A 144,179-nucleotide genomic window follows, 5' to 3' on the forward strand; every position below is an offset into this window, starting at 1 on the left:
CACATTACTCCATCCTAAGTGCAGGATCTGGCATTTCGACTTGATAAATTTCAATGCTAACACAGGAGGCACTAAACACCAAGGTTTCTCCAGACATCTCCTGTCACACTGAGCACTCAAAGCCCTTAAGCAGTCACAGGAAAGTAGAGATAGCCTTTGCCTTTTAAGTCAGGTCATGTTTTTGCATATATATATGTGTGTGTGTGTGATTTTTATCACCACATTTTTAATGTATATATTATATACTACACATTTATAATGCATAATAAATAAAATCATAAAATACCAAATATCAGCAGCAGTCTTAAAAGGCATAGATGCAGCTAAATAAGAAACACTTTGTGTTGAGAGAAAAGAGAGGGGGAAAGAACTTATTCTGTGAGTGCATTATCATTTAGAGGTGATTCTAATACATCAAATAGCAGAGTTAGCATAACAGGTTGGTGTATCCAGAACAATCACTCAATAAGAGAGGTTTCCTGACAATAAAAGGATGGTTTTTGATTCAGGAATTGATTTTAATGGATATGATGTGGCTAAAAGGCTGCACAACATTTTGAAAATTGAAGGCTTGTTATAAAAGGTGCACTTTGCAGACAGATGATTCTGCCAAACACAGTGTGTGTGGTTTTCAAGGGGCAAAAGAAACTTTGAGTGGGGTGAAACATTAACTGGCAGAACGGAGACAGAGCCTATTACCACAGTACCCTTTTGAGTAAAGAGTGAAAAAGGAGGAAATTAAAAAGCTTTCAGACACCTTGCCATGAGATTTAGGGAACTGAGATATAAAATTGTTTTTTCTTACACAGTGCATTGCTATTTGGGAGTGACTGAGAAGCACGAAGCACTGGGGACTTCCATGTCTCTGAAACAACCTGAGGAGAAAAATGCAGTTGTAGAAAAGAAATCACACTTCAGCAGCACTTGGGCAAACAAACCAACTACTAATAAGGCCCTAGAATTAGACTCCTGAAACAGGGCAACAAATCACTTTTCTTTATAAATAGCAATTAAAATATGACTGCACTGCTTTCATAGATCAGTTCTGAACACAGAAGACTGCACTACTGCACACTTTATTCTCTGTATAATTTATTTGAAACTGTTACAGAAATTTTCACAGCCTACTCTTAGTGTATCTCTACAATAAGATGTAATTGAAAAAAAGAAACCAATCCAGAAACAAAAAACCTTACAGAATTGAGAGTATGTAACAGTAACTTCAGGTAAAAGACAAGCATCAAGAATATAGTAATTTTCCTAAAACAGTAATTATTCTTTTAATGAAAATTTTAACATATTAAAGTGTATGGATTCATGATTGAGCAACTAAATGAATTTAAGTATATAATCTAAAGTAGCAAGGAAAACAAATTGTAAAGAATTATAGTATGTGTCTTTAAAAAAGTTCAATCTAATTTGGTATCACAGGCACTACGGTCTGAAACAAATTTTCATTATACAGCTATTTCAAACATCACTGAAGTCTGAATTAAAGACAAATGAAAGGAAGCTTAATAGGTTGAAGCACTGCTTCCTCCACACTGCTTGGCAGACTTTGGATGCTGCTTCCAGTACCACATCTTTTGCTGTGCTCCTGCTCTCCTCTTAAAAAATGAGTCCAACTGGGCCTATGATAGTGTAAATGGAATGGAATGGTTTATTTGTGCTCCTCGACTCTGAGACCAGAAGTGGTTGTTCTAAATACCTTATCTTGTTTCTCTTATATGTAATCTACGTTTGTATATTTTTCCCAGAAGCCAAATTAAAGAATTGTGTGTCCTTTTCAAGATATCTAATCTCATTTTAAAGTCTCCAATGCAATGGAAAACGTATCTCTTCACTATGTAATCTCTCCAATAGGAAATTAACTTTATTGCTAGAAAATTACATCTGATTGCAAGGTTGAATGTGTATGACTTCAGCTTTAAGATGCTGGTTCTTGTTATTCCTTTGCACAAAAGGGAAAAGAAAAAAAGCTAACACCACTGTCAGTTACCCTTTCCTTAATACTGGTACTTCTATATTACAATAAAATAATTTCTTACCCTTCTCATCATTAACTGACATAATATGTGAAAACCTTAATAGTGCAGTTGTGTCTTTAGAATCCCAAGTACTTGCTCACTTTGTGATCTATCCCATCCTTTTTAGATAGGGCACTCCAGAACTGAGGGCAGCACTGCAGTAGTGATCTTCCCTGTGTAATGAATAGACCTGCATAGCTATTAGACAACATGAGAAGGACCTGTTCCCTTTCTTGACCTGAGGGGAAAATGACTCCCTGCAGTTTAGAGCCCTTTCTGCTGTCTTGACTTTTTGACATTGATCTGCATTACAGAGAGCAACTGAAGAACCTTAGTTATCAAAGAGGAAAAAGAAACAGTGAAAATATACCTTAATGGGCAAAAGGGGACAAAGGGTTGTGAGGGTTTTGGTCTAGTCCATATAACCATAATGCGGTTAAACAGCTAGGTGCTGTAGTTAATGCATTTGGAGTGGAAATGAGATACACATCTTTAACAGGGAGGACTACTAACCACTGGAACCACTACCTAGAGATGCAGTGGATTCTCTAGTGGATATTAATTACTTCAAGTCATTAAAAGAAGGAGTGGCTCCATCTTTCTCATGAATTACCAACATGAATTAACAGGTAAAATATTAGTAGCTGCTTTATAGAAAGGCCCCAAAACCACAATACTCCTTTCTGACTTTCAAAACCATAAATCAGGGGAAAAAGATGAATGATAAACCCTACCCACCAGCAGGTAGGCATCAATTTACTGATGAGTTAGCAATTAATAAGGTGGAGCTTATCTGCTGCTTGTGGAAAATCACAAATTAAAAATGAACTAACAATATACATGCAAATATTACTCATAAAGTATCTTTACATGCACAAAAACCACTGCCTGAAACAGGCAGGCAGCCTAAATTCAGATTTAAAAACTCTGTGCTGGAAAGATGCGGGGCTGAGAGATTTCTCTCATCATTAAGGGATCGGAGATCACAGTCTAGCTGCTGCCGTTCATCATGAGACACCAAATGAAAACAGACTCTACAAATCAAGTGCGAAAGGTTCATGGGACCAAGGAGAAATATCAAGTGGCTTTATCCGTGTACCCTGCCCTGTGTGGTTCCCCATTGAATCCGTTGCACGCGGTGACCGGCAGCTTCAGAAACATGGAGCTACTGAAGCAGGAAGGCCTGGACAGCTTTTGGGCACAAAGAGAAGTTCTGCTGAAGCATCCTGCTTAATGGCACAGAGCACCTCCCACAAGGGCTGAAGTCACTCCCAAAAGCCTCTTTGGGTATAGCTGGTGGTTTTTAGCTCTGAATTTCACTACAGCTTGGAGACCACAAAGCTGCATAACATCCTGGCTGTAAACCTGGAGGAATGAGTTAGAGCAAAATGGGTTTTATTCAGTTTCTTTCTGCTCGCTAAATGAAGAAGTAAGTGTAATCCTGCCTCCTGGAAGTTCACGCTAATGCTGTAAAGTAATAACATTAACAACACAAACAAAAGAGGGTGTGAATTTACTAAGGAGATGTAGTGGGTTAGGATTTTTTGCCTTTAGAGTGAGGAGAAATATTTGGAATTTGTCTCAACAATTCATTTAAGAGTCTAAAACCAGAATCTTAAAAAAAAAAGGATTTTTATAACTATCTCATGGTTTTCGTGTTTGGGTTTTTTTTCTTTCTTGGGACTCAGATTTTCAACTGTTTAAGGTTGGGATTTTTTCCATGAAAACTGATGCAAACACAAGTAGGTTTCATTCTCTTTCTGAAAAATCACCAGGTGCTTGATGAATCCTCTAGGCATGAAATACGGCAGCTCAGTAGGTGGCTAGAACTGATTTATTTTTCCTTTTAAAACAGCATAAACTTGATTTCAGTATGAATAAAAGCCAGCTAAAGTAGCATTTCAATTTAACAAAGCAAAGACCAAGTTAAGATGAGATGATTCTTATCCCACTAATGAGGGATAGTGCATCTAGAAGATGAACCGGAAATAAAAGTACACTTTGTACACAGAGTTAAGTCCAGCAAACCTACTGTGAACTTGAGGAGGAAGAGGCAGAGGTTTGAAAGCCACGTGGAGCATGCAGATGGCAAGTACGGCAACTCACTGCCGAGTTTCCTCTGTGGCTGTGGGAGTGGGATCCTCGAGTACTGAAGGTGAGGGTATTTCTGAATTGCCCTTCCACAGGTCTTTCCGCTTTCCTGAGTTCAGGAAAATAACAATGGAGTCCTGCTTGCCCATGTACTATGTACACAACCCACTGCCTCCAGTGAGACGGTCCCAGTAGTTTTCTGCTGCTCACATTCTCTGTTACCCTCCAGCATGGGAGACATTACTAGCAAGAGTGAAAATTGGGCTTTATTTCTTGGTGGTGGGTCTCTGCAGCTCTCTAGCTGAGGTTGCTGATTGAGGGGGCAATCCCCACACGACACACAGATGTGTCCTGATGGTTCATTGGAGAGGACACATGGTCTCCTCACAAGCCACTCTGGGAAAGCAAGTGGGCAAGGACACCCTTGAAGGAAGCCAGACAGCACTTCCTGCACTGTAAGCGTGCAGAAGATCAGCGCTGGGTTGACCACATCACACAAGAGCATGTGCTGCAGACAAGGAGAGCTATGGCTGAGCAGAATCAGCTCTTATATATTGCTGCAAGGGTGTTTAGGTTCTTGTCCTCTCTCTCAATTCTTTGTGAAGCTTTTTGATGTCTTATTCTTTCTCCGTGTTGTTAGATTAGGACCTCCTTTTCTGATTATTTTTTCTCCTCTCCTATCTTCTTTGTATACCCCAACCGCTGTGCAGGAGCAATCCATTAGTCCAGTGAAGGCTTTGCCACATCCACCATAGCATCAACCCTTCCTTCTCACCTCCTGTGGTTTTGATTGTTACATCACCTGTTTCCTCTTTGGTTTGGTAGGGTTTTTTTACTTTTAAAACTCTCTCAAGCATGCGTTAATAGTGGATTAAAGTGCATATAAGTCATATTTTTTATTGGAGAGAGACAGTTTTCTCCCTAGTTCCAAGGCTGGCTGCTATCACACCAAGTTATTTTGGAGCCCACATACCATAGAATATGCACGAAAGCATGCAAGGCTTTGAAAGATTCTTCCTTCAGGCCTCCAGAGATACACAGTGGTGATGCAGAGGAAAAGGGATTTTACTTTGAGTTTTTATTATTTTGAGTAATGGAACACTGGGAAATGGTAAGTAACAGGAATTTTGGTCAGGAATTTAAAACATGAGAATCTAAAGTGAAATCCCTAACTCCTAATTTAGCATTTTCATGCACCTAATGAGCATTTTCATCTTTCCTCACACTCTAGAGGAGTTTTTTGTAAACACTAGTAAAAATGCCTCATTATCCTTCTTCAAGTCTCTTCTTAAAACCTGTCTTGCCCTAATGCCAGCAACAAACCTCATAATGGTAAAACTGCTGCAACAATGATTTTATTGCCACTCATGTTGATTGATGTTGTGTCACTGACTCCTTGTACTCTCCATCTGCCTCTTTCCGTCTGTCTCTTGTCTTGGATGGTAAAGTGTTGGAAAACAGAACTTTTTATTATTTGTTGAATAGCACCCTGCATCTCCTATAATGGCTATTCTAGGAAGAAGAAAAGGAAGAAGACAATGTAAAGACATTAGGACATTTGTATTGGGTCACATCAAAGATCCATCTAAGCAAGTCTCCTGCTCCAGCAACAGCTAACAGCAGAGGAATAGAGCAGAAAGCAAGAGCAAAGCTAGTGTTGACATCCAGATTTGAGCAATCTGGAGCTTTGGGACTTCCTAAACTAGAGTTCTTATTTTTGTTTTTAATAACCCTGGATTATGACATTTCCCAAACTAAACTTGCAGTGTTCACATTAACCTGTGAAAATGAGTCCTGCAGCTTAATTAGTCTGTCTGTGAGAAAGTACTTTTTTTGCTAATCTTATACCCCCTGTTGAACAATCTCATTCCCCCTGTTGAACAATCTCATTCATTGTCTGCTTTGAAAAACTGTGGTAGCAACAGCAAGATCAGTTATAATATCATCTGAGTAAGGGGTTGAGACTGAAGTGTGTGCTACTGGGGTAGACCTCTGTACTAACTAGAACCCCACTAATTTTGGTGGAAATCTGTAAAAGTACATGGCCCAATGAAGTAAGCTGTAGTATGAGTTCATCTTCAAAGATGCTAAGAAAATTTTTTTTTGTTGGGTTTTGCTTAACGTGGGCATGATTTAAAAAAAAATAATAAAAGGTTTTACTCTGTGACTGAGAAACATTAATTTAGTCTTTTCTACTAAGAACTTGTGAGTTTTACAGGGTAAAATAAATAAAGATGAAACTTTGAAAGGCAAAAGATGAAATACTGTTCATAGTTTAGGGGTGAGGAACCTGGAATTCACATAAAAGAAAAATGCCATTGTGTTGTGCATCTTAAAACAAGGCAGTTTTTAAGACTGAGACTATGAAAACATTGCTGAACACTACATTTAAGATTTGATTGTTCTGGAAATTATTACGAAGAGCAACAGTTTACATTCACCAATGACTTTCACAAACCAATATCTTTAATCAGCTGTGATCATTAGGCCAAATGTCAAAGTTCCTTTCAAAGCTGCTTTATGGTGCATCTGATGAAATTTTCAGTCCAGATTACAGGCTCCCAAGAGCGTCAGCTCTCACTAATCACTATTAATGGCTATTTCACCAGTTACAGGAGCCAGCCTTTTGCTTTCATAGTACTCCTGCATACTGTTATCTAAAAAGATGAAAAATCTAAACAAGGAAACCCTTTTTATGATTTCCTAAGTAATGGTCTATGAGAGAATAGCTCCACCTTTAAATTTTAACAGTCAAAGCTCATTAGCCTGGGAATGGAAAAGGAGCAAGGAAGAGATGCTAATTCTTGCTCTTCAAGTCTGAAATGTTGCCTAAATGGCAAAACCCTGACAACAGTACGAATAACCATAAAAAAGACAACCAGTTTGCAAACAGGGAAAAAGTACTTGGAGTGAATACGTTGTCCATCTCTAATCTAATTGTCTGATAAATCTCCAAAAATACACATTTATAGCATGTTTTATTACTTTTTCTTCCCATTGAGGAATGCCTCAAGAAGTGATCCTGTCTCTATTATGATTCTGATAATACTTTTTTTAGGGGGAAACTATCTTACCTCTGATGAATAACAAGCCCCATTTCATTGCTTTGCATTCATATAATCCAACTTTATGGAAAATACTACAGGCCCTAATGGTGATCAAGCATCATTTTCCTGGTGGTGTTCTTTCCCCAGACCGGTCACTTCTTGTTTGTGATCCAAATTTTCATTCATTAATTCAATATGAAGTAAAAATAATTAATTCAGCTGTGGTATACCGTACCATTTATACACCATTAAAAGAGTCAGGCTATCATAAAACCTTGCCTATAAAGATGAAATAACATTTTTAATGAAAATGGGCTTAACAAAAGTGTCAAAAAATTAAGCCTAAAAGAGGGTAGTTTGAATACAAATAAGACTAAAAAGCAATGTAAATTTTGTTGTGAGCCATTGACTGGAAAGGTATAAAAAATTGTGGTTTTTTTCTAACAAATTTGCTACTGTTTGAATGCCTAAGGACTTAAACTCTTCTTAATCAAACCCATCATTTCAAAACATAAAATAAAAGATCAATTTATCTCTACATTGATCTTCTTCAGACACATCCGTTGTAAAAGTTAATAATTTCCTTGGGAAAGTTGCTTGTCTTTCATGGCTCATGAGGTGAAAATCATAAGGATATTCTTAACTTTTATTCTTAAAGAAATAGCACCCGTCATTCATTCATTTCTCTGTGTTCACCTCACAGGAACAGGAACAGGGGATGTGAGGTGGTGTTTGAGGAGCCATAACTCAATATTTCCACTTTTCTGCAGCTTGTCTCACAGCAGAGAGCCTCAGCCAGTGCCTGTGCCACTCACCTCAGCCCCGTCACTCTCATGCAAACGTGGGCACTGGTAGCCTCTCACACATGGGCACATGCCCAGCCTGGCATGTCTGGGAAGGCAGAGAAGTCAAAATCTCATTGTTTGGACAATCTCATTGTTTGCTGAGCTTTGGAGCTCTCAAAGCATTCTGGTTGCTCAGGGGTGCGGGGAAAGGGGCCTTCTAGGCCAACCTAAAATATGTCTGGATACGTCAAGGGTGTTAAAATGCTTCCATATCTGAGCACGTGTTGGAATGACTTCATGAGGAGTATTGGCCACAGCATTTTAAACATGCACCATCTGCCTTTCCCTGCACTGCTGTTTCTGCTATTGAGAGCAGGCAGTTTAGCAGAGACACGTTATGCTCTCAAATACTGTCCTAAGAAGTGTCTGGGGGCTTGTGTTCCTTTCCTTGATGAGCACATTCAGAAGCATTCCTGGCAGTGAGAATACCTAGAGCTGTATTCTTACTTCTAAAAAACCCCCAAACTAAAGCCAAAATCATTGGCCTGCCCTTAGGAACACTAGAACTGTTTGGAGGCAGCATCTTTGTTTAAGTCTTGACTAGCAGAAATTTATAACTGTGTATGCGTGTGGTTTTATGTGACTCTTCTGCCCAGAACAGTAGGTATTTCAGATGAATCAACATTTTCAGTACCCAAAACCACAGCAACACATTCTCCATGAATGTGAGGTCTAATAGCAATTACTCTGCCAAAAATTGTGCCATTAGAACTGTGTCTATAGTCAGCTTCTGGCCTAATTAATATGTAATCATTTATGCAGTGTGGAACAGTTCCAGTTAAAGTGCAAGCGAGAGAGCATAGCTGAGGGGATGTTTATTTGCTTTTGGTAAACATATGTGAATTAGTTCTGCCAATGCTCTGAGACAGCAGATTGCGAGCAAACTCTGATCCAAACATTTTCTGTCCATCCTGCATCTTACCACCTCAGAACCAATAACAATGTCCAAAGAGAAAGAACTGAGTAGGAGGAAATAAAAAAATAAGAATTAAGGGTTGATAGGTTGCATTGGGAAAAATTACAATATTGCAATATATTTGCATAGAAGAAACCAAAGACTGCAGAAGAATACAATAAATTTGCAGCAGGCTGTTGAAAAATTAAAGGCTAAATACATATACTGGAATTAAAAATTGTAGGAAACATTGGTTGATGAAGTTGCTTCAGAGAGTGCATTGAAATGTACCTAGATGTAATAAAAAGAATGGGTGGAATTAAAATGCAAACTAACTTTCAGGAAAACAATACTTGACTGCAGGATGGTCTCCAAAAACCCTGGGAGTCTCAGTTTTGTGTTAAAGTTGAACAAATAATAAACATTTTTGTTGTTGTATGAATCAAAGTGGAATAAACATAATTTCAAATCTGTTGAAAACAACAACAGAGATTCTGTTTTCTCACTAAAAGTTTACCATTGTTTTGAGGAAAAATGTTACCTTTTTCCATCAGTTAAGTTTAGGTGAATATCTGAATGAATTATAACTTATTTGAAAAACGTCAAAAAGAAAAAAAAAGTCTTAAAAAAATACAAGTTCTAAAGTGAAGAAACTGTAAAATAAGTGATATTTCTTTTGGTGCACACAAAAGAGACTTTGTGTTTATACTTTTTATTTACTCAGCTACCAAAGACTATTTCAACCCTTAATTTCAGTCGGATTGTCTATAGAGATCTAGGCAAAGCTCTAGAGAATGCTCTATCAGAGGCAATCTTCAGTAACAGGAAAATCAATAGACATCTCTCATTGCTTTTTTCCAGCTCACTGTGCCTTTTATAGGTTACAAAGACAAGATTTTAGCACTGGGGTTGGCAGAATGCACCTGACCTGATCCTTACCCACTGTTGTACCCCTTCACTAGTGTCTGTACTACAGTCCTGTCCTAGAGCCCTCTTAGGGTGGCCCAGAGGTGCTGAGTGGTGATTCCTGCCCTCAGAACAGGCACAACCACTCCAGCCAAAAGCTCTCATTTATTACCTCTTTCTTCTGCTTTCTTCAAAGGTTTCAGATCATGTTCACTTATATTAATCGATTCTGTGACCAAAATGTCAAACCTGAATGTCTCATTTTAGACACCTGTATCCATGCCTTAGAGATGTGACTTTGATTTACTGGTACAGCTTTCTGAGCTGGTTACTCCATACAAAGGGTGGTTTTGCTGCTCACACCCTGCCTGGGTGGTATCAGCACTTCTCGCACTCACCTGGAAGTGGTTCCTGATGGAGGACAACCATGCAGCTCATTTCATCCTTTGGAGCAAGCAACACTTGGTACCATTGCTTCTGTCAGATATCTTCAATTGCTGTTGTTGTTGTGCTATGAAGTTATTTTGCTGGAAAAATTATTAGTAAAGAGTTGTTTGTGCACACAAGATCTTTGGGAGTTGACTAGCCTTCTTAGCTACTCTGTTACGCTAGTTTTATGGAGATATGAACCAATTTTTTTGGGGTTTTTTTTCAGCAAAGAAGGAACAAACCAAGCCTTTACAAGCATGTGATGATACATAAATTACTTGGCACAACAGCAGATGCAGAGCATTCACCGGCACCCAGGGCAACCAGACCTGCTGGCCAGACTTCAACACAACATTCTTGAAGAGCTGAGGGCAGGCCCACATCTCAGCGGCTAATGGGTCCTCCTTACCAGGGGGGCTGGAGGTGAGAGGGGAAAACAGGCACTTCCGTGTGATGCTGCTGCAGCACAGAAAGGGTTTCATTGTTGTCAGTGAACACCAGACTGATGTGCTGGAGAAAGCATACTTTTCTTACTGCTTACAGAAGAGTTGTCTTTTCCAAGACAGCTTGATAAAATCCAGGATCATTCAGGCAAGTAAGGAGCCTAAAACACCCTTTATCCTCATGTAAAGGAAGTCTAAGAGCTGTCTCAAACATAGAGAGAAACACTGGCTGCAATTCTGAATTTCAATCAATTTCAATCAATATGAGAAAGACAGAAATCCAATATGCCAATCAAAGATCTTCCCGATACATTTACAACTAAATACAGCACTTAGGACTGAAAAGATTCTGTTCTCCTTCTTATTGGGTTTGGGTAGGTTTGGCCTTGGACTAATAGCTATTTCTGTAGATACAAACTAGTAATCTAGCTTGTAAAATAAACTGGCTCAGGCTGGTGTGCGATCTTTCATATTGTTTAATTTTGGATGCCCCTTGGCACCAGGGCCCTCCTAGCCTACATCCTGGGACAGATACTGGGATACCACTAGTCAGGGACTGCTCCCTACTGACTATGGAATGGAGCCATCCCATCCTAGGAGGAGAGGGGAGGTGGTAAGCAATGCGGATGCAAGGCGTCCTGAGGATGGGAGCTAGCCTTTTCTATTTGCTAATCTAAACACAGCCCCTGAGCCCAGGACATCCACGTGATCAAAATGTGTTAGTTTATATTAGACTAGTTGTCTTCTGTTGAATGTAGATCACTACCAGGTACATCAATTACTTTAAGAATAAGTAGTTACATAAAGATTATATGTTGGTTTTGGTGGGGCTGTGAAGCCAAGTGAAAGGCTGTGATTTTTTAGAGTCAAAGAAGTAAGAAGGCTCATCGTCTGCTTCAAGGTACCTGGCAAAAATGTATAAAAATCTATGTTCCAAGAAAAATCCTTTGGCAAAATTATGAGATTCTTAACACAAGCTCCATTTATTTGTTCATGGGCTTGAAGTTTTATAGGCAGAGTTATAAATTCATAATAGTTTTCCTGAGTGCTGAGATTTTCCATTTGGGAATATGAGTAAAACGCAAGATGTTCACAGTCACAATTGCCATTATATATTCATAAGAAGGGCTCAGAGTAGTGACAGCATTTGCATACAAAAATCCAAAATATCTATGTTTTCCATAAGTACATAATGGATTTGGTATCTCTATCCTGCATTCAAATGTATTTTAATCTTGGCCGACCGTTTCTACCACAAATTATTCCCTATGCGATTTGCTACTTCTGATCAAATTTTGAAAACAAAATTATTGACTTTGTGCTGTGTATTAATAATAGATATGATGCAGTTTAGATGCAATCAAATATTTAAGCTAATATTAAAAGGAAAACAAGCAAAAAATCTGACAAAATATCTCAATAGTATGTCACAAAAGTGAGATATGTTTAAGACCGTGGCTAAAAAGACAGTGGATTAAAGATATTATTTGGCTTTTTAGGGTAGGAATTGTTCTTTTTAACTGGTATTCCATGGTCTTTTACAACAGCCTTGGTTCTTTCCTTTCCAGTCAATCGGGGATGGGATAGGCAACGTACTGTCTCCCTAGACGAGATTTTTCAATTATAACTGCCTGACACTACCCCTATATGCTCTGAAGCCTAGAGGACCACTGGCATTGTAAAAGGACATATAACATTGGAAGAGCAAGAATGTCTCAGGCCATCTCCTGTGAGTGAGTCAGTTTATGTCCCACAGTCTGGACTGCCACTTTCCTTAATCCCAACCCAGAATGTTTAAATTCCCGGTATGAGTACCGCAGTGTTGTAAAAGACCATGGAGTGCTATTTAAACGCCAGTGCCAATCCCTTCTTGTCTCTAAAAGCCATCTAATGTCCTCAGTCCTCCAGCTTCCCACAGCGTGAGACTGTTCAGCCATAACCATAGTGCTAGTCCTAACACGATATGTGCAGAAACCTAGAGGATCATTCCCCCTTGTAGAAGACAATATAACGCGTAAGAAAAAAACACTCTCTTTCTATCTGAGGGGGACAATTAATATCCAGTAAGCTACTACCTGTTGAGACTGCTTTTCAACCTTAACCTCATGCCAAGCCAAAGCTTGCAACCAGGATAGTAAATTTCTCCTATATATAGGAAGGGGGACTGGATTTATTTCTTTACGAGGTTTTCCAGGGCCTTTTATGGCAGGGCTACATTCTCTTGATTCTGGAAAATTTCTATAGGCTGAGGTTAGGGTTAGCAATCCAGGTGGCTAATGGATTCCTGGATATTTAATATACCCCCGATATAGGAAGAGTGTAGAGTCTCTTTTTTCATGAGACTTTATTTTTGTGAAGTTTTGCCTTTATTCCTTTGCAAGCTATGTGCCATTCCTCAGAGACTGAGAAGGGGTTAAAGCCAAAGAAATGCATAATTATGCATAATAATTGAAAATCCAGCAATTGTTCAGATAAGACCATTGGAGGATAAAAGAACAACATCATTGAAAGGACTTTATTATTGGCTTGCTGGTTTTATTCAGATCAAAGAATCAATACAGTTAAAAAGACAGGATTTTTGATGATCTGATCCAAACTTCCTGTGTCAAAAATACACATACTTTATATTTTATGTCTCAGAGCTCTGAAGATAATTTAAACACTTCAGGATACAGATTGATGCTTTGTTAGGTTTGTAAACCTTTTCCTTATATTCAGTAAAATGCATTAATTTCTGAATCTGCAGATTTATCGAGGGTGAAAGTCATTCAGCAGTATCTAGTATATACCTTACTGGATAATCTTCTTTATACTTGGCATCTTGTTAACAAAGTAATAAAGTAATTTATTGTGAAGTCTCATTTGTTTGCGTGAACAGAAATATTTTTATGTAAGTCTGTCACTGAAACTGATGAAATAGTCTCTTGGAATGAAAACAATTTTGCAAACATAAATGAAACGCAGACTTAGAGGCAATTACAATACAGCTAATCTGAATAGACAATACATCTACACAACAAATTCAGAGTAAATAACTTCTGTTCAGCTTGTGACTATTTTTAGCTTTTTCACTGTCAATCTAGCATGCTAAGGCAAACTTTTGGAAAATTATTAGAAAAATAATTATTAGAAAAGATTGTTTAAATAATCCAAATTCATCTTGCAAAAAAAGCCAAAGTCAGGTTGACAAAGGAAATGTCACTATGGTTTTGGATGATTTTAAGGCTGTGTTTACACAAGACCCCATCCATACTGTCTCTAGACTTAGACATTTGGGGATATCCAGTGCAGACACCCAGGTACCTGATGTGAGTCAGCTCAGGGCAAGATGCAGTTACTTGGTTACTGCTCACGGGCAGGACCACACTAAGCATTAACTCAAGTTTGAAAGCAAGTTAGCTGCAAGATTACACTTTCCCATGTGAATTTATGAACTTAGGGCTCTATTAATTTATTGCTTTACAACCCACACTCCATTTCACACCTGTAGGCATATCCTAGCTGCAAAAATGCATAATTCCCTAGGAAACAGCCCTGCTGTTTTATAGCAATGTCCAAAAGGAAAATTGCCATGGTATGTATCTGTTTCTAATTATAAGCTTGTTGCTTATAAATAGCTATTTTTAACAGAAAAAATTAACTCCTTTCACCCTCATTTCCAGCTGTGGGAAGTCAATGTAGGGCAGCAGACAGCCCACTGTACAGGAATTAAAGAAACTTATTCTATCTTCTACAAACCTGGTGGATGACTAAGGAAAGCCATTTTACCTGCATGAGCCTCAGTTTATTCCTCCACAAATGGAAATAAAGACAGTCTTCCTTTCCTTATAGAATCTTATTTCTAATAAAATGTTCTAGAAAAGAGCCTGTTGCTCCCAAACAGGTTGTTCTGAACTATTTTCTATCAGTAGTCCATGTGTTTGTAAGAGAGAACTGGAAGGAAGCTCCTAAATCAGCGAGTCCAGTCCCCTGCTTGGGGTGTATCGTCATTGTACCATCTTTTCCAGAAAACAATTGAGTTACATCTTGAAACTAGTTAGATGTTTTCTATTCAAAATCTCATTAATCACACGTAGTAATGATAAGGAGACATTTTTATTTTTATTATTTTGAACCTAAATGCATTCCTGCTCGGTATATGATTTTTTGTGTTTTTTTTTTTTTTTTCTGCAATACTGTGCTTTGGTTTAAATACCTCTTTATTAAATGTTTTTATCCCTTATCATGTTTATGGATGGGCCTCTCATAACTCCTTTCAATGAAGCTTTCGTACCCCAGAGGAAACCCTGCAGGGTGCCACGTCTTCCTTTGGCACTGCTGAAGGGGTGGCCACAGAGGTGCGCAAAACACCAGAGGAAATCTCACAAAAGCCACAAAAAGCATTGATACTTCTCACAAAAGCCATTAATATTTCTTTACCTACATTGAGCTTCAGTCTGCCATGCAGGTAAAACAGACTAGTAGCCTCTGCTGGAAATACTTATCCCGATATATCTTAGGAAGACCTTTACTTTTTTCATGCCTATTTCTCTATGGTAACTCAGAAGATACCTGTGCTCACATAACACCCTTTCTCTGCCTCATTCAGCTCCAGGTGATGAATTCCTTATTACTCCAGAAAGTCTTCCTATGAGTCCTTAAGCACATGACCTTTCATTTTATACACTATTAAATTAATCCCATTTCCCTCACTGCAGTCCTCAACATCATGCTGTTCTTCCTGACCTGTCTGTTTATTGACAAAACGTTCATGTTATCAGAAAATTTTATCATCACATACTTGCTTTTGAGTGAAGATCATTAATGAAAATATTAAAAAATGAATCTTACGAGCAATTATTGAGGGTCCTCATTGTTATCTTTCTCTGGTGACTTATCCTCTGGAGAATACCATTTTCATTTCCTCTTTTAGCAGTTCCCTACCTACCTTAACTTAGTTACGCTTACACATTACCCACATTACATTTAGCGCTCTTGTTCTTCAGCTTCACTATGATTTTCTTAATATACAATGCCTGCTATATTTAACTTAAGAAATAATTTTATTTTTCAAAGAAAAGTCAGAATTGCTTGACAGAACTTAACTTTGACAAAAACATGTTGCATTTTTCTATTTACCTCTGTGTCTTTTGTCATTTTTTCCTTCCAAATTTGTTTCAAAACTATAAGGTTGTCGTGGTTTAACCCCAGCCAACAACTAAGCCCCACACAACCACTCGCTCACTCCCCCCCATGGTGGGATGGGGGAGAGAATCGGAAGGGTAAAAGTGAGAAAACTCGTGGGTTGAGATAAAGACAGTTTAATAGGGAAAGCAAAAGCCGAGCACACAAGCAAAGCAAAACAAGGAATTCATTCACTGCTTCCCATCGGCAGGCAGGTGTTCAGCCATCGCCAGGAAAGCAGGGCTCCATCACGCGTAATGGTTACTTGGGAAGACAAATGCCATCACTCTGAACATCCCCCCCTTCTTACTTCTTCCCCCAGCTTTATATGCTGAGCATGACGTCATATGGTGTGGAACATCCCTTTGGTCAGTTGGGGTCAGCTGTCCCAGCTGTGTCCCCTCCCAGCTTCTTGTGCACCCCCAGCCTACTCGCTGGTGGGGTGGGGTGAGGAGCAGAAAAGGCCTTGACTCTGTGTAAGCACTGCTCAGCAGGAACGAAAACATCCCTGTGTTATCAACACTGTTTCCACCACAAATGCAAAACATAGCCCCATACTAGCTACTATGAAGAAAATTAACTCTATCCCAGCCAAAACCAGCGCAAAGGTCTAATCCATCCTTCACTAATCCAAGTCCTCACTTGGACTTAAAAAATTTTAAGTGCCCAATGAATCAGTTCTCCTAAAAATGCTTAAATTCACTACATGCAAGAGTGAAAAGCGGACATTTTAGAAATCTTCAGAGGAAGAGCCTGTCTGCATTACTAAGGTGCTAAAACAGAGGCCTTCTAAAAGTCCTCAGATAACATTTAAAACTGTAAGAAAAGCTTTTATGTAATTTTATGTAATTAATCCTTTTTCTTGTTTTCATCATTCTTAAATCTGTATTGGCTTTATTTTTTTCCATAATTTTCCCCCATGTGAGAGTGAAATTCATCTCAACTAACCTTAATTGTCCAAAATATGTGTCTAGTATGAGACAGTGGTCCCCAACTTCCCTTACAGTCAAAAAAGAGACCAGAGCTTGTCAAAAGTAGCCTATCCTAAAGCATTGCTCAAGATAGGTGAGATGAATTAAATTTGGCTATAACACATTTCTATCCACTGACTGCACATGACACGAGACAATTATCTTGAAATGAGATGCTTAAAGTTCAAACAGTTGAAGTTTTAAATGGTTGAAATGGTTGAAATAAGGCAAGATTAATTCCACCCTAAAAGCTCATTTTTCCTTTTTATATTAGCTAGTGTTTTATCAAATCAACTTCTTTGACTTTTTTTTTACTACCACAGATGTCTCTTAAGTGCTTTTGTATTAGATCTCTGTCCTTCTTATTGTATATCATTGTTCTATTTATTACTGTCCAAGTAGGTGTTATTTACACATGCTTTTAGATTACTGTTGATAATAATAAAATAGGAGTGACCCTAATATTAACACATATATCCATGTTCATACTGGCTCTCCCCTTGTTCTCTGCTTTGACTAATTTTCCTTTTTGTTTGTTAACAATTCTGAAGTATTTGCGTGCAGGTAGATTTGAGTGGTTTAGTACACTTCAGCTGTACTCCAGGGCTGTAGCTATGGTTTCTGTCAGAATTATAAAAAGGTCAGATCAATAGGAAAGTATTGTAAGCATTCAAAAATCATGATCGAGGCTCAGAAAATCAACCAGTTTCTATTTAAATTGAAGACATTAATAAATACATGTTTTAAGATCTATTTGCCTCGTGGTTTTTAAGTCTTTGAGAATTGCAATCCAATGACTTTTCTCCACAGCCTTATGGAAAATGTGAAATATTCATAAATGGCAAAAAAGAAAAAAAAAAAAAAACAACCCAGAGAGAGAGAGAGAGATAAAGGCAGTGGAGATGCTATAGAATAGCATGACTACCAAAGCTAAAGCTTTAAATCTCTCGTTTCATGTTAAAACACTGAGTGATGGCAACAGTGTTTCAGAATATTGCTACTACTTAGTTTTCCCTAGCTCTTTTTGTGAATGGTAATTTTTTCAAATAATCCTCTACATATTTCTGTAAATTCTTAAAATCTCCACTAATCTCATTTTGATTGGTTTATGGCATACTACATTTCAGAGCACCTTAGTCCAGGTATGAGATTTTCCCCCACAAATAATCCTGTTTTCAGTTCTATTCTGAAGTAAATCTGCTGTGTTGAGCTCTAGGTCTACTTGTCTGCTAGTGAGTTTGACACATTGACATCCCCTCTGAAAATCCCATTCAGGTTCAGGGCTTCATGCAATTTTCATGTATGCTTCAACCTGTTAAACCTTTTAAGAATGCTGGAAGCATGAATGTATCCAGGTTGGGTAAGGAAGGAAGCCTTACTAAATTCCCTTTAAGTGTCTGTCTTAATCTAAGTGATTGTCAAGAAAAGCAATCCTCAGGAATAACAAAAAATTGTTTGAAAAATGAGATACAATCATGGGTTCTCTATGAATATAAGAAAAAAATAACCTGACAGTTAGGTTAAAAGGCACACATCTGTTCAGACAGGCACACAGGGATGGATCAGCCTGGCAGCTTCCCTACACTTTTGAAGAGGTTTCTCATTAGAGACAATAGTTATTATTATTATCTATTTGTGCTAAATAGCACTAAGAGTCTCCTGCTGAGACTTCAGTACTGTGGTAAACACGAGCACATAGCAAGAGAGTGCTGCTGGCCTCAACACATTTCCAGCCTCAGTGGTCAGAGCAGAGCAAATAATTGCATTTATCCTGGTGTGGGCAGGGAGCCAGGAGGCACCCAAAAATAAAACACCTTGCTCTGCAATTTGGCAGGGGTATCTGCGGTGGAGGCCAGCTTGGAGTCACTGCTTAGAAGGTGCTGATCTGCCAGCAGGACAGTCCCTCTTTCAAACCGTATCATGAGCCCAAAATTTAACATTTTTTTTTTTTCTTCGGGTTATTCAATCCTACACAGGGATATATGTGTTAGCCCTCGGAGAGTTAAATCTGGGTATCGGAAGAAGGAGAAATGCTGTAAGCAGAGTATGATGCTTCAGGGAGGAGTCACATTAAGGCAGCTGTACAGCTTCTGGTAGCCAAGCCAGTTTGGGTGTTCTTTCATAACGTAGTTGTGCTGTGTTGCAGTTGTGTTGTGGTTGTGTTGTTAGCTTCTCAAAGACTCTCCAATAAAAGAGATAATTTCCATGACTTTTCTTTAAATTCTGAGCTGAATATCAGAGGTATGTGGTGTATGCAGCAACTGTGCCTGGAATAGACAGCTCAAAGTTTCAGCTCATGGAAAAACCTAATTGTCTTTCTTATTGGCATTTCACTTGTATTTGTCTCTCCTTTCAGCCTGTTGTTAGAGACTTCTGGAGAAAAGGAATGCTTCCCAAAGAAAGACAAATGAGGTAAGTTACCAAATTAGTTCATTTCAGATGCTTTTGTTCAAGTGACAGCTCAAAAGGACAGCAGGCTAAATGACTCAGAAGAGTGAGAAGAATTTGAGTACCGTTTATTGTCTTGACACCCATTATATAATCTTTTTTTTTTTGTGCTGTACTTCAGAAACTGCCTCATTAAATAAATTTCCAAACATTTCATTATTTTTTTTTACTTAAATCTATTTTTAAGCAATTTCTTTTTCAACTTGTGAAGATTCATTTTTTGACAGAAGAGTTCACAAGATTTTTATACAAATCTTCATCATACACTGCATACACAGGAGAGGCACCTGTTTCAGAATTGCTGTTTTACTAGTTTTTGTCAACTTTTGGCCCCTACCTTTTTTTAGATTTGAGCTCTGCTGGCAGGTTCATATGCATTGGATTCTCTCACATCGTTGTCTTCTGATTCAGGTTAGCCCAGGTCTGGTGACTGGCATAATTTTTAGTTTCCCTTTTCTCTCCCTGTCAAGGTCAGATTTTGGGAGCCGGGCTGGCAGAGCCAAGCAGCAGCATCTCTTTCCCTGTGCCCCTGCAGGTTGCAGGGGGTGCAGGCAGAAAAAAGAACCATCAGAGATGCCTATGAATGACAGACCCAGATCTGAGACTATTGACTTCTTTTATCTGTGCTGTTTGAAATGAATCAGATTGGTCATCAACTTTATCCACAATTAAACAAGAAGCTGAGCTTAATAAGAGCACAAATGGAGACAGCAGTGGTGGCCTGGTGTAAAAAGATGTAGAACAAGCCATTACAAATCTTGACAGTAGGCACAGAGATCAAAAAGTTAAATATCCTAATGGTCTATACCTTTAACCCAATAAAAGCCTATTCTATGCTTTGTATAAATGTTTCCTTTTCAGTCTAATTTATTTCACTATTTTTAAAAAGTTAATGGGAAAGAAAAGTAGAGCACATGTGATGATGCAATTGGTACTTTGCCATTAATCAGGTAAGCGTGTTTTTGCTTATCTTACATAAGAATGGCTACAGTGGGTCAAACCATCTGCTTTCCAGTAGTGGTCAAAAAGCCTGGGGCAGGACAGACATATATGGTATTTTTCTGATGATTCTCCCAGCCCACTGATATTTGCAGCTCAGGCACTTCCTGAGCGGGGAGTAGTGTCTATGAAATTAGCAACTCTCAGTGTATTTCTCTTCTGTGAACTTTTCCAGCTTCTCCTTGAAGCCATGTAAGCTTTTACCATCCATAACTTATGAAGAGTTCAGCCTCTCAACTGCAACACCTGCAAGAAAAGTCTCTTGTTTGTTTTGAGTCTTATTTCTGGCAGCCTCATTCAATGTACCTACTGCCATAATAAGGCGTCTGTCCTGGTTTTGGCTGGGATGGAGTTGATTTTCTTCCTATTAACTGGTATAATGCTGTGTTTTGGATGTAGTGTGAGAATAATGTTGATGACACGCTGATGTTTTGGTTGTTGCTAGGTATTGTTTACGCTGGTCAAGGACTTTTCATCTTCCCATGCCCTGCCAGATGTACAGGGGGCTGGGAGGGAGCGCGGCCAGGACGGCTGGTCCAGCTGGCCAATGGGCTATTCTATACCATATGACGTCATGCTCAGCATATAAGGCTGAGTGAAGAAGAAGGAAGTGGGGGCATTTGGAGTGATGGCGTGTGTCTTCCCAAGTAACCGTTACGCGTGATGGAGCCCTGCTTTCCTGGCGATGGCTGAACACCTGCCTGCCGATGGAAGTAGTGAATGAATTCCTTGTTTTGCTTTGCTTGCGTGCGCGGATTTTGCTTTCCCTATTAAACTGTCTTTATCTCAACCCACGAGTTTTCTCACTTTTACCCTTCTGATTCTCTCCCCCCATCCCACCGGGCGGGCGGGGTGAGCGAGCGGCTGCGTGGTGCTCAGTGGGCGGCTGGGGTTAAACCATGACAGTGTCTTAGGGAGATACAGTGGAAAAAACTCAGGTAATGGAATGCAGCGCTTTATAGGAGGCTGTAGGTGTTTTGTAAAGTCAAGTCCCAAGTGAGAGCAAATGAGCAAGTGAGAGCTCCATCTCATCATAAAGATGTCTAAAGAACATGAAAGTGCAACTGTGCTGGTGAGGGGAAGGAGGTTTGCCTCCTGTGATCAGAACTGATATGGTTAAATATAACTCTAACGCCTCTTCTGCTCTTTCTGCCAGGTTCAGTATGCCTCTGGTCTCATAGTTTGGGAAACCAGATACTACAAGGATTGTTACAGTTAAATAAACATTTTAATACCTGTAATAATGCTGCAGCTATGTCATAACCAGAAAAGATGAATTTTAATAATTTAATAATAAAGTTCACATTGTTGCCTCTGCAAGGTATATTACATGTGGACTTACCTAGGGAAAAGGACAGGGAAAGGGGCTGAGGACAGTGGGTCTGTAGCCGTCTCACTGCTGCTCCATGCTCCATAGGTAACCCCTCCTTCTGTGAGCCCCTCTGCAGAATCACCTGGTCATCCGTCTCATAAAGTTTTGGGTCAACAGGGGATGGCAAAGCAGCACCACTGAGGACCGAGCCCGGGAGCTGCAGGGGCCAACTCTTCCCCTCCTGCCCCACCAGTAAAGACTCTGGGGTGCCTTGTGGAGTGGTGAGTATCAACAGGCTCCTTAAATCCCAGCTATCTTTTGTGTTTGTTAACCAATAAATAATTGCTTCATATTTTTAGATGTGCATATCTTTCTTGCACAGTCTCCTTATGCAGAGCTAAAGGTGTCCAATGTGACTCAGAAGAAGGGTGGTGATACCTGTTATGTGTCAGATAGTTTCATTTCAAGCTTCTCTTATTTTATCAGAACTTGAGGAATGCTCATCACTTGGTAACTTGAAATGTTATTAAAAGACCATTGCAGTCTGATCCAATGAGAGAAGTCAGAAAGTGAGATGAAGGTGTAGGTCACCCAGATTTTCTCCTTGACCACCAAGTACCTGAATAGTTAGTCTATTCACGTTCTGCTTGACCTTATTTTTCTCACAATGTACCTTCCACAGGTAAACCTAAGCTTTCTCAGAAGTAAGGATGGATGTTGCTGCTGTGCTTAGATCTAAACCAACAGTGTTTCTCCTCCCATGCAAAAGTTTTTTCTGCAGAGTTGAGCTTCTGCTTTGACTTTCAAAATCCACAAGACAACCTCCAAGCCAACAATTTTAGCTGCAACTCAGAGGGTCACCACAGAACTGACAAATAATATATGGTCTTATCCTGTATTACACCTTTTGGTTTTAGTCTGACAATCCCAAATATTATTTATAATTAATTCTTACCCTTATATTCTTTTTTATGCACAATTCAAAAACGCAAAAAAAATTTGAAGACCTAAAATAGGGGAAGCTTTGTCATGCTCTTGTTTTTCATTAGAACAGTGTTTTTTTATAGAACTACAGATAACTGCTTTTGCAGGGAAATTTAGCCCCTGGCAGGCGGGGTAGTAGGGCAGTCTCTTCTGGGTTATACCTCATCCTCTGCATCGCAGAACCGCAACGGTGTGAACACGCCATGGCGAGGTTCACCATGTACAGTCTGCAAAAAGCTCCAGTCGTGGCATCTTGCACTGCATATAAGATGGTAACTGTTGTTCCAACAAGCAGAATGAAGGATTTAATGCTTAAATATAGCTTTGATGGGCAAAAAAATCGGAAGCGCCAGGTATCAGGCTTTGACAAGATATTTATACCAGCAAAATGTAGCAGCAAATCTCAAACTCAGTTCTCTGAACATCTACTTAAAAGAATATCTGCCCAAACTCTTGAGTCTCTTCTTGTTTATTGATTTTATTCAGTGTCTTCTGACAAACTCAGTTTTTAGCAGTCATTTCAATGCATTGCAATGCATAAGGCACTGATGAAAACTCCAGTAGTCAGGCTTACTTATTGTGTCGGTAAGAAACTGCTTTCTCTTTCTTCCTTTTTTTTAAACTTCACATTTTCTATTGCAGGGAGATGACCAACATGAATGAAAACCTAATGGTGGGCAAACAGCTGTAAGGAATTCAGTTTTTAATGTACTGCATCAGAGATTGAGAGCAAGAATACAGATCCCTTTAGGGATCCTTGGAAGGCAAATCATTAGTCTAGTCTTGCAGGCTTATGTGATTTGCTATGCATAATTGTAGACAACTAGATTTTTCTAAAGGTTAAGAACAATACTAGTGTGTTAACAACACACTGAAACAGCTCATTCCTTATTGGCTGCTATGGAATTGCAGCGGTGTTTCACTTCCCTTACTACTGTAGTAAGTAACACATATTCTGGAAGGGTTCTTTAAAGGTGGTGGTTAAAGGGAAGGGAAGGGAAGGGAAGGGAAGGGAAGGGAAGGGAAGGGAAGGGAAGGGAAGGGAAGGGAAGGGAAGGGAAGGGAAGGGAAGGGAAGGGAAGGGAAGGGAAGGGAAGTCAAAAGGTAAACTAAACGTTTCTCTAGTAATTCAGTTTTGTTAGCAGATAGTGGTATTGGAGGACGAAGCGCTTCCTAGTAGCGAACACTTATGGACTGTGTGGCACTTAAAAATAAATGCTGAGAAATTCAAAGGTAACTAAGGATTTTGGACAGTCAGTTTTCTAAAAAATTACTGAGATTTATATGGAGGAAGATTCGGAAATGTCCACCCCAGTGTTTATTATCTGGGTGGCTCCTCAGATGGTTTGTGATCAGAAATGGAAGGAAACTGTAAAGGGAAGATCTGAGGGAGGCATTACTAATAAAGTCTTGTGGAGAGGTTGGTAAACAGTAACTGAAGTTCTAGATACTAAAAGGATAGATTGTTTAGTGTGACACCCTGTAGAAGAGACACCTGCTCTGAATTCACTACTGTGAAGCACAGCTTCCCGACAGACCGTCGCGTCGGTGGTGGAGACTGCACCAGGGCCCTCGGGGAGCTGCCCGGGGGATGGCTACCCTCCCTCTGGAAAACAGCACCTTATTTATAGCCTGAATTTATCTAATTTCAGTTTCCAGTCACCAGATCTTGTCATGCTTCATTCACTAGATTCAAGAGCTCTTGTCACAAGCCAGGGAAAAATGGAAACAACGACCTCCTCCTTCCAAAGCTTTCTGAAGCCACTCAGCACAAGTGCTTCTCCTCCAGCTCTGGCCCCTCTGGGATGGATCCTGCTGTCCTTCCCCCCATCCCAGGCATTTATAGTTCCTCCTGTCCATTACCATGGTCCTCACAGTAGGTCTGGTGTAGGTGCTGGTCCTCTGCTCTCACAGAGCTAGCTAACCAGACACCTAAGGCAAAGGACTGCTATTTAGGACAAAAGATTTAAACACGAAGAGTATACATTTCTGTTCTGTTAATCCTCAGTTTCAGGGCTATTTCCCCTCTCTGAACGCAGGCTGGTCCCTCACTGCCATCATCAAGGCTTTGACAGGAAATTTTCATCAGCCCATCCAAACTAGCCAAGGCAAACATGGGACTGTGGTTCCTCGTGGGTGGTTTTTCTGACTAGCTCTTTGCACTACTTCTGAGTTAGTTTTTTTCATGCAGAAAACATCTTTAACTCCTCCATGGAGACAGGATCCAATCTGTCCACAGAGGCACATGTAATCCCTATTTGGCTTATAGAACAGTTTCTGAGTTACACTTAATATTTATCTACTTGATATTTTGGAACTGATTATTCCCTGGTTTCTACCATTTGGCATGCCCATTACCAAAGCTTTTACCCATGTGTTTCAACTCCCATTCTCTTTGTTTCCTTCTCATTGGTATGAAATGAATCAGAAAAGGATGTGCTCCACCTCGGAGAAGAGTATTTCATGCAGCTTAACAGGACAGTAAGAACTACTGTTGTCCCAAAAGGAAGGCATGAATGAATGAAAACTTATAGTGGGGATGAGGTGGAGGAAACAATAACTGGCCTGGATGGTAATATAGACATACTGAACAGGATGCTCTGGGCAAACACCAGATTCAAAATGTGAGTTTGTACCTCTCTAGGAAAGTTCAAAAGCATTGCCATGTAAAGGGATTAAATCACATCCAGCCCTCAAAGACAATCCTGCTTTATAGCACCAGCTAGCTCTCCAGGAACATGAGGAACTCATTGATTTACCCCTGATGTCTGAGTTACCTGTGAAGTTAATGCACGTGTTTGCTTAAAAGCATCCAGAACTAGGGTGACAAAATCCCCCCTTACATAAATTCCACGTGACTTCCCAGGGAGGACAGAGAATTTAGGCACATTAACTTCATAGCACTGCACTGATTTCAACCCAAAACTTTGTCATACTACCTCCCTTTTTCATAATAACCTAATGCTTAATGCCCTGGGCTCCTCTTCCACTGCAGCAAGGTGACAGTACAGCGCACAAGAGGCAGGCTGGCTGCACCCATAGCGAGGTCACCCAGCTAGAAAGGAGCAAATCTGGAGGAGTTTGTTCCTAGGACTATGAATTGCTCTTTACTAGTAATGCACAAACATTTCCTAGAGAACAAGATCTCAGACCTTGGACCATCTTTATCTTGGGTGAATACCTTCATTTGGAGATGACATTTGCCACTGGCTTTGCTTTGGAGGGCTTCCTTGGCTCTGTAGCAGCAGTGAGAAGCCTGACTTTCCCACACAGGCAGCAGAGACAGGTAGCTGTTTGGTTAATTGGTCTAAATTGCCTTCTGCAGGCTTTTGGAGATGTCTGCAGGAGATGTATGCAGGTTATAACCTTAACCTTGCATAAAGGCTAGTTTATATGAGACACTTAGCCTTTCTCCAGGCTCTCACATTTAGATACTGCAATTCTTAATTCTGTGCTTCTGACTTAATCTGGATCTGACTCTTTCTGCCACACAACTGAAAAAGTTTTATTATCAAATGCAAAGCCAGTTCAGAAACTAATGACTGAATCTTCTTGGGGGAAATAACCAAACCAAACCAAATCAAAACCAAAAAAGTTGTATTTCTTGATTGATCTAAGTACCAGGGCTAAATTCAGTCTGATGTCTTCTGGAGACATGCTCCATTGTGGGGTCCCACCAGTGAGGTCATGCTGCTACCTCATAAACTCAACCTGTGTTTTCTTAGTTGTCCTGTCCTGTCCTGGAGGACTGTGTGGAGAGAGCCTCAGAGGTGACTCAGTTCCATTCTGCAATCAGGAGCAGAGTACTGAGGGACAAGGCAATGCATTTATGAAAGTTTTATTATGAAAGTTCAATATCTCTTGTTCTGTTGCTGTTGGCTTTACTGGTCCAGGAGGAGAATTTCCGCATGTTCTTTTTGTCTAGGATAGTCCTAATTCAGGACAGCATCCAGCTGTGTTTGAGCACTATACTGAACAGATTTGAATGCAAAAGCATGACTAAACCAAGTCGTGTATTGGGACCTTTTTGGCATTAAGTTAAATTGAAAATCTGCACAATGGAGTTCTAATTTTCATCAAAAATAGAAAAGTGTATTTTCCTTTTGCGTTTTTCTTCTTCAAAGTGCTTTCAAAATATTAATTAGTTAATCCGACAGTGATTCTGGCATTCAAACTTTTCCTACAATAATGATAAAAACTTTCTGTAAATGTTAATGTGCCACTGAACTTTGAAAATGTAGAGACTGTACTGGAAAAGGGATGTATTCTGTCAAAAAAAGCTCTGTCTGAAGCATAAAGGGTAAAGAATGAAAGATTATGCATAATAATATTGTTCAAAGATACTTAAAGGTCAGACATAGATTTTAAAACTTTCCCTTTCTGAGAAGAAAAGTGTTCCCCTTTTGAAGTGTTGTTATCAAGCCCTTATTAGGACTTTCTATGACCCAGCCCTTCCATTTTATCTCATTGTGTTGAATATCATCCAACTCTAAAAATGAGTGTTTGTTATATCGACTTAGTGTTAGTGAAACCCTCCTGTAGCAAGAAAAAAACCAAACCAAACCAAACCAAAATAAACACTTCTTCATTTTCAGATCAAGTTTAATATAATCAAAATGCTAATATGCTCAGAATGAACTACTAGAAGTTGTCTTAATCTTTATTCTTCAAAGGGGGTACAGTCTGGAGGAGCTCTGAGAGCCCAGCTGAAGCCAGTACAGGTACTCAGCAGGACCCTGTTTTGCTCTCATGAAACTGGTCTGTCAGTAACTCCCAAAGGAGCACAATACCAATGGGCATTTGCCAGTTGCTTGGTATTTAGGGTCAGAAATGAATTTAGCACATCCCAGGTGATGATGAACAGATGTCACCAGCTTTTGTTTTCACCTGGAAGTATTGGTGCTGGGCAGAAGCTCACTCCGTACCACAGGCACCTTCTCCTCGGCAGATGAAACCCACATGATGACCAAAAAAAATATTAATGCTGTAAGAGAAGACTTGAAACTACCAAAGCAACCAACCAAAACCAAGAACAATGTATATGTAAAACAAGGACTCTTCTCCAAGCAAGCTGAGCACCCTGGGGAAGCAGGAGGTGTTTCAGAAGTTCGTTAAGGACTTTGTTTATGGAAGGTACTTAACACCCTGTACCTTGGGCCTGTGTCGGTCCCTGCAAACAAAGATTTCAGAGCATTAAGTAGTATTAAAAAAAATACAGTGTAAGGCAAAGCATTACAGTAAGCAGTTAGTAAGCTTGCTCTGACATCCTCTGGTGTAAATCAGGGGTAATCCCACTCAGTTCCTGATTTCATCCTGTAATAGTCCCAGTGGAATTATAAATGGAGTGATATTATAAATGGTGTAAAACCAGAGCGAGACCCTGAATCAGACCTTGTCTCTGTACAATGGGTGCCAAGGCGGCTCCTTGATCCTTGAGCTTTCCCTCCTTCTTACATCGCCAAGCTGAACATACTCAAGTAAAAGCCAACCAAAAAACCCTGCCATGCACATCTGCAGAAACAGAAGCTAAGCACTAGACACTCCTAATAATCCCACCCCTTCAAGGAACAATCGAACACCTGAAAACTCTCAATGTGTTCTTGCATCCCCCCTCCACCTCTGCCCAGTGTTTTCCCAGCAGCAATATGTGTCTGCACCTAATTTCTTTTGCAGGATTGTATGTGTCCGGAGACAACATCCCTTCCCTGTGACAAGGATTAATTGGACTCTCATCTGAGACTGTGAAACCAATTACTTGGCCTTGGTGTAAAACAACTAGCATTGGTCAGCTGCTGTTTTCACTTGCTGTAAATCTTTCATAGTAAAGACAAGAAATCTTTAAAAAAGAGGATGGCTGAGGTCACTGTGGTTTACCGTCCTTCACAGAGAATTTTGTAGTGAGAACCCTGTCTGAGGGACACTTCCCAGCTACTGTCTTCTTCCCTCCCTGGCAAGCATGGCCAGCTGGCTGCATAAGAGCTTGCAGTTCTCTGCAGGGCTCAGTCCTGCCTGAAAGGCTTCCATTTAAATATTCACTTTTTGTTCAGCATACTTAATGACCATTGCAATTATTTACACCTTACATACTAAATTTCCAACAACCTGGTGCTGCCTTGAAATCATTAGCTTTAATGAAGGCAGAAACAGGCAATAAGGTCAAAGAGTCAGTTCTATTCAAGATTTTAAGTTCTGCAAAGAGATCTGGGGACTGAATTTACCTTTCCCATCCAGTATAGGGGCATCTATTCCAAGTTCAGGCACATTTTTGCAGTCTTCAAAGATGATTTGATGCTTTTGGGGTTATTCAGTGTTGAGAAGAAGAGGAGTAGGTGCAGCAATTGCTGAGGATTATTCTGTCCTAGTGGGCCCACGTTCCTGCAGTGGCTCAGAAGGAGTCTGAGCACAACTGAGAGATGTTAACTTGGGAGTTGTTCCAGGAACAAAACTGCCCCCACAGTCCCAGACACAGGAAGGAAAGCCCATTTGCCCTGGCTAACACCAGTCTCAGACCCATCGCCTGGATAAACTGGATCTTCAGCTGACAAGTTCACCCTCTGGAAGGCTCTGAGTGTTTTTCAAATGACTTAAGAGAAATGAATGAACAGCTGGTGTATGGTCTCAATCCCTTAAGGGTGGCTACATTGCTTTCCCAAAAAGAGAAGCTGAGCAGACTTCAGTATTAAGGTAATTTAAGAGAAAAAAATTACCTTTCCTGCCATCAGTTAAGAAGCCTATCCAGGGTATATTTCTTACATAGTAAAAAAGAATCTCCTTCTGCTGTTGACCTAACTTACTGAGGAAAATTTTACAGCTGGTGAACAATAGAAGATATTTTCTTAGTGATAAAAAAAGATCTTCTCTTAATAATATTATTGAAATTCTGCTGTGGCAAATTCCTGGAGACATGGGGACAAAGCAACACAGCTCACTCTAGAAGACAGACTGACAGACCAACACATGAGTTAGATCCGAGAGCAGAGCAAATGATGCAGTGCTCTCCCTCGCAGAGCTGTATGAATTATTTGTTATGATTCCTTTTATTGAATTTAGATGGTTTTTCTCTTTGCTGAATGGTTCTGAGCAGATGGTGTCCTCAACTTTTTTCCGGGCTTGTTTATTTCTATTTATTCAATGAATGTACCAGATTCATGGGAGCTGTAAAGTATTGCTATGAGTTTGAAATATGTGCCATGTGATCAGTCATCCAGATCATGTGGATTTGTTATTTTGCACTAAAAAAACAGTAACTCAGGCAATGAAAACTCATGTTACAGAAAAAAAAAAAGAAAAAAGGAAAAAAAACCCTATGTATTTAGTGTCTTTGGAGAACTGGCAGGTAATGCCAATACAAAAAAAGATGCATACTAGATGTCAGTCCTAGGGGAGAAGGGTCATTCTACAGATGACCTTCTTTACAGTAATTTTTCTTGTGGGAAAGAGACAAGGCCATAACTATGCCAGCCAGAGGTAAGGAAAAGGGCCTAGCTAAGGTGTACAGTCCAGGAGAAGGGCTGCTGAGGTTCATCCAGCCCTTGGATGGATGCTTCCCCCCCTGCTTCTCCAAGTGGGCACCAACAATATGGCCAGGAAGAGCTGGAGTGTTTCTGGAGTGACTACATGGCTCTGGGGGTGATGGTCAAGACCATGGGGTCCCAGGTGGTTTTCTCCTTGGTTCTGCCAGTGAGGTGGAATGGCCGGGGCAGAAGGTGACAGAACCTGCAGATCCACAGCCAGTTCCACAGCTGGCATTGTCGAATAGGGACTGTTTTGTTGACAGGGCTTTTAAAACCACAGAATCCTCTTTGAGGATATAGGATAAGTGGGGAGAGATGGTACCCACCTGACTTGATGGCCTTCTATAATAAAATGTCTGGGTTTCCGGATGAAAGGAGGGCAGTGTCTCCCACAATATCCTTGTATCCATGTAAGGACATTATGGTCTGGAAGGGTGGACAAGCAGATGGGTAAAAACCTGTTTTGACATTTGGAGCATAGTGGTTAATGGGTTGTACTTGATCTGGAGGCCAAGAACCAGGGGAATAACACAGAGATCTGTCCGGGTAACTGCCCTGTTTAACATCTCTATCAATGACCTAAAGGAGGAGACAGAATGCCCCCCTCAGCAAGTTTGCAGGTAGCACCAAACCTGGGGTGCCGCTGGGATCCAGTACCATGGAACATGGGAGGTTCTCCCTACTCAAACTCTGCTGATTAACTATTGCCTTGCCCATTCTGCTGTGTTGCATGTTTGCGTCTGCATAGTTATAAACAGAAGATGTTTCTAGAAGACTTCTCTTGCTTCCTTTGTTTTGAATTTTCAGGAACAAAGGGACATCAAGACGATTTAAGTTTTAAAACCTTTATTTGTGTTAGCTAACGTTCCTCCTTCTCCTCCTCCTCCTGGTAGTTTTGAGTATTGCTTATGGCGAAGATGAAAATGACAACTCTTTCCACATCTGGAAACTGAAGAGAAAGATGATGAACTGTCATTTCCAAAAAGCTTTTGCCCTGAAGGAAGAACTGCCTCCTCCTGAAACCAGCAGAACTGCTTTCGCTAGAAGGTTTCCCATATCTTCAACTCCCTAGGACTCACATGGGCTTCTTTTGCACTGAGGTCTTTTTTTGTTCTTTGGGTTTGGGGGGGTGGGAGTTGGTTTTGGGTTTTTTCCTTGCTTGCTCCCTCCTCTCTTTTTTGCCTTCTTTCTTTCCTTCTCATCGCGTGTTTTGATGATTTATAGATGCTGAGATGCAAGATGCTTCTGGGAATGCCTGTTGCTATTCAGATGCCTGGAGGAAAAACCTTTTGTAGGGAGTTGCTGAAATTACTGCTAAAATAATTTTAATATTATATTCTTCTGCTTTCCAGCTTTAATAATCTTTGATCCACTTGGAGGCATTATCCTGATTTCAGGTGAACATGCACTCTATTTTTTTCTTTTTGGAGATTCAGACACTTGAGAGATGTGGGAAGAGCAATTGCCAGTGAAAGCTGAGGCAAAAAAGTTGTTGAGAACTTCAGCCTTCTCCATGTCAGTTTTTACCAGATTCCCTGTCTTTTTTATTAGGAGGGGTACAATTTCTTTTGTCTTCCTTTTCTGATTAACGATCTTGAAGAAGCCCTTATTATTCTTCACTTCCTTTGCCAAATTTAGCTCCAGCTGTGCCTTATCTTTCCTGATCACTCCTCATTCTTTTTTACAACCTTTGCAAAGAAAGCCACTGTGACAGCTTTTGCATGTTTCTCAAAGCAAGGACCATTGCCCACCTGTTTGCACAAGGGCTCCAGGCAGTTCCAGAGGGAGGAGGAAGAAGAGGAAACTCCTCTGTGCAAAGATGGCCAGGGAGCTGGGCTGTAAATTAGCTACTTCAGGAGGGAGTTTGCAGCAACCACACAGCCTGTGGAACCCACCAGGGGCTCCCTTGACCAAGGCGTTAAATCCTTGGGTGGCTCAAAGTCAGCAGAGCCATGCAAAAGTCCCTGGAGGTCTGCCACATGATGCTACCAGAAGATGAGGTACAGAGCAGTCTCATTTTCTGCCACACATGTTATGTCCTGATGCAGAGAGGAAAGTAATGCAGAGCTGGAGAGTATGCCATGTTTGCTTTAGAAATTAGGATCTATGGGAAGATTTCAAATTTCCCTCAGTCAGCGCCAAAATGCTTACAGCATTCACTACATGGAGGAAGAAGAATTCTTTGTGTTATTGCTTGGGAAAGGTGCCTTTAAATCTCACTGTACTCAGCCTCTGCAGTGCAGAATACCTTATTGTTATGTGGCTCCCAGAGAGGATGCTCCTGGGAAAATGACAAACATCGAATTAGAAGTCCAAATGGCAGCAGCTGTGGACAGTATGGTTGTATCCTCTCAAGCCAGCCCTTCGCAGCCTTGCAGGGGCCTGCAAGCCTCTGCAGCAAGGTTCTAAGCGGTACATCTGACAGTGTGCAGTTGACAGAATAGCTTGCACCATGCTGCTCGTAGGTCCTGAGGGGGAGACCAAGGGGACTATTTAGGCACAACAAAGTGACCACCTCATGGCCATGTTGGACAAGCGTATGCATTGCAGCTGACCATAGCAGGTCAGAGCAGTCTCTGAAACTGTGCCAGCAGATTAGAGCAGACATCATCAGGAGGCCATATTTACAACCCAGCAGTCTGTGCTGAGCTCTTTGCTAACGGGGAATCTGGCTTTGATGACTGCTTGGAGTTACTAAAACTGTGGTTTTAACATTCAGACTTCCAAAAAAGTAATTCAGCACTGTGGTTCCTTATGTTCTTCTATACTAATCTTGCAATGTTTGATGTTTTTAAGATTGCACGGATGTGGGACCATGATTATCCTATATGCCTTTGCCTGGCTTGATCTGTAACCACTTTTAGGTGGGTTCAAGTGCCATGGGGTTCCCTTTGCCCACCAGTGCCAAGGGACTGCATGTGTGTTTGTTCTTCAGCCTCTTACCATCTGGCTTGGAGCAGAGCGAGTCAGGGACCTTTAGGGTTTTCTCTGATTGTGTCAGCTATCCTTGTTAGGGTCACCAGAAATGGGAGAAGTATTCATTCCCATGCAATAAAAGGCAGTGCACTTTAACACACTCAGGTAGAGAGAATCAGGTGCAAATAATAATTCATTCAATTATCTGACCGAACTTCTGAAACTACCCAGAGACTGACTTGATTGTGCTGGGTTTTTTCCCCATCATTTGATCTTTGTGAGCATGGATTACCTTTTTGGCGTGCTCAGTGGAGTCAAAAGGTAACAGTCCCAGTCATGAGATCTGACAATGTTATGTGACAGCTGCTATTAAGGTACTGTGGGAGTGAGAAGTGATTTTTTAACATAAAGATTGCCCCTTGGTGCCTCAAGTCCTCACAGGCTTTCCCCAAAGCATAATCTGTACGCAACTATCTTTTCTGTGTCAGAAAACTTCTTACAGCCTAGAGGGTGTTTTGTTCTCCAAAAGGAAATGTACTGTTTCTTCCTGCAAAATTTAGTCATAGCACTTCTGATCTTGAGTTTATTCTAAATAAGAAATCATTCCCTATCATGGAAAAGCCTGATCAAATTTAATTCTAAGAGCTGAAAATCAACAGTAATTAAAACTGCAGTGTCTTGGCCAAAGCAATATATGTTTTAACGATAAACAAACTCAAAGCAGCTGTATCTATTTAATCCTCTTTGATCTTCAAATTGGTTCTCTTGCTGCTTTTCTAGTACAGTACACAAATACATTAGTGGACTCCTTAATCTGGCAGTTAAAGACGTAAAAATGTAAGAAGACTTGAAGTTGAAATAAATAAAATTCAAACCAGAATACAGTGAACAGTTTTAATAGTCAATGTCATACATTTTGGCCAGATTATCACTCATAAACTATATAAAATTATTAAATTATAGAGAGAAAATAATTCAATTTAATTTTTAAAATGTAAATTCCCTCCCAGCCTGTCCAGAATAGATCACATTCCTGAAAAATGTTGTAAATGCATTAAATCACATGAGAAAACAATAGATCCATCATTGCTAGGAAGCAGTGAGCTTATTGTTCATGTACTACTCAGCACGTCTGTGCAGACATGCCCCTGCTACTGAGTTGCCCCTAAAATGAAGCTGCCATTGCCAGAAGAGTTCACCACATCTACCCTTTTCTGTCGTCTTTCCTGAGTGTGCCTCGGAGGCAGAAAGGGAGCCACACATGTGGAGTCAGAGGGTCTGTCCATGCCATGTCCCCACCTTGGCGAGCTGGAGACAGGGTCCCTCCATCCAGGTCCACAGCTGCAGTGAACCCTCCCCTGATGCAGTTTTGAACCATTCCCCTGTGTCTACCACTGGATCCCAGGGAGAAGAGATCAGCACCTCCCTCTCCACTTCCCTTCCTCAGGAAGCTGAAGAGAGCAATGAGGTCGTTCCTCAGTCTCCTTTTCTCCAAACTAGACAAACCCAACATCAGCTCAAGTGTGTGAACTTCAAAAAATATTCAGATTTCAGAAGTTTGGAACTTTTCTGGTTTCGGTAACTACTAGAAGTGCTTACCAACAAAGATTCCTTGGGGGTGGATATACAATTAAGTCCTGGTCTCATTAGGATCCATTCAAGGCAATGGTCGCACAGGTAATGATGGAGGCAGAATTGCCCATCGTTATGTCTTCTTCAGAAGTTTTGCAAGAATGAACAGTAACAGATAAAGAATTGCAAAATTCTGTCTTCTAGGGAGCCCAACCATACAGCAAACACATTCCTCTTGTCAAGTTCATCAGCAGCTCCCTGTGTGCTTATTCATGCTGAGGAACTGCCATTACTCCTAACAGTAGTCTGCTTTCTGTCGTCTTTATTCACAGCTCTTTATCCATTTCTGCAAGACGCAGTGGCCACACCTGTGAAGACTGGTTGCAAGCTGAGTTTGTAATCTGTTCAGCTGGTCCTGCTGAAGGGTCTTCATATTGGATTCTAGGACTGATGAATCTTTTCCTTGTTCCTGATGAGGAACATATTTCTCACCAACCTGACTCCAGGCTAGCTATGCTCAGTCTCTCACACCACAGGGATTATTTCAAAGACTGCAAAACTACAAGCATATTGGAAAGATTTGTATGCAATGGCAGACGAACGGTAGCCTGGATCTTCCCTAATAGTTAATGAGTTGCATCCCTCTGATGAATACATATGCTTAATACCAGCAACTTGTTAAGTCAGAAATATTTTCACGTGGTAAACAGAGTGAAATATAACCACACACCAATCAGCTTTCTATGAACAAATGACATGAGTTGAACAGAGTTCTGCAGCTGAGTTGCAGATTGGAGCAGTATGTGAGCGTGTGCAACCCAAGGCTAAGCCAGCTAGTTAACACAAAAGTGCATTACAAGCTTTAATTTTGGCACGTGTTCCTAAAAGATCAACATTTGAGCTAGCTTCACAAAAGAAGACCAGATGCAGCTCACACTTTGGAATGATATTTAAATGTTTGCACTGACCGCAAGTAGAAAGTTATTGACAGTCATTTTGTTGGACTCATTAGAAAATACCATTTTCTGCAGTATTCAATCATCCTTGTCATGTCAGAATTCAAAGTAGAGACAAGTCAGAGATTGACCATGCTGGCAGACTAAGGCATCTGTTGTCTGTATTGATGATCTTATATGAGTAAAGACGCAGTGGCTAATCAAAGTGCAGCAGGTTAATGTGAATGGCAGCACTGAGTGCACTAAGATGTTGTTGACTTACCATCTTTTTACAGCTATTTATTGTGTATTGCCAAAATAGCTTGTTATGAATAGTCACCTCTATAGTGCTGTTTTTGTAAAATCCTGGGCACTTCAACCAAATCACCAGTGAGACAAATCAGATCTGTAGATGCTATAAAGTTGAGATATACAGCTTTTGCTAAACAGTACAATTAATCAAGAGAATTTGTTTATAGTTGCTATTTCTTCACTGAAACCTAGCTGGACTGATTATCAAAATGACCTCTACCTCTGTCATATCTGCTGGAGGATGACTTGCTCCAATATTCAAAATCCTTATGTTTGAAATCAATATTGCATTATTGTGCAGTTGCGACAATATGGCTAGTAGCTTGTTTCCTAGCTTTTTTACCTGTTAGCTGCACATGAAGTCCTTTTTAAGCTAACACCTCTCTGTTGGAATTTAAGCTTGTTTTGGGACCTGCCAGTTTAAGACATAGCCAAATCATACTGTCCAAAGGTTTCCTGGCACCCAAATGACATCATGACACCCAAGGCTGCTAGTATGTGGGAGTGTGTTCCTCAGAGGAATGGCAATTCTGAGCAGTTTTGAAAACAGGAACTAATCATTGAAATCCAGCTGTTGAAGAGTACAATTCATCACCAGGAGGTCAAACTTATTTAGCATTTTCAAAACTTTCTTTGTTAGATGTTTCAAGAGTTTTTTGTGGTACTCTACTGAATTGGAGCTGATGTAAATGTCTACTGACACTTTGTGGAGGTGTTTAATCCATATGTGGGAAGAATAGGGACAGGACAGAAGAATCTTGGATAGAACAGGTTAATACACCTCTTGATTTAAAAATTATAAACAAGCCCGATCTTTTTCTGTTATTACTAGTTTTCCATGCCCATAGTAAGAGGGTAACTCTTACTATAAACAACATATATACTATGTTATATATGTATATATATATATATGTTATATACATATATAACAACAAGTTATATACTATAAACAACAAGGTCACCCAAACTACTTGTGGTGTATAAACATACCTATTAAAGGCTCACAGGGATCACTACAAAGCCCAACACTATTGAACGTTTTTAATCCATAATCTCAAAGTAGGTATCAAATATCTACTGGAGACAACATGCAGACAGGGAATGCTGAAACTTGATGTGGACAATGAAATCATACAGACCAATGAAAAAATGAGATATGAACAACAATGGTGATTAAGAAAACACATGGGAAGGTGGTGGCTTTTCCATCATTTGATGTCCTCAGCTGAAGATTTCATTCATCTTCAAATGAAGACTTTGATGTCTTTTGGGGAAATACACTGTAGCCAAACAAGTCATGCTTTACTCAAATATAAGTTAGCTTGCTCAAGATGAAGGTAAGTGGATAAAATTAAAGAAAACACCCTGAGATTTATAGGAGGTTAAATCTCTTCTGCCTTTAAACTTTATTGAAAACTGTCAGAATGAATTGAAAACACTGAATTTAATGTGCTAGTGATACTTCACATTTTTTTTCAATTTTTTCTGATACAATTAGCTTAAAACATCAAGTCTGGCACCTTCTAACCCAGATTTTCAAGTGGCATTTGGCTACTTCAACTCTTCATACATTAACAGCAAAATCTAGATAGAGGGGAGAAGACGGTCTTCTGAGTTCCTGAGTCTGGGTGCACACCATGGGGGGGACCCTGATGTGTGGTTCATAACCTCCTATTTTTCCCCCAAGTCCTTGTTTCCACAGAAAAGAAACCTTTGAGTGCTGAGCAATGGGAAAGGCAGCGTGCTTCACAGGTCCCTAGTCTAGGCAACCAGGAGACCAAAGTGTTGTGTGTACCACAACCCTCACCGGTACATAAATCTAAAGAGTGACTACGATTGACAAAGTACTTACAGTCTTCACTTACTTCACTGTGTACATAACTGAGTCTCATGCTTATTCTTTTACTGAGTAATAATGAGACAACAAGCTCTTCCACTGATACCGCTACTTTCTCTGACAGTTCATCTTCTCTTAAAACATTTTTTTTTTTTTTATTCCATACTGTAACATAGGTCTGGGGAACACAGTTCATCCACCTCAAGTTTGTGTTGGAAATTGCTTTGCACTTCGCCACATCAAAGGACTTTCATTGATTAACTTGCAAGATCGCAATTTGAATTGCACAGTAGTAGAGATGAATGGATCAGTGCCGGAATGAGTGAACAACATTGCCTTCATCTTTGCCCTGCACATACTACTTCAATGAAGAAATGATTTATCCTTTTAAAAATACATTTTTGAGCTTTTTCTCCTGCCTTCTTTTCCCTTAAATTGGGAAGTGCATGGCTGGAGTAGGAATGGAGCAATTCTCAAATATGTGAAACGTATTTTCCATATGCTTGAAGGGCTGAAGATAATTCAGCATGGTTTGGACCCTTGGAGAGATGAACTCTCCAATTCACGTGTTCTGATTTGACCGAACCATGAATAAATTATAGGTTAAAACCTGATAATTTGCATATACTGATAATCAAAAGATTAGGAAGATGTATTGTGTATATTGTCATATAAACTTGTAAATGCTATGCCACTGCGGTCCAGATACTTCTGCCCAAGGGCAATGACTTAGGCTCAGTCATTCTTTCACCAGTGGCTTTCCAGTTTGGCAGCACACCAGAATTTTCCTGTACTCGTGTCAAGCTTTATTTCAGGCTCACTTTAAAACATCACTTTTCCTGGCTTCTCTCTTCCATACTGATCCACATGATAAAACTCACAGTGGTACAAAACACCCTGCCAGGAGGATTTCCATTTGAGGCAATGTTGAATTGGTGACAGCCTCTGTGTACCCTGGAGCAGGGTAGGGACTGGGACGCTCTTTCTCATAAGAGGAGGATTATAACTTTAACCCATGTTCTCCAAGGATAACTGCTTCAGATTGCCATTTTGGATAACCTTCATAATCCACAGATTTAATTTAAATGCTCCAAACATGCTTGCACTTGGTCATATAATGAAAATAAGTGCATTTTTGCTGGCATTTTGATACAAACCCAAGAAAACCAGACACTCAAATCACATTTTAATTGGAAAATGGATGGTTATCTGTCAGACTTCTTTGAAAAAGCCCTTTCTAAATATGCCTTACTGGTGTTGTCATATTAGATTTTTTCCTGTAAGGAAAACAGATTGCTTGCTTCTTTATGGGAAATTACTGTACTGATGTACTCAGAACACCACTTAATGCTGGTATAACCTAGTGAGCTGCACTGTATCATCTAAATTTTCATTTCTGCATAAATTCATTGAGTGACTGGACTATTGGCTGAAGTTTTAGACTATCTGCCTATCTTATGTCTACTTACTATATTATAGAGGCTACCCCTTTAATTTTTGTATGTGTTTTTCTGGAGTTGGTAGTGTTCTGATGAAATTTGTAGTTAATATTCTAAGAGTACAGTTTGTATTAGGTGAGCAGAATGGTCTTGCATTGCTCCCTTGAGCAGCTGACATTTTCAGTGAAAAATATACTTCTGCACATCCAAGCAGCTGTTTCCCAGAGTACTCAGCACTGACAGTACTGATGTGTAAAGGTGTTTTACTAAAAGAGGGTTCCTATTTCAAGCACTGGAGTTAAAGCAGAAACGTACAGAAGAAAATCTGAAGCCTGTCATGCTGGAATTGGGCTCTAGATGATTACAATGGTTCCTCCTTAAAATTAAGGACAAATTTGTGAAAATCCTTGATAAATATTATTTTTAAATGATCATTGATTGTGTTTCATATCCAATTTATTTATACATACGACCCTGAGATAACAAATTGGAAGCCAGAAAGCACTATATAAAAAAAAAAATTTCAAAAGTGGTAAAACAAAGCATCATTGCTGAAATGTTTTATTTTCAACTTTCAAAAGAAAAAGTGTTTTTTCAAACCAAAACCAAAATTTGTTTCAAAGCTGAATTATGTCAAAATCGACTAAACCTTTCAGTCTCACTGAAGTGGCACTTTCCAACAGAGAACTGTTTAACCAGAAAGCCCTTGACAGCCTCTGGCCTTGAGGCAGAGCTGGAGCGACCGGCAGGGTGATGCTGGCCCCGCCTGGGCAGGACATCCGGATGCCCGTGGCTGGGGTGTGTCAGGGAGGCAATCCACCTTCTCACCGCGGCATGTTTGCAGAGGCTCTGTTGAGCTTAGTATCAGCTGTGCCTTTAATAAAACACTCTCTCCCTTATTTTTTGGTCTGCTTCTCCTAACTACTCCCACAGTCCCTTAACGTATAATTGTGTTCAGGGAACTGAGGCAACCAGCTCTTTCTGAGGCTATTTTCCACGATAAATGAAATAACAACATGTAAAAACTGCTAATAAACGGCACCTCCCTAAGGAGGGAAAGTATTACCTCAGTATTATCCCATTTTCTGCTCATTCAAAGAGTGAGAATCTCAAGGTCAAACAAACCGAGGCCTCCCTCAAGGCAATGCTAATGCCAGATTGGCTGTGCACGCCAAGCTGCTGGCCCAATGTTATGCATTACGGGCTTTGACTGTCGATATTCTTATATTGCTGTTTTTCCTTTCTATCTACCATTCTCCTGCACTACGTCACTTTTATATCAGGCTTTAAAAACGTCTTTTCTCCTCCTATTGCCTGAAATTTTCAAAATAGTAGCTACTGTTTGTAGGTGAAGAAGCAGGCTATATGTAAATACTTATATACACTATGGACAAAAAAAGCTGCGCTGAAGGAACTATCTCAGGAGGCTAAAGCACTTGAGTACTCAGGAATCAGGAAGAGCAGGACTATCTGTGTAGTTTTAACTTACCTTCCTGCTCTCCTTATATAAAACTGAAGTGTTGAAGTGAGTGAAGTTATTGTATCTCATGAGACTTGTAATTTATTCTCCTTTTTCTTGTTTTAAGCTCTGACTGAACCACATTTCTGATAACCTACCAACGACAAATACTCCATGCTGCAGTGTTCCTTCACCAAGAAGGGGCGTGATGATACACTGCTACAGAAACTGGTAGTAAGAAAAAAAAGTTACTAAGAAATCAAAACAGTATGATTTTATGAGGAACTTGAAAAACAAAGCTTCAGCTGAAACATGGTCTTAAAACAAATCTGTCATCCAGGCTGCTATGCGATACTCTGACAAAAGCAAATTCAGGTTGGCAGTTCCATTCCAAACTTCACTTTTAATTTTTAATCTGTTACACTCCAAATGACCTGTGAATGTATTTGCATTAGGAAAGGCATATTCAGAGGTTTTAAAACCATCTCTGTTGGCAGGAAGGGAGAGAAGACTCGGGACTGAGGAGACTGGGATTTTCTTTCTCCTCCACCCTCCTTTCATGTAAGAACAGCACTGGGTTGCTAAGGGCAGAGAGGGAGGTGTGCCTGCATCCTCTGGCTGCCCGCTGTGCCCTAAAAGGGAGGTAGCTGGGAGAAGAAGAGGAGTAGAAGGAGGATTCTTCTAAGCACCTCAAGATTGTCACCAGAACTCTGCTGTTATTGAAGTAAGAAAGTGCAGAATTTTTGCAATGTTGCCATATGGCTCCCTTATGGCCGCTGGAGATGGACCTGAGGGTGAACACCTCTTCTAGGCTTCCCACACAATGAAGGTGAGAATTCAAACACATGAATTTTTTCCCCCTAACTGCATACCAGAATGGCCTCCATCCCAGTTCAAAACAAAAATTTGAGTTTCAGAGAAAATGTTGGTAGGAGAAGGGACCGGATGAGCATCCTGCCTTTGTGAGAGAAAACTAAAACATGTTACATCATGCCGTAGAACTGAAACACCACCATCAAACATGTACCAGCTGTTTGAGAGGTTTTACTCCTGACGCTGACACAAATACTTTGCATGCTACACTACAGATGGAACTGTAAGTTAGAAAATCCCTCACTGGCCCAGCATCTTTGAATAAATATACACATTTCTGCGGAGTTCAACTCAGTTGCAATTATATTTTTTATTCTCCCTCCATTCAGTGTATAATCTGGTCGTGGGATCAGATCAAAGCATGGTTTTCAGTCAGTGCCCAGTTTACTCAGAGAACTTCAGATCCGAAGTTTGAACAGCTGATTTTGCTCTAATTCTCTGAGCAAATGTTGCATACTGCAAATGTTTCTGTTTGTGTCAGAGGTGTTTACAATTCTGTACATGGAGAGAACCCACACCAAATAGGGAAGTGACAACTGCTTTCAAGGATCAGAAAGATCTATTCCCTGGTCATCTTGAAAATCCACAGCAAAATCTGCCCAAGTTCTTCTGTTCTGAAAACTAAACATTGTGGAAGATTTAAGGAAAATGTTAAGATATACACAGAACATTAACTGTAGCTCATTATGATTTCCTAAAGCAAATTTTGTGATATTTAAATTAGATTTGCTGAAGCAGATTACTTAGAATTCAGGGTTTTATCCCTTCTGTTAATTTTGCATGAAAATCAGCTGTTTGTATAACCATATTTTGCAGTGACAATTCAAATATTGTTTAATAAATACTCACAGCAGCCTTGAGAGTAAATGAAGGGTGTAATAAAACAATAGAATATAATAAAACAATACACTTTAAAACCTTTAACACATAAAGTGAGTATTTGCTCAGATCCTAATCTTTAAAAAATAGTAATTAAGAGTAAGGTGATGGAACAGCACATAACATGCTATCCAATAAAGTGGACTGAAAAGCCAGTTCTGCAGATACTGATCTTCTCAGGACTCAAGCAGACAATTAAATACTGCCTTTCACAAAGGATACATGTCTGGAAGGCTGACCATGCAGCTGGGTGACTGTCACCATTGCGACCTTAGTACAAACTGGAAACATTCCAAAAAGGAGACACTCCATGCATGGTCCCCACATCTGCAACTGGTTTTAAAACTTTGATCTGCAAACTGTTGCTAGAAGGAATTGTTTATTTGTATATGGTTTCTGGAAGGTTTAATTCTTACTTTAACAAAATGGATTTCCTTGAAAATGTTAGTTGTGAGAGGAACCCATAAGGGGATTTATATACAGCTCAACTATAGGCAATTCACAAAATACCCAACATAACACACACAGATTATGGTCTGTAACCTCCACATCATCTATTATATTTACCATTGTTCTAAGGTATTCAACTATTTCCTCAGTGCCTTAGGAGAATAATAAGGTTTAGATGATTTCCTAATGGCAGTCCAGAAAAGATCCTCTAACTGAATGTCTCAGCCACAGTGCATTCAATAAAGGGCCATACTTTTCAACAGCATATGGGAAAAAACAACAAATCATCGGTCCAGGCTTAAAGTTTTTGGGATTTGCTGCAGATGCCACCAGTTAGAAATTACATATTCTGCTGTTAAATAGGAGAATCAAAATAAAAAGGATACAAAGGTTTTAGTTTGCTCCATCTGTGACAAAAGCCTCCTGGGTAAATGATAATTTCATTCTCTAATTTTTCAACAATCAATCACTTTTTCTCATTGCTGGATATCAAAAGGGATACTCTGAGATGATAGAGTCCTCCGACGATGATGCTTGCCTCTGCATTAGCACCATCCCGCCATCCCAGTCGTCATCCACTCGCAGCTGATGAGAGAAACGAGATTACTTGGAGCAAATGGCATTGCTGTGCCGCCTGTCTAGTCCTCACAAGGCAGGGGGACGCTGCTGTTACTCACCACCTCAGCGGCAGCCTGTGTCAAGACAGTCAGGTGTAACGGGAGAAAGCAAAGCTTGCCTGAAGTGCTGAGCTTCATTTCATGTGTCCATGGCGGAGCTTGTCCCCCAGACTCCCACTGTTAGAAGAGACAAGCAGGTACTTTAAGCCAGCAATTCATCTCAGTATGTTAAACACCTTTATTACGCTGGTAAGAATTGTGCCCTAGAAGAGCCCATGTTCCTCCAGATAAAAGAGACGCGGAAAACTCAAACTGTTGCAGACATCAGCACCTGCAGATACGCATCCCTTGTCACTTGTCCCTTCAGTCAAGAGTGCAAATCAGTCAAAAAAGGCAAAGGATGCACCCACCTTCAAAAGAGGCCAAAAGGGCGACATGGGGAACTACAGGCCACTCAGCCTCACTTGAAAACTTCCTCCATACACAAGTTCATGGGACCTGATGGGATGCACCTATAAGTGTTGAGGGAGCTGATCAATGTCATTTGAGGCTGCTCTTGATTATCTCAGAGGGGGTCTGGAGAGGTTTCTGAGGACTTGAGGAAAGCAAATGTCACTCTTACCTTCAAGAAGGGCAAGAAGGAGGACTTGGGGAACTACAGAGTGGTCAATCTCACCTTAATCTCTGGGAAAGTGATGGAGCAAATCCTCCTGAAAAACACTTCCAGACACATGAAGGACAAGATGGTGATAGGGAGTAGTCAGCATGGATTTATGAAGGGGAAATCCTGCCTGACCCACCTGATAGCCTTCTGCAGTGAAAAGACATCATTCAGTGGCTCAGTGGATGAGGAGAGAGCAGTGGATGTTGCTCATCCCAATTTCAGCAAGGCTTTCAACACTGTCTTACATAACATCTTCATAGACAAACAGATGAAGTTGTACTAGATAAATGGACCGTGAGGTGGATTGTGAAAACTGGCTGACAGACTTGTGGTCAGCAGCACAAAGTCCAGCTGAAGGTGTGCCACAGGGGTCAATACTGGGGCAAACACTGTTTAACATCTTCATTAATGACCTGGATGATGGGACACTGTACCCTTAACAAGTTCACAGATGGTATAAAATCAGGAGGAGTGGCTGATACACCAGATGGGTGTGCTGCCATTCAGAGGGACCTGGACAGGCTGGAGAAATTGGCCAACAAGAACCTCATGAAGTTCAATGATGGGAAATACCAAGTAGAAAACTGAGTTGTCTGATTTAAATCACTTTGTATATTTCTACTTCTGGCAGGCCCTCATGCATCCACATTTATGGCTAGATTAGATGGCTGAACAGTATAGATCCAGGATTGCTTCTGCAGGTCTTCTGCATTTAACAGACATCTGATTTATACACAAAAAACCTTGTGTTTCACACTCATTCATGACCAGGCAGTAATGCCTATGCACTGGAGCGTTTACAAAGAGAGTATTTAACTGTTATATCATCCTATAGGTGATTGCCTGATAGCAAAAAAATTATGTGCCACTATTTCAGATTTTTTTGGGAAATCGTAAATGTTTTACTAAACAGAATGCAGTATAGTCATTCCATGAAACAATGAAAAACAAGATCTCTGGCATTCCTGTAAAAACATTTTTTTGTATTTATATTATATATATATATAAAAAAAATATCAAAAGGCAGCAAATGCTACTAGGAGAATGATGTTGTGTTCACTTATTTTAACAGCAGAGTCCTCCTGGCCTCCTTTTAAGATTCATTTTCTTCTATTTTTCACAAATCCATTTATGTTTCACAAAAAGAAAAGTATGTAATCAAGTACCATTTGCTGCCAAGTGTCAAGCAGGAATTCACAGAACTGCTGCAAAAGCAGCTCTTTGACATCCCAAGGAGCACAGGTATCCAACCTCCTGTGAAAGCAAAAGGGAATTTTCCTATCATAACCTGAAAAAGCTTGTGTGCATTCACACTGCATTAACGGTACAGGGGGTTGGGATAGCCAAAGCCCAAGGGCAACAAAGCCGCGCGACTTGGCTGCTAGCGCTGTGAGCAGCACCACAGAGGATGCTGGAGCCCAACACCCCGCCTGCGCGGAGGGCACAGCTCACACCGTTCGTTCCCTGGTCATCTTTTCCTCTGTGAACATCCTGAAGAGCAGGCAAAGGGGCAGCCAAAGAAAATGAAAAGGAGGGAAAAGTCACTGGTAAAGACAGTGAATGTTGGAAAGAAACTCTCTCCCATTCTCACCTCTCTGTAACTGCATTGGGGTACTCTGGAGAGGAGAAAGGGTGAAAACGAGATTTGTCTCAGGATTAATGACAGAGAAAGTGAAGGAATTTAAAGAAATAAAAAAAAAAAATCACAGTCTAGGTCTGTGAGCATGGTGATGCCATCAAAATAATCTGCTTGTGGTGCCGGTTTAAACAACTATAAGCACGTCAGTGACGCTTGACTGCAACACTATCCTGCCTAAGCAGGCAGCTCCACAGGGAAAATCCAGGCCCTTGTCCTTGCTTTCCCATACAATGATTCACAGCTTATTCAACTTATACTTACCATTTCACTTCTGCAACTCCTTTCCCAGGCAGCTTCTGGGGCTCCTCTCAGCAGCCCAGGGGTGTTCTGCTCAGTACCATAGAGCAGGAGCCTGGGCACTAGCGTTTCACGTAGAGCCATCAACACACAAAGGGTTCATCTTTCCTTATTTTTCCCCTTGGTAACTTCATAGTGAGCCTATGTATTTGCTGTGCTGGTGTTCCTATCAGTCACTATTAATTCATCAGAAAAAGACCATCTTTTCCAGCCCTCTTCCACTTTCTTTCTTTGGCTTGATGCTTGGATTGTTAGTGTTTCTGCAGAGAGGTGGTCTTTTTCTTCTATATGTGTATGGCATTTAATTACTTGATATTAATTAGTATAAGCAGCTTTTTCATGAAAAGTAGCAAAACCTTTGTAACCTGGCTGCTGCACTGGGGTCACTTGTTCATTTTCAGATTGTCACTGAACTCAAGCAACAGCAAGACTGCATCCTCTGGCTCGTCTTTTAAGCACGTCTCCCTGCTGACAACCATTCTTCTCCAGATGGCAAAATTCACACCCAAGTGCACAGCTTTTCATACTGGGGATTTATTTTGGATATGTCATTGCATTTCTTTGCTACAATTTTGAAATGGTGCACAGAGCTAACTAGCAGCCTGCCCAATTTCAGATCTGGCAATAAGTGCTGCAGAATTTCCATGCTGATTCAAATGGTACAGCCATTCATTTGTCATACTGCAAGTTGGAGAAGTTGTTTATAACACAGCAAAGTCAGTTGGTTTCCATCTTAGATACTATTTTCCATAAGATTTCACACCTGATTTTAATTTTCTTTTACTTCCCGTATTGTAATATGTCATACTTTTTGAAGAGACCTTTGCTTGCTCAGTAGACGGAGAGCAAATATTTCTGAGCAACATGTAAATCTCTGGACTATCTTGATCCTTCTTTTTGGTTTCTATTGCTGGCACTCTCAAACATTAATTATTTTTTTACCACTTGTTAGAAGTTGTCAATAATGTTCAAGAAATGGAAAACTCAGAGTGCATACAGTAACTCACATTTTTGATGGTGCAAGTTGTACCTAACAGCTTCCAAATGGCCATTGAGAAACAATTTTTTTACAACCTCTATCTTAACAGCCCTTATTAACTTCTGCAATTTCATCTAAAAATGCTGAATTGGAGTGGTTTACTAAAAATTCCTCCAGTTTTATCAGAAAGAAATAATCACCCCTTATCTACTTTGTACGTTCATAGATGTTTTGTATTCCAGTAGGTTTAGCTCCATAAACTGTGAAAAGCAATGAGCTTCCAAGCTCTCTCTGTAGCTTGAGTCTGGGAAATTGAAGTAATTGCATACGATGGTTTAAAAGTGAATGGAAAGCAGTTAAGATTTTTATGAAATAGTATCTCCATAGCAACATTTAGTCATTGGGTTTAACAGTGACTTACAACAGTTTTAGCGATTTAGACAAGCAGTTTTCCAGGCAATGTTAGTAATTATTAGTGTTCCTATTCCCCTTGTCCTGGCAAGTGCTAGTCTAAGACAAATCAAGTTACTGTTCTGCTTTCCTCCCATTTTTAGATACACTTCTGAAATACTCTTAGGTTATAGAAATAAAGAAGAGAAATACTATAATTTCTCTGCAGAAGGCTCCCCAGTTGCAGACATCTCAAAACAGCAGTGCGGGAGGTATTCCTGCCTCTTGCACCGTGCCTGCGCTGGGGATAGACTGCAAAATAAACACCCCCTCCCTATACCAGCACCAGCGCTGCATCCATGCTTAGCTGGATGTAAGTTGGCATTCTGACCGAAATCAGTGCACTCTTTCCAAAGCAATTGTCATTGACATCGATGGAATTACTCACATTCTTAAAGTAATTCTCTGAGCTGTCACCAATGCAGCGTTGTGCGAAGCAAAAGCAATATATCACCTCTTAAAATACCAATGACAATATAGTAACCTTACATCCATTGCTCAAACTGTTTCTGAGGTTTTTTGGATAATGTAAAATATGATGTGATAGATTTTAATGTAGTGCAAGCCACTTAAACACTTCAATTTAAAATTAATTTTGAAATAACCATTTTCCCAATTTGTTGTTGATGTTAAGGCTTTTACATGTTCAAAATGCTGTGCAAGCTCTTAATCATTAGTTGCTCAGAGGAGAAGACACTACCCTATTTAGGTAAGTCACTATTAAATTTTTTTACCCAGGCTGGATGAAGACTGCTGAAGCGAAAGACATCAGTGTTCACCTTTTATTCAGAGTAAAACCAAAAAGCAGCTAAGTGTCTCCAAGAAATGAGAGGACCTTTTGCCCAAAACACACACTTCATGTTAATGTGGTCAGCAACTGTCGCTCTGATGCCGGTCAACAGCTGAGTGTGAAGGGAGAGTGTGTGATTTTTGGGTGGGGTGGGGGGGAATGGGTGGGGAATGGGAAATACTCCGAGGAAAGTCCCAGGTGTTGCTTGACCCCTGTGGAAACAGGATTTGGTGCATCTCTTTGGAAAACTAATGGGATTGTATGAAAGAAGTCCTTGTGTACTCATTCGGCCCCAAATACGAATAACTCAGGCCAAATAATTAACCTTCTTCCACTGATTTATGAGGAAAGCAGAGTAACAGCCACTGTTACCATGCTGGACACCAAAGATTATAGCATTTAAAGCCCAACCCAACCCTTAGGCCCCCCAGTCCTTCCCCAAAGACTTCCATGTATTCAGCGCCGCTGTATGTAAGGGCACATCACTTTTACATTACAAACAGGCTTGTAAGGTTAAAACCTTCCTCCTCTCTGGGGTTTGTATCCCAGGGCCAAGAAAAGCCAGATCCACTGCCAGAAAAGTACCTTGTAGTTCTGGTGTACAACTAACAAGACTGACAGCATGGGCTTAATCCCTCAGCTTTAGTTGTAGCTGGCCGTTTCCCACAAGCTGCAGTGCAAACCAGAGGCACGGCGGTCGCCACCCCTCTCCTCGGCTCAGCGGGGTGCGCGTCCTCCCCTCCCGGTGAGGTGCATCCCCCGCCCTGGAGTTCAGGACCACTTTGTGCCGCCCACCTGGAGAGCAGGGCACCAGCCCCAGCCCACATCAACTGTGCAGCTTCAACACAAACCCTGGTCTCCACGGGTATTTCTTTTGTAACGCACAAAGATGTAGAAGTGATGTGGTAAGAGGCAGGGATATCTCACTGTTCCTCTGTGCTGAAATAAGTGCTGAGCTTTAAAAATAGGCCTTTTTGCCATATGGGAGCCCACACAAGATAACTGAAGAAGCGGTTTGGGGCTGTGATTGAGACTGTTCCCTACAGAGGAATTGAAGGTCCTCAGGAGGAAGATCGTCCGCTGAAGAGACAAGCATGCTCCCGGGGAACTGGGGAAGACACTGCTGTGCTGCAGACAAGTGGGAGCCACCTCTGAGATCTGGTTCCTCTGCAGAGTGAGATCATCTCAGCCTGCCCTTACCCCACACGCCCCGTCCTCTGCCACACAACCTCCCCCCTCCTCTGTACCAGCGCTGGCACTGGAGCCATGATGGGTAAGCTGGTCCAGGGAAGTGAGCTAGATGAAAACTGAGTCCTCAGAAGTCCACAGACTTCTTCTCTAGAGGACACCTGCTCAACATATGCTTTCTGTTTAACTTCATCTTGAGTTGTCAAGCAATATCTTTTAGGTGTAGCATCTCATTGTACTTCTGGTTTTTTGAATTATTACAAATTAATACAAATAAATGAAGGAGAAAGGGAAGGTGAAAGAACAGGGGAAAGCATCCCCCTCTGTCTTCCCCATAGATGGGTTCTCCGGGGAGAAAAGGTGAAGAGTTTCATTATTAATAATTTCCAAGAGATGGTGCTCAAGTTATGGAGATGACAGCAATACCAAATACAGAAAGCAAATTAATTTTTTTACCAATAATACTATCGTATCGTAAGCCGTTGTTACACAGTACAGCAAAGAGGTAATCCTGACCCGTCTCTCAGCAGCACCGCAGGGAATACATACTGCAAATAAGGATTTACATAATACAACCATGCGAACAAATAAAACAACATTGTGACCAGAGACTATTAAACACTTATAACAAATTTATTTTAACACGCTCTGGTCAGATCTGTCGTTATCTCAACCCTTCGTGCCCCATGTTGGGCACCAAAAAGGACTGTCGTCGTTTAACCCCAGCCGGCAACTAAGAGCCACATAGCTGCTCACTCACCCCCTCCCCCCTCCCCTGCCTTAGTGGCATGAATTGGAAGGGTAGAAGTAAGAAAATTCATGGGTTGAGATAAGAACAGTTTAATACTTGGAAGAAAAAAAAAAGACAATAAATTGTAATGAAGAGGAAAACAACGAGAGAGAGAGAGAAACAAAACCCAGGGGAAAAAAATCAAGTGATGCAACCGCTCACTGCCCGCCGACCGATGCCCAGCCAGTCCCCGAGCAGCGATTGCACCCCCTGGCCAACTCCTCCCAGTTTATATACTGAGCATGACATCATATGGTATGGAATACCCCATTGGCCAGTTTGGGTCAGCTGTCCTGGCTATGCTCCCTCCCAGCTTCTTGTGCACCTGGCAGAGCATGGGAAGCTGAAAAGTCCTCGAGTATGTAAAAACTACTTAGCAACAACTAAAACATCAGTGTGTTACCAACATTATTCTCATAATAAGTCCAAAACACAGCACTATACCAGCTACTAGGAAGAAAGTTAATTCTATCCCAGCTGAAACCAGGACAAACCGTTTGCTTGCTGAATTGCATTATGAAAAGAGGACAGTAGCGTAAGCGTATGAATCATGAATATGCTGAAGAAGGCATTTCTTTTAAAGCAAAGAGAAGCAAACTGGATGAACATTTATTGATTCAGCTTTATTCATTATTTCACAATATATCAAAGTACTGGGCCTGTTCTAAACACCTAATACAGACAACATTTAGTACGAGAGGAAATGGCCTCAAGTTGCGCCAAGGGAGGTTTAGACTGGACATTAGGAGAAATTTCTTTACTGAAAGAGTGGTCAGGCCTTGGAACAGGCTGCCCAGGGAAGTGGTGGAGTCACCATCCCTGGAAGTATTTAAAAGACATGTAGATGAGCCGCTTAGGGACATGGTGTAGTGGGCATGGTGGTGTTGGGTTGATGGTTGGACTCGACGATCTTAGAGGTCTTTTCCAACCTTAATGATTCTATGATTCTATGATTTACTGAAAACTTCGGCAGGCTTCTTAAACAAACATTTTTCATCAAAAAAACCCCTTATCTGTTTCTTGCACTGATCAAAGTTTTATTTTAGAAAGTTGTAAATATTTTATCAGAAAGTTTATCAAAGCTTTTTCCCTGACCAACTATGTGAAACAAAATGATAAGCATATATAAACAGCAATGTTCTCATTTGCATTTAGATAAACATTATAAACACAGCTTAAGTAGTAGCGGTTCTCAGAATTCTTAAATGGCTTCCAGTAGTAAAAGCAATGCTCCACTTAGCTTAGTTATTTTCTATGCATCATTAGATTTGCATAGACATCCTGTACTTCTACGCTCAAATCAAGGCCAGCCTTGAAAACATCAGGCAGGGTGTGGATTTCGAATGGGATCATTATTTCAAGAATATTGGGCAAAACTATAAGCTGGTTTTAGTCTGCAGAGTTCTTTTCACTTTAGTAGAATCAAACTGATTTGGGCCTGCTAACGGTCTGTCCCACAGCATTTATTTATTTGGAAAAGAAAAATAAAACCAGTCAGGTTTACAACAAGCCCCTGGATCAGGGGAACAGCCCCAAAGCACAAAGCAGAATGTTGGATTGCACCACGGAACTGTGAATATTAAATGGTACCTGATGGCAAAGACAGAATGAAAATATAAACGTTTAAATTGATGTTTTGACAGTTTTTTAGCTGTTATTATTTAACTAAAAATATCAAGTTTTTTTAAGGAAATGAGTAGCGTCAGAAGTTAGTCAGCTTATAGCCACAGCACAGAAATCTACAACCACCAACTCCACGGTTTAGCGAGCTCAAGGTAACAGCCCAGCTCGCGAGCGTTCCTCTCCGGGCTGACGGAAATAGGCTACAAGATTTTGACACAATTATACTTGTACAGAAGGTCTGACTTGAACGTAAATTCAAATCACAGAGTTAAACACAGCAGACCTATCCAGAGCTCCCAACAGTGAGTGGATACAGCTCCTGCTCGTCCCAGGCTTAGCTCCAGTCCTTTGGAAACCAGAAGCCAGGGCAGATCCCAGTACTCCCACTGGCAGCCTCTGAGCCTGATGGACCTTAGCGGCAGAGAGAGGTCTGCCCGTACAGCTGTCTTTGCTAATCCAGGGTAAATCAGTCCTCATTTACATCCATCAAAATTTGCATGCTGTCTGGCAATAGCACCACAAATGTGTTCTCCTGCAATAATTTAAATAATAACTACATTAGAGAAATAATTCGAAGGAAAATTTATATTGGCATTTAGGATCATTTTAAAGGCTGTCCAGCCCAGGCTGAGCTATATGAACAGTTCTTCCCATTCTCTTATCATATCCTGTAGGTTGTTTCAAATTCAAAATTAAAATATGTGATATTGAAGTACTGAAAGTTAGAGAAGATAATTGGTCTGTTCAAACTTTAATGACACAATTTTTATAATAAAAAAACATGGATAAAAAATAAATTAAAAAGTAATCAGAAACCTAGTATATGGAATAAAGAAGAGAAATTGGGAAAGGCTCTTCTCCAGAAAGCGTTCTCAAATGCTATTTGAACTTCTCTAACATTTTTGTGATTATATCTGACATGAAGGAGAGCATGAGCCCGTGTGACTCAAAACCAAAAATTAGAGCAGAAGCCTAGGTTCAGTTTTAAAATTGTTTCTCCTTTTTGCAGCTGAGACAAGTCACAGAGAGGGTGAAAAAAAAGCTTATGAATGAACTCTGGTTTCTGATTCTTTGCTGGATCCTTCCTGTGCCTGGAATGAAACAGGAGAAGCTCTCATCTGCTCCCATATAACACTGCAGCTCACACGCTTGGGTCTGACTCTTTCCTGGCCCATCTGTCAATCAGACGCTGTTGTGCAGAAGACTACAGGACATCTTCAGGCACCTGCTTATTCCACATCGCTCTGCCTGCTCTATCTAATTCTTTCCTTTCCTGCATTAAGGTAGGAGTAAGGAACTAGCCACAGGCTAACCTGGATGCTGATCCTTTCGATGTGGGACAGTAAAGGATTTGTAGAAATGGTCCAGCATCAACTGCTGACACAAGCTCTTGATCCCATGTGCATGTAAAGTTTTCCAGATGCTCCTGCCTGCCTGGCTGTAGCACTGCTCAGTGGTCACCCAAAACCCAACTGCCTTGAGGTACAGGTGGGTGAGCCAGTTACCATTGCTAACAGATAAGCAGGGGTAGACACCGCTTTTTTGTGATTCCGTCTGAATGACTTCTCCAGCCCCAGTGAGGGGTTGCCATGCTGCTGCATATCCAGCTCAGCCCTCGCCCAGTCCCTGCCCGTGTCCCACCCCTGAAATGGGGGGAGAAGGTCTGCGGGCAGATAAGTGTCTTTATATTGGACATATAGCAGAATAAAGGGAGGGAAGCAGAGGGTGATCATATTCCCTTCATCTTACTTTCCCTGGATGGCAATGATGTATTTTCTAGCAGAGCCAGTGCATTACAATTATATTGTTTCCATGCTCTTTGTGGCAAAATTCAATTTTGCCTCCATCACTGGAGGGGCCTTGAGCCATTGCAAGGAGACTGAGGTCTGCTTCTCACCGGTTACCACCATATAACATGGGCTCTGCATTACACACCGGCCAGCTTTTACCAGAGCTCAATAAAGGCAGCGCTTATTACATCTTCCTTTCCCAGTCAAACATAACATTAAGAATTAAAAAAATTAACATAATACAAAATTAACATAATACAAAATTAACAAAATACAGAATTTCAAAAACATCATCCCGGTAACTAAAACAGTTAACAAGATTTAGTGGGTGCCCAGCGTGCCCTGGGATGTTCTGTCTTGCCTCTACTGCTCCTATTTGTCAAATGGTTGCAGGCACAAGAGGTCTAGGGTCTCTGCTTGTTGGGCTTTGGAATTCCAGCTGATACATTGCCCTGTTGTCCATCCTGCAGGGATAAGAAGATACCGCTGCTTCTTTCACAGTTTATGTCCATCTGGGCCCAAAACATCTGCTATTGAGAACATTATTATTTAAAGCATATAACCCTCACTGCTCAATGTAAAGGTAATTCAGGCACCTGCTTCTGGCTTGTGGATTCTCTTCACAGGCTCATACATCCAGCTTTTGGACATGGCAGCTCTGACGGATGTAGCTCCTGACATCTTTTTGAAGCTGCCCCAAGATGTTTAAGACCCATTGAAATGGCTGGTAACAAAACACCTTAAAGGTATTCTCCTAGATTGCTTCATGCCCATTCCCACAATCATAACCTTTTTCATTGCTTATGACTTCCATGCAGATCTTACACATCCAGTGGAAGAGAAGTAGCAAACTGCTTCTATGTCTGCCGTGGTTCCACCTGGCAGGCAGCCAAACCGCACGCAGCCGCTCACTCACTCCCCCTCCCCGGTGGGACGGGGAGAGGATCGGAAGGATGAGAGTGAGAAAAACTCATGGGCTGAGATAAAGACAGTTTAATAAAACAGAAAAGAGAAAATAATAATAAAAATAATGATAGAATATACAAAATGAGTGATGCACAATGCAATTGCTCACCACCCGCGCTGACCGATAACCAAGTAGCGATCGGTACTTCCTGGATCACGTCTCCCATTCATATACTGAGCATGACGTCACATGGTATGGAATACCCCATTGGCCAGCTGGGCTGGCTGTCCTGATTATGTTCCCTCCCACCTTGTGTACCTAGCTCAGTCAGTAGGCACGGGAGCTGTCCTTGGACTAGGAGGGCGCTTAGCAACAACTGAAAACATCAGTGTGTTATCAACATTCTCCTCATACTAAATCCAAAACACAGCACTAGGAAGAAATTTAACCCTATCCCAGCCGAAACCAGGACAACGTCAAGAGACTTTTGAAGTTAGAAATAACCTTTTAAATTCTGCTTTGATTACAGCTTTGTTCATTGTCTAGTGCAAGTCAGTTGCCAGAAGGTCAATATCGAGACACACAATCCCCTATCACAGAGTGATTTGCACCTAATAATTCTGTTGGACAAAGATGGAAGAGAAGCAAAGGCTCAGTTTATATTTATTGGAGAGAGTATTCTCATGGGAAAGTAACAGAAAACTTACTCTTTACTGCAGAAAATAATAAAATTATAAGCATTTTACTTTTTGTGCATAATTAAGCTAGTGACTGTTTTTGTTTCTGTGGTGTATAACATAAATCATTGATAAGCAATTACAATATAAAACAATCTTTTGAAAGCATTAAGCTAACACAAAACTATTCATTTGTCACATTAAACAAACATTTATCCAAGTACTACAGCCTAGTAGTATGGCCTTTAGCTATCTACTACATTTTAACAACTCTGAGAAATTATTCCATCCTGACAAATTTCAAAATACCTTAAGAATAAAAATTACACTTTACGCCCCCCTTACGCCAAATGACCTCATCAAAAGCTCCAGTTGCAATCAGACTGTTCACACATACCTTGGAAAACAGCTCTCTTTTGTGACTTACTACACTGTTGGGGTACCTACTTTTTGAAGTATTTTGGCAGGGTACCTGTTTTTTGCAGTCTTTTGGCTAGTATCAGCCATCTCAATGAGGAGGCATAACTGTCTTGTGTGTGATTTCACCATTTCCATCAAACTGATAATTTGAACATTTTTATTTTAGTCAATTCAATGCAAGACCAGCTTCAACGTTGTCTGGTGACAGAAGTTACAAAGTTTATCAAACCAGGAACTGTCTTATTCTCTCACAGGTAATTGTAAGAATGGGACACGGGGAGACCTGCCTGCGATGGAAGGTCCAAAGAAGGGGCAGAGCCGTAACACACTCAGAGGGCTCACAGAGGCCGTGTTGTTGACTCCTTGGCTCTACCTGGGCTGCTAGATGTACAGAAAGCGGTACGCTGGCATCTAAATCCATTCAGGCATATCTATAGCTAAAAACTATTCTGCTGGCAGTAAGCATGTGTGGATGAATCTCAGGAACCTTCACCATGGATTATGCTGATTTCTGCTTGAACATTAAAGCTACTAAAGCCTCCAAAATCCATAGATGTCTTTCCAAAACCCATAGACCCAACTGGAGTAACAATTTTTCAGTATTTTTCATCTCTGTAAAAGCTTGAATCCAAGGGCTTTGAGGCACTAAACAAGGCAAACCACTGGATAATAGAAATGTATCATTTTACAAATGAGAAAGCGAACGCATTGATGACTGGCTGAAGGTCCCCTGTAAAGGGGAAAACAATGCCAGTGAGACCCATGTGGCACAAACCCAGCCACTTTTCTTGTCTTGTTATAATGTCAGGTCCTGCCTCACAAGGATACAGTAAAGACCTTTAATGAAGCAAAGTAACAATATAACCCTACCGTGACTCTGCTGTCCAAAAAGAGTGGGCATCATCTCTGTGAGAACCTGGATGAGTGTACTTCTGCCTGAAAACAGTGTCACAAGGTAGCTTGAGACACTCTAACTGGATGCGCCTTCCCCACCTCTGCAGCTAGCACATGGTGGCCTTTTCTGAGATTGATGAGGACAAAGGGGTAGAGGAGGAAAAATGTATGCATGGGAAAAAGGGAGGGGAAAAAATGGTCTCAGAAAGAGACCAAAGCATAGGTTAAGGAGAGATTTAAGGGCTATGTAGCAGAAAAGAGGAGGAGGAGGGAGCAACCTGGGAAGTAAAATGTGGATTTATTATATCAGGAAAAATAGTAGGGGCTTTAGATTGGAGAAGAGGAAACTGTATTAGGAGAAAAAAGGAACTGAGAAAGAGAAAAGGGAAATGAGAAAAGTGGGGAAAAAATACCCAAAAACCCCAGAGAATCTCACAAACGAGACCTCAGCCTCAGAAGATAAAAATATTCTGGCCAAGAAGTTGTAGGTTAAGCAGGAAAGCCTGGTAGGCAGAGGCCATATACCCTAAGCACAACCGAATTATCTTTTAGTTCATACATACACTCACATTTAATTAAGTTATGATATTGTCAAGCCTTTGGCATGCTGCCTGCTGTATAAACATTTCTGGCATAGATATTCTGTAATTTTATTACAGATTTATTAATTCAAATGGAGGAGCAGGCAGGCATGAAACCAGCTAGAAATTTCAACTGAAAACCACCTATAGGTTAGACAGAGAAGCGCAACATGCCGAGGTGGAAGAACCTAACAGCGACGTCTCCATCCACAGGAGCCACCCAAGGTCTATGACCATCTCTTTAGTGTATTAGCAGTCAAACAGCCAAGTCTGTCTTGTATCAGCACAATGACTCGTGATCATCCCCCATACACAAGAACAGCATCGTCTGAGTTCGAAGGAGCTGCTGTTGGATTATTAGGTTTGTCACTGGTGGGATTCAATTATTTCTGTATTATTTGTGCAAGAGTAATGCAAAGAGGCTCCAGCTGAGACCAGGCCCCCATTTTATGAAGTACTGAGATACAGTTTCTATCCCAGAAGGGGCTTGCAGTTTCAGCTGATGATATGCAGACAGAGGGGAAACAGAGGCATCAAGAAGTGATTTTATTATGGCTGCACAGAAATACAGCCAACAGGCAAAGCCTAATTCTAAATGACACTTTCATATTAGCGGGTACCCAATTGAAACATAACCATACGCTGTTTCTTGATTAAAATAGAAGCAAGACCATTTTAGACTTAAAACATAAACAGAAAGTCATATACAAAATCACAAGAAAATGTATGTTAGAGATACAGAAATGTTACACTTTGGAAGCTGGAGGAATATTTTACCACCAGAATCAGAAGACTCCTTGATTCTTGCCTCCCAGCTGCGCTGTTGTCCTGTACCATTTCTAATAGAAAGTGCATGTTTTGATTTCCATTAAGGAAAAAAGACAGACTGGAGTCTTATTTTAGAATGTATAAACCTTAGAACAATGGTTTTCACCAAAAAAATTACACTACAAGCCATTCTATATAGAATCGGGTTTTACCTTAAGAAGTAAAGCTTCGTCTTCCAAAGTCTTGTTTGATGCCAGCTCAGGTGCTAGACTGGTCTGCAGACCTTGGCCTGCCTCACTTCTCTTACCAATTTTCCCTGGCTAATCAGAGCTCTCAGAGACGCTCTTGAAGCCCAGGAGGGAAGCCCTGTGTACTGTAATGGACAAACATCTGACTTGGTGTCCTGCGGTTGAAATCAAATTCCTTAGAGCCAGGGAATCATCTCAAGCAGGCATATAAAAGCTGTCCATCCTCAGGATGGAAGAATTCACAGGAGTTTAGATTCAGATTTTTGTTAAAACTTATGCTCTTGATCATTCTTTTACCAATAATGTTCTTTTACAGACACCAAGAGTAAGCTTGTGCACGTCCTACAGGAGCTGGACTGCTAAGCGGTGGTGAAGAGATAGGCAGCATTTCTGGTGCATTGTGCCTTATACCAAGACTATGAAATCATCTCTTCAAAGCAGGACAGAGCACACATTAGTTACTCGGCTGTGACATGCTCACCAGATTTTCTAATTAACAGGTGCTTTGCTACCTGCCAACCCACAATGTCGAGAGCCTTTTTCAGAAGCATTTGTTTTCTGAAACAGTTGCATCTGGACTCTTCTTTTGAAGACCTGTTAGAAACTCAAACGTACTTCAAACATGCACTCTAAAGATAACACAGATTTTCCTCTGTCACACTGGATGTTGAACTAGAAAAGCCCTTAAGACCTATGGGCTAAAGCAAAATAAATTCAATGCAATCTTGTTTCCTGGCTTTCTGTTGTTAACTTCCCTTATACAAAGTGTCATTTTGTGACACAGAAAAAATGGATATTTAACTATATTCACTCCTTTTCACATTTTTTAATTCATGTATTTTTAATAAAAGCTTCCAACAGATTAAAAAAAAAGTCTTAATCTGCTCTTTCTCCTACTTGTTCAAGGTACTGTTTTTCATTTCCCCCACTGCCGAGCCTTAACGTATCTCTTGCATCAGCCAAATATATTTGTACCATTTTTATTACTTGCTCTTGAAGCTCTTTTCTTGCACTTCCCAGTTATTGAGTTAATAAAGATGGGGTTAGTTTCTAGTTCTTTTAAAGCTGATTATGTGTATATCATATATATATATATATGCATGTACATATAAAAATGTATATATATATAAAAATGTATATATGTGTGTGTGTGTGTGTGTACGTGCTACATATCCATAGCAAATCCCTGATATGTCTGTCAGTGATGAACTGACTGTAGTCTGAGAACAAATGAGTGAAAACACATTGTATGGCTGAAACAGGTATATCTGCATTAACATATTTAAATTTTAATGCAACTGCATTTTTATTTCCCTTTTAAAAGCTGTTTATACAAACTCAACAACTCAGTCAATGCTGCATTCAAACTGCTGTCGTGCCAAAAAACCAAAAACTATGATCATTCTATCACATTGTTTCAGAAGTCCCCCAAATTGACTTTTAGAATCATAGAATCATAGAATCATTAAGGTTGGAAAAGACCTCTAAGATCATCGTGTCCAACCATCAACCCAACACACCATGCCCACTACACCATGTCCCTAAGCGGCTCATCTACACGTCTTCTAAATACCTCCAGGGATGGTGACTCCACCACTTCCCTGGGCAGCCTGTTCCAAGGCCTGACCACTCTTTCAGTAAAGAAATTTCTCCTAATGTCCAGTCTAAACCTCCCTTGGCGCAACTTGAGGCCATTTCTTCTCGCCCTATCACTTGTTACCTATCACTTGTTACTTGGCAGAAGAGACCAACCCCCACCTCGCTACAACCTCCTTTCAGGTAGTTGTAGAGCGCGATGAGGTCTCCCCTCAGCCTCCTCTTCTCCAGGCTAAACAACCCCAGTTCCCTCAGCCGCTCCTCATAAGACTTGTGCTCCAGGCCCTTCACCAGCTTTGTTGCCCTCCTCTGGACACGCTCCAGCACCTCCATGTCCTTCTTGTAGTGAGAGGCCCAAAACTGAACACAGTATTCGAGGTGCGGCCTCACCAGTGCCGAGTACAGGGGCACGATCACCTCCCTGCTCCTGCTGGCCACACTATTTCTGATACAGGCCAGGATGCCGTTGGCCTTCTTGGCCACCTGGGCACACTGCCGGCTCATGTTCACACTGCTGGCTGTCAACCAGCACCCCCAGGTCCTTTTCCTCTGGGCAGCTTTCCAGCCACTCCTCCCCAAGCCTGTAGCGTTGCCTGGGGTTGTTGTGACCCAAGTGCAGGACCCGGCACTTGGCCTTGTTGAACCTCATACAGTTGGCCTCAGCCCATCGATCCAGCCTGTCCAGGTCCCTCTGCAGAGCCTTCCTACCCTCCAGCAGATCAACACTCCCGCCCAACTTGGTGTCGTCTGCAAACTTACTGAGGGAGAACTCGATCCCCTCGTCCAGATCATTGATAAAGATATTGAACAAGACCGGCCCCAGTACTGAGCCCTGGGGAACACCGCTCGTGACCGGCCGCCAACTGGATTTAACTCCGTTGACCACAACTCTCTGGGCTCGGCCGTCCAGCCAGTTTTTTACCCAGTGAAGAGTGTACCTGTCTAGGCCGTGAGCCGCCAGCTTCTCTAGGAGAATGCTGTGGGAGACAGTGTCAAAGGCTTTACTGAAGTCCAGGTAGACCACATCCACAGCCTTTCCCTCATCCATGAGGTGGGTCACCTGGTCATAGAAGGAGATCAGGTTGGTCAAGCAGGACCTGACTTCCATGAACCCGTGCTGGCTGGGCCTGATCCCCTGGTTGTCCCGGACATGGCTCGTGAGCACCCTCAAAACCAACCGCTCCATGATCTTCCCCGGCACTGAGGTCAGGCTGACCGGCCTGTAGTTCCCCGGATCCTCCTTCCAGCCCTTCTTATAGATCGGTGTCACATTGGCGAGCCTCCAGTTGTCCGGGACTTCCCCAGTTAACCAGGACTGCTGGTAAATGATGGAGAGCGGCTCGGCAAGCTCCTCCACCAGCTCCCTCAGTACCCTCAGGTGGATCCCATCTGACCCCATAGACTTGTGAACGTCCAGGTGGCGTAGCAGGTCATTAACTTCATCCTCTTGAATTATGGGGGGTTTATCCTGCTCGTCGTCCCTGTCTTCCAGCTCAGGGGGCTGAGTACCCTGAGGATAACTGCTCTGACTACTAAAGACTGAGGCAAAGAAGGCGTTGAGTACCTCAGCCTTTTCCTCGTCCTTGGTGGCAACGTTCCCCCCCCCGCATCCAATAGAGGATGGAGATTCTCCTTGGCTCTCCTTTTGTCATTAACATACTTATAAAAGCATTTTTTGTTGTCTCTCATGACAGTGGCCAGGTTGAGTTCTAGCCGGGCTTTTGCCTTTCTAATTTCCTCTCTGCACGACCTAACGAGATCCCTGTACTCTTCTTGAGTTGCCTGCCCCTTCTTCCAGAAGTGATAAACTCTCCTTTTTTTCCTGAGTCCCAGCCAGAGCTCCCCGTTCAGCCAGGCCGGTCGCCTTCCCCGCCCGTTCTTCTTGTGGCACATGGGGACATTTATTTATTTATAAATAAATCGGCTATATTTTAAAATTCCTGGCACATACAAGGTTTCTTCACTATTTCAGCAGCCCTTTACCCTGGGACAAATTATTGCCTTCATCTGATATTACTTTCTTCCCTCTTTTAACTGAAGATTCATCTCAGAAGATAAACTTATTTTCCGATTACTTAAAGGCATTTACATGACCAATGTCACATAGCTCCATGGCCAGCCTATCTGACTTTACCCAAGCCAAGTGAAACCAATGTGCTTTCACTGCAATGAGCAGTTTGCTGTTGTCTCTTTCTATCCTGAAAGGTGACTGAGAGATAACAACGATTTCTGCAAGTAGGAGCTGCTTGACTGCCCCAGTTTAAATGCAAATAAATATCCTACCGCACTTTAGGGAAAACATTCTAAATTAACAAGGCCAATCATTTAAAGATCCTAACAAGCAATTAGGCAGAAACAATGATATCAGAAAGATCAGTCTCTTTGTAATATGCTGTCTTCACTCACATGAGAATTTTAATTATGGTATAAGCAAGTACACAACTGAAGTACAAGCTTTACCCACACACAATTTTACTATACAAAATTAATCCAATACATTTTCCTACTGTTGTACAGGTAGCTAATTAATTCTAGATCACATAACTGTCACAAGATTGACAAAATGCTTTTCTGTAGGTAGTAAAGACTGCTCGCTGAGCATATTGCTCTATTCAGTAGACAGTGTTTGAACTTAATATATGCAGGAAAATTCCATTTCTCTTACAAAGAGACCAGTGACCTCATTGAATAAGCAGTTCACTGTACCTTTCACAAAAGCTCTCAGTGAGGATGAGGAGCACATCGTACAATCAGCTGATGCATGGGCTCAGAATCCACTCACCTGATGGCAGCTGTGATAAATTACAGAAAACTGCGCTGCCGAAGCTGAGAAAATACAGGATATTCACTTTAAAGGAGAAAATACTTCCAAGGTAGTATTTTCAGATTTTTGCCTGTGTGCTGTTTCAGATGCAAACTCAAAGTAATTTTAATAGGTAGTCATTTAAATATATCAAACACCACTCTACAATGAAAAATAACGAATGCATTTTTTTAACTACATATAGGTACTTACACCTATACAAACTGCAGAGGAAAACATAGGTCTATCCTTAACTGAAAGATAAGATACTCTGTGTGTGTGTGTGTATATTTATATGTAAGTCTACATGTGAAAATACATATGTAATAAATGTATAAAACTGTTATATAACATAGATAATATATGACATTGTTAATACATATACAGTACACAATATGTATCATGCAATGATAAATAAAATCTGTAATGATATTTATAAAGATCATTTATATTTTTGTTAGTCTTTTTGCACTTCCTCAACACTGCAGTCCCTTCTGCACTGGTTATTAGGATTGCCATCTATGATGCCTTAAAGCCAAAACCAGCAGTACATTGATATTATGGCAAAAATGGCAAACAGTGATGAGAACAGCCATTAGTAAATTCATGGGGCAGAAGCATTAGCTTCAACACTGGAAAAAAAAAATCAAAACTATCAGTCATGCAATTGAGGGTTTAATATTCAGTGACGTCAAGTAGTGATGTCACTCAATTGGGTGATTTAATTCAAGAAATAAAGAAGCATCGTAAGAGCCATTACAACAGGAGCATATACTCTCCCCCTCTGACAAAACAGGGTCACATTGAACAACCGAATATCGGCTGGCTCTTCAAGCAGCAGCAGGTTGGACGAATCACTGCACTCTGTCAAGCTCTTGCTTCTGCTCATGTATTTTTATGAGACCATCTGAGACGCACCCTGCGACTCCAGCCTTTGCCATCCCTTAGCACCGCTGTATCAACGGAAAGGGCCACAAACGCGCCCTGCCTGGGCAGCTAACAGCTTCTGCAGGCACAGAGGATCCTGGACGCACGGGCACGGCCGAGCAGAAGGGGCGAGTGGCTAACCTGTATGTGAATTCAGGGGCAGTCCAAGCTCCCGCTTTCTGCCTTTGGTCAGATTCCCATGGATAAAATGGATGTGACGGGCTACTTGAGTGAAATTCAGCCTATCTCAAGATTAAAGGAAAGCAATTTTTTAGAACACTGAACCAAGGCTGGAAACATTAAACTACTGTGACAAGAGAAACTCACTAGATAGTTGGAAAAACTTAACAGGAACTTTGAAAGTGTGTAATATGGACACTACTACTTAGCCTTGAGGGGAAAAAAAAGAAACCTAAATAAAAGGATTGAAATAATTTCAGCTGCTTTGAGACCTTAGAGCAAAGCAGAACTAAGAACTTCTCTTTGTGAGTTAAAAGCTAGCATTAATACACTTTCAACTTGTCTTTTACATTTATTTCCCCGTATTATTTGCAGTACAACATTAAGGTCTTAACATACAATTCCTTTACATCTTTTCCATTAATTTACTAGGAAAACATTGTACCACTTTTTGGTAATGATACTAAAACATTTTCTTCTCAGGTCAGGGACAACAAACTGCCAGCAGGAATTTTCAGCGTGCTGGGACTAGCCCATTAAAAGCTGTTGCAGCAAAAGGTACCTCAGGCAGATGTGTTGGAGGTCCTGTGGTACCGAGGGCACAGCACAAGCCATACTGACACACGCAGAAACAGGATGGAATTGATGCATCAGCTTATTCTGGTGCTTTACAAAAAAGGCAAGTTTGCCAACAGCAATCACACCAAGCCAAGTCCTCAAATCTTAATGCCATCAAAACCTCACTGCCCTTATGGAATATCTAACGAGAATTAAATGCCTGAATAACTTAATGGGGTAATAACCAAATCCAAAATGGGACATTTATACATCTACAACATAGCTATCAAAACCTAAAGATATGAACATGAAAAAAACCCCACCCAACCCTTTTAGTGCTTTGCCATTCATAAGAACGTTACCATTTAGCAAAGCTCCATCAGTCCTTCCAAGTTCTGGTATTGCATACAGGTCTGGCATTGCATCTTGCTTATATTGGGAGCCTTGGTGTTAGCTTCCTGCCCTAAGTCAGCTCAGGATGTTCGACAGGCACCCCTAAATCCCTAGGACACATCTGACAAGCAGTCTGGCAAACCTTTTAAGTACACTTAACACACAGCATTTCTAAGCTTGGAACTTCAAAAAAAAATCCTTGCCTTCGGTAGGACCTATACCCTTTTTTTTGTGTCAGATTGGTAGATAGTGCACTTGCCTTGAACACATCTGCAAACCAATGACTTAAAATTCTTTATTCAGAGGATTACAACTTTGACTAAAAGGTAGAAACTCCTTCAGAATCTCCTTGGCATAAGGAAAACACATCCCCTTCTCAGAAACAAATTTGATCAGCAGGTTATAGGCTGACACAGGCAGGGTTACTACCCAGTAAGATTCCTAGCAGCCAAGAAGCAAGAAATCAAAGTCTGAAATTAGCACTTGAATCAAACCTTTGCAACAGAATAAAAAGTTTGGGGTTTTGTACTCTGTTGCCATGACCGCTCATGTGTTTTGCAATAGCCACCGGATAAAACCTTTAATTGTTAGAAGCTCCCACCTAGTTCAGTTTGAAGAACTAGACTTCATTACTTATATGTAGAGTGAGTCGGATGTGACAATATCTAGATCCACCATGCCCCAAATCATTCTTTCTCTTATTGGGCAGACAGCCTCTACAAACATAAAAAGGCAGCTTTAAAACATATTAAAATATATTGAATTATTCAGTTGTTAGTAGTGATGCAAACTATTTCCTAACAGATTATACACATTCATTGCAGATACTTTTCTATTTGCCGTATGAAGAATACTTCTTTATAAGGCAGCTTCTGGGCAGCTTCTCTAACACCTTGCTATATGACAGTGCTTCTTTACTGCTTTGTAAAGTAGAAATAAAGGTGTCTAGGTACGTCTAAATGTTGGAGGATCAAAGATGAATTTCAACTGAAATACCCATTTTCTTACTGTTTACATCACTTATAAATCCAAAACAAATTTTCAAGGGTTTTAAAGAAAACCCTTGTGCAAGCCAATGTGCTTTTTCTGCATGAATAAACTCCTACTACAACATGAAGAACCTTCGTGTTCTACAACATAGTTCCCAAAAAAATTCTTCAGAAATTTCCTTGTATAAATACCACTATGCAACACTGTAGCCTTGTATTTGAAAATACGTATCTTCCTACAAGCATTAAACATCATGCTACGGCAATTTAGACCAAACGATGAGACACTCACTCCAAGGCAGCATACAACAACGTTATGTCATAGTTATGTCAAGAAACTAGGTTGCACATTATTAAATTAATCTTCTTGCAGGAAGAAACCAGGGAGTGGTCCCGGAAGAGAGACTTGAACACACCTCGTCTTACAAGAATGCCACAGAGTGGACAGCTGGTCCAGACCTTTGTTTTACGATTCATCTGAAGGATGTCACTAGGAGCATACAGTTTTGTGTTCCCATAAATTGTTTTAGAAATAACAAAGGAGTGTTAGGCAAGTGTTTCAGTAATCCCACCTATGTCTGCATCTAAATAATACGGAGATAAAAAAAAAAACAACTCAGAAAGGTAGAACCATAAACAGGCAACACTAAATGAGAACACAAACACAAAATAAGCCACTTTTTATTTCAATAAAGAAATTAAACTCAATCTTAGCAGAAATAAGAGTCATACATAGTATCTGGCCATAAAAACCTGTATGTACAGCACAATAAAATAAAATATTACAAAAAGTGACTTTTTGAAAAAAAAACTTTTTAAATGTTGTCTCTTATTTTCATGCCTACATTTTCTATACAGTGTAGAGCAACTGAAGCACGTACATTTGATTAACATCAGTGCATTTGATCCCATAATATAGTAACAATATACAACTTGCATAGGTTTGCAGATGTTGTGAAAGGCTAGCAGTGAATTCATATGATCCACTTTTCAAAGTTACAGATTTTCACATCAAATGGCACCAGTATCTTGTCACACAGCTGCAAATTGTCTTGAACACAGTTTTATCCACTCTAACAATTTTTATGCAAGATACACAAAGGTTTAAACATGATAATACGTCCAAACTAAAACACATTTATTCGCTTCTGCCAATCTGTTCACTGAAGTCCAAAACTTTTTAAAACTTTTTTTTATTTTTAGGTCAGAGACTGTTAATAGCTACTTCTCAGAAACATTGGGTTGATCCGCAGTCTAGGGCAGCGTATCTGATCTAAGATCTAAATCTGTACTTTGAGAAACAGGAAGACTGGTCAATCCTGTTCCACAGAGAAAAGGACTACCTAGCCACAGCCCCTGCTGGGAAAGGCTCATGTGGAGCAGAGCTTGTGTTTTTGCAGCTTCTTACCCTTTAGGATCCAGGTACACGGTGTGGTCATGCGTGGGGCAGCACGTAGAAAACAAAACAGATAAAGGAACGGAGCTCTGGAGAAGGAACCTGAAGGCCAGAGGGCTTCTACACATAACTGGGAAATTTCTTGCAGATAGAAGAGTGATGGGAGACCAGCAAAGGTCAGCTCATCTGCACTGGACTGGGCCAACAACCTGAACTAGGGAGGGAAGCTGGAGCTGTGCTGGACCCAGTATTTCTAAAAATGGCAGAGATACTCTACAGACATTAAGACGGTACTCTGAGGAAATGCTGGGAAGCCAGTGTTATGGCCATGTGTGGATATAGAGCTCAATTTTTTCTATAAGGGAAAGTGTGATGGTGAAATGAAAAAAAAAATCTTAGAGCTGTGAGATTACATTAACTTATCTGTACATGCTAGCAATACTGATTTCAATATGTCCCTCTACAGTACACAGATGCCCAGAAAAACATTCTGATGACTTTGAGAAGGATCATTCACATTCATAGAGTCAGAGTGTCTTGCTGGCCTTTTAGCAGCATGCTTTTAGCTGAAAATTCCATAACTATACAGCTGCTCTTTCCCACAGTGGTAAAAGCAAGCGTAAAATTTCTGTCTGTTTGCACTGACACTAAACAACCTGACTCAAATGGCCCTTCACAAGGCATTACCATCACCTAACCTTATTGCTACCTAAGTTCTTTTTTTTAAAAAAAAAAAAGATGAATCTTATTTTTCAAATAGCTCAGTGTAAATCAAAGACATGGGAAAAAATCATAATGTGAGGAACAACTGCAATCTTCTAGACGATTCTCTCTGGACTGTTAGAAACTATGCTTTTATTTCATGGAAAGCTAACCAAAACAAACTCCTTTGTTTTTCTAACCTTTCTAATTAGATATAGTCCTGAAAATTATCATATTCCTGGCAAGCAAACCAAGTGTAATTTTCTAATTTAACAAAATTGGTTTGTCTTCTACTTACATGCAAGCACAATATTATAAATAATTTCATTAATACTTTTTAAACTCTTTCCAATGAGAGAAAAATTCTGTTCTGAGACACTGTCACCAGGCAAAAGTAAATAATCTCTAATGAAATGAATTCCTTTATCCCCAGAAATCTAGATCTGAAAATTCTCTATTCATCTCACCCCATATTTGCAGTTCACTTCATTGTCCCAGCAAAAAAGCTAGCAATTCAAACTGGTACAGCTGCAACTGATGGGGTCCTCTGTGACTGGTGAGGATTGGCACGTACCAGATCAGTTAACAGCCAGCCATGGAGCTCAGGACCCTCCAGCCCCTCATACTCTGGACAGACCTCCTTACTCTGCAGACTTTCAAACCTGTGGCAGAACAAGTCCCTTCTTTCAGCTTGGCAACACTTCTAGTTATCTCAGCTCTTAAGTACCTTCATGTGCTTGCCTGTCTGGGATTATAGTACACTTCAGGTAGAACAGAGTAAGACAGAGGCAAATGAATCAGTTAAAAAGCTCCTATCCCAGCAAATGATTACATATTCACTGAATAAGCTTTTCTGGCCTCCATGGAGTGCAAGTTGTGTATCTCGAGTTGTATTTATCGCAAATTGTATGCAACTTAAAAAACCAGTCTGGAATACTTGACTTACAATTTGTATATAAATTGTTCTATATTTCTGTCAACCTCAGATTTGAAGTTACTGAACATCTAATTTAACCCCTGTGGAGTCTGGAAAGAAGAGTCACTGCTTCACTGATTTGCAGTTTTGGAGGAAAAAAGCAAATCACCAAAAACTATGATTAGCATGCAAGATGAAGAGTCATTGAAATGGAAACAAAAATATTAATCAGAAGTGGTAGAAGTAGGAAAGATTAACAGCATATTTGAATTCAGAGTTATCTACAGCAAAACTCCAAAAGCTTGTATAATATTGTAAAACTCATCTCCTTCTCTCTCTAAACCTTTTCTTTATCTTGGTAATAAGGCATGGCTTCAATGGTTATACTACAAGTAGATTCTCCTTTAGTCAGAATACAGCATGCAGTCAAGTTGTACACAAACCCAAGTTCACTGAAGATCTATGTTTAACTGTAGGACAGAAATGAACTCTTTTTAGTTGTGAGAATCATTCCATTCAGTATGACTTATTCTGTTCAGTATGTTTCCTTACATTTAGATGGACCATAATGTATCTATGACTTCTAGAAAGAAAAGTGAGAGGTAATGGCACATATTAGGATTTGTTTTGAAAAAGAATACAAAAATACTCTAAAGGTGCACTCAAGATCTATAGATCTTCTCCAGAAATTTTAGTTCACTGGAAGACAATAAAATATTCTGTCTTCAGATGTTACGAGACTATTTGGAAAAAAGTAAATAGGTTTTTTGTTGTACTGTTGGTTTTTTTGGAGTTGTTTTTTTTTTTTAAATTATTATTTTTTCCCCCACATGACTTAGTGTCTCTAACAGTACAGATGTAAGTGCAAGTCTAGGAAAATTGAACTGCTGTTTGGCTCATATCTATTGCTGAGGAAAAAAAAACCAAAAAGAACTGTTAAAAATCAAATCCTAAGTTACATACAGGAAGCTTTAATTAACAAAGATTGCAAGTGAAAAGGATATGAAATACTTGTAAATTAATTCCCTGCCTCAAACTAGTTTTGCACAGATGTAGTTCCAAGACTACTAAGATTCAGACTTCTTCAGCCTGCTATTACACAAATACAAAGTGTTGTACGAACACTTGCACTATATAGTAACAGCAAAAGGATTTGTACCGATTATTCTGGCTTTATTCATCCATCTGAGAATAAAACCATTCTCTTTGTAAGAGAAAAGGCAGTATCATAATTTAAGCTTCAGCATAAATGAAGTATAGAAACACATTTTTATATATTAAACACTTGTTGACTAATCAACATTATTGCAGCTCTGCTCCCTGTTCCTAGCATGGGTAATTATTGAAGTGTAAGAACCACAGGCATGGAGAAGCAAAAAGGCATGTGGTCAGCTTAGGCTTTTCGCTCAGAATTGCTCCAGCCAGGAAACACGCATCTTCCTTAAGATATTGATAAAGAATGTCAATTTTAAAAAGGTGAAAATTCGACTGTTAGTTTAAATAAGAAAAAACATGTTTCATGTACACATGTACACTTATTCCCATACTCTGAATTACATAGAGTAACAGCATAACAACTTGGACAATCTTCTTTTTCTTATAAGCATTCTTATCTTGAATGTGAATTCTGTTTCACCGGACTTTCCTGCTTAGAACAAAAATTATCCCAATATGCAGAATCCTCAGGTGTGACTGGAATACCAGATGCAACTAAATCTTCAAAAGTCAATAATGTAAACTGTGGTTGGTTAGGCTCCATGGAACGTACCTAAGGAAAATACATATTAGTATTACATGAATCAATAAATCTCAGTTTTCTTCCTACAATATTCCCTGTCCAGTTTAAACGACACGGAAGAAGAAATAAAATATTCCAGTTGAGACCAATGTCACTGTCCCTAATTTGGGCTGTACAATAACTCATAGAAGCATGTAACAGGCCACATAGGAAAAACAAGTTTTTCTTTGAAACTCAGTTCAGAAAACTGAAAGAACAAGGGATAGAGAATGCTGTAAATACCAGAGAATGAGTGTTTAAGTCCAGAAAAAAGGAAGAAAAAACCCACCAAACCCAAAAAAACTTTACTTCGTTCTCTAGCAGACATGATTATTTGAGATGACAGCGTGAGGATTTATTCAACTAGAGGTGTGCCTATTCATACTCTTTTTAATACCAGCAATCACTGAGGTTGTGCATGCTTCTCTCAAACTCATGCTATTTAAGGACAAAAGTGGTCACAATGGACCCACAAATCTCCATGTTAAATCCAGATTAAATGCAGACTGAGATATTAGAGATGAGAGTGTCATTGTCTCCATCTTAGTTCCATCACTTCAAGAAAAAACACATTTCAAAATAAAAACGGTTTGTTTTTTTGAGCACATGTTACTGTGCAGCCTGCTGTATACTATCTGCAAGTGTAATTCTTTCCAAACAGCAGGGCAAATAGTACAGCTGCATGAATTGCACATGAATATAGCTGATCCTTCTAAATTCGGCATTTGCTCAAGCAACATATTCTTAATGTTTAATATTTGATAGAATTCAGCAAGACTACTCTGCAGTGGGGTTATTCTGTGCATCACATAAACTGACACGTTTTTGATGCAGGCTAAGGTACTGTTAACTTCTTGGGTAGCGAATACTGATGTCTGACAATCACAGAATGGTTGAGATTGGAAGGGAACTCTGGAGGTCATCTGGTCCAACCTCCCTGCTCAAGCAGGTCCACCTAGAGCCAATTGCCCAGGACCATGTCCAGACAGCTTTTTGAATATTGCCACGGATGGACACTCCACAACCTCCCTGGGCAATCTCAGTCACCCTCACAGTGAAAAAAAAGCGTTTCCTGACATTCAGAAGGAACCTCCTGTGTGTCAGTTTGTGCCCACTGCCTCTGGTCCTGTCACTGGGCACCAATGAAAAGAGCCTGGCTCTATCTAATTCGCACCCTTCCTTCAGGTATTTAGATACATTACTAAGATTCCCCCGAGCTTTCTCTTCTCCAGGCTGAACAGTCCCAGCTCTCTCAGCTTTTCCTCACAGGAGAGGCGTTCCAGTCCTTAGTCATATTTGTGGCCCTTCGCTGGACTCTCTCCAGTATGTCCATGTCTCTCTTGTACTGAAAAACCCAGAACCGGACACAGCACCCCAGATGTGGCCTCACCAGTGCTGAGTGAAGGGGAAGAATCACCTCCCTTGACCTGCTGCCAACACTTTGTCTAATGCAGCTCAGGATACCATTAGCCTTCTTTGCTGCAAGGGCCCATTGCTGGTTCACATTCAGTCTGTGCCTTTTCTTCCAAGCTGCTTTCCAGCTGGCTGGCCGTTCCTGTTGGCCCATTTCTCCAGCCTGTCGAGGTCTCTCTGGATGGCATCATGACCCCCTGACATATCAACCACTCCTTCCAGTTTTGTGTCACCAGCAAACCTGCAGAGGGTACACTGTCCCATCATCCAGATCATTAATGAAGATGTTAAACGGGACTGGATCCAATTTTGACCCCTGGGGTACATCGCTAGTTACCGGCCTCCAACCAGACTTCGTGCCACTGATCACCACCCCCTGGGCCCAACCGTTCTTCTAGTTTTCAGTCCACCTCTTTGTCTGCTTATCCAGTACATACATCAACATTTTCTCTAGGAGGATCTTATAAGGAGACAGTGTCAGAGGTAGAAGGTACTGAAGTCTAGGTAGACAATATCCACTGCTCTCCCCTCATGTATCAGGCCAGTCATTTCATTGTAGAAGTTTACCAAGTTGGTCAAGCATGACTTCCTCTTGGAGAAGCTATGCTGAGTAGTTCTGATGATTTCTTTGTCCTTGATGTGCCTGGAAATGGTTTCCAGAATTAGCTGCTCCGCCACCTTTCCAGAGGTGTGGCTGATGGGCCCTGGGTCCTCCTTCTTGAAGACAGAGTGACATTTGCTTTCCTCCAGTCTTTGGGCACTTGTCCCAGTTGCCAAATAAACCAAAGATTATGGAGAGTGGCCTCACAATGACATCTGCCAGCTGCATTCCATAAGGGCTTAAGGACTTAGGTACATCCAGTTTGCTTAAGTATTCCCTGACCTGATCCTCTTCCACCAAGGGTACATCTTCCTTGCTCCTTCCCTTCTGGTCTCTGGGACCCGGGATTCCTGAAGGTCAGTCTTGCTAATAAAGAATGAGCCAAAGAAGGCATTCAGTACCTCAGTCTTTTCTATGTCCTGTGTACTCAGGGCCTCTGTCTCGTCAAGCAAAGGGCCCATGTTTTCCCTATCTTCCCTTTGTCTCCTATGCACTTACAGAAGCCCTTCTTGTTGTCTTTGATGTCCCTGGTCAATTCCATTTGGTCTTAGCTTTCCTAACTTCGTCCCTGGATGTTCAGACAATGTTTCTGTACTCTGCCCAGGTTACCCATTCTTGCTTCCACCCTCTGCATGCTTCTTTTTTGTGCTTGAGTTTGGCTAAGAGCTCTTTGTTCATCCATGCAGGTCTCCTGGCATTTTTGCCTGACTTCATATTCATTGGGATGGACCTCTCTTGAGCTTAGAGGAGGTGATCCTTGAATAGTAACCAGCTCTCTTAGGCCCCGCTTCCCTCCAAGGCCTTATTCCACAGGACTCTTCCAAGCAGATCTTTGAGGCAGCCAAAATCTGCTCTCCTCAAGTCCAGGATTGTCAGCCCTCCTCCCTGCCCCCTGGATCCTGAACTCCACCATCTCATGTTCACTGCAGCCAAGGCTCACATCCCCAACAAGCCCCTCCTTGTTGGTGAGTATGAGGTCCAGCAGAGCACCTCTCCTTGTTGGTTTCTCTATCACTTGGAGGAGGAAGTTGTTGTCAAAGAACTCCAGGAGCCTCCTGGATTGCTTATGTCTTGCTGTGTCTCTCCAGCAGATATTGGGGTGGTTCAAGTCCCCCGTGAGGATCAGGGCCTGTGAATCGGATGCTGCTTCTATTTGTCTGTAGAGGGCCTGATTCACTTTCTGGTCAGGTGGCATATAGAAAACACCCACTATAATGTCACCTTGACTGGCCCTCTCTATCCAAACCGGTAAACTCTCAGCTGGCTCCTCATCCACCCCCAGGCAGAGCTCCATGCACTCCAGCTGCTCTCTCACATAAAGGGCAACTCCCCCCCATCTTCCCACCCTATCCTTCCTAAAGAGCCTGTACCTCCAGCCATGGGAACCATCCCACCACATCTCCATGATCCCAACTAAATCATAGCCCTGCAATTGCACACAGGTCTCTAACTCATCACGGTTATTCCCCATACTGTGTGCACTAGTGTACAGGCACTTTAGAGAGGCACCCCAGCATCCAAGTTCCTGGAGAGAGTTTGGAGGATTTGGCTGTAATGGTGCCTTGTAGGCACTTGCTTACTTACATGCAAGTGCTGGAGGTGACCTCACCTAAGGCCCATTTTGTTGATTTTGTTATCCCTTCCTATCACATCAATGAAGTAAATAGGTAAATAGGTAAAAGAGCAAACAAGTCTACTCCCTGCTTCAGTGTTTGAGCAGTAAGCTACTGTTAGGAATAAATGGAGAGACAACAAAATGGTTTGTGTTTGTTGTAACAGCACAGCAAAACTCAAAGTTGTCCAAAGTTGACTGAAAGCAAAAGTTAATCGAGCTGCCTGTCTCTTTATATCCTCACACAAGTGACATGGTGTTGAGACATTCCTGTTCATCTGGCATTTTGGAGATGAAGTAAAGCTGCAGGAACCGTGCCTAGAGCCATGCAAGTGACATCACAGATGCATACCAAATATGAACTAACAATCTACTTAGCTCAGATGCTTAAGAGATCTAGTTTGAACTTCAGCACATGCTTGTCTGAATTCATCACAAGTCCTGTGAAATTTAGCAAGTGATAGGCAAAAAGATATTTTATAGCCCACATAGGAATTATAAAGAGTTATAAACTCAGCCATCTTTCATTGAGACCTGTCTCAGAGAACTGTCTAGATCTAGGCAAGAGTGCAGATAAATGTTCTGGTTCTCTTCAAGTATATAGGAACCACTAAAGGACATTCTGTTAAGATTCTTGACACTGGAGAATTTAAATTATAGCACTTTAAAGTAACAATTGGTCTCTCCTGTGAATTGCAGGTACTCGCTATCAGGTTGGAAAGAAAGCTTACTGCAAGTACATGTTCTGCAAACGGGACACAATGAAACACTCCTGTGATAGCAGAGAGGGAACAGAGACATGCACTGACATCCCGAAGAAATAGCATAATGTCTACACACTCAATTTTTTTAAACTAAGATGAAGAACACCTTTTCCTCTCAACACATGTAACAATACATAGAATCCTTTTTTACAGTTCTGTTAGAAAGAGAGAAGGCCGCTTTCATTTCCTCCACATTCCTGTTAGAAGGGGTCCTGAAAAGGCACAATGCAATAGTACAGAAATTTTCACTTCATTTCCATATTGGGGAGTCACAGACTGCTCACTTGTCCTATTTAAAATTACCTTTTTTCAGTGAATTGAGCTAATGAAATTCAGGTCATCACAAATTTAGTCAGTGGATAAGTATGCCTTTGAGACTTTGTTGATTCAAAGACTTTTCATCATAACTCTTGATACCATGCCTGTTCTTTCTATGATAATTTTAAGGTGTGTGACAGTGATGGTGAAAGTCAGTACTTAAAAATCCTGGATTTTTGTAGAATATTTAGGTAATTATCTTTAGAAATAACGGCCACCTTCTTTTCACCTCAGACTGATATTTATCAGTATTCCTGTAGGAAGGATGATATGCAGCCCCTCTGTCCTGTCAAACAGAACGCACATGTTTTCTTAAAGAATATTTGAGCACTGATTTACCACAGTAAATCCTCAAAGGCAGTTTATACGTCTTTTTTAATCTAACCAACACTAGTTAAGGTCTGCCTCTCTCTGTTATCCATGATCGCAGACTCAGACTTCATGACTATGATAGATGTGTGCACGACCACTTTCATCCTTTTATCCATTCATATACTAATTATTTTTTTTCTAGTTCCTGGGAGAACCTTTGTATCTAAATAACAGAAAACAACTAACCAATTTTCTTGTGAGCAACTAAAACACCAGAGACAAACCTGGCAATTTGTCACACTTTCCTTTGCTGACTCTCTGGCTATTTTGGTTACAACTTGCCAGTTTGCCTCAAATTTTACTTTTATTGCTATTTTCAAAACCCAGGTCTTTGTTAAATCACACAGAAAATCCTGAAAAGCTTTTAAGTAGCTTTGTTGCTTCTCTCAATAAAGAGACCACACAGACTGAAGACTAACACTGCTGTTCTTCCCATCTGTTGGTTGTTGTTGCTTGTCTCAAGGGTTATCTTGTCATAATGGTGTCTGAGAGATGGATCTGCTCTGGGATACATGCACTGACAGTCCCCCATTAAAATCAACTTGGTGAGGTGCCGTACTAGTTTAGCAGTCCAGATTGGTTCACTGCCTCCATTTCCCTCTGTGAAAACCATCTTTCACACATGAGTACTAGCAGACTGTGACAAAAATCACTTAATCTTCTCTTGAATGAACAAACTGAACGCTGTAACACATACATTCCAGATTTGACATTATCTGTTGCTGTCCTCTGAAACCATTTCTCCTTCCCAGACCTTTGCTGAAATAGGCACAACAGAACTAGAGGTAACAGCTCAGTAACAATCTGGTTAATACTGTGCGCAAGATAAGCTTTCTCCTCGGTCCTACATCTGAGAGAACACACTTCTAACATAGTCTGATGCTGTAGTTAACGTTCAAGAGATTAGTTTCCAAGACATGAAAATGTTTCATGATTTCTTACATCAGAATGCTTCTGTCCAAATCCCTCCTGTTTCCCAAGAGCCACTGCAACATGATGATGGTCATCTAACCGGATTTCCTAGTAAAGATGAAAAATGGCAATGTAAATGCATTTTCTTTACTCTGTTTCCAGCAAAGACTATATAAATGGTTAGAATATGGTTCAGAACAATAGCAGAACATAATTTAAAATACTTTAAAATACTTTAAAATAATAACATTCAAAAAGCAATAGTCCTTTTCAGCAGTTTTGTTGGAGAGCTCAAGGATGCACATATGTTAAAAAGTTAGCAGGGCTGAACTGGTTACAATAGGTTACCATCACCTCACCCATTTGTAGATATTTATATTCAATTTTGTGACCTTAGCAGTCCTTTACCAATCCCTTCTAAGTCACAAGCCATATAACCCATCGTAGCTATGTTTTCTGATGAACTGTGAACTTCTGGGAGGTAGCTGAAAAACAACGATGTAAGTGTAAACTTAAACCAATGACTCTCTCACTCTTGGCTTCAGACAGCATGTAAGATCACAACTTCAAATTTCTGACACAGCAGTCTGAGCACTACTCTGTGTAAATACAAATCAATTTTCCTCAAAAAACATTTTTGGATATATAACTATATATTTAGTAATATAGTTTATCTATTTAATAGTTTTGTTTAAAAGTGTTTTCTTCTAGAAAGGCTAAGAATTCATCTAAACAATTAATTTCAGATAAAAAACACTTTTATGTACTATTTCTGAATAATGTTTATGCTATAGCCAAGTCATAATCCTGTTGGCTTTTTTTCCTTATATATATAAAGGGGGGGAAATAATGTTTTTCTTGTTTCTTTACCCAAAAATTTTCACATAATTTCAGCACAAACTTTCTAAAATGGAAATAAAGAATAACAAGAATTTCACCTAGAAATATGAATTATTTAGATATCACCATTAATCTGAAAATCTGCTAGTAGTCTGGATATTCTCCTTGGGAGTATGACAACCTCCAATTTCCACTTCCTTGGGAAATACTCTAACTGCACGATATTATAATATAAAGAAAGCATCATGACGTCCTTCTATTTCCTCTAACAGGTTGTTGGTTACCTTTTTTCTCCCCTTCTAATCTAAGCAAAATGCCCTTTAAAACAATGCTGTCAGTCTGCATTAGGCTTCTCTACAGCTCATCTACTATATAGGATTTTCAAATATTTCAGTTGCAAGGATACCATTTCTGTGATTCCCAAACAGCCCTGTATATAAAAAAAGTGCCAAGATGTTCAGCTCAGATCTATTCAACCCAGCTCAGCCAAGACAGCAGCTGCTCTAGTCATGTGTAGCAGCAGTACAACTATAAGGCTGGGGGACTTCACTGGCAAAGATGTGGGTGTCTTGGCAGATAGATGCTGGTGTGGGAGTAGAACTCTGTTTTTACTTTGATCTCTTCAGCACCAAAACTGTGCCTATTTGACAGATTTAGCAGTGAACTTTGTATCCCTCACCTACTTAAAAACAAAATGTCAAACTCATGTTGTTTTACCTTTCTGCAAAGCGCTAGTAAGAAAATTACTATTTCAATTCTGTCTAGATTAGGAGAAATATTTAATGCACAGGACAAACACTAACAAATCTGCAGTGTAAGCGCTATTTCCCACAACTGCAAGAGCTATAGGTGTATTTACTATGACATATTTTACTAAGTTTTCCCTTACTAGCGTACAAGACTGAAAATAAGTCAAGCATAAAGAATGCTACCTCAGGTTTGATGAAATCTAACCATTTGTACACATCATGCACATTTCTACAAATTCCTCAAAAATAAAAGAAGACTATAAAAATTAGATGTTTGATCAAGTGCTGCTAAACAATTTATATAGTTCTACGGTGGCAGTATTTTGTATTTGTCTAGATGGAAAAATGACTACATCCACTTTTTAATCACTTTATTTTCCCCACTTGTTTCTTTTTTTGCATGTCCAAGAGGTTAAAGACTGATCCAAAAAGGGGACATAGTACAGCACATTCACCAGTGGTCTACATCTGTAGTCATAAGTTTGCAAACAACTGTGTTACAGCTTTAAGCTAAACGCACGGAAATTTTTTTTTGTGAAGTGAATGTATGTATTACTTCTTGTTTGTGCAACCGAGAACATATTATAGATAAAGTCTTTTACATATTGTTAATAACGTAATTTTTTGTCAGCTCAAAGCTGCATTTAACAGCTTTAAATAACAGGGACCACTCCCCTGCAGAGACCCTGCCCAATGGACAATGAATTCAGAAGGTTCCACCTCATTTACTTCACGTATCCTCCATGGTCACAAAACAGTTTTCAGCATCTTACAATAAAACATAACAAACTATGCCCTTCATCTTATCTCTGCTGCTTCAGAGAAATATAAATCCAAACCAAATACAGAAGAGGAGAAGATCTTTCCTGGCTCCTACTAGCAGCCAGCAAAATCCTTAAGGTATGGAGTTAATGAAAAATACTGAAACCATAAAAAACAGTGAATCAGCCTGCTTCCCTATTCATTTGGAGATACTGCTGATACAGCTTATAAAATAAATCCAACTTCTTAAATGGAAATAGATGATTAAACAAAAAGAGAAAGAGGACAATTGTAAGAATTCCTTCAAGGTAAAGAGTTTGTTTTGTTAAGATTCCTCTCTATAAACCAGGAAACATATAATGGATCAAAATTTATTTTTCTCTGCACAGAACCAAAGTGTTACTAGACCTGTTCAAGTTACAGGCATACAGAGGCTTATAATGACCTCATTTCAAAGGCTCGGCAGAACGATGTGTCTGGGATTCAAATCACTCTGGATTCACTCAACAACAGACAGCTTATGAGGAAACTGTTCCTTCCCAGCCAGCAGAACTGATTGCTGTGTGAATCCAGTTGGATTAGCTAGTCTTAGAAGTAAAAGTTTTCATTCCTATTTATTCCTTACAATGTAACAGGATTAACTTCTCTTACTGAAGGTAAAAGACTCCATTACAGTTGCATACCAACAACAATTACTACATATGTTTCAAATTGACCCAGGTAATCTCAGTTTGAAATTCATATTCTGGAAGTAATGTATTTGCATATAGACAAACCAAGCAAATATTTGTTGTGAAAAAATGCAAACAATTATTTGTGTAGCAGCAGTGATGCCAGGTGATTCTTAATCCCCAAGTGAGGTTTAGTTGGGTGCTTCCTTTACAAACTGGTTGTATCCAAAATTGAGGTAGGGACCAGAACAGTACTGTCTTACGTCTCATTTAAGATTCTTCTTTAATATAGGTTCCAGTAAGTGCTGTCTAGCCCTTCTTCCTGATTAACTGTACAAAACTGGGACCAATAAGGAAAGAGTCATGAATACACTTAACATTTTGCAAATCAGTACTTAGGATTTTTTTCCACATATCAGATCTGCTACAGAGATATGTATTATAAACTTATGTTTATCTCTTTAAATTATAAAACTTGTAATCGATCAACTTTTCACTTTTATTGAAATTAACTAGTGCTTCATTCTGTAAGTTTATTTTCTTCAAATGAAGTAAATGGAGCATATAGAATTATCCATAATAATAATAATCATCATCACCAGAAAAATGATTGCATCCTAAATTAACACCCTGACACAAATACTGTATCACTCTTCACTGGGCTAGTAAGCTTTTAATTATTACTAAACAAATTCACCTTTTTAAAATAAGGAAAGTGTGCACTGCCTATGTGAATAAAGCATATTTAACACACATAACAGACATATCTTCAAATTAAATGTACGTTTTTAAATGAAATTTTACTGTATTTTTTCTCCCACTCCTTCCAAAACAGTTGGAGAGAATCTGAGTAGCCATCTCTAGAGTACTATATGAAAACAAGTGCCAAAAGCTAAACTGATCCACCAAGATCAAACAACAAGAGACTGTTTCTGAGCTACTGCCTTCTACTCAAGCTCAAAAATATGAGGAGTGGAGGAGGGGAAAGATGCTTCGAACAAAGCTAAAGCCTTGGTAAAGGGACTCCAAGCAGCCAACTACACAACAAGGTAGTTCATTTGGTATTTACAACAAAATAACAGAAAATTTTTTTTTAAATGTTCACAGAAAATTCTATCTCCAATATGAACAGGCTTTGCTCTTGTTGTGAACAGTTACAGAGTGTCTGAACAGTGTCAACTTTGATTTACTCTGATTCACAAGTACTCCTCTTGACATTTAGTCATGACAAGTATAAGGTGGTGGATTTTTTTCTAGTCTTTATAAGTTGCTTTTTCACATTACTTTCTGAAGCAGATGTATATTTTGTGTAATTTAAATGGGTAAAATCCTCTTTATTTCTCTCTTATGGTTTTGGTAAATTAGATTCTATTTAAAACTGAAATAAGACAATCCGAAATATGCGATAATTGGATTTTAAACAGCCTTGCTCTCTTTGATCATCTCCTATCATAAAGATATAGGCAGATCTGAAAAGTAAAAGTGAGGTCATTGTATTTTTTTATTTGATAGAAAAAGTTCACTCAAGCAAACTCAGCACAACAGGGAACACAAGTTCTATACTATATAACAGTAATATGCAGCCTTACAGGTGATTCTTAATGACTTCTCTTGGGTGACTTCCAGATTTCTCAAAATTAGTGTTTTCAGTTAACAAGTTGTTTCAAGAATTTGGCTCAAGGGCAAATAATGAAACAAAAAAAGAGACTTTTGTAAGTAAGAAAACGGGCACAAAATTAAAAGAAACTTGGGACAAGACAAAAAAGTAAAGTGATGCTTAATTTTAGGCTGGGGATTGGTAACTGAAAAACTAATTTTTTTTAAAATTTCATTTTAATAAATATTGCTATTTAAATGAAATTATATCCCAATTGAGCTTGTATTTAAATGAAACTTAATAATAAATCCTTTCTTTAAAACACTACAATCTGCCTTGTTATAAGGCTGTGCTCTTGGGAAGCAGGAGGGCAAGTATGGAAGAGGAGACATTCCTCAGATAAAAATTAAATTAAACTTCTAGCAGTAATTACTAAGTAATAAGGAAAAATCAAATAATTATAAAGCATTTAAGTAATACAGGGAGCTACCTACATCATCATCTTCAGGCTATTTTAGTCAATCAACCACAGGCATGTCATCAAAGACCAAAATTAGGAGTTCCAGAAGTCAATCAATAGATGCTTCCTTGACAATTGTACACTGTTAGCATTAATATAGAAAGCATTCTATTACAAGATGTGTCACAGTCTTTCTTAAGATTTTCTTTTGCCAGTCTATATTTCCAACTAGTGAATTTCATGACATACTCAATTCCTAGAGAGTACCACAGTATCAGTAAGAGGGCTAGTATGGGTAGACTTTTAAAATAACAGAAAACCAAATGTGGCTAGAAATACTGAAAGGAATGAACTGTGAAGAGGTCAACTTATGCTACAAGTTAAATGTTACTGGTACATTCATTCTTTTTTACTACATGCATACCATATACGTAGTTTGTATACTATACAAAAGAAGCATACAGCAGAAATTGTCATTTAGACAAGCTCTACTGGAACAGTTGTCTCCAACAATGTAGATATTTTCAAAATGTAAACGTGTATCGGAAACTGAGTACTCTTATTGAAAAGTGTGCTTGACTATTTTGTGAAATTGCAATGTATTCTTTGAATTGCTAGTCAGCTATATACCAGCTGCACAAATGTACGGCAGACTGGAACAAGGTGCCCTTTACAGACAATTTTAAAGTCACAATGTCTTTTGCATTTCTTCCTTTGTTTTAAGTAGTTGAATGAATGTGCCTCTGGGGTGTAGAGAAATGGTATTGTGATTTGTTTAACTTTTTTTAAAGGTTAGTTTCTTAGGGTAATTAAATAATTTGAGATCATTGTGTAGAATCATAGAATCATTTAGGTTGGAAAAGACCCTTAAGATCATCAAGTCCAACCATTAAGCTAACACTACCAAGTCCATCACTAAACCATGTCCCTATCAGTTCTTTCTCTCTACACCCTTTAAACTACATTAGATGCTATTGATCATTTTCTACCAAATCTAACAGGATAGATGTTTTAGTGATAAGTCTCAATAACTTTCAAGAGGGAAAACCAAACAAAAACCCAAACTCCAACACTCAAATAGAAGATTGAGCCCAAACTAATGTTCCAATTAAGCAAAAGCAAGTTTTTTGCATCTCTCCATTCCCCCAGACAGCAGCCAATCAGCACACTGTAACTCCAAACCCACAAAAGCACGTTTATACCAGCTTGTATGGACTAGAAGTAGGAAACCCAAAGAGGCTGAAGACATCTCCTCCATTTCAAACATTTAACATAAACACTAAATAATGGGGTTAGTTAATCACTAGTCTCATTCTAGATCAACTGATGAAGAACTTTAAAATCTTAGACACTGTTCAGAAGTCAGGTTTGAATATGCCTCAGTGAACTTCCTGCATGCCATAGGCTGAATTTCATAGAGTGCAAGAAATATACTCCAGGAACAGAAAAAATAAAAAGCCATTATAAAGAATGTATCTCTGGGGTGCTTTTGCGATCATCAAAAATACTTTAAAATGCTGCGGAATTATATCCTAAATTTTGATTGATATATGTTCAATGTGGTTATACAGAATAAAGGTGTGAAGTTGCAATTAAAAAAATCAAATGTGCAATGCAACCATAGGGTGTTGAGACTGTTTATCAATATTGAAAAAATAAATTTGAATATTTCTTACCTCAAACATCCACTCTTCTTCTTTATCTCCATCCAGAAGCATTTTTGTCTCCGTATATACCTTCCCTATTTCCAGTTGCAATGGGGACACATGAAATTCAATTCTTTGCAAGTTAAAGCCAATTCCAACTCCAACAGCCTTTAAGAAGCTTTCCTTTAAGGCCTAAAACACAGAATAAATGTATTTTATTCATACCGACCATTTTCAAACTGCTCTATAAACATTATTTCTGAGCAGATAAATTTAAGACTTGTACTATGGTAAATGTGAGGGTAGACTGATGCAATTATCAAGAGAAAAAGTTATCAGCATTGTTAATACCTAGCCTAACTTGTGGCGTTATTATGAACTATAATGAATTATCAAGCGGCACATAAAGATACGAACCCTTTACCTTGTTCTGGGTATGTGTTTAAAACTAGCCATAAATCCTTCCAGAAATGTCAGTTGTACTATGGTTCTCAATGTTATTCTGACATTTAAAAAAAATCAGTAAAATAGAAAACCCATTAAAATATTATCTCCACATGAACATGTAACTATAAAAAGAATACAGTCTTACCATAATGAAAATAATAACAAAATATATCAAAAGAAAATGTGCAGGTTATAGCATTGCAGTCTTTAAATAGGAAAAAAAAGTATTACCCAGTGGCGATGAAACATATCCAGCTGCATCCATTCATTACTCATAGACTTGATTACACCCCACTCTGTTTCAGTAAACTGTCGCTTCATGATGCGAAAGAAATTTGGAATTGAGCTACTACCTATAAATTAGAAAGAGATATTTACAGAAATTTTAATAGAGTAGTAATAATAAGCAAATGAATTACCTCATGTTATTGCTCTAGAAAAAACTCACTCATGAGAAAAAAATATTATGAACCAACTCTGCTCTACAATCTGGATTTATATAGCCTCAAAGCAGCGATGCTGATGACAGTTTGGGACACAGTATGAAAAAACCCCATTCCTATAGCAGAATTACTGCATTAAAAATGTGAAATGGAAGTCAAACATATTACGTATTTTCAGCATTCTCTAAAAAGGTAAGTATTTAACCAGTGCTGATTTTATATAAAAAAATTTTATATTCAGCTACAAAAGTAGCATATACTGACATTTGACAGCTTGATCTAGTAACATTTTATAAAACAGCGTGCTGTTTGTCAGAATTTATCAAGCTATTCTGCCTCCTGCCTTTGGATGCTGGGATACAAAAGAAACTTTTTTAAGCATGTCTTTTGTATTTTCTTCTGCAAGAAAAATGGGGGTAGGGAGATGCTGATAATCACAGTAAGAAAGATATCAAGGAAAAAAACCCATGTAACCTTCAAATCCTCAGATTAAGTTTAAGCATCCTCTGAAAATAAGCACAGCTGTGTTGCGCTGCAGCAGCTCTTCAGGGGCTACACCACTTTTCTCCACTAGTCTGAATTTACTTTGCAGAAGACACTACAGACTGTGTGGTTATATTGACCAATGGCATTTCTATAATACACTGGAAGCTATGGACCTCATTACACACTTGGCTAATCACCCACAGCCTATATCATTAATTAGCATACCATGCAACCTGTCCAATAGGGCTTACAGCTGACTAAACAGACAATGGCAGAAAGGAATCTTTTTTTTTAGTAGGGATAATAAAAATCTGGATAGAGACAATTCTACATACTGAGACAAAATTTTTTCATAGGTTATGCAATGTTCATATTAAAAAGAAAATATTAGTCATGTTTAGTCCAAAACATAGTCTTTCCTCCCAATACCAGCCTACTTTTAAGAACCCATCACTAAATAATTGCCTAACAAAGATGCAGATTCTAACCCTAGCTCTGCCACTGATTCTGTGAGTGACTATGGGCAAGGAACTTCTCTACACTAATGTTCCCCATCTTAAAACAGGGATAAAGGTATTAACCCTTCTCTATAAAGTGGTTGTCTTCTACAGATATCTAAGCACTATATAAAAACAGGTATTGGCAGCAGTAATAACTGATCTGAACGAACTGATGTCACACTAAAGCACACATTCAGGTTTTCTGACAATTTCCAGATCATATTGCAAAGTGTAATCTAACATACTGTACACATCACACAAGACCTGGCAGTGACATTTCAGAGATGCTCTCAATTTCATTTATGGACTAAAGTGAAGAAAACATCTTAAGACAGAAATTTTGTTGACAGTTGCAATAGTCAGCTAATGGAATGATCCAGAACAATCTAAGGACAGAACTAACTTTCCTCTTTGGGGAAAATGATGATACTGCAAAAGAAAAGCAACCACAATGTCAAGTATGTTTTGATGGATTACCAAGGCAAATGAAATATCCATCTACGTAGACAATCCAACTTTCCTGAAACAATGAAAAATAACACAGAAATTTGTTCAGCTTGGAGAAAGCTTATTGTCTTTCATCTCCCTGAGTTTATATGGCCCATTTTATGATCAAATAACTGTGTTGACACCTGCTCCAAACAACCCACTCATTTTTTTTTCCTTTCTCTTCTCTCAAGTATTTAAGACACCAGTGGTGAGGCACCAGCCTCTTCAGGTGATTCAAACTACAGAACATTCAAGACTGTCCTGGTGTACCCTTCCTCCTCCATTACTTTCAGAGAGTTCTCTTGCTTTCAATAACCGAGGGCTATTCACACTACCAGAGATGACTACCCAAGACTATCCACACTACCTTCAGCACCGAGAGGCGTATAATGCCTCCTGCATTGTCAGTCCTTCTGCCATTCAAACCTTACTACGCATGGTGAATACGCTTGATACTTAAACTATTTAGTATACCAAGTGTATATTCAAACCCGTATGCTACTGCCTTTTCACTCCTTACTTACCTCTTTTTGTCCTAGGTTTCTTCAACTATTCAGCTACCCTTCTTGATGCTTATGCTCAAATTTACAAAGTATTTTCCCCTCCATTCCAGCCGTCTGTCACGTTTCTCCTTTGAAAAGCTCAGGCACCGCTTTCTCCTGAACGGCCCTACCCTCCCATTTCCTTCTTAATACAGTGCAGTTGCTTCGCTCTGAGGAATGGATCAGATTAGGGGAGCCAGGACTATTATTCTCCACAAATTACAAGCAGTACCACAGCCTGCCTACTCCATTTTGCCATATTTGCTTAAATATCAGAGAGAGACAGATTCACAGAATCACGGGAAAATTTAGGTTGGAAAGGACCTCTGGAGACCATCTGGTCCAATATTCTGTTGAAAACAGAGCCTTATATTAGGTTACTCATGGTCCTGTCAAGCAGAGTCTTTTATCCCTTCTCTGGGCAATTTATTCCAGTGTTTTACTGTTCTTATGGTAAAGAATCGTTTTCTTTTATCCAGACAGAATTTCCCCTGAAGCAACCTGAGCCTGTTGCCTTTTGCCTGTTGCCCTGTCCCTGTGCACCCTCATGAAGACAGCTACCTGTATCTTCTCTACAGCTACCTTTAAGATAGACTGTGATTCAATTCCCCTCCTCAAATCCCCTCTTCAGATTCAATAAACCCAGCTACATCAACATTTCTACATAGGTCAAGTTCCCCAACCCTCTGATCACCTTGGTGGCCCTTCACTAAACCCTCCTCAATGTTCCCATGTCTCTCATGAACTGGGGGATGAGGAGGACAAAATTAGAAGCAGTAGAAACTTTTCTTTTAAATGCTACCTTTTTGATTTTACTTCGAGCAAAAAAGCCTCAAACATACTCTTCCTTTGAAAGAATGGGAACAAGTTCCATATAGCAATTATTCAGTTGGTTTTAAATTTGCATTTCTAAATTACCTCCCATTTGCAAGCTGTTTCAGAAATAAACTCACCTATCAACAATTATACAAACACTTAAACTTATTTCTGTGACCATTTCAATTCATTAATAATCCAAGTTCTAGTTTACAAAATAATTATATTTCATTAAAAATACCAAAGAGATTTCATGCCAAATTTTTCCAGTATGCATACTGTAGAGCTAATTTTGGATACAATTCTGTATTACACACTGTATAGTCTACAGATGATCATTTGAGGTACAGGGCACGACAGGGTACCAGTTAACCACCTTTCAGTTGGGTTCTTCACTGAACAACTGAGCTTCCCATTCTGATGATAACTTTCTAAGACCTTCTTAAATATTTTTCCCCCTGTGTTTACTGCCTATATTTTTCTCTCAGAGAAGTTTGCCAAAAATGTTTAGCACTTTTCCTAATCTCAAAGCCTACTCTGTAGAATTTAAGCAAAGAAAGAAAAAACGTGCCCCAGTATTTTAATGATCTTCACGAAACCACAATATTTTCTACAAGGAAAATACCAAGACCACGTAACAGAATACAAAAGAAACTGGAATGCAAGTTGGAAGTCTGATAGGAAATAAAGGCAAGACAAAGAAGTATTTATAAGGGTTATCAACCCAACATATTAAGTTATTCTTAAAAGTACTTTTAAAAATTTCAGAAGATCTTCCCTGACACTTGCAAAGTATTCACCACAAAAACGACGTAACATGATAAACATTCTCATGAACAGAGTCAGGTTTTGGCATTACCTCCAGACTTTTGTTAACTAACTAAAAATGTAAACTTAGTATCTGCACTTCACTGTGCAGCCGTTTCTTCTTCTCTACAAGATGATACCAATTTTCTAAGAGAAATTTGGCTGCAGTGTAGATGTATGTGTTTATGCAGATGGAATTCTGGTACATAAATGCTCTAAAATCTTTAATGAATGCAAACTTTAGTATTTTTGTAGGAGCAAATTCTAAGAAAATTCTCTAAAAAAAGATCTATGAACTGGAGAAGCATGATAAAAATGAACTGACAGTAAAAACTTGAAAAACAGATTCTCTGAAGGAACAAATACTTTTATTGTAATGCACGCATATAATACAAATACTTCCAGGAATACTTCCTGTCTTTACATTTTCAACGAACAATGATAAGGCCAGACACTCATTGAAACTTATGTAATTGTACTACTGTTTCTTATTTAACTCACAGCTGTAAAGAAAAAGGATTCATTTAAGACATGCCTATTTAGGTTATAGCAAACTGCACTTCTGATCTGTCTGTGCTTCTAAACATCCATATACTAACAAGCTCCAGAGCAGACACCACACAGACGGGTTCACACAGTACTGAGCCCTTGCTAATATAATCCAGCACTCCTTTCCCAGTGTTCAGGGTTATTAAAAAAAAAGCACTTAAAACTCTGAGCTGAAAAATTACCTGGGGATACAACTATGTGGAAAAATTTAATTGAAACACTCAAAACTGCATTTCAATTATTCTTTCTTGTAAGTCATATTTACAGCTTCTGAAGAATCAGAATTTAGATTCTGATTCCAATAAATCCAATATACTTACAGTAATCTTGTCCATCTCAGTGGCAAAGTGAGATTCCTGTAACACACAATGTGTGCACTTCAGAAAAAATATTTATGTATGTAAATTACTTATTTAAATTGGTGAGCATCAGGAAATTGCACACTATTTATCTGATTGGTCAAACATCTAACTAGGTGGGGGTTCATCACCGAAATGGAATAAATTCAATTTTGTGATTTTCGGAATACATAAGAGAGATAAGACATGTTTTCATATGAGATTTGAAAAATAAGTGGAGTTGGAAGCAGAGAAAAACAGGAAGCTTGTTCCATAGATGGCTTATGATTAACGGGAAAAGATACATATCCCCATCAACTATTAAAACTCTTTGCAAGAACAGCCACTCACCTTTTGCTGGTTTTCTCTAAGAGAAGAAAAATTGTGATAGGAGCAGATATATGAAAATACAGGATAAAAGGTTTCAAAAAGAAGAAATGAGAAAAATGCTGATTTAGATTCTATAGGGAATCGAGAGAGTGTATTTCAGCAGACAGAAAAACTGAGCCAATGGCACGGAAGTTATTAACATGACAAGGGGGTGGGGAGTAGGGATGAGATTTTTGAATTAAACATGAAACCAAATCTGCCTGGGTCAAGGGGATTAATGAAAATAAGCTCCGCTATGACTGGGAGTTTTCTTGCTTTGAAATCGAACCTATCGATTACTTTAAGTATTCTGTCAAAAATCTAACAATATCTTTTTTCACAATTACCCTCTATTAATACATTAAAAATAAGATTTTTATTTAGTATAGAAGCCTAACCATAAAAATGTTATTAATAAAGAGGCTTTTTCTTTTCAGAAATGCATATATCTGTTCAGTCATCAACTAACTTCACCATAAACCTTATGAAATTCTAAGTTAACAGCTACAAATTTTGGATGTAGTAATTCCTGGTAATGTAAACTTTAAAACTATTTCCAATGTTTGTATAGATACTTCTTCCTTGCCTACGCCGCTCTAATTTCCTAACTTACAGTTAATATACTGTTCAAAATTTATATAGCTTCTTTTCAAAACAAACTTTAATTCTTTTTAATACTGAGCAGAATTAGATTTCCCCTTCTCTCTCATTTGAAAATACATTTTCATTTGTGTATTTTTTTATAGTTCACCTGTTTTCTCACCTTTACACAAACTGTTGCACATTCTTTCTTTTTGCATTTGTTCATAATAGCTAAAATTCTGAAAGCATTTCTCTAGTCTACTGTAAACTCCACACTTGAAAAATTTTTGTTACAGAGCATAACTCTCAATATTTGAAGAAGTTTTTGTTTTTACATTGGATCATCTTACTGAAAAGCAAGAGAGTCAACTAGAAAACTCTAATAAATTTAACCAAAACATACTATATAGCTTCTTTTCATAATATTGAATTAACTGACAATTCGTCCCAGTATCTGACTGCCCAAGAAATACAAACCTATATGTTCATTTGCATTAGAACAAAATTGACTGGATAGTTTAGTTATTCAATGTCCTAGCTTTAGAAGTCCTTTTTCCCTAGAATATGTAGAGTTCTGCCTCCTTCCCATAACACTGATTAACTTGCTTCTTAGGGAACAGTAGCTAACAGAGGAAAGGCATCCAGCAAATCTCTGACCAGTTCCTCCAGTTGGTGTCTAAATGAGTTTGATATTCACGAGAGAAGCTAGAGGTTTTATCCTTGAGACCAAAATATATTTTCATTGTTTTAAATTTAACCTACAGGCACTTAAGCCTCAGACCCCTATCACATCATAATGCAGATTTGAAACCAGAGTAGTTCACAGAACAAATTAAATGTAAAATTAACACAGCTGTGAAGGCAATCAATTTCTTACCTATATACAGCTATTATTCCCAGCTATAAACTTTAAAGCACATTAGATCCTTAATAATATAATCTGAGTAATGCCAAAAATTGTCTTCTATGCATTTAAAAAACAAAATCTAAACCAAAAGTTAAGTTTTTTCATTAAATTAAAAATACACAATACCCTGGAAATTTCAGTAAGAGTGAGGAGAAGAAATAGTGAGTGATACTGGCAACGAGTACAATATAAACCTGGAAAGTAAACATGCTATATACAGAGAAGTGTGCTCATACATGTGTGTGCATACGTGTGTGCATTTTGGATTTTTTGCACAAACTATTTACATTGAAATATATAATGCCATCTTTTCCACTGCAATGACAACTGGGTATTTTATTATTTTTTTGTAAAGACTAGGCCAAAAATCTGCTTTGCATTTTCCCTGTAAAACAGCAAAACCTCAGACCAGACATAAAAGATTGATTTTAAAAAGATGTAGGAATGAAGAATAAGAAAACATGCTATATTCCCTAGTCCTATTTGAGAAAATGCGTTAGAAATAATACATAAATACAGGGTAATTTTTCCTCATTTTTCTACCTGATAAAAAAGCCAAACAAGCTGCACTTGTAGGAAGATAAGAGAGAATCAGAACTAAGATCCATGTAAATTATGATGCTATTAATAGTGAAGATTACTATCCATAGGGCTAATACAGAAATCTTCATACTGGTATTTTGTTTACACTGTTACAAACATCAGGTCAACCATAAGTCAGCTTCGGTAATACAATGTGCACTTAATAAAAGGTAGCAACTGTCCTGTTGTACCTGAAGTTATTACAACCATGACATGCCTTCTCAAAAATAGTGAGAAGAGTACATGATTGACCTTTCCCACTTCAGTTTTTACCAGTTTTACAGTCTTCAAATTGTTTTGGTCAGATACAAACTAACTAGCTTACATTGTGGTCTATATCCAAAACTATGGAAATTGAAAGCTAAAAGCTACTACTGCCAGCTCATTGATGAACTAATCCCCTGGAAAAAACCAAACCAACCAAACAAAAAACCCCAAACCCCAGAATCCTAACAGACTCTTAACTCCTTTGAACTGCATGAAAGGAACAGGTCAGCGATCAAGAACTAGTATCTAATCAATACATATCAATCTACTTTCAGATGGCAAACGGGCCTAGTGACAATGTGAAACGGACTACCTAGCAAAATGAGCAACTGAAGTACAAACAGATCAATCTACTTAATAATGTGAAACACAGGCTAGCTATAAATCCTGCAAACTAACAAACTATATAGGATGAATAAGTTTTGAGTCCTGAACTCTTGGGCTGACAATTCTTCTGGTTAGGACACAAGCCATACTCGATCACGTTTTACTATCTCTAAAGGAAACCAAAGTAAACTGATACAGAGAAAACATTTCTTCTGCAACAGATGCCCAAGTCCTAATTGTTTATTAATATCAGCTAACCTTTGTACAGATGTTTAGAAACTGACAACACAGGACAAATAATTAACTAGATAAATGACTAACTTAGAAGAACCGGATAGAAAATTAACAAAGCGTGGTTTTTAAATCTATTATCTCACACAGCTTTAGCGTGAATTGGAAATTGGATTTGCATTCTGTGACCGCTCCACTTCCTGCCATTATCCCTCAATTGTCCCAGTGATAAATATGTTAAATATCCATTCTCATTATATAACTACTGATGTTTTACCTTGGTGCACCTATGAGAAGCAGCATTAACTTTAAAATGTCAGAAAATCTGAGGTTGCCTCCTTTGAATTACTCAACATTTCCTAGATTGTAAAAATGGAAAAGTCATAAAAAGACTGACATAGTTTGATAATATTTGATATTTTCTCTGCAGTTAGGATCGTTAAGTCTTTGCAACATTAGAGAAATTGCTAATGTTTCAATCGCATTACTGTGATTGGGTCTAACAGCAGTGATGAATATTTAAGCAAGCTGCCCTGATAGTCAATGTTAAACAAAAGAAAGTAAAGACTCATAATGGATTAGATAGCTCTACTTCCAAAACTGCACTAGAGAAATAGCAATTTTGACACAGGTATGGCTTGGATAAAAAAAAACTAAAGAAAAGTCACAAGCTATTAACTGGATACATCACATTTGATCAATTTAAAGACACGTAGTGTATTGTCTGCAACAGATATATGCTTTTTGTCATTCGTTCTGAAAATACAAAAAAATGCCAGGTCCTCTCAAATTCTGTTTGGACTTCAACATACTTTTACATGTTCTTTCTATGCCAAACATTGAACTTGCCGAATAATACACACTTGCCATTGAAGAACTTACAGACATAATCACTCCCGGGTGCAAGTGCATGGTTTTAGCTTGCTTCTGAGTAGAGAAAACGTAAGTATTTAAAATATGCAGGGTCTTAATCACTGAGATGACTCAGGAACCCAAATTCTTTTAATGAAATGTACTTATAACTAAACAGTAATAGTAAAAAAGATAATGAGCAGTAATAAAGTAAGAAACCCTTTCTTAACTTGTCTATGTCAAGCGTTATACTTTTTACTTGCTTAAGCTCTTTCCAAGAGGTTGTATGGCCACAGCTCTCAGAGCTGTAAGTAGCCACAGTATTGCAGCAAAAAGGTAAATTACCCCATGAAAATGGCATTTTAATCAGTTTTCCATAATAGAACATATCAAACAGTTAAAGCAATCATTCCATTTTGTCACAACAGCAGGAACTCTACTTCCTTTCAACACTAATGAGGTTACGATGCATCACACTAAAAATACACAAAACCCCAAAATCTAAATAAACATAAAAATAGACTTTCTTTTATAAAGCCATTATGGTTGCGAGTTGTGAGGACACAAATACAGATGTAAAAAAAAAAAAAAAGGTCAAAAAAAGTCAAACATGCTCACATCTCTCTAAGGGTAACAGACATTTGGGAACATATCATGTTTTAATGGAGCTAGATCTTCTGTTACTCTTTAAAAAGACAACAGAAATCTCAAGATGTCGCTAGTGCAATGGCACCCACATATAAGATATGTGCCTACCATCTATAGCCTTACACTACAGTAGTACTACCAAGCCACCAGATCTCTCAAACATTTTATTACATTTTATGAAATAATGTACTACAAGGCCTTTCTACACACACACAGAAAGATTACATTGACTGAAAGCTTTGACAATTAATCCTTTGCTTAAAAGTAAATATTCTGAAGAAAATCTACCACTTAATACCATCTGCTATTCCCAAAAAACAGACAAGCAAAAACCCACTGCTATGAGGATGACAACCCAATGTCAAAACCGGATCATGTCATACCTCCTGCAAAGAGAAATCAGATTAACTCCCACACTATACAATACACAACATGTGTGTGTGTACATATATATCTACACACATATTCATATGTATGTATATAAAAAAGCATATATATGTATGTACATACATATACACACATATATACAGGTATGCATGTGTATATATATGCCTGTATGTATATATGGTACTGCTGTGAGATGCATAGACAGAAATTCCAGCACAAGGGGGATGACACCCAGTTCCATCTTTGCAATTAAATCAGATATACTGCAAAACAACATCACCCACATGGTATTGCTAATGGTTGCTACTGAACCATAAAAGTGTTGAGATAATAGTAGCAGGAAAGGGTAGGTACTTTAGTGAAGATGTGATTATAGGGAGAGTATTCCCATCTCTAAGGAACTGGTACCACCACAGAACCTAGGAGTGTATTGGGTTCATCTTGGTACTTGGTATATAAATGTTATATTGGACAAAAGAGGGGGAAAAAAGCCGATTCTCAATACCTAAGTCATCTTCATCTTCCACATGAATTTGACTACATGATTCACCCTTCCTAACACTTCCTCGATTTGACTAATGCAATTTTTTTTCCCCTAGGAAGCTCTGTGACCTTAGAAAGCACAAGCTGATTCAGACTGAGCTGGCTTCTCTGAAAGAATCCGATGACAAATCTCTCTTCTAAATTCGGTGTTTGGTGTGGAAATGGTCCTCAATATTGACACACACACATTCTGGGACTATGTCCTTCCACATCACGATATCCTACTGCAATAATGAACAAAAAAGTTCCTTGTGATGGCAGAAGTTAGGACACTGCACAGAAGCCTGTCCCAGAATATGAATCTCACAGCCAGATGCAGTAAAAATGTCCCTTATTTTCACACTTAAAACATCCCCACTTCTGTGTATACACCGTCCTCCTCTCTTTTTCCCCTTCAAAATGAAGTCCAAAAAACCCCACAAGATGACAGAAGAAACATTAGTGTTTTAAATGGGGAATCGATCTCTCCTATATAACAGTGAAAGTAACCATGTAAGAACACGCTTTAAAAGAAACCCTTGTAAAGCCATTTGTTTGGCTTGCCAGCAACTGAAAGACTGTTTGGCCCACTTGACAGCTAAAACCCAGCATGTTTTTTTGGTCTTCCCACAGAGAACAGACAGCAGTCAGCTAGTCATTCAGCATGTTGTCCCCCCGCATCCTTCCCCACTATCAACACACAAATCAACTTCTGCATAGCTCCAGACCAGCCACTGCAGGAGCTGTCTTTTATCCAGCCAACAGGCTATACAAGAAAAGATGCAAGAGGACGATAAATGTACTGCAATGTGGCAAAAGGAGAGCATGGTCCAGATCTCAAAAACTGATGGAACTTCAATGGTCCATTCACCTGTATCAGTTATATCTGCCCTTGTACATATTATCTCCAAGTGTTTGCTATGTTTTTATTAAATTGTTTTTTGCTAGGAAAAAGAACTACATATTTAATACAAAACCTAACAATTCTGATGGACAGACAGAAAAGCTATACAGGGCAAGTAATAATTTTCTAATGCACTACAAGATTGGATCTTCCATCAAAATGCAACACAGCACACATCACAGGCATGAATGCCTAGAACTTACAGCACCAACCCAATACAAGGCAAGAAAACAGCTGCCTACAGAAGTAGCAAAAATCTCCTGGTCCTACGCTTCCCTGAAAACCTGACATGACAACAGCAACCTGTCACCTTTAGTGAGGAAATATAAAAATATTTGCCTTGTTAAAAGTCAGAATTTCTCTTAGAAAGGAAATGCGTAAGGGAAATCCAGCTGAGGGTATTTTTTTACAGTTACTGAGGGGAGATGTTAAATATTTTAGATAAGTTTCTACCGTTTCATAAGTCAGTCTGAAATTCTGCAAACTTTTCTCTAAAACATTGTCTCCCATCCTTGAAGCTAATAAGAGCTCCAAACTCTAATTCTTGCACAGACAATATCCAAATAAGCATTTGACAACACAGAATAAAGACAGCTTCTGTTTTCCAACTCTTGCAACAAATATATATATCTGTAGAGCTGAAGCTATTGGAAATGGGCAGTGTTAGCAAGAAACTCATTGAAAAGCAAGTTCTTAATACCTACATAACAATAACTTAACCTTGGCCCTCCTGTCACATCTTTCTGCTAGACTTCCTTAATTTGGAAAGCCAAAGCTAACTGTCATTAGTGTGGGCCGAGAAGTAATTTTAGTTTTGTTAAAAAAAAAAAAAATCAGTTCTCTTTAGTCCCTCATCTTGAATGTGTAACTTAATTTCCCAAAAGATCAATTCAGGAATAAATTATAATTATTGTAAATTCAGTGTGCAGAAAGATACTTCAGCAAAAAAGAAAAAACAAACCACCCAAAACCAGGCAAGCATTCTTACAGTTTCTCTTTGTTCCACCTCTTATTTTCACTAAGAGCTCCTGGTTTAAGTTTTTTGCTTTCTTAATTGTTAATTTATCCCTCATTTTAAACATATCTATTCTCCACAAGTTCATTTTTACTGTTCTACATTTTGCTATCAGTTTCTATTTTAATCCAAATGGGTTTATGTTTTCCTATTAAAAACAATCATAAAGGACTAAGATAGGTTTTCTAGAAAGAAACAATTTCCCCCCAAAGAGGAGATTCAATCACAGTATCAAATTTTCCTTTCATAGTTTATCAAGCATCGGTGCTTTATCAATTACCAGCATGTGCAAGTGTTTTTACAAACGTGATGTAATTCCAAGTTAAAACAGTGTTAGAAATGTGACTAAATAAAGCACAATAATGAAACTGCTATATAATATGTATTCTTTAAGAGCATGTTTAAGCTTCCCATTTTCAAATAGAACAGGAACAAAGAAATTCCTCCTTTTTTACTCAGTGTAAAGGCATATGACCACTATGATTCATTAGTTCAACAAGGATATTAGTTAGCTGTTTTAACACTGCATTTAAAAAATGATCTGTTTTCATATTTATAAATTCTGACTTCCTTAATCAATTAGAAGTAACATTTAACCTAAATCCGTCATTAATTTCTTCATCCCAAACAGTACATCGACATATCTATAGCTGTACCATCAGCTAATAATTTGGCAATTATCTCTTGTAGTAAAAGATCAGATGTTGATTGCTGCTATGAGATTTACTGAAATACAACAATGAAAACAAAAACAATTAAAACTTTGCTTAAGGTAAAGTTAAGGCACTGTAAGAAGGACAAAAGCACTCCAAAGAACAATCTGTTTTGGCATTTCTTTCTAGGTCAAGAAATTCTTATGGCAAAAGCTGAAAAGCAGCAATTAAAAAAGCATTACAAGTTCAAAAACTTGAACAGGGCTGCTAGATAAAAGACCTGCCAAATATCCTAACTATGATGTAGGTATGCCTAACTTTCCATTTAGTTTATGACTACCAAAAGAAATGGCACAAAGTTTATAGCTGGATGGAGAGAGCTTTCCTCCGCTAGCTAGACTGAAGTACGGTATTCAGCTTCTTCGTGTGGGACTTAGATATTCTGATTCATGTGTGACGGATCTCTGATTTGAAGATTTCTATCATCTTTTTTATCATCTCACCTCAATGATGAAATAATGAGAACAAAAAGAGAAAAATGTGTTAAGTTCTGTTTATATTTCTTTGCCTCAGAGAAAAACAGTTTCAAACAATCAGGTATCTGCACATAATAGCCTACTTTCTTAAAAAAGCATTTCAGGAAGTATTTTTAGATCAAATTAATTTTCTGTAAAAGTCACATGCAGAAAATTTACCCTTTTCTGTCTTTTAATAAGCAAACCTAGCATAAAACTGAAAGATTAATGAGAAAAGCTAATTTTACTGCATGCCAAGTATTTAATTCTGCAATTACATTGAGATTGGAGATGTCCGGATCAAAGCAACCGTAATGCAATAGGTAAGAAAGATGGCAGGCTGATTATGAAAGATCAGAAATGAACTGTTAATTTATTTACCTTTGTAATTCCATCTAAGTTAAAAAATTGCATTACTGAAAAGAAATTCACTTGCACAGCAGGAAAGCTCTTGAACCTAAGATCTAAACTTTTTTTCAAATGCTCAAAGCAATCTTTATTAAGCTGTAATTATTTCCTAAGTCTCTGAAAACGTTCTACTTTATAGGGTTTAAGTGACTAGTAAATCAACATCCCACACATCACTTAAACCAAGCTGACACTTGTGGCAAAATTTCTTGTCCATAAGTTAAAAATCAAATACATTATCACAAGCTGAGTTTTTCCACAGGAGTTAGAGTATTGTGAGGATCCTTCTCATTTATTTTGTGAAAGGGTTAAAATAATTTCATATGCATTACCTCTCTTGCTAAATTATGTCTACAATTACTTCCATTAACAAATTTACAGTACAGTGCATTTTCCCAAATGATTTAAGAGTTCATCTTCTCTAAAGAGAAGAAAAAACTCATTGATCTCAGTAATTCTTCAAAAACAAGTAAACTGAAAGCCTAATTTAAATCTACAACAATAAGCTGCCAGATAACACAATACCTAAAAAGGACATCGTCCTTTTCTACCATCACTACATTATTTAGTTCAATATCTGAATAGAGGAAAAAAAAGGTGATAAACTGTTGCATATCTGTGGAACTTTTGTAGAACTGTCTCTATCTGCACTGCTAAGAACAGTTTCTTTCGTGGCCTGCCTTCACCTTCGACGGCTATGTCTTGCAGTAGTTTCCTCTTTCAGATTTTAATAATGCAGCAAAAGTAATATCGAAAGAGGTGGCTTCTTATCGCACATAAATAAACCAAGAATAGATAGCACAGATTAAGAAGTGACATAAAATGTTTATGTGTACCAGGTCTCCTTGTTATATGCTAGCACACAATTTAATTGCATATTTCTCAAAACTGTCAGCTGCATGATACTCTCTTGTATATTTGCACTGCATATTTTGTTCAGTGGTTGAACAATAAAGGAATATAAGAATGAGAATAGTGGTGACCTCAATCAAGATTCTCTTGGATAACACCATAAGATGAAGTACTTTGTATTTAAACAAGCATTTGAAAAAACAAACCCGTCCAATAAAAAACTACTGTAATGTACTTTGTACACAGGGAACTCTCTGTCCTTGTAGCTATTCCAGAGAAAGAAATTTATAGTGGATTCACTCTCAGAAATATAATGTACTTAGCAACTGCAGAGCAAGAGCACCACTCAGTGGAACTATCAGATAAAACAATACTGGTAAAGTCAAAGTTATATATTCATAGCACAGCAGTAAAAACAGCTCCAGGTAATTCTACCAAGACAAAAATCTTTCTCAGAAAAATTTTAGGTGAAAAAACTGCTAGCTTTAGTTCATATTACAGAGACTATAATTCAAAATTCTATCCTTAATATTGCTTATTTGCTGGGTCACCTTCCCACATACAATTACTAAATTTTCATTACTATCTTATTTCTTTAAAAAAAAAAATTATAATTCCAAAGAGGAAGATTTATGGCCATAACCAAAACCTCTTGGAACCTGGTATTTTTTTATTTAATTCACAAATATTTATGTAAAGTTACACAATGTGGAAAATAATTGCACGATGAGGCGCTGACACATGAGAGTTATTTCTTATACATAATGACAAGAATTGAAATTCCTTTCTCTCCTTATCAAAAGATAGAAAAGATGTATACAAGCTGTTGACAGCTAAATTACTTCAGGACAGACTATGCTAGCTGCAGAAGTTCAGATATTGGAAAGGAAAGACAGAAATTTTGTAATAATGCATTTTGTACTCCTCTGCATAGACTGTGAAGCATGCCACCATGAATTCAGATTGTGGATACAGTGACTTGCTCTGATAGCCCCCTTTTTTGTTAACATATACCTAGATCTCTGACAAAAGAGGGAGAGGTGGATAAAGAACCCATGTTCAGGAACCCTAGCAGGCTGCATCTATCACCAGCTTGTTTCAGTTTGGTCATCTGGATACATGTTTTTTCAGTATCACTTTACTACAAGAGCTCCAATTTAATTCCATCATTTAGCCTTTGGAATCTCGAGCATCTCCAGAATAACCACCATTTTTTTCTCTATGGGTAAAAACACTGAAGCCTGTTTGTATTAGATCTCACAGCGTTACTTTGTCTCACCAGCTCATATTCACAAATTGAATCCAAACAGCTGCTGAGTGCAGCTGCCCAGGGGGATGTGGCAACATTTGCTTTACGGTAAGAGGTCATGACTGCTGCCATCAACAATTCTAGGGCATGTTGGCAGGAGCCTCTCTTGCTACTCAAGAAGTTAAGAACTGATGTTGTATTTAAACCCTGGTTTTACTTAACTAAAAATTGAGTTTGGTTTCAGCTTTTCCTACATTTCTGCTGAGATTAAACTCTTTCCCTGATACCAAATCCTACTTTAAACTTCAGCTTCATGTTGTTATTTGGAAACCCTAGGACTGGCAATCAAAAAGCTACATGACAGAAGTGAAATAGCAACCAAAACATCATTGATAGGATGAACTCAGGGTAATTTTTTCCTAAATTTAGCCTGCTAAAGTTGACATAACTAAGAGTAAGCTATAATATATACTGATGGCCTAACTTTGATTCCACACCTCTTATGACAGCAGTGACTAGGGACACGGAATGAAGAATACACTCAGACACAAAGTAAAAGAACCTTGATTTGTTCTGACACTGCCTGCAGAATGAGCAATAGATCAATGGACATTGAATTATCCACTATTTCAGTGATTTAATGTGAGGGAAATGAGAAAGGAATAGTGAATAAATAACTAAGAAATACAAGCGAAAGGAAGCAGTGGAGGTAAGAATTTTTTTTAAAATAAAGCCAGCTAATATTGAAGTTAAAAGATATTTTTTCTATTAACTGGAAAAGAACTAAGAATATATTCCCTTACAAAGTTGAATGCATTATATTCCAAAATGGAAAAGTAATACAAATACAGGTTTCTAAACCTAAACGTAAAGTTAAACCTCTACTCTTCACCATTATTTCCTACTTTCAGAAGGTGATTTTAACACATTCCATAAGATTTGTCAGCTGGACATCAGCAACGTGTCCTTAAAATGCCGGCTACATTTCCAGCTGCATAAAATGCCAGCAGAGGATACAAGATATCCCTACCTCCATATATGGCATGTATAAATGACTTTTAATTTTTCATTTCCCAAGAAAAGCTTAAAATACAAAGAAGAATGTTTGAACGATTTGATTTTCACTATTTATCTGCTGAAACAGGAAAGCTTTTTAAAATGAGTAATTAGGGAGTCTTGGTGTAAGGCCTGTGGCAAGTGCAGCCAAAGTGTTTCCAAGGGTACTGGGTCTGGGCGTTAATTTTTTTCATAGCAGCCTGTACAGCACTGTGTTTTAAATCTATGCCTAAAACAGTGTTGAAGCCACACCAATATTTTATCTACTGCTGCAGTGTTTGCACAGCATCAAGGCCTCCTCTGTCACACTGCCTCCCCAGCAAATAGGCTGGGGGTGTGCAAGACATTGGGAGAGAACGCAGCCGGGACATTACTTTGTTGTGTTTTGCTTGGGAGAGCTATGATAAAAGCACTGGCCTCGCGCTTAATCTGTTATTTGGGCCCTGCATTAGTACAGTCCCTTCAGGGATGTACCTGTTCCAGTGCAGCCTTATCCATGGGCCACAGTTCCTGCCACAAACCACAGAACTGCGCTGGTGTGGGGTTCTTCACGGGCTACAGTGTGGCACCACATGCTGACCACCACCTTTAGAGCGAGGGTCTACAGTAGGTGGAAGTGAGTCACAGAGAAGAACAACTTCACTTTGGATTGTAGGAAAGTTTCTGCACACCTTAGCTAAACATGCCAATCCAAAAATGTACACTTTTAATAACCATTAAAAAGGTCTAAAGCGATCAGAGAGAAAGTTATCCAGTCAGGGTTTATTTGAATCTTTACTTTTCTAGAAAAATTATTTCGAAGCATAAAATGCCGGGCAAATTGAAGGTTGTGAAGAGAGATTTTCTAACATATTACTGTCATATCTGGTTAAACATTTGAGGAGGATTCTCAAAAACTAAAATTCCAGTAAATCGTAAATCCCAATATGTTTCTCCTCTAACCCAGTCATGCATCGATGAACATTTATGAACTAAATGATCTTCATAAACTGTATTTAAAAATACACTTTGCTACAATTCTAATTTATAATTTGGGTCCTGAAGTTCACTACTATAGTCAGGTTAGCACAACATTTCATACGAATAAATAGGCCAACTACTAAAGTTTGTGAAGTTTAGTCTTTTACCAGGGGCACCTCAAATGTTCCCTCATGATCCTTCTCACTGAGGATTTCTGCACACTCATAGCAAATCTTCGATGCCAGTTTGCTACAGTATTAGGCCCGGTGCTGGCACATACAATGTACACACTTATGGGACAAAGGAGTAACACTCACTGTCACAGTCTATAAAGTTCTCATAGGGATGGATCCCGTTGTCCCTAGCTGGAAAGTTGCCCCTGCTTCTACCTAACAGACAGCAAACCCATAATTAAAACATCTGGAGATGCCAGTCCTGCAATATCATAGCAGGATTCATGACCTTATTTTTCCAGGGTTCTGCTTTTCTAAACTGGAAATATATCCATATCTGGCATAACAGAAAACCCTAAATAAACAATGAGGAGTGCATTTAACAATAAAAAAAAAGCAAATACATGATACACTCATACACTCTCTTCTAATTACACTAAATTTCTAGGCCATTGGTTCTTTGGGAAACGTTAAAATGTTTAGCACTTAAACACTACAGAATCTGCTTTGGTCACCATAATGCATTACCTGGTAAATTAGTCTTCATAATATCAATGCCAACTTGAAGCTCAGGCTCAGCTGCAAGAACTGCATAATCTCCTTGATGAGAGACATTGAAGTTGTAATTGGAATAGATACTGAATACGTTATTTGCCAGGAAAGGTTTTCCTTTTGATGTCCTTTGCAAGTGTATTTCATTCCAAGGTATGCACAACTTTTCTGCAATTAATTTCCGTATCAGCAAGCGACCAGCCTACGACATAAAACAGAAGTGATTCACACAGAACTATTATGCTATGTGCAAAATATCTGTGGTTGCTAGAAAACCATCTGCCTAAAAAAATGTGGTTTTATTATTGCCAATAGAAAGTGTATTTTAGCCAAATCATTTGGATTTCTCTCTTTTATAAAAGCCTGTGTCAAGTAAATTTAACCAAAAGAGTTCACCAGACCCGAGTATATAATACATTTGTTATCACTATTAGCACAAAGACCACACAAGACCCAGTAAAAAGCAGTCCCAGCCTAGAAGAATCACATAAAACATTTACTTCTCTACCTTATTTACTTACTTAGGATGCTTTATTGCACAGATGAATACTTTTTATACCACACTGAACAGTAAAACTGTCTCAACAGCTTTCCTTTCAGTACATTCACTCAGTTACTTAGGAGCTAAATGAAATACTGAACAGCTAAAAATGATTAATAACTTCTTACAGACTAATTAGCAGAAGTCTGTATTACTACCACATTGTTATGTGAGATTTAAAACCTGAATTATATAAAACAACTTTATTCTCTTAAATATTACACTACTGTCTCCTCGAGTACATTTTGTCTCCTAAATTGACATCACGACACAAAACTTGTGAAGTCTTTCAGAGTAACTACTAATAGCAGACTTCAAACGTCCCTTTTTCCTCCTAAGTGAAGGTGTAAGTAGAGCTAGCGATTAATACTTGATAATGTATTTACCTCCCGGAAACGCCCTTGCAGGGCATATTTTCCTAGAAGTCAGAATTTTGGGCAATACTGAATCTGTAGAGACAATCGCGTCCCCACGGGAAAGGGCCGGTCCCGGGGCCACGAGTGGCGCCAGAGGGGGCTCCTCAGCGGAGCGGCCTCGGCCCGCGCCCTGAAGGGCCCTCGGCAGCCTCCGCCACGGCCCCGCGGAGGGGCAGGGCCCCGCCGGCGACAGCCGCGCTCGCCGCAGCAGCGGGGAAGGACGAGGCGGAGGGCTCCTGGCAACGCCGTCCTTCGGGTCTCGCCCGTGGGCTAACGCCGCCAGCCCCGAGGGAATGGAAGCCGCCCCCCGCCGCGCCCCCCGCGCCAGCGTGTACCAAGGCGGCTTTGGCATCGCGGGCAAAGACAAACTGGCCGATGCGGCCCTTCTCCTCGGGCTGCACCAGCCGCGCCGCCTGCAGCCACTCCTCGCGGCAGGGGCGCCAGGCGGCGCAGGGGAAGGCCCAGCGCACGCTCCCCATGGCCCCCGCGAAGCGCCACGCCACGGCCGGCCGTGCTCCCCAGCGCCGTCCAGCGGTAGCGGGGCGCTCACCCCTCCCCTCAGCGCCGCCGTCACCCACCAGCACAACCCGCGCATGCGCACCCCGCCCTGTCGGTGGGTGGGAGGGAGGGAGGGAGGGAGGAACCCGCTGTGGAGGCACGGTGGCCAATGCGGTATCGGAGTGCCCTGTGAGTGACAGGGGAATGCGCCAGGTATCGACTTATCAGGGGAAAGGCGGTGCCTGCAGCTGAGCTACACCCGTGGTGTCGTCAGCGAGCCCAGAGAGGAACCCGCTCAGGAGGATGGGCGGGCTTTCACCTGGATTGATGGCCGGGAGAACCATTCCGAGTGCAAGAAACGGGAGAATGACACCGGAAGAAGCCAATCTGCTGGCGTTGCTGCTGCGGAGGGTGGGCCAGACTGGTCGGCGAGCTGCTGGTGTTGGCTGCAGGTGGGTGCGCGCTGTTCGGAAGGAGCGCTAAGGGGGGACTAGCTCTTCGCCGGTTGCGGAGAGGCGGCAGCGCTGGAGGCCGCCACATCCCGTGGCCAGGCCCCGCGGTCGCGCTGCGGGAGGAGGGGAAGCTCTTTGCAGCATCCTGTCTGTCCTGTCAGAATTAGTCCGCCCTTAGAATGAGCTGAGCCGCCGCAGTGCGCATGCGCGGGCGGCCCGGGCATGCTCAGTAGCGGCGCTGATGCCGCTGCCCTCCCTCCGGCGGGCGGGGCGAGGGGCGGAGGCGATGGCGGCGGCGGTCGTCGTCTGTGAGGCCGGCGCTGACGGGCTGCAGGGGCGGGCAGGGACTGGCGCGGTAGTGCGCCGGTGAGGTTGGGGGTGGCTGATAACCCCGGTCTTGGCAAAAAGAACGTCATTTCCCTTCTGGCTGTCCCCGCTTTATGCGAGACAGGGTCGCCGTTATCCCCTTGGGGACAGTGTCCGCTGGGAGCTCTTGTGGCACCGTTACACGTTAACGACAGATGATTGTCCCCGTGTCTCTGGCTCCATCGTTGCCGTTAGTACATCCATGCTCCTGAAGAACCGTCCCGGCCCCTGCTACATCCCAGGAGCCGCAGCAGCGGGGGTGGCCTCTGTGCCTTCCCTGGACTTGCTGCTCTGTGTCGACTAGAAAAGAGACGATTGTTCACACACCAGATGCAAAGTACTGCATCACCCTAGTTTGATTCTGGCTCCTAAAGATTATGTCCAAACAAAAGCCTTTTATATCCTGTGCTTTTTATCTTCTGCTAAGAACTGCAATGGTTGTCAGAACTGGATTCCTGTGTGCCCTCAATTACAGGCCATCTGAAAATTAATAAAAAGGTAGTAATTTTGTTTACCCTTTGGTTTTGAAGTTGGGCCATGGCTAAAAATGTAAAATCTATATGAAAGTTTATGATCCTTCCTGTTTCTTGCCTTTAGAAATATTTATGCTTTAGCCATTCTATATTGACCATGTACAAATGATGCAAAAATATTGAAAATTACATTATTTCAGGTATTTCTTAGAATCTTTCTTTTTTGTTGTTGTTTAGCATTCCCAGCTCCCTGTTAATGTGAAAAAGTGCTATTTCTACACAGGCCAGACGAACTGCTGTCTTTCTGCCTAAAATATACTCAGTTATAACTGAGTATAGGTTGGTCTTTGCAAAATATTTTAAACACAGAAGTAACATTTGGGAAAAAATGTGTTTTAGCAAGGAATCAGTAGTGTAATTCACTTATTTTTAAATACGCTTCCCATTTTTCTTCATGACTTAGTCAAGCAAGGGATGTCATACATACTCCCTTATATATTATCCAAAGACAGAGACAAAGTTAACTGACAGCAGAGGAGGATTTAGCACCGTCAAAAAAAACCCTGGGAAAATACTATTCACTACTGTCAAATTGTAGCTGAGGCTTACGTTTCAAGCATTGTATTCTGCACACTTTGAAGAGGAAATTGTGGCCATATCTGTATTTAATTACTGATATGTGATAATACTAATGGAATGTGGATCTTACCTAGTTCAAAAACCCCTCAGGTTTGTTTAATAGGTTTGACTTGTCCATGCTTTCTACTTAGAGAGATGTAAACATGTAGTTTTTTTCACTAGCAGATTTATTGATTTTTTTTTTTTTAATAAACATCAAGTGTAAGTACAAACTAAGGTTCTAGATGCACTGTATAGTATGGAATATAATTATGAATATATTCAATATAAAACCACATTTTTATTACAAGTAAAACATGCTATGATAATAAGCTATGCTAAATTATTCTATAAGTATGCTCAATATTGCATGTATGTTTTTAAAAAAACTACATATTTTAATGACATACAGAAATGACAAACTACAGAACCCAGTAATTTCATCTTCCAGAATTTGCAGTTGTTATTTTTGCCGGAATAAGTACAGCATGGCATTTTAATTCCTTTTTTTTTTCTGAAAATGAAAATTACAGTTCTTGAACTTTTTTAGGTAAGAAAATAATTTCCAAAGGAACTTGATGAATTTGAGAAATTTAGCTTTAGGATAAAATCCAGTCAGTTTCAGTTCTTCTAAGTGATTGTTTTCTGTATCTTAATGGATTCATGTGTTTGTGAGAGGATATGCAATTAAAGATCACTGCTTGCAAAGAGAGAATCTTCCACTTTTGGAATGCCTCCAGGAACCAGTGCAATTTCACTGCTTCCTACTAGTACCATGCTGGGTTTTTTTCATCCTGTTTTTTTTCAGTCACTTCTAAAGAGCCCAAAGCTTTAAAGTCTCTGTGTCACGTTTCCTTCTTAGAATACTGTCTCAACATGTATTATTGATAAATGCCACTTTTGTGGATTAAATGTCTCAGAATGTCACATGCATCTTTTTTTGATTGTCTAAAAATGATTGACTGAATATTAATTTTCTCTGAAGTTCAGTTATTTATGAAAAAGCTGTGAGACTGAGTTGCATTGAAATTTCCACACAGGAACCTGGAATTCTGTTACAGTCAATGACAGTTTAGACAGTCAATGACAGTCAAAACAATAATACAATCTAAAAGTACAGAACTTTTTACTTAGTATTTGTAATTTAATTACATTTCAATCCACTCTTTTTAGTCAGCAATTAGAAGTGTCACCAAATCCTTTAGATACCACTTCCATTCATATTCATCTTGCTGAATATTAAATTAGGTGATGTTAAATTAGATGTGTAGTGGGGAGTGGTGTCTTTAAAAATTGTTAACAAATTGCTAATTTCTCCCCCTTTGAATAGATAAGGAGTGAAAATAGCAAATCATCTTGATGGGTATATAGTATTTTAAAATGCTGACCTTGACCTTTTCAAAACTTACATTAACTGTACAGTTGAATTTTGTATGAAAAAAATAATATAAAACTTCTCTAGAGAAATGTATACAATTTTTTATCTTTGTTGGTCTTAATTCATTCTTCCTCGGTACATAAAGTATGCTGTAAAATACCAGCATTTAAGATTTCTCTTTTTTAAAATCCTGCTATCTAGTAAGACACACTATCCAAGGTGGGAGAAGACTAAGTGACAAAGGTAATGTTCTCTTGAAGAACAATTTATTTCTCATAAGATATCTGCGAAGAACTATTAAGAATTAATATTCTTTTTTTTTATTGATGAGAGTGTTGTACAGAGTGCTGTAGTACAGCTATTTTGTGCTTTGAGATAAAGCAGACAGATTGTTTTACAACTGTAAATAGAAAAGTACCAAATAAAGGTTGAGTTTAGACTGGTTTTGCCAGCTGCATTGGTAGAGGAGAGAACATCTACACACAGAATGTTATTTGTACTCTCTGAATGCATACATGCCTCATGTAAGTTTGGTGTCCATTGTGCTGGGGACAGTCTCAGGCTTCAGTCCTGTTACAAAGGTTCGGTCATGTTTATTGTCAAGCAGGCATAGCCCTAACATGCTTTTTCTGACAAAGTGCTAGCTTATTATACACGATAACTTTGTATGCTCAATACTTTCACAAAACAACATCCCCTAGGCTATCACAAAGTCATATATATTTGTGTATATATTTTTATCTTACTATTATAAAGTGGTCAAAACAGTTTGGTGTAAGTCGTCTCCAGTGTCAGTCTGTACCCTGTGTCCTCATCTCGGTGTTCATGCTCCATTCTTATTACATAGGCCCTTGCCCTCCCTCGTTTAATACATTTTCCTCTGTTATTCACTTAGAAAAATTGCAGATCTTATGCCATTCTCAACTTCATTAGCATATTGAAACTTCTGTAACCATTTTATCTGTCAGTTGCAGCATCTAAGACTATTTTGACTTTCAGCAAAAGTGTTTATATGTACTTTATATGAGTATGTTCTGATAAATGCTCTGGTGAGAACTACAGTAGACCCTGCACAAACAAAAGTTCATCTCTGCTCAAAGTTCACTCTGCAGTTTCGTTTGCTTTGCTGTTTAAAATCTGGTGGAATGGATGTGAACACCATTTCTAGGAGGCATATTGCAGTGGTTATGATTTTAGTATATGCCTATTGAGATCTTCTGAAAATGGCTTCCTGGATGTTTTTGGACTCCTGTATAAGTTTAACAGTATGCTGTGTTCACAGTCTTTTAGTGTAGTAACTAGGATTCAACAAATATCCAGGTTGTGAAATTGATACTCAAAAGGGCAGCTCAAAAGGACTTTCTGAAGGATAAGGATAAGTATAAACAAATAAATTACACATCTCAACTTTTTCCACATACAGAATTATATGTACATCTAAGAAGGATTGTTGATGGCCCCAACTAAAAGAAAATCTTTATAACTATGTTATGTCTTATAACTGTCTTTGGAAAGGGAACATTAGCATTGGTGAAGTAAAAAAATTCCTCTAGAAATTCAGTTAGTGTTTTTGGCAGCTGTTTGCTTGGTATACAAGTATTAGGGTCAGTTAAACATTTTCTTGTAGCTTTTTACCAATAAATTAGATACTACTGATAGGAATGTGTGTATATCTCATATTTTGACTATGGGTTTATCAGACTTCTCAGTGTGGTTACCTGGCAACTGGGTCAACGAGCTCATTATGTTCTAGGCTGCTCCATCCCTTGTCGTCTTGGGAAAAGGACAGTGTTAAAACAGAGGGGTCTTGTGAACAGCAGAACTAGTGAGGTCTGGATCCTTATTAGTGGACTTCGTGACAGACTGTAAGAATGCTTTTACCCTTAGAGCTCACAGGTGGTCCCTTAGTTCATCCACCGTAATGACCAAAATTACCTTACCATCCCCAGCCTCCTTCTGGTCAGCTGCTAGCTGCTTTGTGGCCATACATAGGCTGGCCGTTTCTTGTCGCTTAACTATCAAGTGTGCAGAATGCCTTGCCCCTCAACTAGAGATCTGTACAGATAGCTTTGAGAGGTACGTATATCTCCCCAAGCATGTATTTTGTGGGGTTGACCTTAATAACTTTGAAGTCTGTATCAACTTTCACTGTAATGGCCAAGGGACCACTTGTTTGATGTGACTTTCAAGCAGAAAAACAGGACAAATGTATTAACTTTAAGGTGGTTTGGTTTTGGAGGGATTTTTTAGAAAAGCAGGTTAATAGCTAACCAGGCATTTGTCAGTATAAGATGTGTAAACGTTCAGTATGCGAGCAGAGAAGTTTTGTCAAGTGATAGGTAGCTTGAATTTGGTCACATCAGAGAGCACATTTGATCTCACCGCAGACAATACCCAGTCACATACGCCAGTACTCCAGGTCTGATGCGTTATGTTACAGGAGATGCTGGAAGGCTGGTTGTATGACAGGTACTTGGTGGGTCAGATGATGGAAGAGGGCTTGAGTATACAGCCTTTGCCTGCCATGATATAAAGCTGTATGGCACACAGCCGTATGTTAAGAAACAAAAGTAGGAGATCCCAGCTCTAATGAAGCTCTACTGGAGTTTGGTTCTTGGTAATCCACATAAAGACAGACTTCGTAACTCGAATCCTGTGGGAGTAAATGGAGCAAATATAGGGAGGATCATTGCCCAGCTTTCCTGAACTCCAGACCTACGCAACATATGTCTGCACCCCCCATGTTTTCTACCCTTTTGTCAGTAACTTGATCAAATATTTATAAATATAACTATTGATTAATTCATATGGCTTTGTAGAAGAATGCATGAAATAATTATAAATGCTAGTTGGCCTTGTTTAACATACCAAGTTTTAGCTGAATTGTTAAGATCTTTTGGAGGGCACTAAAATCATCAACAGATCCAGTAAAGTGGTAAATTAGTACCAAGATTATCAAATAAAGCAGGAATTGGCTACAAGGGAGATGAGAATTGATTTTTTTAATATTTATTTTATAATGGAGTGGAGGGGAGGGTGAATTAGGCTAAGCCATAGCACAGTATTCATTAGTATCTCCCTTAACGATGGACAAAACCATTAGAGGTACACTGCTGAAATTTACTTTTAATAAAAAATAAGGAGACACTGCTATTATGGATTAGGATTAGGATGCACTGGATGACCTGCAAATTGGAGTAGTGAGACACTGATGAGATCTTAACCATAATGCTGTACAACAAATCTGATATCAGTGAAAGAAATATGAGATCAAACTGGAGTGGATGAAGAGAAAACTGCAAGAAATTATAAGGAAAACAAAAATTCAGTATTATAAATGGACCTTGGAAAGTTTGACAGTTCTCATTGTAATAAAAGTTGAGAGAGGATATCAACACTGGATAATTGTGAGTGAATAAATATACAAAGGAAAATCAAGTCAAATGACAATTTTGACAGAAGAACAAATATATGCATTAATAAATTGATTGTGTAATTAAAAGAAGGTTTGCAGTCTTGGCACCAATGTACTGGGATAGTCTTTCTGTGGAAATAGTGGTGGTAAAAGAAAACTTTCTGAAACATAGATTGCTTTTATGAAAGTGACTACATGTTGTCTTTGCCTAAAATAGCAGAGATGGATTTGATGATATTAGATGTTTCTGTGTTCATTATACAAAGATGAATATTACTGAAATTGGTAAATTTACCTACAGAAAGCAAGTAGCAGGTCGGAGCTTGCTATAGAAATTGCGTGTAAAAGCAGAAACACATCTACTACCTATTATCAATTCCAGGATTTTGTGAAAAGGTTTATATGTCCTTCAGAAGAAGTGTTACTTTACATGACGCCAAATAAACTTTGAAATTCACCTACTTTTTTTTAAGTTTCATTCAAATGTGGGAAACTAATTTTACTGAAACAACTCTGCTTTTGAAGATTCAGTCTTTTGAGGAACAGGCTTTTAAGTTCATAAAAAAAGGGTATTCTAGAGAATTCTGACATACGAAAAAGCTTTATGATTTCTGGAAGTTGGGGTTTATGAGGCCATACATTATCAGAATAAATGGTGGTCTTGTTCTTCTGTATTTTCCTAGTTCCTCAGGCTTAGAATGGAAAGAGTGAATACGTGAGATTGTCTGGCCATGGGAAGGAGAAGATGCCTGCTCCAAGGGTGCCAGTGCTGGCAGCAAGATCAATGGATCTCTTCTATTTCCAGGAGACATGGAGGTCTATTTGTGGTTGGAGCTACCTGACTAGATAAAGTATAGATCAGTCTGCTATGAAAGTATCTCCCATGAAGAAGACTGCCTGATGGCTTAGTTTGCTCTGAATGTATCACGTTATCAGATAAGCCTTTTCGTGAAATTAAAAACCAAAACCAATATTTTTCTGCTTTCCGGGTTTGGCTTGGAATTTTTTATCCCCTTCTTTGTCAATTCAGGTGGGCCATTATCTGTTGCTAATTTTGATTGGAACTGTGGAAGCAGAATCCTGCAATAGAAAAACCTTGGAATGTTTCCTTAAGCTTTAAAATAGGCAAGCTTGACTCAAATTTGTAGTAAGGGCAGTTTATGCATCTGTAGCAGTATAAATAGCACTTTAAATGGGTGTAAATAAAATACACTCATGTTTAAAGTTTCTTTATGTTGTCAAAGTGGAGTAAAATATTTTTAATGTAAAAAATAGCAAAGCCCAACTTCCCATACAAACAATGCACTTCAGTATAGGGATTTTCACCAGAAACACTTGGCTGCTGAAAGGGAGATTGCACTGTCTTAAATTTAAACCAGTTCTGAAACCAGTTAATTTATGCCACTGTAAATGAAGCTCACAGTGTGCAGCATAGGCTGTAAGCAAACATACAGCTTCATAGCAAGACTAGAGGTACAGGATAAAATCAGTATCAATTGACTAAACACTCAAAGTTGCACTGTCACCAAACCATCTCTAAATGACCCCATTTGGTAAGCCCTAGCAATCCTGTGATTTGGCCAGGCTGTTGGTGTTTGTTTGTATTCTGTTATTTTAGTCCGGAATGCCTAATGGGAATCCACTTAGAAAGTAGTCTAGTAGCCTGTACCTCCCTTTCACTGTAAGCTGTAGAAAAACCGTTGGTCTGCTTTGAGTTTGGGGGTTTGTAGTATACAGATGAGCCTTTTGGAATCTAAAAATATGTAACAAAGTTTTCCTTTTCCATCTTAATTTTACATCAAATTGTAAGAGTTTGGAGTTTTTTGAGGGTAAGCCTAGGACCAGTCTTTCTCTTAAATGACCATTAAAATTTTAACACACTCCTTGGTGTGCTTCCTGTGGACTTTATTGAAAAAATTCCTACAGGTGAGTACTATTTGTAGATTTGTTCTTTGATACATATCAGATATTTTACTTTTCAAAGTATGCTATGTGTATATGTTTTGCAAAGTAGAAGTATTATCAAATTAAATTCAGTGTAAAAGTCACTTGTAACACAAATTTAGAACTGTGGTTAGGACTTACAAACCAAATTCAATGCTGGAAATTTTTTGTTTGTTTTATGGTACATTGATTTTTTTTTTTTTTTAAATAATAAGACTATAGAATCAATTACTTGTTTTTCCATTTCAGTTTCAGGAATAGATTGAAGAAACCATGGCCAATCAACGGGATTACATTAGCAGACCTATTTGCAATGGAATTTCTGTTCCTGAAAATAAAATCAATTCCTTAGTGGCTGAAGGTCATGGACAACAAATTCTAAAAGTACTACAAAAGTTCAGAGAACAAAATATATTTTTTGACTTTAAAATTCTTGTGAAAGATGAAATAATTCCTTGTCATCGTTGTGTACTGGCAGCGTGCAGTGATTTTTTCAGGTAAACCTAATTTTGGCATGAGTTTGCAGGAAATGGATTGTAAATTCTCTGGGAGGGAGGAAAGGAATATAATTACAAAAATTTAAAAATAAGTCATCACAACTTACATACGTCTGCACAGTTTTGAGCAAAGTGTTCAAGCATCATATTAAGGATAGCGGGGGGAAAAAAACACACCACACCCAAAACAAAACTACAGTGTTAGATGCCTAACCATACCCCAAATACATCTGTTTGTATTTCCAAAATGACACGAGGACTCTATGAATTTGAGATTCAGACAGCAGTCTATACTCTGAAATACAAATGTCAAACCAGAAGTGCATGGTTGTGCTGTTAGGTGGGATTGACACAAGTTATGCATCTTTAAGATTTATCTGTTGCCTGTATCTGTACTTGAAGGTCTGCAAGGGTATTGCTTGACTTTGTATGGGACAGTCTATGTACTTTGACACATTTGTATTGTGAAACATAGAAAGTTGATTACAAATACATCTTGCATTGAGCAATTGTGGATAAATTGTACCTGGTTTTGGAATGGGACTGGATTTTGTTTCTCTAAGGTGAGTGGTCAGTATAGTAGTTTGTCTTCAGAGGTATTTAAACAGATATATTTTTTCTAAACTACAGTTTTCAGCCTTTCAGCATGAATTGGATCTGTGATCTTCCTTCTGGTGCTTAAAGCTATGCATTCTTAAGGGACAGACAGATCATTCACATACAGGATATTGATTTATGAAGAACCTTGCTAACTTTTTTATTAGTAAGGCTCAAACTTGCAATTCCATACTGAAAGTCTGTTTCCAAATACACTCTTTACTAAAACACAAAGCTAAGATGCTCTAACAATGGAAAAATGGGCTCCTGGAAATGAGTTAATGAGCTTTATTCAGTTGCCCATACATAGGTGACAAGTGTTATTTTCAAATGGCCTGGAGCATCCTATGGTCTCTGGGAGTCTGCCATGTATGACAGAGGACATAGGCTAGACGTGTTCTTAGGACTACTGAAAAAAGAAGAAATGCAGGTGAAATAAGCTATTTCTCCACTGTAGCAGCAGATTTGTTTTTTCTCTGACACACAGAACTACTTGCATTTCAAGTGTTTACTGCTTGACAGCACAGAGATGCTCTGGTAGAAAGGAATATTAGCATGAAATAGCTTCCAGTGGTAATTTTTAGAACTGAAGTTAAGCACATGGTAACATATGTGGCCTTTTCACTACCTACAGGCTCTTCAGGTTAAAATTTGCCAGGAGAGACCTCTCCCAGTGTGTTACAGTTGATAACAGCAGCCATCAAATTCATAAGTTGTCCTGGAATGCAAGGCCCATTTATTACCTTCAGGGAATAAAAAGTACTTAGCTCCATTAGATAAATTTTAAAATGAAACACCTTTTGTCTTGGCCTTTGGGCTTCTCTTAGTTTTGGTTTCATTGTGTAAACCCAAGATTCAGCAACATTTTGGTCCCTACTTGTTACCTTTCAGAATCAAAGCCTTTGCCTAGACTGCTCTCCTTCTACTAGTATTGTTCAGTTGCTATTTTACTCTGTAATTTAGAGATTTGTATCATAGCTCTTGGGTTAATGAGGAAAGGATTCTAAGGATCATCATTTAGTATGCAAAAAGGTCTTTGGGACATAAATGTCTTATTGTAATTTTATGTTCTTGTTCAGGAGGTCAGACAAGTTCCTGCTTTACCTGATGTTCACTTCCCAAAGAGTATGCTATACACAGTGATTTTTTTTTTTCTCTTTGGCTTCATAAAAGTACGGGATTTTAAAAATCACATACTATACAGATACTAATTGTATAACTGAACTATGATATAATACTGGTTTTTTTAATAGGAACTATCTATGATATATTAATAATCCAGATTATATACTTAGTATTTGATAATTTATCTAAATCTTTCTCCACTACCATCTTTTGTCAAATTCGGAAGCCGTTGTTATCACAGTCTGATGCTTAGGCTCTGGGAGGGTTGGGCAAGTGTTGTTGCAGCACTACTCTGTTGCCAGCACTTACCGGCTTGAAAAATTTGAATTATTTTATCTTGCCATGTTAGATTTTGTGAAATAGTTAAATGTTATTACATATTTAGTAATAAAGTAGTAAAAGTTGTAATAAAATTTGCACAAATCTACTGATCAATAGTTTGTTCCACAATTTCAACCACTGTCTTTGTATTCAGTCACAATCTACTTTCTGCACAAGTTTCATTGTGTCGTGCAATTCTACATCAAAACCTCATTTTTTTCTGACATCTGCCTGTACCCATACATCTGTCTGTCAACTCTAAAGCAAGAACTAAGTTTCCTCATGTTTTTTCTCCTCTTTCACCCCTGACCTACTTTTATTACTGAGGAATGCACCCATCATCCATCCTGGCATTTGCTCAGCCTGCAATTTGGAAGGCCTTTTTTCGCTTAATTTTCCATATTCATCCACAGTGCATGACCTAAATCATGGGGCTTTTTTACTATATATTTTGTAAATCAGCCTTTCTTTCTCAAGCTGTTGAAACTGATGCTGCCCCAAACAATTTCGCATTTTCTCTCACATTGAGAGCTGCAGACTTCATCGCTCTCTGTGAAAATCCATACAAAACACAGGTGCTGCTATCATTTTTATGAGCCATCGCTTTGAATGCGTTCTTATCACCTCTCCTTTTTTCTTCAACCATATCAAGCAAATGCATTGTTCTTACTTATGAGAACCTCCGCATTTTAGACCTACGCAGCCTGCCCACCTTATTATACGCCCCTGGTGGTCTCCCTTCTCTCACATCAGTATTCTCTGCCGTTTGCTAGATCTTTAATTTGTGTGTATATCTTCTATATTTTATTCACAGAGCCATGTTTGAAGTTAATATGAAAGAACGAGATGATGGCAATGTTACTATTAGTAATCTGTCACCCAAGGCAGTGAAAGCTTTTCTTGATTACGCTTACACAGGAAAAACAGAGATAACAAATGATAATGTGGAAATGCTCTTCCAACTGTCATCATTTCTTCAAGTTTCACTCCTTTCCAAAGCTTGCAGTGACTTTCTAATAAAAAGTATTGATCTTGTGAATTGCTTGCAATTGCTTTCTCTATCAGAAAGTTATGGTTCTGTTCGCTTATTTGATCATGCGCTAGATTTTGTACAGCACCACTTTTCCTTGCTGCTCAGATCAAGTGATTTTTTGGAGATTAATTTTGAGATACTACAAAAATGTCTCGAGGCTGATGAACTGAATGTCCCTGAGGAAGAATCAGTGTTGAAAGCTGTCCTTCAATGGACAAAACACAACTTAGAAACACGACAGAAATATCTGCCTAATTTGATTAAAAAAGTGAGACTACACCAGTTACCTGAAAAGACTTTGCAGGACTTTCTACATTCTGAAGAACACTTACTTAAGAGTGCTAATTGCTCAGTAATAATCAATGATGCAGTTGAAAGTGTGCAAAACTTTAGTGGACTGTTTCCAGATGCACGTCCTTCAACAACAGAAAAATATATATTTGTTCATAAAACTGATGAAGATGGAGAAAACAGACATACATTCTGCTACAACATCAAAACAGATAAATGGAAAGAACTACCACATACGCACATGATTGATCTTCCAGGGTCAAGTTTATCTAGCTATGGAGAAAAAATATTTATAACTGGAGGATGCAAAGGGAATTGTTACAGGACTGTCAGGCTTCATATTGCTGAACCGTTTCATGATGCCACTGACCAAACCTGGTGCTACTGTCCAGTCAGCAATGAATTCTCCATAGTGTCAGCTATGAAAAAACCAAGGACAATGCACACATCTGTTGTAACCTTAAATCAGCTGTTTGTAATAGGTGGAAAGACCAGAGGAGCTCAAGAAACCCGAAGTCTTTTGGATGTAGAATCCTATAATCCTCTTTCCAAAGATTGGAAATCTGTAAGCCAACTACCAAGAGGTATCTACTATCCAGAAGCAAGTGCATGTCAGAATATAATTTATGTCCTTGGCTCAGAAGTAGAGATTACTGATGCCTTTAATCCATCTCTTGACTGTTTCTTTAAGTATAATGCTATGACTGATCAGTGGTCTGAGCTTGTAGCAGAATTTGGGCAATTTTTCCATGCAACTCTAATCAAAGCTGTTCCAGTGAACTGTACATTGTACATATGTGATCTCTCCACCTACAAGGTCTACAGTTTTTGCCCAGAAACCTGTGTTTGGAAAGGGGAAGGTTCTTTTGAATGCGCTGGCTTTAATGCAGGGGCAGTTGGGACAGAAGACAAAATTTATATATTAGGTGGTGATTATGCTCCAGAAGAAATCACAGATGAAGTTCAAGTCTACCATAGTAGTAGGTCTGAGTGGGAAGAAGTTTCACCAATGCCAAGAGCCTTAACAGAGTTTTACTGTCAGGTCATTCAGTTTAATAAATATAGAGACCCCTGGTCATCTGTACTGACAATTTGCTCTGGAGAATTTTGAAACTCCTGAGTCAAAAGAGTCTATTTAAATGCACAAGTTTTAGAACAGATTTTTAGGTATTAATTTACAGATGGAAAAATATGTTTTGTTTAAATCTTCAGTTTAAATTGTATGCTATAGAATTGCTTTTCGAAGAGTCCATTGTGTCATTCATGCTAGTCACTATGTAGAAAGTATTACTTAATTTTATATGCAAGTCTTCTCTGTGATTATCTGAATAATTTGCAAAATTGTATTACTTTTCAAAAAAGCATAGTCATCAGGAATTCATTGTGTAATATGTGCCATTATTTCTGTAATATTCACAGTTGTCCCAGTAGCCAAATTGCTGAGTGAGAAAACTGACTGTGATACTGTTTTCCCTATGTAACTGAAGTTTAAAAGAAATCTACGTTAGTGTTGTTTTATTTAGGATTTTTATATTCATAAACCTGTAAGAGGAATTAATTGTCAGCTTGATCTTATTAGAATGACCTTAGCAAAGGCAAGAGCCAAAGTGACCTTCACAGCATTAAAACCAGGTATCTAACTTGAAGAGACTGGTAATTCCTAGTATCTTACTTCAGCTCTTCAGTTTTACCAGTTTTTCTCCATCCTTGTGCCTTAGTAGTAGCTGTAGTTTCTGTTTTCATCCCATTAACTGTGGCAAGATAAACTTTGGTAACATATTGCAGGGTGGGCAAGATTTCTACAGGATGGATGATTCATGTGGTATCTTTGCTTCAGTCATGCTGTTAACTCAAGAAAAAACACTTCAGGATGTTTTCTAACAGAAGTCTTCCATCTCTGAAGTCTCCAGTGCTACCTACTAAGCAGCCACTAGGCTGCTTACAGCAGCAAGCTGTAAAATAAATTTTAGGTGTTGCTCTGGTCAACTATGGGAAAAGCTCGTATCTTGTCATACATCAAATACAACATTACAAAAATAAATCCCCATATTTAAGACAGTAAATAGTATTTCTGAGGTGAAAGAATTCCTTTTTTTAACTTCTATAGTGGTTTAAATGAATTAAAACACTTTATCTTGTATGTCATGGTAATTTTAAGTGTTAAAATATTACATGGTAAACACTACACAATATTGTTTGATAAACTTTCAGTAGTCATCTATTATAATGTTAAAATCGTAATGGACTTTTAGTATTAATATTAGTCTAGGCATACATTGTGAAGTAAACTTGATCTCATGCATGCAAAGTGGGACCTGACAAAAGGACGCTGCAATTAGCTAGATTTCATAAATTCATTTGTAATCTTCCACAGCCTGAGAATTCTCTTTCTTACCAGCTATTTGAATAGGATATTGGGAGCCCTTATGTTCCATATAAGTATTGTTTAAGCAGTAAGGTTGTCTTATGCCAGACAGAGTGGTTCTAAACATCTAAGCACATCTTTTCCAAGCAGTTTAAAAATGAACGAAATTTAGTGAGGCATCTAAAACATCTTTAATATGGCTTGAGATGACCACACTAAGTTCATTATCACATCACTACTGCGTGTACTTTTTGCAAAACTCAAGCTCAATATTAATGCTTAAAGCTTAATATTGCCTAGCAACATACTTCTGTTTTAAACAGTAAACGATGGAAAGTTCAAATTCTGTGATTGACTCTATAATTTGTTATCAGATACCTTTATAAATTTAGATAACATTCATCATAAATATTTTCATAAGGATGTAAATGAAAATTACGCACATTTGGAGAACGTATTAATAGTGGAACCCTCCCACTCAATAATTTATTTGTATTAAAATGTGTGTCAGTTCTATAGAAGTAAATAGCTTGTTGTTACAGTATTTCAGGCAACTTCCACATTTATTTTGCTCTTTTCATAGTGAGTCTCCAAATCATATTATAACTACACTTGGCTAGGTAACCTTTACAGTCACCATACTGAAATGCAAGCATTTTTATACTGGAACACAACTACTTTTTGTTAGTGCGAAGCAAATGTATTGAATAGTTTAGGAGAGATGGAGAATACTATTCCTGCTTACTGAAACAGTAGGAGAAAAATAAATAGACGTATAGGGAAGGCTACTCATGGTAGAATAGAGCCTTCATTAATCATTAATTATTGCAACTTGTCACTTCATCAGAAATACAAGGCCCAATTCTCCTCTGCTTATGTTTTTGTGTTGGTTTTATACCCAACTAATATGAGTATGCAATTTATGCAACGAGAAAAGTAACATATTATGCCCATAGTACATGGGTATAAATAGCTATGCAAATTAGAAGAGACTAGAGAATTGCAGGTTTTTTTAATTGCCACTGTCATGACCAAATTGCTGGGTCACATAAACAGCGAGTCAATAATTCAGGTGATGCTCTTTCCTCTAAGCTTTTCCTTACAGCAAGTTTTTTTCACAGTGTTCCATCCAGCTACTTGCTATATGTATAAGCGTTTGGCATATGACATCAGATAGAACAATGACGTAGGTGGTAAATTACTCATTAGTATATATAGTGAAAACTGAAGCTTAGTTTGGAAAATAGACATGCTTCTTTAATATTGTATGCTACATTTGCACAGGAACTAATGTCAGTTCCCAGTTTGACAAATCATTCATAGATTTCAAATGGAGTTGAGCTCTCTCACTCAGTGATCAGGAAATAATGTACTAGTGTCAGTTACTTTATACCATTGCTTACAGAAAAGTTACTGTGAAATAGTATGGATTTTCTTCAGTTATATGTAGGTAAGCCTGTATTACAACTCTCTCAGAGGAAAAAATGTCATTGGCCACTATTCCACATAGAGAGAGTTAAATCTGATAGCAGAATTGAGTGCAGAAGAAGCTGTGTTAGAGTGTCATGGCTAAAAACAAGGCTTTATGATATTAAGAATTAAGGGCCTATGTTCCAAATCCTGTAATTAATCGCTAATGATGTAAGAAATCTCAGTGAATTCAACTCCACTACTCAGAAGAATATGAATTACTTGCATGAGTAACTGCTGTAGGTCTGGATCAAATAGATATTTCAGTCTACTTTATGCAGCTGTTATGCGATTTTTAAAAAGTCACAAAATGAGTGCAAAGTGAGTTTTTCTACATCTTTTCTGACTTTTCAAAGCTCACAGTACTTTATAAAAAAGTACCTTCCTCTAAAAATAGTCAATGACTAGATTAATGATTACCTATGTTCTCACTGAAATATAGTAAGATGTTTAAACATACAAATTGCATGTAAAGTTATAATCTACTATTTGCACTTAAACAATGTAACCAAACATTTCTGATAGTATTCTATGTCACAGAACACATTATAAGCATGACCAGTATAATATACATGAAGATAATATATATTGGATGTGGGATTTTAATATCCAGTAATGATTATATTGGATAATCTTAATTTTTAAAGAATGCTATCAAAACATGGCACTTTGGTAATGTTATCATACTGGTTTAGTTGTTATAATAAATATAAATTATTCAGGTGTTTATATTGATTATGTTTGCACAGACCTGATGATTACTCTATTATTTATGTACTAATGAATTTATTTTCTATATTCTAAATACATTTGTAGTAAGTCAGTTTACTGCTGTTAAAAATGCATTATATTCACAAAATGGAGTAGATTTATTGGGTCAGATTTATTTCTGGTATTACTCCATGAAGAAAGCTATATACCTCCTCTGATTAGTAGTAGGTAGTAGGTAAGGTATAGGCTATAGAACGTGCTGTCTGCAGTTTGTAATGTGGAGTCTGATTTTAGATGTTTCTGTTTGTAGGTGACCAACAGGAGGCAGCATAAGATCTATTTTAATTAAAACCGGCTGAAACCAGGGATATATTTGACAGTATTTATAGCTCAACATTATGCTTAATTTACCTTTTTTCCCTTCTAACATCCAATAAAGCATAGAGATCACTAACATTTTGCTGCTGCCTGGGCTCTGCTGATATGTGGAAAGTATGATACTACATGTTTGCCAAGATGTTCATTCTTTTGTGAAATAAAAGCACCGAGCAACTGAATCCTTCTCAGGTCTGATTTTTTTCAGTGAGTTTCAAAATACAGAGAATCTACACTATTTCTAATGAGGTTAACTACTTTTTTTTTCTTTCTTTTTTCAGCTGGAGAACATTTTGAATGTTAGATTATAACCAAGAATGCAGTTAGCATGCATGAAAACTGCAGCAAGAGAGGTTTTTTTAATTATCCTTGGACCTTGTATTTGTATATCCTTTGTATATCAATTTGCTGCTCCCACGCTAAATTTTATTTAGTCTGCTGAAAAGTTGTAAGTTTACCATGGTAAAGTATTCATTTGAATTGGTATCTTTTTTATTGGATCCATCTAGCTCAGATCAATATATAGGGTTTTTTTAACAGTTTAAGTATTGCAAATGATGAGGTATTTATTTTGACTGAAATAGGCTTCCATACTATTTAGAAGTAGCTTTAAATAAAAGGAGATATAAGCTACTTAGTCTAAAATTCGTGTGCAAAGGGTGCAGAAATGGCATTGCGATGGAGCCTTCTGTTTTCTTTATTCTTCCAGAATTTAAAATTCTGTGACCTTCAAACCTCTGAATAGATAAAATGGTGTTACAGCAATAAAAATTAACCTTCCAGCACTCCAAGGCCTTTGCCCCACAGCTAGCAAAAGCTATTTGGAGACATGTACAAAGCTACAATGTTAAAAGCTTATATTGAACAGTGAAGGGATTCACAGACCAAATTTGAGAGCTGCAGTTGTGTAATCTTGTGCACAATCAGAAGAAAATTGCGTACGTATGTTCTACAGATCCAGGGAATTCACCGTCAACTTGCACAGTTTGTATCTGAAGTAGACCATATGGTGAGGCTTTTCTCATTGTGATCAAAAGCAAGGAAGCAGAGTCTGGATTTAATGAATAAATTACATATAAACTACACATAATTATTACACATAAATTACACGTAAATTCAAGACAGTTCACATGAACAAAGGAGATCCAAGGATTTTTGTTGGAGGAAGCTGGTATATACCAAGATTTTTCACCTGTGATCAATAGCTCCTGTAATAGTGGAATAACAATAGGGGCAGAAAGTAGAGCTATTTAGAATTATGTGCACAGGTATTCTAGGAAATCATATGCTTCCTAGTTCAAATTATTCTAATGGACACTAATCATATTGAGTGTTTTTGTGCTTCACAATAAAAAAAGGATACTCGATGAGGTATAATTAGCACCAATTATTTTTGCAGAGTGGCAGAGGATCAGACTGTTAATGACTTTCACTATCATTTTTCCACCTCAATCTAGTTTGAGCTAGCTTGCAAGACCTTTTGGGCACACTTGCATCTTATTTCTGAGCACTGTCAAAACACTTGTAATAATGTAAATTGAAGCCTAGTTCATACATAGACCTTAGTAAGAAATATCCCTGTATAATATATTGCCAGCCACGTGGCATGGTCTTTCTACCCTACTCCTTACTATTTTCCTTTTTAAATTTTTGCAATATTCAGTACACAGCGGGCAAGTATGGCAGCTAAACTATCGTTATCTGTAACTATGCTGATAAATTCATAGCCTTTCCACATTTAGTTTCTAAATATTTTCAGGAAGTTCACTGGCAGAATTGTTGACTGAAACTGGAAAATACCATTTTAAAGGAGATTTGTAGTTTCATCATCACAATTATGATCACTAGAAGCTGTATTAATCAAATAACCCATCCATCCAGTAAAAATGCTCAAGTCCAAATACTGCATACAGCCAAGAACGTGGATTTGAAAGGATTGAGCAAGTAATTGTTAATAAATATGCAAAATAATACATGTGTGCATCAGGCTAGGCTGAAAGGAGGTAGCGAACTTCAGGAAAAAAATACTTTGAATTATCTACCTGCAAGTAGCGCCGTAAGCCTGCACAAAGGTTATGTTACCAAGGCAACAGGATGTAATACAAATAGCAAGTGCCAGACACTTCATGTGTGGCTGAGGACACAAAAAGGAAGAGCCGAAGAACAGAAAGCTCCACAAGTGTTTTGCATGTATATTCACTTACATAAACAGCACTTTTCGAGAGATAATTATTACCGTATCTCCACAAACATTATTTCACTATCTTAATCACAAAACCCACAATACACTCAAACCACACAGTTTACAAAGAAATGCAAATTGTGATGCGTTAGCCCTGCCATCACAAGCCTCCTGGCCACGTTGGCTCTGGCTGCTGTTTTCTGGTTGCTCCTACACGGCCGTGGAAAGGCCCACGGGGCAAACCCGCACTCTCACGCAGGGCCCACGGGGCCTCCGGGCACACGGCGCACCGGCAAGAGGAGGAGCACCGGGAGGCTGAGCATCCCCCTCCCTTACAGACCGCTGCAGAGGCGCCAGCCCTCTCCCGCCGCCGCCGCCGCCACCGCCACCGCCCCCCCAGACGAAGCAGGCAGGAGAGCGACAGCAGAACCGCCCCGTCTGACTCCTCCGTGACCCAGCGAGATCCCCGCCGCCGGAAGCTCATTGAGGGGAGAGGCGGGCCTTGACAGCCACTATCCAATCACCGGCAGGCACCGGGAAGACAAGCAGCGACTGTAGCCAATGCTGTCTGAGGTCTGCGCACGGCGGGGGCTCTGCTGGGAGAGGAGTTACCGCGTTCCAAGCGTATGTGGGGGATTCCGGCCCGCCTGGCGCGTCAGGTCGGTGAGGGGGCGGGGTGGGGGAGAAGTGGCGGACGTGGACTGCCAATAGGCGTGCGGGAAGGACTAACAGGCACACAGCTCGCCCAATGGGGGGGCGGTGGCTGTTAAAGGGCCGGCGACCCGCAGGGGAGAGTTGGGCGCAGGTGAGTAGTTTGCGCGGCTCCCTGGGGACCCGGGCGGGGCGGGGAGCGGGCCCGAGGCAGCCGCTCCCCCGTGGGGCTGCTGCCCGCGCGGGGGGCAGGCGGCCCCCGGCCCCTTCGCGGAGGGGGAGAGCGGTGGGGCTTTGCCGCCCTCGGCCCCTGAGGGCGGTGAGGCGGTTGCCCGCCGTCCTCCCCGGCGGCCCCGCGGGGAAGCTCCCCGCCCTCTCCTCCTCCTCCCGGGAGAGGCGCAGGGCCCCGCCGACCCGCGCGGGTCACTTGCCGGGGGCGGCCCTCGCTTGCGGCGCGGGTGGGGACAGCGGGCCCACCTGCTCCCTAGGGCCCAGCGCGGCGGGGGCCCCGCGGCCGCGCCCCAGGGCGCTGCCGCCCTCCCGGAGGGGGCCCGGCGGGGCTCGGGGGTGCGCCGGCCGGGACAACCGGCCGTGCCCTCGCCTTTCTTTGTTGCCTGCTTCGGCCTCCCCGCAGGGCTTCGTGCGCCTCCTGGCGGGACCGGGCCGGCCCTGCGGCCCCGCCGGCCGGCGGCGAGGTCGCTGGCTGGGTGGGCCGCCTCGGACCTGGGGGCTGTGCCTGCCTTCGTCCTTCCAAAATGCGCGCCCTGCTCGGAGGGGGGGTTTTGTTCCGTTCGTGGCCGTTGCTGTTTCAGGGGGTGGGGAACTTTTGGCTGATGAATCTGGATTCAACAGCCTGAATCCATAGCTGCTTTCCATCCTTGGTACCTCCTCTCTGCTTCGTTAAATGATCCTTTTAGGTGGAGTTGGTTCCCTTTGGTGCTTGCCCTTTCAGGTGCTCAACCTGCAAGCTCCTTGCAGGGAGGACTGTCCATTTGGTGGCCTGTGTTCAGCACCACCCGGATCCTCCTGTACTAAAGCCTCTCTTAGTACAAAAGCATAAGTTGCTCCAAGCCAATGTAGCCATCCATTATGAATCACATGCAAAGTTTTCCAGAAAGCCCTAGGCTTTATTATAATGCAAAGATCTCTGACTCTCAAATTTTATTTAAAAAAAAAATACAGGTAGCAGGTCCTTCTGATTTAAAGTTTTTTTTCTTCAATCATAAGCTCTGAAAGTTTAAAAAAAAGAAAAAAAAAGGCAAACCATCAAGGCATTGTACTTAAAAAAAAAGTCATGATTTTTCTAGAGAATAATTCAAGTTTGATGCTAGCAACAATTTTCAGTCCTGGTGAATGCATGGATTTCTTTGCTTGCTTGCTTGTTTGGGTTTGTTTGTTTGTTCAGCACGTGTTCACACAATAAGGTGTGAGCAAAGGAGTCACAAAGACACAGAGGCAGAATGTGGATGCCTCTGTCATTAAGTACGTCAAAAGTTATTCAGTGTATGTGTGTTCTGTGTGTTTGTGGAGTGTTCAGTTTAGTTATGCAATACTTGTTTCGTTTCAACCCTGACAAGTAGTTTGTGTTTCTTTAGTCCACTGATGAGGACCTTCTTGACCACAGGTTGCTTCTGGCCTCACAGGGCTGCATCAAACTCATAGCTCCACATTGCCATCTTTCCTGGAAAACCCTTGAAATCCTTCTGTTATCCTATGATCAGAATTGTTTCTTTTTTTCTAGCTAGCACTTTGCACTACCCAAACTGTAAAAATACACATTTTGCATTTGCAGCTAGCACCATGGGTGCATATGGGCTGGTCATGTAATGGGCTGTTTGCATCGTCTGTTATTTCCCAGGGATTTGTCTGTCACTTGACCAGTCTGCAGCTATTCCTTGTCAGGTGACTGATGGCTTTGGTCATGTACCAGAAGTACTTTTGGTCGTATAGTCCAGAAGGAATTTTTTTCTTGCAGATATCTTCTCTTACCTTCATAGTGGTGACCAAAAGTTTTTTTTTTCACCTCTGCTCTTATCTCCACATACTTTTTCTGAGTGAACTGCCCATCTTCCCAATTGGTGCACTCAGCAAATACTATTTGCTGTGGAATCCTCTGCTAAACACACTAAAATGTAGAGCAGTTACAGTTCCGATTTCGAAAAAACTGTAATGTCCATCTACGTCTTTTTTTTTTCAAATGTATGCATTTCATGCTTTAGACTTCGTATCAGCAAAATTTAAACATGCTCTATATCATGTTTTTGTAAATCATGCTTTTCAAAATGGTGATAGTTTTGTTTTTTTTTTTCTGTAACTATCTAGAATGTGTACAAATCCTAGCTTAGCTTATTACTATTCCTGTCCCTTATATACTTTGAGCATGTAACAGTTCATTTTTCAGCATTAAAAAGTAATATCCTGGAGACCATCTAGTAATGTCAGAAAACAGAATATCCCAAACCTCAGCATTAGTTAGATAATAATGTTTTTTAGTTAATATATCAGCAAGGTAAACAGTCCCACAGTAGAGTTGATCTGACTCTGGAAGTCAATATACTGTTAAGACAATTCATTAACACCCATTTATATTGATAAGAAAGGAATTGTCTTTAATTAGGCAATATGCTTTCAAAAAGGTAAGATATCCTTACCAATTGGAAGTTAATAGTCATGAGTTTTAAAATAGGTAGGCTTTGCTGCTGTTTTACTGGGAAGTTCAGGGCCTTGTATCAGACATGTTCTAGCAAAAAAAAAAAAATCCTAAAAGAAAACTTTACGTCGTGGTTTAACCCCAGCCGGCAACTAAGCCCCACACAGCCACTCACTTACTCCTCCCCCCGGTGGGAAGGGGGAGAGAATCGGAAGGGTAAAAGTGAGAAAACTCGGGGGTTGAGATAAAGACAGTTTAACAGGTAAAGCAAAAGCCGCGCACGCAAGCAAAGCAAAACAAGGAATTCATTCACTCCTTCCCATCGGCAGGCAGGTGTTCAGCCATCTCCAGGAAAGCAGGGCTCCATCGTGCGTAACGGTGACTTGGGAAGACAAACACCATCACTCCAAACATCCCCCCTTCCTTCGTCTTCCCGCAGCTTTATATGCTGAGCATGACGTCATATGGTGTGGAATAGCCCATTGGCCGGTTGGGTCAGCTGTCCTGGCTGTGCTCCCTCCCAGCTTCTTGTGTGCCTGGCAGAGCATGGGAAGCTGAAAAGTCCTTGAGTAGTGTAAGCACTACTTAGCAACAACTAAAACAGCAGTGTGTTATCAACATTATTCTCATAATAAGTCCAAAACACAGCACTATACCAACTACTAGGAAGAAAATTAACTCTATCCCCGCCGAAACCAGGACACTTTACATTATAAAGGAATTGGATGCCAGTAGTTTCCAAGTTAGTATTATAATTCTTAAAGGTTACGTGCTTGGCTTATGGCATAAAACCCAAAAGCAAGATTAGGCACATCACAAAGAGTGGCTGGGGAGATCAGACAGGTGATGCACAACACCCGCGCAAGGAGCAGCGAGGCTGACCCACAGAGTAACCTGTTGTTTGTGTGTTTTAACTCTCAACCTTCTCTAGAGCTAAGATTAAAGCTTGGCTGTCTCTGTTTTCCGCATTCATGTAGAATTATATTTAGAAAATAATGTTGATGAAAATTTGTTTTGAAAACCCTTTTTTTGTTTGTTTGTTTTCCTGTGATTGTGCCCACTTTATCCTGCTGTGCTGGCACTGAGAAATTGAGGGAGGGCCAGGGTAAATAGAGATACCATAGGAGTCTCTAAAATCCTGTGGTTCCCTGTTACTGGGGAATGACCAGAGAGCCTTGTTCATCCCAGCTGGGGGTGAACAGTAAAGGACTTAGCCAGTGTATATGTTTAGATGAAAACGGCTGTGATTCAGAAAAACTCTGATATTTAGGTACCTTAAGAGACAATTAAGAATCTACTAGTACTTTCAAGGGTTTGACATATCCAATTGGCAAGTATTTTGGAAAGTCTGACCCATTTCTCCATAGTTAGCAGAGTACTTGGAATGTTCACTTAAGTACATGCTTAAAATCAAATGTGAAATCCTACTGATTTCAATAAAAATAAGTGTGACCATATAAACAGAGGTTCAGTTTCTTGGTAGTGACAAGTCAGAAATACTATAATACTTGTGAAACTTATGTTGTATAAAAGAAGTCTATGTAATTCTTTTTACCTTTTGGAAGACCAACTCAAAATGGATACCTCTGAATCTTTCACACACACTCCCCACCTTGAAAATAGGTAAGTGCAAATGTGTGTGTTTCTAAAGCCAGCGTGAAGATATGAGTACTTGGTCATTCCCCAGTAACCAGGAATCACAGCTTAATTTATATATTTATCAGTCCAGAATATTTGCCTTACTAACAGTGAAGCTTCTAAAAGTCCTCTTAATTCGTTCTGGGTGCAGGTAATTTTTCTGAAGAATTTACCTGCTTGGTCACTTTTTAAAAGTTAAAAAAATACCTTACACAAAATAACTTAGAATTTAATACATAGGTCAAGAAACTCAGTTGCCATAATAATAGGAAAGCACTAATGCTGTAATTTGCGTTTGAAAAGCACAGCAAGTACCAAATAAATTGATTTACTGCCAGACAAGTAAATACGATGCTGCTTTCTTGAAAGCCTGAGTATCTTTTTGTGGTAAACTTATAATAATAAAGGTTAAGGGAGACGCTTAAAGATCAGATGAAAGGTCTCAGAAGAATTTAAGTAATTCTAGCAGATATAGTGCTGTGTTGTGGTATAAATCTGACTTTTCAAACAGCAGCTTTTTTTTTTTTTAGTACTGGTCATGTCAAGTTAAGGGTCTACGTTAAAACAGTAGGTTTTGGGTATTTTTTTAAATAATTCCCTTTTCTTAAAACCAGTTAGTATTTTATTTTCTGAAGGGCAGGAAGTTTCACGCATCTTAAACAGCAACGTGCAGCTTCCAGCTTGAGTCTGAGGAGTCAGAAGTGCTGCATAACTGCATGGGAGCACTGTAGGGTGGTCCATGCTGATACATGCTCATGCTTCATGCAGTTGATTTCTTCTTGGGGCTCGGTTTTGCATATTTGCTAGCTAGTAACCATCGGAAGTAAATGGATTCACAGTGATGGCAATATTTTAACAAGGAAAAGTAGTAAACCAGTTTCCTAAATGCAACGTTTTAAAAAATACTTGATGCCAGCATGCTTACGTGTTGGATATGAAAGAATGTTCCTTGATATGGAAAACTTTGCAAGTGAACCACTTTCTTGCAGTCAATAGTGCATAGGAGATGAAGAATGGTGTCTAAACTATTGTGTGCATTATTCCCCAAATGGAGAATTTTTGTATAATGTGCTGATGTGTATGTTTTAACCAAGTTTAGGAGATTAACAGGAGAAAAAAGTACTTAGTAATTTAAGAATGCTGTATAGCTGGGGGGGAGTTTAAGGATTAAGTCCATTAGTCAGTAGCGATCAAATATGTAATCTGCGAGCCATTTGCTTCAGGTGGACAAAAAGTCAATACTAGCTTAATAGTGAACAAACATAACAGCTTGAAACTGTAAGTACTGTATAGTGAATCATTGGCCTACTTGGTTTAAAGCCTTTTAAACCTACTTAAAGTGGTAGGTAACGTGGTACAAACGAAAGTTCAAAATAAATCCTAAATTGGACCATTACCGAGCAGTCTGACCAAGAACCTTTCTTTATTCTCTGTCTCTGCTTTCAATTTTTCTTTTTTTTTTTTTTTTTCGTAATGTGGTCTATGATATATTCATCACTGCATTAATTGTCCTCTGTTTCCCCCAGTCAAACTTTCCACCTTCTGTACTTTCTGTCCACAGAATTGCACACAGTCTGTCAGGTGTATTATGGGGTTTAGTTTTCTTTTGAGCATGAGGCAGAGGGCCAGCTATTGCTGAGGGTAGAGGACTAGACACGCTTTCCACCTGTCATCACATCTGACATGAGGTGTTTTGCAGTGTGAGAAGGATAGAGGAGGACTTTACCATGGGCATGTAATAACTTATTCCTAAATCTGTTTCCTGTTAAAACATCTCTAATGCATGACATTTGTTTGAACGAGTAGTTACTTTCTGACATTCAGCAGAATTGTTCCAGCTCTTTTTTTGTGATTGAGAGGTCAGAAGCCTCTAAAACGTGAACTTTTCATATAATTTTTTTTTTTTTTTTTGGCTGGAAATGGTGTTTTATTTAAAATGTGTCTCAGAAATTTCGGTCCTCTAAACATTTCATGTTTTTGAAGTAATGATATAACAATTCTAGCTTCTTTTGGAAATAATTTAGCATTCAAACTGAAATGTGTATGTTAAATTTCAGCCTTAAGCAAATTCTGACTGGCAAAACTCTAAGAGTTGAAGGAAAACAGCTGTATTTTTGTAATGGAAATATCAACTCAACCTTAACGGTTCATGACATGGATATATTAATGGATTTATAATTCATATGAGATTGGAGAAGGTATCTATAGCTACTTTATATTCAGAGTTTAACAAAATTGTTTTCTTCTCTCCAATGAACAATCAGTTCAAAATATGCATTCCTTAAATGACAACTTAGGAGTCAAGTTCGTTAAATGAAAATACACAGTGTATACCTTGGAGATTTATGTTGTTTGCTCTTTTTCTCTTAGGAAGCCTGACAAATAGGAAAATACTACAAAGTGAAGAGAAAATTCACTTCACGAGAACTGAGCTCTGCTTTCATTGGCTTTTAAATTTTATTTGTATTAATAACTGATTAGTGTCAGATCATCTCTGTAGTCTACTGTGGTGAAATTATTAGGTTAAAGCTGGAAAAAATGAAACAATTAAAAAGAAAAAGAAAAAGCAATTTTAGTGTTCAGGAAACTCAAACTCTCCTTAAGGAAATCAGGAAAAGGAGAGAAGTACTCTTTTCAAAGCAACTTAATACAACAATTAATGAGATGAAACGGAAAGCTTGGGAGGAAATAGCGGAGTGTGTAAATGCTGTAGGTGAAGGAGAGCAAAGAACAGGGACAGAAGTGAAAAGGCGATACCTTGACTGGAGAGCACTCATGAAGAGAAAACGTCTGAATGCAAACATCAAAGTAGTAGGTGCTGGGTTTCACCTTCCTTCATCCAATTTAGATGACTCTCTCAATGAAGACATGGATGAGAAAATGGGATTTGCAATTGAATCTAGTTTTGAATGGCAAAATATCACTGACTTCAGAGAAGCTGGTGGATCTTTAACAGAAATCAAAGTAGAAGAGGAAGAGGAGGATCCGCAGAATTTTGAAGTGAGTGACTGACATACGTTAGCTATATGCAATATGGCCTTCGTTTCATTTCAGCATAAGGATTTTTGCTGTGTTTCTTCATAGCATCTGTTTCTGTTTTTTCTGAATGTGCGAATTAAAGAAACTGTGGAAACAAATATGCTTCAGAGAGATGGTATTAAAATCTAGCAACTTGCAATTGTGTGTAAGGTCTTGGATGTCGATTATTAAATTGATATCCCTCAACTTTGAATATGTATTTGCACATGTATTTTCCATTTGTATGTGTCATAGATAAGAATTAGTTCAGTCAGTAGAATGAAAATATGCTGTTGAAGGAAACGGGTTATTTTAATACTTAGGCTGTCTGGATGAATGAATGGAGAAGAGAAATGCACCTCTTTAACAGATGAAAGTGTATGTTACCTGCAGGTACAGAAAGAAATAGAATACAGAAGGAAATAGAATACTGTTTGCATTTCTTAAAATGAACCCACAGGAGATGAAAATATTACTTGAATAAGTCAGTCAGCCATTCCTCTCTGTCAGAATTTTAGTGTGAATTTGACAAGCAGCTGTGGATCCTGTAGACAGGTTGTTACTCATAGTAGTACTGTGACTGTGCTGGGGTAGGCAGCCAGCTGGAGTGAAGTCGAGTGTTTGGATAGTTTTGTTGTGTCTGTGTAGATATAGAGTTCTCATTTCAGAAAGGGGTACTCAAACAGTTTTGGTTTGGGGGTTTTTTTTTGGGGGGGAAAGGAGGGGGAAGCAACTCCTGTCTCAACTCCAGCTCAGATGAGATGTGTGCTGGGAAAAAATCAGTATAAGCTGTTAAATGGTAGCGAGACTGCTGTCTGACAGCTGCTGAAGAACAGTGTCTGTCTGCTCTAATGCTACAGGACTGGCAGTGGCTCTCATTGTCTTAAGATTTTCTGAACCCCTATCTTCCTCAGTTTGCCTTTCTTTTGCAGCATACTTAATGGGAAACAGTTATCCCTTGTGTACTATGAATTTGTAGCACATAAGGGCTATAATTCTGCATGAGTTGTTACAGTCCGCCAAGAGCAATGGTCCTAACCACCTAGTCATCTGTGTCATAAATAGCTTTACAGCAAATGTGGTAATACAAAATTGGTTAAACAAGTCCTGTTCATTGACCCATGTAATACAGTTTGAAGGGTTAGGAGCATGTGAAAAATGTCAGTGTTAAATGTTTTTTAGAAATGGAATCCTCAAGTTAGTGAAGGCTGGGTTAGCTTACATACCACATAGCCTATGGATCCAGCTGCTCTGATAAATAATTAGTCACAACAAATTCCTAGTGCCTTACATAAATGTCACACAGCTATATGAAAAATAAGAACAACATATGCTTTTTTAGATCCAGTTTTCTATCAGTGGTTCTGAATGCTCTATAATATCTATTGTGCAGTGTTTTCTGCATGTTCTTGCATGTCCACTGACAAGCTGATTTTCCATTTTTCATTACCAGATACTAGCTTGCAGATAAAGCGTGTTTTTCTACCTGTGTAATGGTAGAAAACAGTCTTTTGATCTAACATGGTTATTTCACAGCATGTCAGTTAAACAGTTCTGGGTAGTTTTTAAGATGAAAAAACACAGTGTGTTCTTTTCAGTCAAGTTGTGTGTAACAAATTTATTCTGGCATAAAGACTGGAATGTAATTCTTGTCTATTGCATTCCCCTCTGCAGTTTCCTATTGAGGAAGAAGAAGAAATTTTGTCATCGGTTTTGCCAGATTCGAAAAAGGAAAATGACCTTCCAGATTTCCCCCACATTGAAGAATTTGGAAATCTAAGCTCTGCTCAAGCTAGGCTAGCCTATGAAGATTCTCACTTGCTTATAAATCTGGAGAAGCAGAAGGTGGAGCTGGAGAAGCAGCGACTAGATATTGAAGCTGAAAGGTTGCAAGTGGAGAAGGAGCGCCTGCAAATTGAAAAAGAACGTTTGCGGCATGTTGACTTGGAGCGTGAGAGACTTCAGATTGAGAAGGAGCGACTTCAGATTGAATGGGAGAAACTCAGGCTAGAGACTCTGCATGCTGAAAAACCTGCCCTGGAAAATGACCTCACCCAAACAGAAAAACCTATCGTGCAGCCTCTGGATCTAGAAACTGAAAAGTTAAAACTTGAAAAAGAACGTTTGCAGTTAGAGAAAGAGAGGCTGCAGTTCCTAAAGTTTGAGTCGGAGAAGCTGCAGATTGAGAAGGAACGCTTGCAAGTGGAGAAGGAGCGCCTTCGAATTCAGAGAGAGGGTCACTTGCAGTGAACTTCCCGACTGAAGTGTCAACATTAGTGTTTTGATGTTTGTAAAATAGAGGTAGTTCTTTTTGTAATACTGAAACTGTCCTAGAGGCTTAACATTTTTCTGTTCAGACTTGAATGTTGATGTTAAACTGAAAAAGGAAAAAAAAAAAAAGGAAAAAAAGAATGGTGCTCAATACGTCAGTGTGCCTACATAAATGAGCTTATGTGTGAAATTGCTTTTCAGTGTATCAGAACTAAATGTTATGTTCTCTTGTCTTCAGTATTGTGTTGTATTAGTTTGGTGTCCTCCTCTCATAGACACATTGAGAAAAATCAAGGCTGAACCTTGTACTTTTTTCACTGTACTAACAGTAAGGAAGGATGAGAATAAATCAACGTATGTTGTGAGGGCATGGTGCTGACGATAGCCCACACAGTAAATAAGTATAAATTAGACAGAACACAATAACGCAGAGTCATGATGCGATTGATTCATTAAACTTAATTTCCCCTTTTTGTTTTTTTCCACCCCAACAATTGGACAAAGAGTTCAAGAATTATCTAAAAGTTAAAGTACAAGTTAAATTCACTGCAGTTGTGTTTACTGTTGTTCCATGGCTTGGACTGAATGGGAGTGCAGAAAATAGTATTCTTCGTTTTGCATGAAGTATTCGTACTAGATAAAGTTACACATCAACGATACCTCCTGTAAGCTGGACTGTTGGTTGCACCAGGTCATTAATAACAGTATAAGGAATATAGCACCTGTCTTAGTATAGCATAGGGACTTACTGATTGATCAGGCATGCTGTCTGATGAGTCTGTGATGACCCCCTGAAGTAAATTGCTAGACCTGGTTTGTTCCTTGGAAGACAGTAGCTGGTGATGGGGAGTCTCGGGAGTGGAAACACAGAAGCTGAGCACAAACTAAGGAGCACTGAGCTTGAACACTAACACTCTTGATGTTAGTTCTGCCTGGGCAGAACGGAGGTCATGTCCGTGAGGCAGCCAGAAGAGGCTTCTATCGCTGACACCATATAGTATGTTTTAATTAGACAAACAGAAATGGTCAGTGCTGAAGGCTGTCAGTATTTTTCATAGCAATGTATTCATTTAAAATAAAAAAAAAATAAAAAAAACAAGGAAGCTTTCTGTTATTTCATACATGTTTAAATCCCAACTGAGCCAGACTTCACGTTTCTCGTTTTTCTGCAAGTAACTATCTTTTGTTGACTCCATTTGAAACTTAGGACTATGAGAATACTAAATCTGAATATATGTTGAGTGACTTACATGGATTCTTGTGCAAGTAAATATATTTATACCACTACAGGATTACTTTTATTCTGCAAAGAAAATGTTATTTTTTTATTACTGAAATAAGTGTGCTTCTACAGTGGAAATAAATTTGACTACTACAACCCAAAATTGCTCTTGATATTGTGTTTCTTCAGAGAGAAACAGGGCTAGATATGAAGAGAAACCTGGATTCTCAACACTGCAGCACCCCAAAGCTGATGGTGCCTGTATTCCCGGTGTAGTAAATCGCAGAGATGAGGCATCTCAAAGTAGGACTTAAACCAACCTCTCTTACTTGAGAAAGCAAAAAGGAAGGAGATGCAAACCAGCTGGATAAAAATGCCCCAGGAGGAAGCGTATCCGAGAGTCTTCTTCCTGAAAGTGGTGGGTTGACCTTGGCTGGACGCCAGGTGCCCACCAAGCCGCTCTATCACTCCCCTTCTCGGCTGGACAGGGTGAGAAAAATATGGCAAAAGGCTTGTGGGTCGAGATAAGGACAGGGAGATCACTTGGCAATTACCATCGCTGGCAAAACAGACTCAACTTGGGGAAATTAATCTATTGCCAATCAAAATCAGTGTTGGATAATGAGAAATAAAACCAAATCTTAAAACACCTCTCTTCTTCGGGGGCTTAACTTCACTCCTGATTTTCTCTCCCTCCTCCCCCCGAGCAGCGCAGGGGGATGGGGAATGGGGGTTGTGGTCAGTTATCACGTTTTCTCTGCTGCTCCTTCCTCCCCAGGGGGAGGACTCCTCACACTCTTCCCCTGCTGCAGCGTGGGGTGCCTCCCACGTGAGACAGTCCTCCAGGAACTTCTCCAACATGAGTCCTTCCTATGGGCTGCAGTTCTTCACAAACTGCTCCAGCGTGGGTCCCCCACGGGGTCACAAGTCCTACCAGCAAACCTGCTCCAGTGTGGGCTTCTCTCTCCACGGGGCTATAGGTCCTGCCAGGACCCTGCTCCAGCGCAGGCTTCCCAAGGGGTCACAGCCTCCTTCGGGCATCCACCTGCTCCGGCATGGGGTCCTCCCTGGGCTGCAGGTGGATATCTGCTCCAGCGTTAATCTCCATAGGCTGCAGGGGGACAGCCTGCCTCACCATGGTCTTCACCATGAGCTGCAGGGGAACCTCTGCTCCGGCGCCTGGAGCACCTCCTGCCCCTCCTTCTTCACTGACCTTGGTGTCTGCAGTTGTTCCTTTCACATATTCTCACTCCTCTCTCCGGCTGCAGTTGCAGAGTTTCCCCCCCTTCTTAAATATGTTATCCCAGAGGTGCTATCGCCATCGCTGATGGGCTCGGCCTTGGCCAGCGGCGGGTCCGTCGTGGAGCCGGCTGGCATTGGCTCTATCGGTCATGGGAGAAGCTTCTGGCAGCTTCTCACAGAAGCCACCCCTGTAGCCCCCCGCTACCAAAACCTGGCCATGCAAACCCAATACACTGAAATAAAGTGACAAATTTTCAGCTCCCTGATATGTATCAAAGAAATTTATGTTAAAAATAGCCTTCTGTGTCCATTACCATTTTCTCTTGATTTGGAGAAATTACTTATCTTTCCCTTTTAAACCATGAGAGGCAGAATTCAGGAAGTTTGTCCTAGTTTGTTCAGGATTGCCTAGTGCATAGAGCATTTACCCAGACAGTGGGATAACTCGGATTTCGTGATCGCTGTATCCTGAGATGACCAATTTTCTAGATAACTATTCTGACTGCCAACCAGGGTGAGTAGGAACAAGGGGCAACATAGCCAGCTGTGCAAGAGGTAGTGACCATAAGGACCAAGCCAGGACAGAGAACATTCCTATGGTCTCGTCTGTAAGAAGTACTTGGCCGGGAGGGAGCAGGGGTGGAGCCTGGCTCCTGTTTCGACAGGTAGTTACGCTGCTGCTTGGTACCAGCACCTCTGTCTTCATATTTTACTCCAGTTGAATGACTTAACCATTAGGATAATGGTTTGTATTTTACAGTGGACATCTTGGGAATTATGCCCCAAGAGCATTAAAGGTTTCGGGGAAAAAATAAATAGATAAATCTGAACCATTTATGAATTCTGAATCATTTCAGAAATTTGAACACTTCTCCAAATGTCAGTAGAGCAGTATGTAAGCAATTATTTCTTCTAACAACTATTCAGCCTCCTAGGGAAATGATGCATCCTTTGGTTATACAAAACCTTTTGGAAAATATTGAATGATGAAATTAAGTATCGTCATAAATCATTGAAAATACAGTTTCAACATAAAATTTAGAGAAAATTACAGCGTTTAATACATCAATTTTATAGCTTGCTTTTTTCATACCAAAATTGCAGTCATTTTGTGGTAATTTGAATTTAAATGTCATAGTTTAAATACTAATCTGCAATCTCTTAAACCTTAATTGCTTGATTTACCAACCTGGGATCCTGACAGCAAAGCCTAAGGGTACGATTTGGACCATGTAAATGTCACCAAAGTCAGGACATACGCATGAACTCAGTTCCTCTGTTAGAGAGGGAGAGATTTTGGACTCCTGCTTAAAAGAAGGGCCTGTGATTGTAAGTAATGAGCGACATTTCCAGACTGGGAAGAGCTTTAAGATAAGGGGGAAACCACACACATACAGAGGAAGAGGTAAGTATTTGGGGGGAAAAAAGCGAAGATCAAACATGTAGTAAGAGGGAAGGTGGGTGAAGCTGGTCATAGATAAAGCAGAGTACTGGAAATACCCCCAGTGGTCATTGCAAACTGCTCTGTCGAGGTTATGTCTGATGCACTGATGTCGGATCTCACGGCTCTGTGGACCCGCATGGGAACGTATGGACGGGGAAGGCGAGGGGTGGAGCGCAGCCTGAGGTGCAGCAGGCACTTTCACAGCCGCTGTGAAAGGCGGCAGGCTCGTGCGCTCCATGCATGCTGTGTGGTTCCCTGTGCGGCAGCAGGAACACTGGGACCTTCATAAATGCCATTATGTCCACTACTCCATGAAGGAGTTTCTAGCCAGTAATTTTAGGGCCAGAAGGCCAAATAACAAAAGTAAAATAATGGCTATTTCAGAGTGTTTCTCTCTGTCTGTTATTAGTGATAGGTCACACCAATTTGTAGCTGGCTAAGACATTAATGAAGAGAAGCAGAATGTGTCCAGGTGTTTTCACAATGCAGTTTGGAGGCAGACTGGCTAATGCTTAACAGTGTCCTAACAACAGTCAGAGAAGGTGATAGGGTAAGGTTGTAAATGTGGTCCCCAAGGACAGCCCAGGACGAACAGCAGCCGCACTCCCAACAGGACACACCTGAGAAAGCACAGTAGGAGTCAAAGGCAACTTCATTTCCTGGAGTAAGGGATCCTGCGTTATTTCTGGGCCATTTTGAGCAACTTTCACTGCGCATAAAGAGATGCTGCAAGCAATGTACACATAAGGTATAAAATATTTATTTATTAAGACAAACAAGAGATGGTTAGGATTTAATAAAGCTCTCAGACTAAGCATTAGTATCCTCATTACCTCAAGGCATCTTTGCTAGCCAGGCAGGCGTCAGCCAGGAGAGGAAGGGCTCCCCAGCGTAGCTCTTTGATGGTGCTGAGTGGCCATCTTCTGAGGGTTGGGGTTTTTTTCTTTTTTTACTTTGGGATTTCTTAATCTTTCCATGTTGGTAGATTTTTTTTCCCTTAAATCCTTAAAGTGCTACTGACATCGATCTCAACGATCCCACCTCTGTCTCTAGAGACCTTATCTCACTTGGCTCTTCTCTACAAACTTTCTGAGCTTTTTCTCACAACTTCACAATTTTCCTATCAGCCTGAGCCAAGGCTAGGCAGCCGGGCTGTGCTGGGCCCTGGATTAGAGACGTGGCAGGGAGACCACACGTTTACCTGCAGAGTTGATTGGACCCACCCAGTAATGGTCCAGGAGGTCTTGCATAGCAGCGGCACTAGTCAGACCAACCTGCAGTGAGTGAAGCAGTTCTCCAGCACCCACCTGAGTTAAGAGCTGTGTGACTTTGTCTTTGTCTTTTTCTTTTTTTTTTTTTCTTTTTCTTTTTCTTTTTCTTTTTCTTTTTCTTTTTCTTTTTCTTTTTCTTTTTCTTTTTCTTTTTCTTTTTCTTTTTCTTTTTCTTTTTCTTTTTCTTTTTCTTTTTCTTTTTCTTTTTCTCTTTCTCTTTCTTTTTCTTTTCTTTTTCTTTTCTTCTTTTTCTTTTTCTCTTTCTCTTTCTTTTTCTCTTTCTTTGTTTTTCTTTCTTTTTTCTTTTTCTTTTTTTTCTTTCTCCTTTTCCTTTTCCTTTTCCTTTTCCTTTTCTGTTTCCTCTTCCTTTTCCTTTTCCCCCTCTTCTTTCTTCCCTTACCCTTTTCCCTTTCTCTTTTCCTTTCCCTTTTCCCTTTTCCTTTCCCTTTTCCCTTTTCCTTTCCCTTTTCCCTTTTCCTTTCCCTTTCCCTTTTCCCTTTCCCTTTCCATTTTTCCTTTCCCTTCCCCTTCCCCTTCCCCTTCCCCTTCCCCTTCCCCTTTCCCTTCGCCTTCCCCTTCCCCTTTCCCTTCCCCTTCCCCTTCCCCTTCCCTTCCCCTTCCCCTTCCCCTTCTTTTTCTTTTTCTTTTTCTCTTTTTGGAGTTGAATATAATAACCTTGCAATCCGATGAATAGCAAAAGCTACACTTAACACAGAAGATTGCTTAGGGCCCTGTGCAGGTTCTCATCTCACAGGCTGCCATTCCTCCCTTGTTGACTTAGGACACTGGGCCCATGTCTTCTTACAAGAAGCAAGCCTGCACCCTGTTCCTGCCATGCTCAAAGCGCTTTGAAACGTGATCCAGCTCAGCTCAAGCTCCCAGTGTCCCATTCAGGAGTGGAAGTGCTGGGCCAGGCAATTTGGCCCCTCACCTCGTTGCTCAGAGGTCAGGAAAAGACTGTTTTTCCATGCTCCACTCTCTGCCAGACTGTCACCCTACCTCCTCGCATCTTCCCCGTCTTTGCTTCACCTTCTGACTTGCACTTCTCTGCCTTCATCTAACTCGGAAGTTTCTGGGGTGCTTGTCACTTTGATGTCCATACATCCACATGACGCTGATTTGCTCTCTGTTCAATTTTCATATCTATCCATTCACATGACACAGACCTGGCTCTCTATTAAAATGGAGCATGAGAAGGCAACAGTCCCTGGTCACTGTCTGACCCCCACTGACTTTCCAGAGAGACCTGGTGGTGATACATTCTCTTCTGTCGAGAAGAAAAGATAAGGCTCTCTCTTTTCCCACCCAATTTGAGCAAGAAGAATGACAGGTATTAAAGCATCACTGACAAGAAATGGGTGAAAAAACTGGGGTTAGCTAGTCAAGAAAAGAGGGACTGAGGGGAGACATAACAGCCTTCAAATACGTGAAAACCTGCAGGAAATAATCTGCTTTTTGTGCCCACTGCCAATGAGACATGGAAGAATAAGCCTAAATTGCAGCTCTGGCTGCCTGGACTAGCCATGAAGAAACAGGCTGGGCAGGATGGGAAGGGCTGGACTAGATGCCCAGGGAAGCTGTATGGTCTCTATCGTTCAGCAATTTTAAAAATGCATTTGGCAAACATGAAGAGTGATACAGATACTGTCCTCCACCGGTACTTGCCACTTTCCATGGTGCCATGAATGGGAGCAACAAGAGTATTCACTTCTTTTCCTGCTTATCTTTCCTATTTCTCTGTGCCTTCAGGATGCAGGCTGGCTTCCCGTGAAGTTTTGTCTTGTGAAAAGACATGTTAGCTATGCAGTGTGGACATGGGATACTGCCTTTTCTTTCCTGACTTGCATTTATTTCCTAGACTCAGCCAGCTCCGGTGCGTTATTCGAGCACATCCCCGTGGAGGGGGAGGGCTGTTCCTGGGAGGCCGTGGAGGAGGCGGCATGGCCGTTCGGCTCAGGGCTCGGCCGTTTTGCACCGGGAGCCCTGCTCCTGCTCAGTGTCGTCTGTGTGGCACAGGGAGTCCTGCCGGGGTGGCAGCTCAGTTGCGTCCCAGGCAGCTTCTCGCCTCTGAAAACATCCAGTAGCTCTTCCACAGCTCAGCATTTCTCTACCAGATTTCTACATCATCTCCTGTGTTTGTGCACCCCATGAACTTCCAGACTGGAAAACCTGCCTCTCCAAGGTCACGAGCAGTCACACAGGCAAAAAGACGATCACTCCTGGGATCGGTTCTCAATAACATACCATGCTGTAAATTTTTGCCTACGATGTTCAAATAGCATCTCATGCTACAAGCTGTGGTCTTACACTCTACTCTTCACTCATCTTTTCCATTACTTGTGTCAGTACAGTCTAAATGTTGGGCTCTTTATGACAACGTTCCTTCCCAGAGGCTAAAAATGACGGACAAGCAGACCCTCCGGTGGCATGCCTAGGAGGGTTTTCCAGCACCACTTTAGATGTGTATTTGTCTTCATGAATCTCCTACTTGGATTAGGTTGTCAGCTTGTGAAGAGCTACGTTATGCAGTAACCATGTTATCCAGAAACCAGAAAAAGAGCCAGAGGCCTTTGAGTAGTCCAAAGTGCTAAGGAGGCAAGTAGCTACGTATGAGGCAAATAAACCTGATTTTAAAAGCTAGCAGAGTGAGAGCAGCAGCAGCTACAGCCTCTGACAAACCTGGGTTTCACTGGAAGTCTAAATCCCTGCATCACTCAGGCACTGTTGAAGTTTGCAGCTAACATTAAGATAAAATATAAGTAGGCCAGATTCCTCCATGTGCTAGCGGGTTTGTTTTGCATTAGTGACTCAGAATGTTTGTAGCTGGTATCAGGACTACAGAAAGACTTTAAAATCTTAAAAAAAAACAAAAGAAAAAAGATTGCATTTTAAAACAAATGCCCAACATTTTTGTTTCCAGATAATCAACGAATTTGAAGACACATGCTCCAGGCGAGTAAGAGGAGGAGGGCAGGGAAGAACGCCTTCACTACTGACCTGGGGCAACTTACAGTACTTCTTCATTTCCTCTCATCCTTTTTTTGGCTAATTTATACCAAAACAATGATTTTTTCAAATCACTAGTTATGCCACCAGTGCTTTTGGCTCCGTGTCACCAGATGATCTTGCAGCGATGCTGTGATCTAGCCATTTGTCACTCAGGCAGCATGAGGGAGGGGAGGGAGCGCTGGGCAATGTCACTGCGGCAGCTCTCGCCCTGGACTCATCTTTTTTCCTTACCCGTCTCTTAAAGCAAATGTCCCGATGCTAGGTCACAGTCACTATGCCAGTGAATGCACAGTTCTCAGCCATCAGAAAACATATTAAAAAAACCCAGATCCACTGACACAAGACCAGAAGAAGCCCTTTTCATGCACTGCACATAATCCTTTTAAACTTGACCTACTTTAAAGGACACTTCCATCCTCTCCTTTTACAGTTTATTAAGAACACCATTGTTATTTTATGTTACAGTTTTACTGTTTTTAATTTCCCTACTTCACACTATCAGTAGTTTTATTCTACACATTAGCAGACCGTGGAATACCTTGCCTTGTTACTTCCATATTTTCTAATTGCAACACTCCATCATTAGTCAACTGGTTCATAATGTGGAAGGCAAAGTTGCTATTTCATTTCATGCTATATAATACAATGCTTCTGGTTCAGTAATTACATTGTGCCAGACTTGTGATCAGTCCTGAGATAGCTCACTCTTGATGGATAGCCCCATCACGGAGTGTATAAGAATTAAAGGAAGAAGCAAATTTTTGATTTTGCTCCTCTGTCAATTCAGCTACTTGAACACTGCTTTTCAGACCAGTGTTTATCTCACTGAGATAGGAAGAGATTACAGAAATGAGAACTTAAAAGAGAGAACTGAAGTTTGAAAAGCATTTTCTAAAGTTTTGGTTTGCAAAACAGGAAAGATACAAATTAGACATTCTTCCACAGAAAGCTATTGTGTATTACTCTGTTAATGGAGTGCAAATCTTTTAGTCACCTGTTTAATGTACTGGAGAAAACCATTACCTGCTTCTCATAACTATTCCAAGGATTACGTGAAATGAGCTGATGATCTTACTTACTGCTCAGTACTAGGCCTGTGAAAAAAATTATTTCCAAACATTTTCTGCTCAATCATAGGAGTGTTCATGAGTCAAAAAATTTTCTGAAGTGGCAGCCAACTTTCAAATATATAGGATATGGGAAGTGTCTTTTCCTAACGGGAAAAATTGCAAGTATGGGGTTCACAAGTGCAACGTGGGTCGCAGGGACAGCCAGAACAGCCTTGCTGAGTGAGTAAGAGTGGAGAGGGCTATAACCTTTATGGATGCGTGACATCCTAGTGCCCTGAGGTGACAGCAGAGGAAAGTTTGACCCTAGTAGTACATGTTTACACTTTTCTCAGAAGCACCTGCTGGGAGCTAATTTCAGGGACAGAATTTCTGGCCAGACTGTTGCTTTGGTTCAATAAAGCAACATTTATGTTCTTGCATATCTTTATAGAATTCCATGATTTGATGGCAAAAACTATAGGTGAAATATTCCCATTTCTGTAATAAAATTTTCTTGTTTTCATTGCTCTTTGACTTTGGCACAGGGCTACACCTCAAGCTTTTCCATCTTACTTCCTATCTGCCATCCTTTTAGTATCTCATCCTTCCTCCAAGGTCTAGCAGTGAGATCCCACCAGTCATAAATAACAGAATTAAAAGTGCTTCAGAAACTCTGAGCTCAGGTACCCTGAAGGGGGTTTGGTCATCTCACCAAAGCGAGGTGAGGCAGCCATGTCCACAAAATGTGTCATGAACATTTTGTATCTGCAAAATGTGTCATGAACATTGGAAAAGGTCTGAGGTTCAGCATTCAGTCGTAGAGCTGGGTAGAAGTTCAAGGGAGAGAGGGCAACAGGAGGACTAGACTGGTAGGATGGGTAGTACATCCTCTGCTGTGACAATGAATATAAAAAAAAGCAGAAAGCAGTTAACTAAGATACTTAAACAAGTAGAAATGGAAATGGAGAAACTGGGCAGCAGGGGACAGCATCCCAGGTGGACAGAGGCTGGCTGCCTGGCCCCACCGCCTCCTCCTCTTCCTCAAGAAGAAACAATACAGCATCGCTTTGGGTTTTCCACTAAAGCAGCTTCTCCCAGCATCTCCTACACAGCGGATGAGTAAGACCGACATGCAAGGCCAGATGTAATGATAAAAGACCAACAACAGAAAGGCAACAGATCAGGAATCAGAGAAC

General features: G+C 39.6%; 3 protein-coding genes across 9 annotated transcripts; 2 read left to right on the plus strand and 1 right to left on the minus strand.

The window, feature by feature from the left end:
- Positions 1-66,165: 66,165 nt before the first annotated feature.
- Positions 66,166-103,980, minus strand: AASDHPPT (aminoadipate-semialdehyde dehydrogenase-phosphopantetheinyl transferase). Its single transcript, XM_075140076.1, has 6 exons — positions 103,743-103,980; positions 102,427-102,652; positions 83,701-83,822; positions 83,053-83,214; positions 76,328-76,405; positions 66,166-70,296 (listed from the first exon to the last, which is right to left on the minus strand). Exons 1-6 carry the CDS (start codon positions 103,884-103,886, stop codon positions 70,138-70,140), a joined length of 891 nt encoding a protein of 296 aa, XP_074996177.1. The 5' UTR covers positions 103,887-103,980; the 3' UTR covers positions 66,166-70,137.
- A 70-nt stretch (positions 103,981-104,050) lies between these two features.
- Positions 104,051-117,969, plus strand: KBTBD3 (kelch repeat and BTB domain containing 3). Of its 6 annotated transcripts, XM_075140067.1 has the most exons (6): positions 104,051-104,357; positions 105,151-105,221; positions 107,394-107,435; positions 111,291-112,533; positions 112,801-113,048; positions 115,906-117,969. In XM_075140067.1, exons 5-6 carry the CDS (start codon positions 112,825-112,827, stop codon positions 117,524-117,526), a joined length of 1,845 nt encoding a protein of 614 aa, XP_074996168.1. In that variant the 5' UTR covers positions 104,051-104,357; positions 105,151-105,221; positions 107,394-107,435; positions 111,291-112,533; positions 112,801-112,824; the 3' UTR covers positions 117,527-117,969. The 6 variants fall into 6 exon arrangements, with proteins under 6 accessions (XP_074996168.1, XP_074996170.1, XP_074996173.1 ...); XM_075140069.1 differs by lacking the exon at positions 107,394-107,435 and having other exon boundaries at positions 111,291-111,637; positions 112,807-113,048; XM_075140072.1 differs by lacking the exon at positions 107,394-107,435 and having other exon boundaries at positions 111,291-111,637; positions 112,801-117,969.
- Positions 117,970-123,514: 5,545 nt separating this feature from the next.
- MSANTD4 (Myb/SANT DNA binding domain containing 4 with coiled-coils) lies at positions 123,515-135,131 on the plus strand. 2 transcript variants are annotated; one of them, XM_075140075.1, is made up of 3 exons: positions 123,515-124,323; positions 130,828-131,457; positions 133,150-135,131. In XM_075140075.1, the coding sequence occupies exons 2-3, from the start codon at positions 130,996-130,998 to the stop codon at positions 133,723-133,725; spliced, it is 1,038 nt and encodes a 345-aa protein (XP_074996176.1). In that variant the 5' UTR covers positions 123,515-124,323; positions 130,828-130,995; the 3' UTR covers positions 133,726-135,131. The 2 variants fall into 2 exon arrangements, with proteins under 2 accessions (XP_074996176.1, XP_074996174.1); XM_075140073.1 differs by having other exon boundaries at positions 123,515-124,142.
- The last annotated feature ends 9,048 nt before the right edge of the window (positions 135,132-144,179 follow it).

This window comes from Calonectris borealis, chromosome 1 (genome assembly GCF_964195595.1).
Source record: "Calonectris borealis chromosome 1, bCalBor7.hap1.2, whole genome shotgun sequence".
NCBI lineage: Eukaryota > Metazoa > Chordata > Aves > Procellariiformes > Procellariidae > Calonectris > Calonectris borealis.

Bases quoted from the DNA above. Each gene is read 5' to 3' on its own strand.
- AASDHPPT (XM_075140076.1), bottom strand. From the start codon at position 103,886: ATGGGGAGCGTGCGCTGGGCCTTCCCCTGCGCCGCCTGGCGCCCCTGC. The intron at 102,653-103,742 runs GTACACGCTGGC...TTTATGTCGTAG, and splicing joins GCGATGCCAAAGCCGCCTTG to GCTGGTCGCTTGCTGATACG. The intron at 70,297-76,327 runs GTAAGAAATCAT...TATTTTCCTTAG, and splicing joins TTGGACAGAAGCATTCTGAT to GTACGTTCCATGGAGCCTAA.
- MSANTD4 (XM_075140075.1), top strand. From the start codon at position 130,996: ATGAAACAATTAAAAAGAAAAAGAAAAAGCAATTTTAGTGTTCAGGAA. The intron at 131,458-133,149 runs GTGAGTGACTGA...TCCCCTCTGCAG, and splicing joins AGGATCCGCAGAATTTTGAA to TTTCCTATTGAGGAAGAAGA.
- KBTBD3 (XM_075140067.1), top strand. From the start codon at position 112,825: ATGGCCAATCAACGGGATTACATTAGCAGACCTATTTGCAATGGAATT. The intron at 113,049-115,905 runs GTAAACCTAATT...TTTTATTCACAG, and splicing joins GCGTGCAGTGATTTTTTCAG to AGCCATGTTTGAAGTTAATA.